The following is a 135,359-nucleotide window of genomic DNA, read 5'->3' on the forward strand; positions in this document are numbered from 1 at the left end:
CCTTCAGTCCCATTAGTCTACCTAATACTATTTCTCGCCTAATGAAAATTTCTTTCAGTTCCTCTACCCCCCTAGATCCTCTGTCCTCCAGTACATCTGGGAGATTGTTTGTGTCTTCCTTAGTGAAGACAGATCCGAAGTACCTGTTCAACTCTTCTGCCATTTCCTTGTTACCCATAATAAATTCACCCGTGTCTGCCTTCAAGGGACCCACATTTTACTTTGCTAATCTTTTTCTCTTCACATATCTAAAGAAGCTTTTTATTCACAAAATGCTGGAGTAACTCAGCAGGTCAGGCAGTATCTCGGGAGAGAAGGAATGGGTGACGTTTCGGGTCGAGACCCTTCTTCAGACTGATGTCAGGGGGGCGGGACAAAGGAAGGATATAGTAAAAGGAGCTTTTACTGTTCTTCTTTATATTCTTGGCCAGCTTCCCCTCGTACTTCATCTTTTCAGCCCGTGTTGCCCTATGAAAGTTTCCCAATCCTCTGGCTTCTGACTACTCTTTGCTGTGTTATACATCTTTTCTTTTAGTTTTATTCCATCCCTAACTTTCCTTGTCAGCCACGGTTGCTTCCTACTCCCCTTAGAATCTTTCTTCCTTTTTGGAATAGAAACATAGAAAATAGGTGCAGGAGTAGGCCATTCGAGCCTGATTCAATATGATCATGGCTGATCATCCAGCTCAGTAACCTGTACCTGCCTTCTCTCCATACCCCCTAATCCCTTTAGCCACAAGGGCCACATCTAACTCCCTCTTAAATATAGCCAATGAACTGGCCTCAACTACCTTCTGTGGCAGAGAATTCCACAGACTCACCACTCTCTGTGTGAAGAAATGTTTTCTCATCTCGGTCCTAAAAGACTTCCCCCTTATCCTTAAGCTGTGACCCCTGGTTCTGGACTTCCCCAACATCGGGAACAATCTTCCCGCATCTAGCCTCTCCAACCCCTTAAGAATTTTATATGTTTCAATAAGATCCCCCCTCAGTCTTCTAAATTCCAGCGAGTATAAGCCTAGTCTATCCAGTCTTTCTTCATATGAGGGTCCCGCCATCCCAGGGATCAATCTGGTGAACCTTCTCTGTACTCCCTCTAAGGCTAGAATGTCTTTCCTCAGATTAGGAGACCAAAACTGTACACAATACTCCAGGTGCGGTCTCACCAAGGCCCTGTACAACTGCAGCAGAACCTCACTGCTCCTATACTCAAATCCTCTGGCTATGAATGTTAACATACCATTCGTTTTCTTCACTGCCTGCTGCACCTGCACGCTTGCTTTCAATGACTGGTGCACCACGACACCCAGGTCACGTTACATCTCCCCTTTTCCTAATTGGCCACCATTCAGGTAATACTCTGCTTTCCTGTTCTTGCCGCCAAAGTGGATAACCTCACATTTATCTACATTATATTGCATCTGCCATGCATTTGTCCACTCTCCTAATCTATCCAAGTCACTCTGCAGCCTCCTAGCATCCTCCTCGCAGCTAACACTGCCACCCAGCTTCGTGTCATCCGCAAACTTAGAGATATTGCATTCAATTCCCTCGTCCAAATCATTAATATATATTGTAAATAACTGGGGTCCCAGCAGAGCCTTGCGGTACCCCATTAGTCACTGCCTGCCATTCCGAAAAGGACCCGTTTATTCCTACTCTTTGCTTCCTGTCCGCCAACCAATTCTCTATCCACCTCAATACTGAACCCCCAATACCGTGTGCTTTAAGTTTGTACCCCAATCTCCTATGTGGGATCTTGTCGAAGGCCTTCTGAAAGTTCAGATATAACACATCGACTGGTTCTCCCTTATCCACTCTACTAGTTACATCCTCGAAAAATTCTATAAGTTTCGTCAGGCATGATTCGCCTTTCATAAATCCATGCTGACTTTGTCCGATGATTTCACCACTTTCCAAATGTGATGCTATCACATCTTTAATAACTGACTCTAGCATTTTCCCCACTACCAATGTTAGGCTAACTGGTCTATAATTCCCCGTTTTCTCTCTCCCTCCCTTTTTAAAAAGTGGGGTTACATTAGCTACCCTCCAATCCTCAGGAACTACTCCAGAATCTAAAGAGTTTTGAAAAATTATCACTAATGCATCCACTATTTCTGAGGCTACTTCCTTAAGCACTCTGGGATGCAGCCTATCTGGCCCTGGGGATTTATCGGCCTTTAATCCATTTAATTTACCTAACACCACTTCCCGATAACCTGGATTACCCCCCGGTCCCCTGCTATTTCCGGCAGATTGTTTATGTCTTCCCTAGTGAAGACAGAACCAAAGTAGTTGTTCAATTGGTCTGCCATCTCCTTGTTCCCTATGATCAATTCACCTGTTTCCGACTGCAAGGGACCTACATTTGTCTTAACTAGTCTTTTTCTCTTCAAATGATCCCGCGTCTTCCGGATTATGCTCCGAAATTCCTGCCATTGCTATTCCACCGTCAATCCTGCTAGGATCCCTTTCCAGTCTACCTTGGCCAGCTCCTCTCTCATGCCTTCATTGTCTCCTTTGTTCAACTGCAACACTGACACTTCCAATTTAACCTTCTCCTTCTGGACAACACTAAATCCAGAATTGCCGTTTCTCTGATAGGCTCCATTACAAGCTGCTCTAAGAATCCATTTCGGAGGCACTCTACAAACGTTCTTTCTTGGGGTCCAGAACCAACCTGATTTTCCCAGTCTACCTGCATATTGAAATCGCCCATCACCACAGTGGCATTACCTTTCTTACATGCCTGTGTGTTGCCATGTCCCGAGTCCTTCTTGGAACGCCAAAGGTGTAAGGAAGGGAGAAGCTCTTTCGGTTGGCCACAAAGCTTTGCTGGTATGTTGAAACAACTTGACTTTCAGTGATTTAATCCATTTTTAAAATCTAGATTAATTCAGGGCAATTCTTCAATTTTTACCATTCTATTCACATTTGGTTTCCTTGTTGGTTCTTATTAAGGGTCCCAAGGAAGGCAAATGGGATTAATATGGATGGACAAAAAAGGTCGACAAGGGACACGGTGGACCAAAGAGGCCATTTCTGTGTGGTACAACTTTATGATTCAGAGATTGATCTATATTCTTTGCAGCTTAGAAGAATGAGGGGTGATCTTCTTGAGACAACTTATGCTAGAGGCATGACAGGGTAGATGGTGAGACGTTATCATCGGTTGGAAAGAATCAAACGAGAAAACATAGTGACAAGAGGCTGATTATTTTAAACAGAGATTATTTAAATGTCTTTTTGCAGAGGGTGATGAATCTCTGGAATTCACAGGGCTGCAGGGTTGTGGAGGCTGGATCATTGAAAGTGCTGGAGTAATTCAGTGGGTCAAGGCAGCATCTTTGGAGAACATGAATAGGCGAGGTATCGTGTTGGGAGCCTTCCTCAGACTGACTGTAATGGGGGGGGGAGAAAGTTGGAAGAGAGGTGGAGGCAGGACAAAGTCTGCCAAATGATAAGTGGATCCCAGTGAGGGGGTTAACTGGCAGAAAGTTGGACAAAGGCGAGAGAGGAAGACAAATAGTGTGATAAGGATAGAAGATACGTGAAATGTGAAGCCAGAGGAAATAAATATGAATGGAATGGGACAGAGAGCGAGGGGAAAGGGAGAAATCGGTGCACATCCAGGTGGGGCTTAGGGGAGAGAGGGGTGAAATAGAAGAGGGGTTGTTTACCTAAAATTGAACAATTCAATCTTCATACTATTGGGTTGTAAGCTACCCAATTACCCAAGCAAAATAGGAGGTGCTGTTCCTCCACTTTGCATGTGGCATTTTCTCATTGTCATGTGTGAGAAAGATAATTTTTTCTAAATTCTTTGAATAAATATCTGCAACGTTATTATTGGTAAGCAAATGGGGACAATCCTGGGTAACTCTCAACATCTCTCCATTGAACAAATGAATGGTTAATATTAAAGGCTGTAGGGATTAAGCGGCTTCTGAGCAAGGGATACTCAGGCAGTGGGTTAGCCACTGAGCACTGAGATGAGGCAATTCTTCACCTGGTGGATTGAACACTTTGGAAGGCTCTATCTCAGAGGGTTGAGACTGCTTTGTTTTTGAGCACATTCACGGCTGAGATCGATATTGTGTTTTTGAACACCAAGTGATAGAGGAAGACTAATATGCCAATATGGGAAAAATATGCCAAGATTGTACAGAGAGTTATGCCTTCCATCCGAACGCCCGTTTGGCTTATTCCTGTTTTTTAAAAATGTTTTGGGTGCAAAGGCTCTGACCTATCACACACAAATGCACCACTGACAGTGAAACATGCCCCAAACTCAGCTTTACTCAAAAACACTGACTCGTCCACATTGCTTTAAAATAAACTGTGCCAGAACAAAATAAATTCTAATCCATCCATCCATTTGGTGATTTTTCTGGAAATAATTGTCATATGAATCCCACTGAAATACTATCAAAATGATATAATCCTACCAGTGCTATATGTGTGGTCAAATGAAGGCAAGTCATTTCAGTGAGGGTCCTAGCAACATTAGAGGATCAACACTTTTTAATAAAAAGTAATCCCACATGAAATACACAAAATATATTTAAAGTATCTCCAAGGATAAACTGGACATGTTTATTAATTAAACTATCACTTAAATAAAAAAGTGCATAGAAAATGACGCTTAGAAACATTTTTTACAACTATGTACATATTTTTACATTCATTCTTTAGCATAGCTTTCAATTTTTCTTAATAATTAAAATTACCTTCATTACCATGATATTGTTTAACACTGATGCACTAATCCAACTGTAAAGACGTCTTGCAAGAGCCATGTAAAAAATAACAATTTACAGGAACGCATAAAATGAAAAAATAATTAAAAAGGGAACAATTAGCCTCATCATGAATAAAAAATAAAACAAATTTCTCGTAAGTTTTCTCTGAACCGGAACATTTTACATCTACCACTTCTTTGTGTATTCATCTCAAAGAGACGCAAAAATATATTCACATTAACGGAAAAACGTACGTATAAATATAATTCTGTTCCGGTGGGGGATATTGGGGGAAAAGGATTCTAGTCACAAGTCACAAGGAACATGAAAGTAGACACAACATGTACCCTTATTTTTAAAAAAAAAAATTGTTTTCCCTCTAATAGCTAGTCAGCTAACCATTTGTGAGACAATTGAAAGAAAAATCAGCAATAGTGTTTAAATATTTTTAAATTTGGGGAAAATATCACCAAAGCATTATTTTCTCTGAAAATAAATTGAATATTGTAGACTCTGTATGCCCCCCTCCCCCCCGAACCAAGATCCAGAACTCTGTACTGTTAAACTAAGACATGACGGTCTTACATGATCTCTGCAGACTTATCAATAAACATTGTATTGCTTTGAAATGGATGCTAAACAGATGAGAACCAGCCCTTCAAATTAACCCTCTTCTTTTTCAGATGGGATTATGTATATCATCAAGCAAACTTTATGGTGTGTCATTCATTTAAAAGTCTCATAATAATTTCAGTCATTAGAAAAAAGATACATTCATTTAAAAACTGCTGTGTCCTTCCTACTTTGTTGGGTTGCAAAATAAAGTGAAGTGGTATCACAATTTATAAAGTAATACCAGAGCCTTCCTTGTCAGATGCTAACGGGTGTGAACCTGATTTGTTCCGTGGAGACGAGATGGAAATGACTACACTGTGGCAACATGATTTTTATTAAGTGTAATCTTGCTGTGGCAGTTGTAGGGTGAAGTCCTGCATTAAGGAAAAGAAACAAGTGAGACGTTGAGAAGATACAAAGTGCCATCCTGTTGTGGATTGCTAATGAGTCATAGAACTGTTCCGGGTTTGCCCTGGAACCCATGGCGAGTAAGCTGGAGTCCATTTAAATTGTGGCAACACCCCCATCCCGAGGCAAAAAACGTACACTCAAGAATGAAGCTTTCTACAAGACACTAACTGTACAGAAATGAGCCTTACAGAATGGTATAACAGAACAACAGCAGTGTAAATATAGTTATTTTTCAAAACTTTGGTGCTTAAACTAAAGATCAAGCCTTGTGACTGCCGCAATGAATGCACTCGGTGTCACTGTAACTAGTTCTGCCAGGTACACTGGGGCACTGGTACATTAAGGAATCTCCCATTACAGGTACATTTCCCACTGGAGACTAACCCTGCTTCTGGCATTCATGGATACATAGCAAGCACTCCGTTATAATCATCACCAACAGGAGAAGAAAGAGGCCATGCAGACTGAGGTGGCCTTTCATTCATTTGGGATAAATTACCTACAAGAAGCTATATCACCTCCATTTCAAGTGTTCCTACATTCCAATTTGGAGTGCAGGGTATGCATATTCACCAACAGTGACCCCAAACTACTGATCATATGTGCAGATATCGTCCACAAAAAGACCCCAAATTAAATAAATAAACTGTACTAAAAAAATATATATATATATGCGCACTATGGCAGCATTTTCAATTGTTAATTGGCAAGTCATTAAACCTCTGATAGGTTGTCCATAAAACTCTTTAAAAATAATAACCTGGCACTTAATTATATACACTGCCTGGTGCAGGTTATAAAGATTTCAAAGTTTAACTGCCTCGGAAATCAACACAAAGGGATGGATACATGACAGTTTATGTCCAATCTCTGACCAGCCACATGGACAAACAAAAGCAGCAACATTTGTAAACAAAAGCAAACTAGCAACTAGTCATCTCTGCTGACTTGCCACATATGGCCACCACTGGCCACCTCCACCCCCATAAAATCTAAAAGGCAAGGAAACAGGCGTGATGCTGCCACATGACAAGGGCTTTGCTGTCAGAGACAGACTCTTCTCAGCAGAATGCGTTTTCCACATGGCAAACCTGTGGAATCCTACACCAGGTGCCCAGCTGCTGCCTGTTATGGCCATAGTCAGCATCTTGAAGAGGGGATTAGACAATAAAAACCCTCAAACCGTTCTTGTGGAGCCCACTCTTGATTCACACAGCCCAGCTGTTCTGTGCAACCATTGTGTGTCTGGACACTGACTTAAAAGGATGGTGGGCTAGTTACAAAGAAGGGGCCAAGACAAGAAGGAACTAAAATTCCAATGATTCATTTCTTCCTATGAATCAAGACTTTGGTACACACTCAGGTGTCACCACCTGGCTCTGCTGTGCTATTTTCAGTTATCTATGTTTTTAAATACTATTTTCTACTTTCCCATTCTCATTATTTTTTTAAAAATACAATTATATTCAAGTTTCCTATATATCCAAACGGGTTTCAAATAAATAACATTAAAAAAAAAATCTCTGCTTGGGTTAGAGATAGTGTCAGTTGGAGAGAACATTTAGATTTTATTCAGTGTTTTAACTCATTACATATAGTCTCCATAAAGGTTCCGCTCCGACCCAGCTGGACAAAAAGCACTATTTAAAATCTCTGATTTCCTGTCAAGTTGAAGAGATTTTTGCAATTTACTTCCTTTTTGATAGAGAATGAACTCCAGTCAGTTTAAAGGTTCATTGCTCGCTGCCTCTGAATGGAACAGTACAGCATTTATGAACAGGCACACAAAGAGGATTTATGTTTGAGTAGGGGAAGGCCGCAGAGCCGAGATCCTGGAATCCATCTCGCCAAAACTAAACATTGCATTTTACAAGACTACCCACCACTTCCTGTTGGACAGTCTATTGAGCCTCTTGTATTTTAAGCACATAGTGCTTATTGCAGGATTTTGGGGCAGTTTTACGATTGTTTTCCGAGAATATGCGAGTCATAATGTTAAGGCTCTAACTCATTCTCAATTTCATTTTAAATACCTTAACATACCTCATGAATTTAATAAAACAGTATCTCTGGCAACTGTACTTAATAACATCCTAACTGAATCTAAACTGATGTTTCATATATTCCTTCAGTTATCCAAATCAAGCATTTTTAGCAAGAAATAAGAGTAACATCAACAATAGCAACTGGTAATCAAATCTTCGTCCCCTTTTTGAAGTGCCCTACAATACAATACAAGGGTGCACTCAGAATTACATTAACCAATGTATCCACTGCTAGTTAAGGTTCCTTTCCTATTGTAGTTTGCCTGCAGCTGTTTGGCAACAGTGACATTTGATTAAAATAATTACAAACAAAATCTTTTCAGCTAGATATTATGTAGTCATCCAGCCACAGTCAATAGAACGGCATATATTGGACTTTGACTGTCAGTGCATGCAGAACTACCTCCCTCACCCATCAAGTTGAACCCCCATTACCTGAACATGTATGCCACACTCAGGTGTGCCTATCCTGTGCTCTAAGTATGCTGATTCAATCATGTACGAAATGAAGTACATTATCCATTTTAGGTCGCCGCCACTCATCCTTTCCTATGTTAGAGGTTAGTACCCATGTCTGTGCGAGGGTGCCCTCAAGTAAAAGCTGATATCATAGCAGCAAGAAACATGGTCTCTAAAGGCAGTTGGATGTCATTAAGTAATAGCAGCAACTGAGTGAAGACAAAACAAAATGAAAAAGAAAACTCCACGATTTTTGTCAGAATTATAACTGAACAAGAATACTGGACAAGCATGGACCATAATAAGGAAAAAACATTCTGCTAACCTTGCTTCCATCAGCTTGCTAAGCTGTTAATTATTGTTTGAAGGAACATGGTTTTTGTCTACGGGGAGAAGCTGAATGGAAGGGTGTGAAGATGTGTTGGTGGGATAATTCAAGTTTAAAAAAAGACTGTGCCCCAATAAGATACAATATCCTGATTAGCCAAACCCCTTTTTTTGGAAAGCAAACGAAAGCTTAGAAAGCAGAAGAGACAAATCTCAAATCAGGATAATGGAATACACAAGATACAGCAGAAAATTGGATATTGGGAGATATGGAATTCGGCTGTAACCTGGAAAACAGGATGCACGATTGTAGTCAGTACAAACACATTAGATTTAGCGTTTATCTAAATAGCACACAGTGCAAACATACAAGGGATCAAGGTCATTAAGTCACTGCCAGAAACCCACCTGAGATGCATTCATTTGGTCAAAAAAAAAATTGCCCATTTTCCAGGAGTCAACTATTGTGATATTTTTTCTTTTTTTTTTGTCATGAATCACAAAAACATTTTCTTCCAAAAAAAAGCATGCGTGCCTCCGGCAACCTCCCCATCTACAGTTCAATATAGGTTTAATGTCCTGATAATTTGTTTACTTCCTGGTGTTACAGCACAACTAGGAATGCAGAAAATATCATTTTAAGGAACCACCCCGCAGATGCTTATTGCTTCAATCATTTCACTGCTGTTACTGTTGACTTTAATCAAACTAAGTGGAATGAGCAACATCCAGTCGGCAAAATCACTCCAATCAGTATGATGCACAGTAGCTAAGCGCCCTTATCTTCAACTTTCTTCCTTTGATGAATACTCAATGACATCATGCCAATTAATTTTCCACAACAAATATGTTTTAGAGAATCATAAACAATTTGTTTGGTAACAAAATCCAGTTAAAATCCATCATATAAGGAACAAAAAGTTGTAAAAGTTGCTCGTTGATGGCAAGTCTGCCTTTTAAAAGTCAGTGGATTTTAATACGGGTAGAATGATACTTTTAGCTACTTCTGCAATTTCCACTTCTTCCACATAAACATTAACTGTTCTTCCCTCTGGTCAAGAAATATCAACTCCAAAGCCTTAAATGATTAATTTACATGTTTAAATTGGTGAACGTTTGGACAGTAATTGCACTCTCCCCCTGACAATACGTGAGTACCATTTAAAGCATAAGAGTTTTGAGAATGTAATAGTGCCTTTAGCACAACTTATTCACTTTAAACAGGTAGTATAACTATCAACACTAGTTACGTGTACAACCTGCATGGGGTTTACAAGATTGAGTTGTGAATAGCAAGTGTGGTAATCGTTACAATGAAGGAAAAAAATGTATGAAGGAAATCTAATGGGCAGAATATCAATCTTTAGTGTTAATTCTATTTTCTGCCAATCAAAGCGATTCTTTCAATTAAAAAAATATCCCACAACCTTAAAATAAATAAAATCTGAGATAGCTGCCTCCTGGAAAGGGGATTGAATTTGCCAGATCGATGTGATTGCATGGGACTACAGGTCTTCTCCAAAGCTGCACAGGTACAGCCACAATTCCGTGTATGGTCCTTGCTTATGGGTAAGTAGTTCTGCTGTTGCCCGGTGGCTCGCATCAGCAATGGAGCATGTTACTTCCCCACATTTAACATTGCAATTAAAAATCTACTCCTAGGTTGGAATCTTTATGTCAAAGATTTTCATTGAATTTCCTCTGCCTTTTCTAGTGCATTACTGTTGAAGAGGTTATTTTCTGTCATATTTGATCTTATCCTGTTTTTCAGAAATGAGATTCAACTCAAGTTACCTGCACATTGTTTCATGTTATTTTGTTGCCTTGGTGCCATAACTCACAAGAACATTGATTTTAGTCAGGATTTCTTTCACTCAATTAAGGAACTGTACATTTTTTTTGGAATGGAAAGTAGGTTGTAACTGTTCAACACACTGTTGTGCAGTTTTGGAAATGTTCAGCGGCCACAGTTTAGCAGTGTTTTTTAAACAGGGTCGACACAAAACACATTTGAACAGCATTTTGCCACTAGTGTTTAAAACTGTGCTCTATCAAGAATGTGCATTCTTGCACATTGCGGTACATTTATCAGATCATTTCCATCCCTGATTATTTATTTTTTTCCCCAGTAATTCCATTAAATCATGGCAGTCACCTCAAGAGGGTTTTTTCCTCCACTAGTCTTTATCAGTTCAGGAACTTCCTGCACTTCTTTGCTCCGCAGTTACATGGAAGTTTGTTGCTCGCGTCTTCAATTGGGAATTTGTAATCATATGTCAGTTCTTCACCCCGGTAGATCTTGCGCACAGCAAAAATGACTATGTGCTTTTGCCCGTCCACATGTATCACACGGGAATAACAGTTGGGTTCACAGGAGTGGTTGATGAAACGAGCTGCATTCCCATGCATTGTTGCATCCACTACCACAAAATCATCAATACGGAACATGTAGCAACCGATCCCCTGCGAGTACAAGACAACAGCAGAAAAATAGTTAACAAAATGTTTGTCAGTACAAGTCAATGGATTTCCCCCAGCCTTCTCCAAAATGTGCCAACTCTCGTAGCATTGCTGGAGATTAGCAACTCTAATACATTGACTGAGGCAGCAGGCTGCTTGACCAAGAGAGGTATCAAAGCCAAGCTTGATTTTGTTCTCATCTAATGTTTGGCTTGAAGCAGCTGTTACAAACTTTTCCATCAATGGACCAAAAATACCGCAGCTAAGTGTAGCAGCACAATTGCTAACTTATACAAAAACTGTGGATTTAAAATACCAAGCACGGCTTCGATCTTAATGGCCATTGGAGATCTAACATACTAGGAAAAAAATGCAGAATCACCCCCAAAAAATTGCAATAAAAAATTGCAAGAATAATACTCAAACTAGGATATTCTCAATAGGAAAAATTGGAGATGTTGAGATTCCAATGAAAAAAAAAATCCTTTCAATCCATTACCCGAGAGGTGGGTGTGTGAATGGCAAATGCACATCCTTTACTGGACAGGACACCAAAGTCTCGATCCAGAGAATCTGAGGGATAGGGGAATTCTCCCTTGTTCCAATTGTAATGCTGAAACAGTAGTATTTATCTTTCTCCGTCAAACTCATCCAAACATCCCTTTTATGCACAAGGTTTTCCAAGGCCTGGGAAACCCAGTCTGCCAAATCGAAGATACACATTAACTCATAGGTTGTCAGCCTCATCCACATTTTAAAATCATTACTTCCTCCTTCCCAATCTAATCACAGGCTCTGGTTTGGTGATGTATTTGAAAAATGTTAACACATGATGTCTGGTTGGACCTGTGCCCACACCATCCATCTTTGGAGGTTACATTTTACCTGGCTATCTCAAATGAGAAAGAAATGTTTCCACAAATGGGTGAAATATAATCAAGATCAAAATAATAATATTTGCAGCATGAACACATTGCACAGCCCCAACACTGATTATTTCATTTGTGTGCCAGTATATCATTTTATAGTATGTGATTAATATCATACATTCCCAATGCAAGTCACACCACCACCCACCTCCCCGTAGGTGACATTAACTTTCTTAAACACAAGACATCACACGGTGGACAGTTTCATTTTCATTCCATAGAGCAGGCAAGATCACAGAAGCAAGCAAAAGCGAATCAAGCACTTTTAAAGCAAAATGTTTATTCAATAACTACAGGAATAAGTGTTTAACAAAAATGCACAAATTGATGTTCTGTGATATCCATGGCTTGGTGTGTGATGGCGATGCTTAGTAACAAAGAATTATGTTGTTTAACTTTCCTCCAAGACGATGAACCGACTAATTCTTTGGAGAAGTTCTCCCATCATGCAGATGCCGAGGTCAATAGGGGCTAATTGTCGAGGAATATTTCTGAGATCGGCAGCTGCTTCTAAATTATCCAGCTTTGTAGCATAGGGAAAATGGAATGGGGTAACTCACCGAGGAGGGGACTACCTTCCTAAATCTTTATCAATATTTCAAAGCTTGATATTGTAACGATGGATAAGCTCCAGTCACAACATTTTTTAGTGTTACCGGTACTTGGCAATAATGAGGTTTATATCAACAGAGTAGTTAGCAGCTGGTGCAGAAGGAAGTGCCATCAGCAATTAAGATGACAGATGGGATAGACTTCTAGCACATTGAGAGATGTATTATTTTGAATTCCATCACTATCAGACCATGGATTAATAATAATTTAGCAAACCTGGAGAGATGTGAATACTGCAAGCTAAAATACAATCCAAAGCCAAATGAATGTTAGTGTTATTTTAGTTTCTGTACCTGAATGCAGTATGAATAACTCTTGCAAGGTATTTTAAAACCAAAGATAAATCTGGTGGATCTCTTCATGGATGAATTTGGAAAAGTAAAAGCAGTAAGGAGAATGTCAAAGCTGTGGCCAACAATGAACTCAGCGGCAAGAACATACTCAATTGTGTAATAGTAGGAAACGTATGGCATTTGAAGAAGAGCCTCTTCACAGCAGCTCAGTTTCAAAATGCACTAACAGTTCCAACACCAGATTGGTGAAGATTCCACATTCCACCTATTCAACAGTATGAATAATGAATGCACAATGGGCAAAAACACAGGCACACAAACCGGTTTAAAAAATAAACTGCAAAGTTGTGCAAGTTAATAATGCAAGCGGGTCAGCTGTATATGTCACAAGGAAGCTGGTATGTTGCTCGCTGATGCCACAAAGATAGCACTATTTCAGAAAGGATTCATTAAATGGCGGAGACACAACATCAGTGATTCCCACGATGGCTATCCCCGCACCTGGGGTTAAAATCTACCATAAACCTGCACCAGAAACTCACCTTGCTGTCATAATATTTCTCTCGTTTGTCTGTGAGGACAGATCGAATGACATTACCCGAATATTCGATGACCATCTCACCTGCATCAATGTTTCGCTTACAGAAAAGGCCCCGCCCATGGATTGGTGACCTACAGCATTTACAAACATGGAAAGAGTAGAAGGAAAAAAGGGAAATCATTTATTATGAACATCAAATTCATGAGATCATAAGTTTTTATTATCAAAATGATGCTGTCTTGTAACACATTAATTTTTCTGCTGTTTTATTAATACCATTAACGTGCTTGGTTGGACAATCAATTTTACTCAAACACTACATCAGTTACTAATACATACAACATAACTGAATGATTTCATTTCCCTACCTACTTTCCTTACCCCCAATTACGCTTCCCAAATCACTAACTTGATTATCCCAAGATCCAAGAGAAAGTGTATGAAAATTGAGTTGTTTCATTTCAACTATTGTCTTAAGCAGTAGATCTCGTTCACATCAAGACTACTGACCTAGAAATAAGTGCTTCAACAAACAAAATTAATTCCTTTACAAAAAAAGCAAGCATGGAATTCACTCATTTTGTGTTTAGAATGAAAGATAAAGAAAAAATTGAAAGGCTCAAAAGAATAGCACCCAACCAACTGAATAATCCTATATAACATCTCCTTTATTTTGGTAATTGTTACTCTGAATTGCTGAGCACCCAGTCAAACAATATCCTGATTTCTTTCAACTTAAAATAATTTTAACACTATTCATAAAGTTTGCACATTTTCTATCTTCCCTTTCCAGAAACGATATTTTATATTTATCAGCATTAAATGACACCCCGGTACAAATTATTTTATATTTCCTAAGTCAGTTCTTCAGAATCATGCATACTTTAGGTTTGAGAACGTGTTAATGCTGCCAAGTTGTATTGAATCTTTGAATCCAGACCATTAGTACTCCAAGGTAGACACAAAATGCTGGAGTAACTCAGCGGGTCAGGCAGCATCTCAGGAGAGAAGGAATGGGTGATGTTTCGGGACAAGACCCTTCTTCAAACTGAAAAAGGGTCTCGACCCGAAACGTCAACCATTCCTTCTCTCCTGAGATGCTGCCTGACCCGCTGAGTTACTCCAGCATTTTGTGTCTACCTTCGATTTAAACTAGCATCTGCAGGTTTTTTTCCTTCCCATTAGTACTCCATTTCACTGACACCACATGAAAGATTTTGTTATCGCCTACCTTTATCCAACATTACCAAAGTTCTGACCTTAAGTAAATTCCTCAATAGTAGAACTATATTGTTTGGAAGTCCAAGTCAATCAAGTCCCGATCCCCCTTAGAATACTCTGTCAAATAATGTCCACCACGCTGACAGGATAGAAATGAAACCCAACACTGTTTGCTCTTTACTCTGGCAACTACCATCTTGTTTGTTCTTAATTTTGAGGAGATGAGAAAGGATTTAAAAGGAGTGAAATGGAAATTGTTGTTTTATGAAAAGGATATAATAGAGAAATGGAGGATATTTAAAGGTGAAATTTTGAGAGTACAGAGTCTTTATGTCCCTGTTCGGTGGAAAGGAAAGAATAATAATTTGAAAGAGCCGTGGTTTTCCAGGGAAATTGGACACTTGGTTCGGAAAAAGAGGGAGATATACAATAAATATAAGCGGCAGGGAGTAAATGAGGTTCTTGAGGAATATAAAGAATGTAAAAGGAATCTTAAAAAGGAAATTAGAAAAGCGAAAAAAAGATATGAGGCTGCTTTGGCAAGTAATGTAAAAGTAAACCCCAAGGGGTTCTACAGATATGTCAATAGCAAAAGGATAGTGAGGGATAAAATTGGTCCATTAGAGAGTCAGAGTGGACAGCTATGTGCTGAGCCGGAAGAAATGGGGGAGATATTAAACAATTTCTTTTCTTCGGTATTTACCGAGGAGAAGGATATTGAATTATGTGAGGTAAGCGAAACAAGTAGAGTAGTGATGGAAATTAGGATGATTAAAGAAGAGGAGGTACGGACACTTTTGAAGAATATAAAAGTGGATAAGTCTCCAGGTCCTGATAGGATATTCCCTAGGACATTGAGGGAAGTTAGTGCAGAAATAGCAGGGGCTATGACGGAAATATTTCAAACGTCATTAGAAACAGGGATGGTGCCGGAAGATTGGCGCATTGCGCATGTTGTGCCTTTGTTTAAAAAAGGTTCTAAAAGTAAACCTAGCAATTATAGACCTATTAGTTTGACGTCTGTGGTGGGAAAATTAATGGAAAAGATACTTAGCGACAATATATATAATTATTTGGATAATCAAGGCCTGATTAGAAACAGTCAACATGGATTTGTGCCTGGAAGGTCATGTTTGACTAATCTTCTTGAATTTTTTGAAGAGGTTACCAGGGAAATTGATAAGGGCAAGGCTGTGGATGTTGTCTATATGGACTTCAGTAAGGCATTTGACAAGGTTCCACATGGAAGGTTGATTAAGAAGGTTAAATCGTTGGGTATTAATAGTGAGGTTGCAAGATGGATTCAACAATGGCTGAATGGGAGATACCAGAGGGTAACGGTTGACAATTGTATGTCAGGTTGGAGGCCAGTGTCTAGTGGAGTGCCCCAAGGATCTGTGTTGGGTCCACTGTTGTTTGTCATTTACATTAATGATCTGGATGATGGTGTGGCAAATTGGATTAGTAAATATGCAGATGATACTAAGATAGGTGGAGTAGTTGATAGTGAGGTAGATTTTCAAAGTCTACAGAGAGACTTGGGCCTTTTGGAAGGGTGGGCTGAAAGATGGCAGATGGAGTTTAATGCTGATAAGTGTGAGGTGCTGCATTTTGGTAGGACAAATCAAAATAGGACGTACAGGGTAAATGGTAGGGAATTGAGGAATGCAGTGGAACAGAGGGATCTGGGAATAACTGCATTGTTCCCTGAAGGTGGAATCTCATGTGGATAGGGTGGTGAAGAAGGCGTTTGGTATGCTTGCCTTTATAAATCAGAGCATCGAGTATAGAAGTTGGGATGTAATGTTGAAATTGTACAGGGCATTGGTGAGGCCGAATCTGGAGTATGGTGTGCAGTTCTGGTCGCCAAATTATAGGAAGGATGTCGACAAAATGGAGAGGGTACAGAGGAGATTTACTAGAATGTTGCCTGGGTTTCAGCACTTAGGCTACAGAGAGAGGTTGAACAGGTTGGGTCTTTATTCTTTGGAGCGTAGAAGGTTGAGGGGGGACTTGATAGAGGTTTTTAAAATTATGAGAGGGACGGATAGAGTTGACGTGGGTAGGCTTTTCCCTTTGAGAGTGGGGAAGATTCCAACAAGGGGACATAGCTTCAGAATTGAGGGACAAAGGTTTAGGGGTAACATGAGGGGGAACTTCTTTACTCAGAGGGTTGTGGCTGTATGGAATGGGCTTCCGGTGGAAGTGGTGGAGGCTGGCTCGATTTTATTATTTAAGAGTAAATTGGATAGGTATATGGATAGGAGGGGATTGGAGGGTTATGGTCTGAGTGCAGGTAGATGAGACTAGGTCAGGGAGAATGGTCGGCGTGGACTGGTAGGGCCGGACAGGCCTTTTCCATGCTGTAGTTGTTATATGTTATATGTTATATCAATTTCATTATTTTAAAGGGCATTAAAGATAGATCAAGAGGTCAATCAGGAGTTTTCTAATCAAAGGTCATTGTTCTGAGATATTAACTCCCACTCGATTGATGCAATAGACAATAGGTGCAGGAGTAGGCCATTCGGCCCTTCGAGCCAGCACCGCCATTCAATGTGATCATGACTGATCATTCTCAATCAGTACCCCGTTCCTGCTTTCTCCCCATACCCCCTGACTCCGCTATCCTTAACATAACATAACATAACAAAACTTTATTGTCACTCGGCACAACACCGAACGAAATTTCAGCAGTCACAGCAAATAAAGAAAAGAACACAGGACACACGACCCCAACACAAACATCCATCACAGTGACTCCAAACACCCCCTCACTGTGATGGAGGCAACAAAACTTCCCCTCTCCTCCCCCCGCACCCACGGACAGACAGCTCGACCCCTACCGAGGCAACCGACACGCACAGCCCCCGCAAGGGGATGGAAGGCCACCCGGCCGAGCCGCCCCGGGCACCGAAACATCCCGCGGCCGCACCGGGCGATGTTAAGTCCAGCGGCCGAGCCGCACCGGGCACCAAAACGTCCCGCGGCCGAGCCGCACCGGGCACTGAAACCCCCCCCCCCCCACACATACACAGCCAAAAACAGAAACAAAAACCATCCCAACACCGACACAAACAAAAAAGACAAACAGACTGCCAGAGAGCCGCAGCCGTTAGGCGCAGCCAGCTCTATCTAGCTCTCGAATGTATTCAGAGATTTGGCCTCCACTGCCCTCTGAGGCAGAGAATTCCACAGATTCACAACTCTCTGACTAAAAAAGTTTTTCCTCATCTCTGTTCTAAATGGCCTACCCCTTATTCTTAAACTGTGGCCCCTGGTTCTGGACTCCCCCAACATTGGGAACATGTTTCCTGCCTCTAACATGTCCAACCCCTTAATAATCTTATACGTTTCGATAAGATCCCCTCTCATCCTTCTAAATTCCAGTGTATACAAACCTAGTCGCTCCAGTCTTTCAACATAGGACAGTCCCGCCATTCCGGGAATTAACCTAGTAAATCTACGCTGCACGCCCTCAATAGCAAGAATATCCTTCCTCAAATTTGGAGACCAAAACTGCACACAGTACTCCAGGTGCGGTCTCACTAGGGCCCTGTACAACTGCAGAAGGACCTCTTTGCTCCTATACTCAACTCCTCTTGTTATAAATGCCAACATTCCATTGGCTTTCTTCACTGCCTGCTGTACCTGCATGCTTCCCTTCAGTGACTGATGCACTAAGACACCCAGATCACGTTGTACGTCCCCTTTTCCTAACTTGACACCATTCAAATAATAATCTGCCTTCCTATTCTTACCACCAAAGAGGATAACCTCACACTTATCCACATTAAACTGCATCTGCCATGCATCCGTCCACTCACACAACCTGTCCAAGTCACCCTGCAACCTCATAGCATCTTCCTCACAGTTCACACTGCCACCTAGCTTTGTATCATCGGCAAATTTGCTAATGGTACTTTTAATCCCTTCATCCAAGTCATTGATGTATATTGTAAATAGCTGCGGTCCCAACACCGAGCCTTGCGGTACCCCACTAGTCACTGCCTGCCATTCTGAAAGGGACCCATTTATCCCCACTCTTTGCGGCCTGTCTTACTGAATGTTTCTGCCATGCTCTGCTTATGTTTCAGATGTACTGCATCCACAATTTCTACATGCTCAAGTCCTGTTAGGGCACATCTCTTGATTTGCAGGCGAGTTACATTAGCAAGTGATTCAAGTGCATTCTGTTCATTACTTCCTTAGTATACGTGCAAGGAGGAATCATATGAGATATTGACGCACACAGGGCTGCAACTACTAGAGTATTTTTAACTTCTCTGAATCTCCCGTACTGTTAAGATTTTTGTTGTTTTCTTTTATAAATGCAATGTTGTTTCCTCCCACTCGCTAGCCCCACGGACCACCTTTTTAATATGATTGCATGTTCCTATATTCATCAGAATAAAACCTTTCACATTTTTCTATGTAGGATCGTTTTAAAATTAATTAATTAAGGTAGCATTCATCACTTAGCCCTCAATTTACAGGGAATCTTTTCCCTTGCATTTCAGTGCCATTTCATCTGATAATACATTTTATTATTTTTGGTAAAATTTGTCATGACAGGGCAGATGGGGGCAGGTAACTGAAACTGTCTTCTTCTCAATTACATTCCTGGCTTTAGAAGTTAGCAGAAACAAGGATTTACCTAAATTGGAGAATTCAATGTTCATATCATTGGGTTGTGGAGTATTAGGTGCTGTGAAGTTACTGTTCCCTAAATTAGAGATTTCCAGGTGGTTGGGGAGGGAAACTTGTTATACAATAACCCCAGGTAACCTCTGAATGGGATACAAAATTATAGACGTTGGCACATTTTAAGCAGGTTTCTTTCTTTATCCCTGTATCTTCTTTTTTCTGGCGGGGACTTTTAAAGTTTATGATCTTGTCATTTTTATCTCTTTCAGTCAGTTTAAGAGCAGACAGAAGATAAGTTATAAATCTTTGTCAATTGTCATGAAATGTATTACCAACTTCAATAGACTCCTGTCATATACTAACAAATGTCCAAAGATCAAAATAACCAACCAAAATAAGATCCTCCAAAGGGAAATCATAACAACTTTCATCTAGAAAGATGACATCAGGATATAATGTGAACTGGCAATTAGTTTAAAAATATAGCATCCTTATATCAATTGATTCTACAGATAGCATCAAAATACACTTAGCTAATGCCAATCATTGTACAAATGCAGCATATCATTTGACCAACTGAATCCATTCTGATGTTGTTGGTTATTGCAGCTTTTAAGTTTTCATAGAATTTGTAATTAAGAGTCTGTAGCCTCAAAGTTGTAGTTGTGCAGGGAATGCGATTCTTTTAGGGCTACTATATGTCCAGAGTTTGAAATTTTCATTGAAAGTTTAATTAAGACCAAAATGCACAAAATTGATTTTTCTCTTTGTTGTGCACTTTAGGGTGATCTCCACTGTGATCACGGGTAATTTTATTCAGCAGGATAGTAATCCGGAAACACAACAACTTAAAATACTGAGAAGTACCATTAACATAACAAAAATCACTGTCTTCTTCATAGCTTATAACTCTACTGTAACCTGGGGAATTGTGCAGAAATATACTTTTCCCTTACCGGTAGACACCAACTGCTTCTTTTGATGTCTTTTTCAAGTGCCGGAATCGCATGGCCATAGGGAGGTCCATACTAGTTGCCCGTCTACAAGATCAAAGAGAGTCATGTCAGCCCACAATAACACCCGATCCATACAGCGTGCAACACGCAGAAATATTTATTGGAAAACCATGGACAGAAGGAAAGGCAAGCACCTTAACTTCCCACCCATTTCAAACTGATAACCCTACCTACAATTCACTTTCTGAAATACTATACATTTTGTTTTAAATAAGTACCCAATTTGTGAATTAAGCATATAATGAGCAATGTTTTTGACCAGCATATTTTAGGTACATGTTAAAGATAAACTATTTCTGCTGCTGTAAGATTAATGCCAACACATTCAGCATTCCTACTTATACTTCAAAAATATAACTTTAATGCCATTATTCTTTCTATGAAGAAAGTAGCTGTTTATTTATGCAAAGGTCCCTGTGTAGCTCATCATTACACCAATTACCACATTCTTCACTTATACTTGTTGCTAGGGTACCAGCATGTTGAATAAACAGTCTCTGAGGCAGTGCAAATGAGAAGCAAGCTGTGGCAACTCACCTGTCAAACAAATAACTTGCTGTGGTAATTAGGTGCACCCACATGAATAAATCACATCGCCATTGTTCTTTAATAAATGTCCAAATTATGTTGAAATCTTTAAAAAATACTCAAGGAATATTTAATACCAAACTGAATTTATCAACTAGATGCCGATGGGCCTGACGCTCGTCTGCATTCACATGTTATCTTGCACAAAGGACAAACTTAAAATGCCAATTATTTCTTGCTCCAAAGAATCCACCCAACTTGCTAAGTATTTCCCTATTTATTTTGTACCTTTCTTATCTGTGAAGAAAACACAAAAGTTCTACATTTTTGTGTGTAGTAAGGCAGTATGTGAAAGTTTGACCATCCATCACTTGCACCCACCGTGCTGATTTAAGCTGCACCTCCTCCTCCTCCTCATCGTTGGGACAATAATCCGGCGGCTGACGATGTTTTGAAGCCAAGAAATTGAACATGTCAAATGCTGACTTCCTGTACAAACAAAACAAAGCAAATTGTGAATCTCTCTGATGCAATGTCCACACAACTAGTCTCTACTTTGACCAAACATAGGTGATGCTTCTGTTGTTTAAATGCTAAAGAGCTGCCTTGCTGGCCAAAATAGGGCTCTGAGACAACATGGCAGAGCACATTTAGTGTAAGATTCCATGAGTGTGTTAAAGTTTGCACTTTAACCTGGAGGATCACAAAGTGATTGATTGCTGCTTAGATTGGACACTGTGCTTGTGGAGAACTGTGGTATAAAGGCCACTGCCATTTGAACACCATCTCATAGAAGCTGATTGAGGGAATGCACATTGTTACTGAATGTCACCAACATACTATGTTTAATGCCTTTAAGCTGTAGTCACATTGCTATCTGTAATAAGTCTACTGCAACAATGAGCAAGTAGCTGAAATATAACCTTGGGCCATAGTTTACCTTTGGTGTATCTCGGCTCGTGCTGAACCATGTGGATTGATAGGGAGCTCATCTGCTTCTTGGTGTTTGTGGAACTTGAAGCTGTAATTCTTGCAACGTTTTGCTCCATAAAGCTGTTCAATTAGGCACACCACTGCATCGTGAGAAATGCCCAGCATTTTCAGGCCATTTATGCCTGCAAATGGAAAAGCAAAAGCATAAGCTAGTACATGCCTAAAACTAGCCTTCTGTTTAGAGATAGAGTGTGTAAACGGGTCCTTCGGCCCACCGTCCACAATGACCATCCATCACCTGCACACTAGTTCTATGTTATCCCACTTTCTGCATCCTACACACTAGGGGCTTTTTACAGAAGCCAATTAACAGACAACCTTGCAAATCTTTGGAATGTGGGAGAAAACCAGAGCACCCTGAGAAAACCCACACGGTCACAGGGGAAATGTATAAACTCCATACAGACAGCACCCGTAGTCAGGATCGAACCTGGGTGTCTGGTGCTGTGAGGCATCAACGTTACCGCTGCGCCACCATGCCGCCCACTGAGCCTGGCATCACAAAATGTTTTTGATTTGCATTCGGATAGCACTGCTTAGAGCTGTTGGTCTAAAAAGCAATTCAATCTGTGTAATCCTACTGCACCAATTCCATTGTAATGAGGGAATATCACAAAGATCATGGATGTATTATGACTGAAAAGCATTAGACAATAGGCAATAGGTGCAGGAGTAGGCCATTCGAGCCAGCACCGCCATTCAGTGAAATCATGGCTGTGATCATATGATCGATAACAGAAGGTTAAGTGGTGATTTTATCAAGTTCTCCTAGATAATCAATGGAAATGATAATGTAGGTGGAGAGTTTTTTTTGTGTGGGAGACCAGAATATAGGGACATAACCTTAGTCATAGCTAGGCCTTCACATTGATATCAGGAAACATTTCTGTACATAACTGCAAAATTAAGAAAATCTGTCTCTGAAAAAAGTATTAGGACTGGATTTGCAATGGGGGGCGTGGGAAAAGGATGGTGAGTGGTCAGTTGAAAATCTTAAAACTGAGATTAATGTAACAGAACCACAGTGACAAGGTGGAACTCAGATACAGGATCAAGCAGACCACTAGAACAAGCTCCAGGAGTTAACTTGCATGTTGCTTTGTCCAGGATGAACAAATAACATCAGAAGGAACAGGTAGTGACAAGTCAACCACATAGCTAAATGCCAAACAGGTATAGTGACAACACTTTACAAAGTCACCCGAGATTTAAATAGTGAAGAGTAAATATCACTAATGTAAAAAAAATCACACCAGTAGCACCATGAATGGCGTTAAAGCCTAAGAACTGTCTTTAACAACGTTGGCTATTGTACAGTGCACTTTAAAACCTTAATGTTCACCGATATTGAAATTGAGCTTCTCCCATGGCAAGAATATTCTCCAGCCAAGGAATGGACGAGCATCATGGGTCTTGGAGCCTGTAACACCAGGGAACTCCATGATACAAAGTGTCTTGCCTCTTGTCCCAATGTTCTGCCTCCTGGTGCGGTACATTCTTGGTGCGCTTGGAGATCGTACCACATCAGGAAGTGAAATTCATGGTAGATGGGCTAACATTTTTTTAAATAAGAATGGGCCTGCATTTGTTAATGTTTCCACTCTGCGGGGGCAGATTTACTTGTATTTAAGTATAATATATTTTTAATAAAAGGGAATCCCCGTTACAGTAAATGCTGCTTACCAGAAAATGATATGTGCTTCAGGCGGGCATTGGTTCGAGCTTCCTGTACTTTCTCTGTCAATACCTTCCATCCTTCTACAAAGAAAATGTACAACAATGAGAAGCAAAACAAGGTAGTCCAATCGTTCTTTTCAATCACTGCAACAAAATTCAGTTTCCTACTAGTTAGACAAATCTATAATTCCACAATAGACTACACCAAATGTCATCAATATCGTAGTCTTGTAAAGTTTGGATCATGCTTTCCCCCAAAGTGGAAACCCAAAAGAAGGTCACTACACTGTCATTGTTTAACATAAAAGATGACTTGCATTTATATTGTGAGGTTAATGATCTTGGGCTGTTCTAATGCGCCCTACATCATACATGCTATATTGAAGGATATCAAAAATAAATCAGCAGTCAAGAAGCAACAACACCACCTCAACAATATTTATCACTGGATAATTGATTACAGAATACAGGTTGACTCTCTTTAATGGGTTGTATTAATTAAGCTATTATTATCAAGCTTCAAACTAACGATCAAAATGGACAACCATTCAATAATTGTGATTAGGATTATCTGATATATAGTCCCAGAAAATGTCTAACTTCAGTTTAGACTAATTAGCAGGAGTACTTGGAAATGCAATTTCTCTGCAACCCTTATTGCATAATTGTGATTGTAAATCCAAAAGAAGCGAAGAATTACAAATGCAACTCTACACTCATTTTGTTAATCATTTTATTTTGCAGGAAATTAAAATATTCTATTTACCAACCCCCTGGCATCAAGGCCCTCATTCCACACATGCAAAGTCAGTAAGCTGATTCTACCTTCAATGTTATCACACTGGATCTGAAAGCCATCATCGCTTGTGATTTGGAACAGCAAGCCTTTTTTCGATTTCTTCTCACTCCTGATCGCTCTTCTCTTTTCCTCCTGCTCAAGCAGAGCGAGAAGAGGAGAAGTGAAGGTGTCATCGTCATCCGAACTTTTAGATTCTGGGGGAATAGAACAAAGATTATCAAGAGCTATCACTCACCCAAGTCTATAATATTTTAACAGTTTGTGCTTCTATTTCTTTATGTCTTGTGCATTTATTTAGCTATCCCTTGAAAGGAACCCTTTAAAAAGAAGAAAAAAAAGACATTCAGGAATGTACTACCTGACCAATTCTCAACCTTACTGAGCTGGGTCAACGGGGGAATCTTGTTTGTTAAGTTTTTCTGATATCAAAGATATAAGTAACTAGTAAAAATATTTCTCACTGTTCCTTGGTACCAAGCACCTCTGGATCACACAACCCACTTTGTTGGCTTATTTTGAGAGGATGATTACATTTAGTTTCTGCCTGTTTCTATTAAGTTGGCGACTCCATGGCGATGCAAGTTGCCTCGTGCTTTCTCTTGATGGCCTGCTTCGGCATTGCAGCCGGCTAATATAGGAAGCACCTGGCTATTGCAACATCTCCCGTCTGAATGAATTAAGCTGAAATCTGAAGACTCCAGAACTCAGACCTTGTCAGTCCAGGTGCTCACATTACAGTGTGTACGAGGGAACTGCAGATGCTGGTTTAAACCAAAGATAGACACAAAAAGCTGGAGTAACTCAGCAGGACAGGCAGCATCTCAGGAGAAACGGAGTGGGTGACATTTCGGGTCGAGACCCTTCTTCAGACCATCACATTTCAGTGTTCCCATGTCTCTGAACAATTCTTCAGACGTACCAGTGACAAAGTCATCTTGTCCTTCTGTATTTGAGGTTGCTGTGTTCATCGGTTCGAGGGACTGCAGCATTGGCACATGCTCCATTTGACTGGGGAGGCAAAAATCATGGCTTTAATTAACAACATCTCAACACCAGTTTGCTGACAATTCCTTAGATAAACACAAATTCAAGCAACAAACACTTAAAAAGGGGAGTCACTTTTAACTGATTTGATTTGTATTTAACATGATTTTTAAATTAGGTATCAATTACAACTCAACTTGAAGTCTACTCTGACTCAGAAAATGCAGGTTCAAGCTTCACTTCAGAGAGCGCTAAAATCTGTGTCTGCATCCGGCGGTAACGAAGGAGTATTAGACGGCCAGAGATGCCATCTTTCAAACAAGACTTTATCTTGAGGTCTATCTGTCCTCGAAGGGACAATACAGCCGTACCACTATTTGAAAGCTAATATGGGCTGATGTCCAGGCTATTTGTTCTCCCTTAACCAAGATCATCAACAAGACACAAAGTGCTGGAGTAACTCAGCAGGCAGCATCTCTGGAGAACATGGAAAGGTGACGTTTCGGGTTGGGACTCTTATTCAGACTGAAAAAGGGTCCGATATGAAGCATCACCTATCCTTGTTCTCCAGAGATGATGCCTGTCCCACTGAGTTACTCCAGCACTTTGTTACTTTCTGTAAACTAGGAGCTGCAGTTCCTTGTTTCATCATTAACAAATAGATCTGCTAATTATTGCACGGTTGCCTGTGGGACCGTGGTGTGTACTGATTATCAAATGTCCTACAACACTATAGTAACCACATTATAAAAATTCTTAACTGGCTCCTTTGGGATTAACTTTAACATTATAGGTGGAAATATACTGAAAGGTAGACCTCAGTAGTGAACCTTTACCAAACCTAATAACTATTTATCCCAAGCTTTTCTTCAGAAAGCCCTGCATTTCCACTTTAAACTCTCTAAAGTGTAAAGGAAAGTTAAAGGTATATTAGTAATCAAGGTGGCTTCAAATTCAAAGATAGACATAAAATGTTGGAGAAACAAAGTGGGTCAGGCTGCATCTCTGGAGAAAATGGATAGATGACGTTTGAAATAGGACCCTTTTTCAGACTTTATATTCTGGCTTCAAATTCACTTGGGTGTCCTAGGCTCAACTATTACCTGTTTCATTAGCTGTCGTCTTTGCATTATATGGTCATAAGTGGAGATTTTTCAGATAACTGCACAATATTCTATTCCACTTGCAGCTCCACAAATGAAGTAGTCCTTCCGTTGTCCTTAAAGCCATATCTTTTCACTTTATTTGCAGTAGTTTAGCCGCAAACATAAGATTCTGCCTTTGATTATGGGAATAGTTATGGCAATATTGTTGCCAGTAGTAACTACATAATCAATCTCTTTTCCACTTCCAATATTCCCAAGTCAATCTTTACCGACTTCAAGTTGCAGATGCATGTCTTATTCTGCCCCAAAGTGCAGAGACTCTGGGCAACACAAACATGTTCCCACCAATACTATTCCATCAACGTCCTTCCTGTCCAACGTCAGCTCAGCTGCCTGCTACCCATGTTACACACAATTTTCTCCACTGAAGCATTTCCCTAGTTGTGCACAAGGCTTCATGCTAAAGCATGCCGCAAGAACAACTCCTTGAGCGCACGCTGTCTGCTTTTCTCTAACAAGAGATTTAAATAATTATTGTAAATCATTTCTGCAGAGATGATGGCTCTGAATAGTTCTTTGCATTGGTATATAGTCAATGCTATTTCTCTATTCCCTATTGGCCTACAAAAGTATTGCCTTCAAATACTTACCCAAATCCCCTTTGAAAGTCAGAACTGAACTTGCGTTCATCACTGTTTGATGGAGCAGGCTAGATCGTAACCACCTCACCAGGTGGTCACTCATGGATTCTGTCTTTGGTCTTTGAACATTATGCTAATGAGAACAATTTCTTTCATACACATGTAATTTTAATGACAAAATCTCCAAACTCTTCCCACCTGGGACAATCAGAATCTTGATGATAATCTTCGTGCTGTTGCTCATCGAGTTCCATAACATCGTGCACTGTTGCCTTTATTCTTACACGAACAGAACTGAAATAACGTTAAATGTTACAATCTCTGTGCAGTGTTGTCAACAGGTTTATTTTACAGGTTGTTAACAGTATTAAGTTACGGTTACCAAACTTCCACCACATTGTATTTGTGCGATTATGAATTTCAATGTTCAAACCTATTGTAAGCCAGTACTGAGCCCTGCAACAGTTATGTCTTGCTTGTCCAATATTTTCCCAAATTATTTGAAATAAATACCACTAAATGAGGTTGGAGATAATATTCTGCCAAAGCATAATGTAACACCTCTGAATTTTGGCACAGCAAATCTCTGATCTCCTATCACTTGCTGGCGGGTAGGTTCTACTCAGATATCTATCCAAACTTACTCTACGCAAGTACCATCAAATCCCACCATTGCAATAGAACTGTGGCATCTTCAGATCTGTTAAAAGGTGTCTTAAATAAAATATTTACCTGTTGTACACCTAAATTACTTACCCTGGACTGGAGGACAAGGGTACAATGGCTGAATCAGACTCCAGAACATCTTGATGACCTCCACACGATTCAGTCATGACATGTGCCACCTTGTGCTTTTTATTGCTCAGTTTGTCAGAAGAGGATGATGCCCGTTTTACCCTGGGCTTGGTTCTTGGGGAGCCTGGAGATACAGCAGGCACACCACTGACAGGAGATTGGTCCATGGTAGAGGACAACACAGAGGTTACTGGAGCTGGCGTGGCCATGCCGGCGTTTGAAAAGACAACCGTGTTGCTCATGACACTGGACGACACGCTCAGTGTGGTAGTAGATATCTGTCCACCTGAAATGCAAACAGCATCTAACTGGGCAGTTGTTGTCAACAATGGAGTTCTCTGATGGTGTAGCTGACAGGTCCCTTCCTGCTCAGATGGACTGGGTGTAACAATGACTGCTGCAGTGGAAGGCAGTAGGCATATATTCTGTGCTGGAGACAGGGGTCCACTGTTGGGGCTTTGTGATGGTCCCAGCTGTTGAAACATTCCTGCTCCAGGCAACGGCACTGCCTGATCTGAAAGTCCTAAACTCTGTTGACTAGCTTTGACTAACAGATTACTGATTGAGCCAGTAATGTCTGTTGTCCCCAGCAACATTGGAGCGGCAAGGGTGACTGAACTTTGACCCAGAATATGCCCAGTTACTGCTGCTGCACTGGTTGCGGCTGTTGCTGCATGCATAGATACAACATTTAAAACAGACTGGCCTGATCCCAATCCCGATACATTTCCGGCTGCCAAATGGGTAGTTTCTGGCACAATGATGTTTGTGGAACCTACTGTCCCCAGTGTTTGTTGAAGCTGAGGCACAGCCAAAGATGCCTGTTCAAAATACATCACCGCAGGTTTGGGATGCTTGATTATGTTTGCAATTGTCCGCTGGGGTCCTGAGCTTGCAAGTGCTCCCAAATCCACTAATCCTGACTGGCTAGCAATTCCTCCAGACACCTGCGATGATGGGAAGTTAATAGAAGTTAAGTTAGGTACAATTTCTGAAGAAGAGCTTGATGTTTGCTGGTACGAAGGCGCTAGTTTTTTGCCCTTTTTAGAAGGCAGTCTATTTATTGGTCTTTTCTTAGCTTGGCTGGATCCTGGACTGGAAGTCATGGCAGTGACAAGCTCTGGTCTCTGACTGGGCTCAGAACTTAAGAGTTGAGGATCCGGAGGTGACTGGACCCCGATGAGTAGGCTGGAGGCTGAGTTGGTGCTGCTGGGCTGAAATGCTGATGCAGTGGGTCCCGGAAAGGAATGTAACTGAGGGTGTTGTGATAACGTCATCAAGCCACCGCTGTTGGTCATGGTAGCAGAAGTGTATATTGACTGTGAAGCTGGCAAGCTAACATTTAAACCAGTTGCCAAAGCTAGGCTACATCCCATAGAAACATTTTGCCCAAGAACTGTATTGTTTGCCTCTAGAACTGCTTGTGTACTTCCTACTGAAGGTGCAAGATTTATCTTTTGTGTCACTCCATTGGGAAGTGTTTGGAGAACATACAGTGGCTGTCCATGTTGATTAACAATAATGAGGTTTTCTGTGCCTGGTTTAGGGAGTGGTGTTGCACTCTCTGCCGGAGAACCTGCCATGGAGGCAGGCCCAGGACTATCTGGACTTGTGACGTATTTTTGACCTTGAGGTAGCACGGAAGGTGAAACAGATACTGGAAGGACAATTGGCGAGCTAGCGCCAACCCCGGTCAGATCCTGGTTAAGTCCCTGTTCCACCTGAGTGCAGGTTGGCGACGTCAGTTGGTCAGTGTCCATGTGACTTTGCATGAACTGATCTGATGCCATGTGGCTTTCTCCAGACGGCTCCACCACTTGATGGCCCATCAGGGAAACCTCAGGTTCGTTCACTGTCACCGATTTCTCTCCAGTCACAGTCACCCCCTTCTCCACCGTCTCAGCAGCAGGTAAATTCAGTACCGATTGATCTTCTGGTGGGGCGAGCTGGGATGTCGAAATAACAGTAAGGCTGCTGTGACTTTGGTTAGAAACAGTCGGGCTGCACGTTGTTAAAACAGAGAGGTCAGACGGCAACTCCAGGGGCAGCTCAAATGGCTCCTCCGCAGGAATGGAGGCCGAGACAACATTCTCCACAGGTTCTGTGCTGGGCAATGGCTGGGAAAACACTTCAAACAGACTGCCCATGTCCTTTCCTCTGTTACTCACCAGGCCTAAACCCTCACCCAGTGTTATAAGTTCAGAAGATGATGACTCTGGGCTTTCCCCTAGAGCCTGCATGCTCTGTGTATTCTTAAGTACAAAGTCCATGATGTCAGACGGGAGAATGTTGCCACAGTCATCACTGTTATTATTGTCCGAATCATTGGCAGCCTTCAACAAGTCGGTGTTGAAACTATCCAGCAAATTTTTCTCAGAAGGCGTGTTGGAATGGCTCCGTCTTGGAGTGTCTAATGATGTGAGAGACACCTCCCCTAAGGAGTCTTGCCCCTGAGACTTAACTCTACTCACTGGAACACAGTTATCTAATTTTGAATCATTACCTTTCAGGTCAGAAACTGTTTTCATGCCATGGTTTTCCTTTTCTCCATCAACAGCTCCGCTGTTAATGGCGCCATCAAGGTCTAAGCTTTCAGTTCCATTTTCTTTGGATTTTACTTTGTTCACCTGTGTTGTTTTACCTGCTGTTGTGGTTACACTAACATCACTTTCTGTGCCATCATCGACACCATCGAGTTGACTTATCCTGGGTACGCGGCAATCTTCCTCACCATCAAAGAAACTGCATGGCTCAAGTCTTCCTTCTCTATCAGATGTGATAACTGTTCTTGTGAAATTGTAGTAGTATTCCATATCTTCATCAGATGATGTACTAGGATCATCAGCTCCATCCACCTGGCCTTGAGTTGATTGCTCTCCTCGTTTTTTCCCCGAGGGGTCTCTGTAGAATGGAAAATCTTCTTCACCGTACGATTTTACACCATAAAAGGGAGTCAACCCAAAGAAGGTAGTTGAGCGTGCACGAGCACTGCGCCGAGGATACCTCCTTTTGTTTGAATCGTTATCCTGCGTTTTGTTCCCATCACCATCGTCCTGTGCAGTCTGACTTCCACACTGCAGCACGTGCTTCTGGAAAAGGTTTTTCACCCTTTGTTTGTAGATCTTGTTGCACTTTGGACACCTCAGGTTTTCCTGCTCATTTTCTGGACTTCCTGTCATTGAAGGTTGTGCAACCGTGGAGGACAACGTCTCATCACCTTCCTGAGAACTGGCTGACATGGATGTAGCCACACTCTCGTCATGATCGTCATCAACCAGGTCATCCGGTTCTAAATATTCATGAACTTCTTGCTTTTGTGAAGCATGCATTTCCTTTTTGCGAATATCAGCCCTAATTTTGTCAGATGGAGGTTGGATACCATCACCAATATTAGCAGGGAGATAATGTTCAGTGCCGACAGGTTTGTCACCAAATACCTGTTTAGGTTCTTCCACAGTTTGAGTGTTCTCAGCAGCTTCAAGTAGTGAATTGATGGATGTTTTTGAAATAACCTTTATATCTGAGGCAGAATTGGAAAATGGGCTTCCTTCAAAATGCTTCCCTGTCTGTATTCTACTGTTTTTGGGAAAATCAGTCGATGACATTTTAGTGACTGGTCTCTTCTCTGTACAGTTTGGCCGAGAGTATTCAATCCCTGCAGCCACGGTGTGGCTAACTCCAGCAGACTGTAGCCTCATCCTCTCACTACCTTGATTGTGTATGTGATCTTTGCTTGATTTTCCTGGATGCACAGTGTCCTTATGTTGCTCATTTGGTCTTCTAGAATCCTTTTGTTGAAAAGGTAACATACAGGTTTTAGTTTCTTTGGAGAGTGGTGTCACAGAGTTAGAGTTGGTTAGCAACGCACTGCTGTTCCGTGCTTCCTTCTGTGATGTACGCAAAGCTGCTACTGTGGGAACTGAGGTAGACGTCAGTGGCAACACTGACGTTGTTACCGTACCATCCGACGTACTTGCAGGTGCATTGGTATCACTATGAGAATGGTTACCAGATAAAGTTAGAGGACGCTCTTTTGAAATGTGATGCCCAACACATGTTGGTTCTGTCCTGTTAGGCTGTAAACCCAATGCGTGAGAAACCCCTGTGTGATGTACAGGGACAGAATCAGCACTACAGATTCGTTGTCGACCAGAAGGGCTTGTATATGACTGGACTGAAATGCCAAGTTTGTCTGACTGAAGTGCTTTACGAAGTGTTTCACCAGGTTGGTTTCCTGTGTCTGTATCTGGAGATACACTGAGGGAGGTCAGTGGAGATGTATTGATGTTACCACTTGACCTGATGTATGTTATGCCCATTTGGGAAGGGGAAGCCATCCTGTGCCTGGAATGTTGGGGTGATACTGATGTTGTACTGTGCCTCCTAGAAATGGTGCTCCGTCTCCCTGACGACAACAGGGCATCAGCAAATGTAACTTTCTCATGAATCATTGGCGCGGGGCTCCCTTCAAAAAGAAACAAAGAGATGATAAATTATTCAGCATATATTTATCAAGATGCCTGGACTGGAAAAATAATCAACTATTATTTTCTATTTTAGTGCCAAGAATCTGTAACACAAACAGACCAGCCATTCTGCCAATTACATAAATCATAGCTCATCTGAATTGCCACTCCTATCCTTGCCAATCCTTCGAAACTCTTACCTAATAAAAACATCAATCTCTGGTTTTTAATTTTTTTAAATTAGATTCCGTGGCTGCTTAGGTGCAAACAACTTTAAATTTATTTTATCCTGCGTGTGAAAATAAACTTCCCCATTCACTCCTGAATAACCTAGTTGTAATTTTAACTCTGTTTTGGATTTGACTGGAAAATAATTTCCCTGTATTTATTTTTTTCCCATTCTGCTATCATTTTAAACACTTAAGTAATATGACTTCTCCAACTTCTAAACTCAAGTAAATGCTATTGTGGTCTTTATAAACAATCCGTAAAATTTACTTTGAATCAATCAGTTAGGAACATTAGATTTGAATCAGAGGCAATGAAAAATCCCTTCCATGTATGACCATTAATATGCCTTAAATTCTAATCTCAAAAGAGAAATGGCTATTAGATTATCCCTTCCACTACCAGTCAGAAGCAAGCCCTCCAAGTAAGAATGCCAATTTATTACCAAATGTCAAGCATTGTACCCTGTCAGCCGGATTGAGATTGCCCAACTAAATAATTTCCTGGATGTCCAACTCAGTTGATAAAGGGTTCATCCAAATGGAATGGGCTATATTCAGGTCATCAAATAATATGTTTTGGGCACATCCCCAAAACAAGTAAAAGTGAACGTACAAGCTGATTTATCATTTTAACAGCAACATTCCCGATACATAAAATGATTCATAAGAGAAACTTGATAGGTAAGGGCATCAAAAGGTTACGGGGAGAAGTCAGGAAAATTGGGCTGAAAGGGAAAAATAGATGAGCCATGATGGAATGGCGGATTAGACTGGATGGACTGAATAGCCTAATTTTGCTCCTGCGTCATGTCTAAAACCATAGTTTGGTTTCAAGTATCCTAAAGTGTATATTAAAAATCACATCAGAAACAGTAAAAATACAGTAATACTTCAACAATAGATTATAGACCCCTTGCAGCCAAGATTGCAATTCAAAAATCATGGGTGAACTGATTGTGGGCCTCATCTTTATTTTCTAGCTGAGCTCCATAAACTTGGAATTCCAATCGTCCAATAATAATAATCCACCTAAAACCTTAAATAGATGTAATGGATGCATGTTCAGAGCTCTCATGCCAAAGAATCAAAATGGAGAAAGACTGCAAAAGAGTGGAGAACAGAGGGATGATGGTGTTCTTGTTCATGAAAAACAAAAGGTCAGCAGACAGATGCAGCAAGCAATTAAGGTGGCAAATGGTACAATGGCCTTTATTGCAAGGGACTAAAGGTTAAGAAATAGAGAAGGGCTGTACAGAGTATTGGCGAGGTCAAACCTGGAGTACTGTGTGTATTCTTGGCCTATTTATTTAAGGACATACCAGCATTGAAGGAAATCCAGAAGCAATTTGTTCAGCTACTTCCTGCAATTAGCTGTCCTATTGTGAACTGCTCAAAATGGATTAGACAGGTGTTCTCTGGAGTTCAGGAGGACCAATCTCACTGAAACTGGTAATCCGAATGGGAGCATGTCACGGTAGCATGCTGAGATGTTTCCAAGCGTGGGGCAGTCTAACACTATTGGCATGGTTACAAGGACAGTCAATTAAAACTGAAATTCTCCATCCTAGATGGCTGTCATGGCTCGAACACAGGAGGTAGATTAATTTGTTTGAAAGGTCAGGAAGTTGAGGGTATTGTGAAACTGCCACAAAGATGAGGTTGGGTCAGCTCAACCATGATCATATTGAATAGTGAGGCAGGCTTGACGGCATCAATAGCCAACTCCCTCTTCCTTTTACCCCAATGTTCCTGTGTGTGCAATGCAGCATGGTTACCTGGTGATGGAAGTGGTCTTGATCCTGTGTGTGTGATTCGACGTGATGAGCATAAGCTAGACATCAAAGTTCTACTTGCAGGCTGCGATCTCGGAGGTATTGGCCCAGATGCATGAGAGGCTGGATGATGATCTGGTATTTCAGATAAACCTGCGTTTTGATTCTCTGGTGTGTCAATTTCTGTCAAGGAAAAACCAAGTTAATTGTTAGCATTTAACCAAGGGAAGTGGGATACCAAGTTAGCACCATAGCAATAAAGCCATCTCGATGCACAGCCCATGTACGACACACTGTTTGATAGAGGCAAAGATCCTCCCGCCAAGATAGATATCTCATTACATTACAATTCACCTGACTTCAAAGAGGTACAGATCCAAATTTTCCTATCCCAGCCACACTCGTGAACATAAACGATGGGAGTTTCAATGGACTGTCAGGAAGCATCATAGTCATACAATCCAGAAACAGACCATTCAGCCCATGACTATCATCAAGCACCCATTTACAATCCTAGTTGCATCCTATTCTGTTCTCCACACGCTCCCATCAACTCCCCAGTTTCTGCCACTCATCTAGCCATGGGGGGCAATTTTACAGTGGGCAATTAACCTACCAACTGGCATGTTTTTAGGATACGCAAGGGATCCGAAGCATTGGGAGTAAAAGCATACGGTCACAGGAAGACAAACAGTATCCGAGGTCAGGACTGAAACCAGTATTAGGTTATAGTGCAGATTTGGTAGGCCAAAGGGCCCATTTCCACACTGTATCTCTAAAGTCTAAAGATTTGCAGTGAGGCAGTGGCTCCACCAGCTGCTCCTGTGTACCACTTCCATCTACAAAAACAATCTCTCCATCACACTGTGTGCATTTTCCTGGAAAATTCTATATTCGGAGCTGGGTGCTCTGCATTCACTCCCTGAATCTCTACAAATTCAGCATTAGGCTGCACAGTAGTACTGCTGACACATGGCACAGCAATTTGCATTCAATCCCTATACTGGGTGCAGTCATTTTAGAGTTTACATATTCTTCCTGTGATTGAAAGAGATTCCCCAGTTGCTCCAGCTTCCTCCCACATCCCAAAGATGTGATGGTTGGCTTGTGTCCGGATGCAGGTGGGTGGTGGGAGAATCACAACGAATGGGCATGTGAGAAAGAATAGGCTACATGGAAATAAGTCAGGAGATTGGACAAATAGGATTACTCTGAGAACAATCACGGACTCAAGGAACTAAATGGTCTACCCATACATTCCAAGAAAATAGAATGTACAAATAAAGTCTGCCTGTACAGACTAGCTACAGAAGAATGAAAGAGCCTGAAGGAGGTTCACAAGGCAGACAGACACAAGGTACACGCTTTAAAAGTAGTCACTCTTTATAGTGCAAACCTTTTGACAATTGAATTACTTTGCAAATTCTTTAATCAACAATGTAAAGTAACTTGATGCTATTCAGATTGCAAGGGCACAATTAAAATAGACTCTACCTTGCCTAAAGCATCTATTTTTCTTTCCCCGTTCCTTTATAACAATGGGTATTCAAGCATTTAGCCTTCTCCTGAGAGCTTGAGGAAAGTTTCTCTTTCTGGGCAGAGCTACCTATAATGCTGGAGTTATCAGTAATCACAAGGGTCGGTCACATTTCCCCAGTGAGCAAAGACAAGAGAGCTTGGAGCAGCATGTTCAAGAGGAAAGATGGTCCAACTCAGCCAGGAATAAAAAAGAGATTGCAGAGCTGTGCACATTGCAACCATTACTTTGAGACAGGAATCTGAAGAGCCTCTTCAGTTGACTCAGCCCACCATAATTAAGACACAAAATGCTGCAGCAACTCAGCAGATCAGGCAGCATCTCTGGAGAAAAGGAATAGGTGATGTTTCGGGTCGGAACCCTGCTTCAGACTGGTCTACCGTAGTGATACATTCCAGGTCAGTTATCAAGGAATATTTTCCTTCTAGGCTGCTGAGTATCCTAACGTGTGGTTACAGCATACATCAAATGCTAACAATGTTCTTTCCTACACACAATGTTCCATACTTGCACCATTTGTGTACCTGCTGGACTGTTTGGATTGTGTACAACAGTTCTGTTTTCACTGTGCTCTAAAGTGCTGTTTTCTTCTGCTTCCACAGGAGGAGGTCTATGTTCCAGGATCTTGCACGTGTACACACATCGCTTCCTAGCATCAGTTGTGCTCCAGTAGACCCTTGAGCACCTGAAAATGTACATAACATGGCAACAGTTATCAGAAGCACATGTGAGAGAAAATCAAAACAGGCCAGAATCAGGCCAACAACAAAATAAAAGAGCTAACTTTAGACTCATATTTGAATTTTTTTATGGTACATCAATTAAGGTGAATTCTCAAAGTCCAACATAAACAACTGGACTAAGGCTGAAAACAGTGGAAGATGGTGAACCAATTCATAAGACAGATGCTAAATGATACCAAACTTAAAAGCCCCACACCTTTCAACTTTTATGCCAGATTTCTTTTCCATGATGACTAAAATCTTAAAAATAATTGACAGATGTGATGATAAAGAAGTGATAACAAACAGCAATTGAAGACAATTTTGCAACAACGTACTACTCCCACAGGTCTGATAGAGATCACAGGATTGGGAATCAGGGATATGGTGTTACATCTCCAAATTCAGCCCATTTCTTTCAAATGGGGCCTCTGCACATAACATGAACTAAAGTTCGTGTATTATAACTCATTTACAAATTTAAATTAATAATTTCATTGATAAATCAGCAACACAAAAATTTATTTACATTTCAAATTTAGAACAATAAATCTCACATTTAAATATTTGCATTTTGCAGTATTTCCTATCACAACAGCAATCTAAATTGGATCTGCTTGTGTAGATAAGAACAAGCCAAAGGAACTAAAGATAAAGTGAAATTTTTACATTAATTATTGACATCTTCATTGTCAAATGCCAGAGCAGCGATGGACATCTGGTGTATCATGCAGTAACAAATGCTGCTGAAATTAGGAACAGGTTTGTAAACCACATTGAGGAACTGTGTACAGAAAACATCCCGCGGCACTTCATGCCTTAAGAACATAAAGAAAACTTACTGATAGCCAATGGGAAAAAGCTTTGCTTCACAGTCAGAAAGATCATTGAGTATCCCCAAAGAATCTATTGTCATGGAACCTAGATTAAATGATGGAACAAAATTAATATGATGGGAAATAGTTCAAACAGTTGTTTACTCCACTGCAAGACGTCAGCCAGTCACAGATGCCTTTTTCCTCTTTTGCAGTGCAATCATTCAGTGATTTACCGTAAAATTAAGTTCTAGATGATGCATCTCGGACATCTAGGAACTGCAGAGAGGAACTACATAGAATATACCGTGGCCATTCTGCCCGTGGTCCACACTCTACATGAATCACCCCTAGCTGCCCACAATATACAAACTTCTGAAGTCATGCTCATACTTCCTACTCATGAGTTTCAAAAAAAAGGTGATCTGGATTCAGATAATACATGTATATGGCATTACATCTGGTAAGCAAATCTAAATACGGTTTAATTCACCAAAAGCATGATTTATAATACCAATAGTTTGGTTGAAACAGGTGCAGCAAGAACTACAATAAGCTAAACTAAACCTGACTGTCATGCTCACAAAAATGCACCATTATTCTGACTGACTGCCGTACTCGAGCTTTCACCACAACAAATCCACATAGTTCATCTCAGAAAGTTTGTAGATTCACCATTGCCTTACGCAATTCACCACAAATTTTTAATTTTCCGATGCAATTCTGTGTGAAAGTCCATTCATTTTAAAATGTTTTCAGAAGCTGGCTGTTGAAAAGAGTTTGACCTTCACTCAGCATACCTCTGGGGAAGAATTAACACGTGTTGAAATAATGCTGCAGATAAACACGGTCTTGGTTAGTTAGACCAAACAGTAGTTTTGGGAATCATATCTTGAAAGTGCAATGAAAATTTACCAAAATGATGTTTGGACTCCATAGGTGAAATAACAATGAGTGATTTTAAAATGTTATAATTAGGGTAGACACAAAATGCTGGAGTAACTCAGCGGGACATGCAGGATCTCTGGAGAGAAGGAATGGGTGACGTTTCGGGTTGAGACCCTGTATCTTATTTGTATAACGTGGGTCAAACACACTTTCTACTGGCAACTGGAGAACCACTAAAAAGCTACTTATACATTGACAAGCAGAACAATGTTGCCTTGTATTTAAACAGTATAAGGGACAAAGAAATATGTAACCTCCTAAAAGAAATCAGACACCAGTGTCTCTTAAGAACACTTCTGGGACTTCCACCACCCGAGACGATTGCAATCCTGTTTATTTGCATGTGTGCAACAATCCTCTATTAAACATGTAACATACAACCTTTAGAGCGTTTAGCTTGAAGTAACAAAAACATAAACATTGCCATTGAAAAAAAACTTATTAAAAAAAATCTTGCAGGAAAATACATTTGTTACCGCGATTTAGAAACTCTTAACACCTATTCCCCATTGGCAAAATTGTCTTTATAACACGATTTTCTGTTATACAAGGTTTCTTAGGAACACAGTTATGTTATAGCAGAACTAACTAATATCTTTGATTAACAAAGTTCTATTTCAGAGATATTTGACAACGGTGCATATTTTAGAGTCAGATCTGAGATCAGCTATGGTCCCAATGATGTCCAGCCTAACCCTGTCCCTATATTCTCACACAGGTGCCCTCCTCCATTTGTTCACCTGCCTAATATTCACATACTGTAATTGTTTAAATGCAATGTTTTGACATTATACTAACCTATCATCATGTGGATACTCTCTGGCTCCAGGCCTGTCAGAAACTTCCTTCTTAGAGAGATGTCTTCAAAATCAACAAAAATCCTCCTTAACACCTCAAATCCATCCTCAGCAACAGTCTGTTAACAAAGATGTATGTTACATTACAACATATAATCACATAGCATTTCACTTCACGTAGAAAATAGATTTAAACACCACATTCAGCTTGCAAAACAAAATAATAATAAGGTTTCACTAAAGGCTCTAAAATTACTATCCAGACTTCTGACAAAAAAAATTAATGCAAGCCGTGGTGTATTTCTCAAACAACACAATTAAGACAAGTTACGATGACCCTGTTATCAGTGGACAATATGAATGAAAACAAATCAGCTTCAACCACAGAAATACTTCCAGACATCTTGTACCAGCTGCTTCAGAGTGATATTGGTATGTGCACGTGCATCACTTTGTCTCCACACTGTCACAAATGGATACAATCAATTTCAGCAAGGGAAAACTAAGAGTACGACAGGAAAAGAAGTGAGACCAACTGAGTAGATCTTTCAAAAAAGGCGGCAGAAATTGAATTGGGAGATATAAATAATGAAAGGTATACAAGATGATAAGAACGGCAAAAAAATCTTGCTATGAATATCAAGCCCCCACTAAACAATTTACACATATATCAAGAGAAAAACAAAGTTCTGTGGATTTCCTAACAGTATTTGGAGTAAATATTCTAAAATTCAAAAGTAGGTAGGCTTGTTAAATAACTACATTTCTACCAGTCCTCATTTGAAGAATATGAGAATAAAAATCCCATTATGCAAGGAAACTAAAAATAAATCCAAGGGAGAATCTAATTAGATTCAGCACAAGTTTAGAAATAAATCATTAATGCCAAGAGAAACTATTGAGGTCAGAAGTGGAGGGATTAATGGAACATCAGTTTCGATATTAGAGTGCTGTCAGCAGCTGAGACAATTGTTCACATGCTAGTTATCAACATTCTAAAATCCATATTGATTAGAAATTATCTTAGATTGGAAAGTTGTAAATATCATAAATGATATCAAATAGTAGTTACAGCCCCGTGTAAGAAGGAACTGCGGATGCAGGTTTACTTCGAAGATAGACATAAAATGCTGGAGTAACTCAGCGGGTTATCTCCAGATATGCTGCCTGACCTAAGTACTTACATCCCTATTTTCCTAACTCTTATTTGGGACAGGTGGATAAGTATTTGGATAAAAGTCAGCTGATCAGAAAGTAATGGGCAAGTATTTGTAATGGGCAAGTCCTGTCCAACAAATCTAGCCAAATCTTTTAAAGTGACATTGAGCATGTTGGTAACGTAAGGTCTATGAAGGCTTGAATTGATTGAGGTTGACAGGGAGGATAATCCAAAATAAGGGGTAAATGCTTAAAAATCAGAAATGGTAGGCCAGGGGGGGATTCAGAAATGAGTGCTTTCTCTAATGAACACTGGAAATCTGGAACACTCCCTCCCAAAAGTTATTAAGATGGAAAATATTCCAAAATGATGCTCCAAACAGACTAGGATCCAATACAATCAAAGCTGAATGTCTAACATCAACAGCACTTTTCCATCCTATTCAAATCCTACACTCTGAGCACTATGAGAATCAAATAATCTCAGAAGTGGGTGAAGAACATATTTTTGTTTCTCATGAAAGATCCAGTAGCACCAGCTTGATGGCAAAATGGTCTTAAATGCTATGTTAATTTCTTGATTGAAACAAATTCAAGCATTCAGAAGGTTTTTCCGTTAACAAATTGAAGAAAAACACTGTTCTCCTGCTCCAATTCATTATCAGCCCTACTCCATTGAACTATTCTTTGGGACTTGCACTGCCAGTAGATGCGGCTCTAGCAAAATGGCGGCACTGCCCTAGCAGCTGCGGCTCACCTGCGGTCCATTTGTCTTTGTGTTTTTGTTGTTTTTTTTTGTCTTAATTGTAGTTGTGATGTGGTGTTTTTGTGTTTGTGTACTATGTGTGTATGTGGGGGGGAGGGGGAAACTGTAACATTGTAAATATGTGTCCCTTCCGAACGGAGACCCGACCTTTGTTTTCTGGGCCGTGTCTCCGTTCCAGCTGCGGCCTACCATCGGCCCAACTCCTGGAGCTGGCGGCCTCCAGGGCTCTGGTTCGCAGAGCCCGCGGATCGGACTGATCACCACCGGAGCCGGCCGTCTTCGGAGGCTGCGGGAGCGGCTGCGACTCGCCTTAGGCTCGGGCCGCGTGGATGCCGACATCGGGAGCTCCGGCAGCGGCAGCGGGTTCGCCCGCCCCGGATCGCGGGGCTTGGGTCGCGGACATTTCACCGTCCGGCGCGGCCTAAGATATGCCGCGGGATATTTCTCTGCTGGGCGGGGGCTTCAATCTCGGGAGCCCCGACGTGCAGCAACAGCGGCAGCAGCGTGTTCGCCCGCCCCGGATCGGACTTATCATCGGCGGAGACGGCCGTCTTCGGAGGCTGCGGGAGCGGCTGCGACGCGACGCGCCTTGGGCTTGGCCCGCTGTGGACCGTCCGGTGCGGCCTGCAACCACAACAACCTGACTGCGGGCGAGGACAGCGGGAGAAGGGAAAGACATTGTGGCCTTCCATCACAGTGAGGAGAGGACTGGAGGAGACTCACTGTGATGGATGTTTCTTTGATGGATGTTTCTTTTTTTGTGTGTTTTTGGGGTTGGGTGGTTTGAGTGCCTGTTTGATGCTTTTATTGTTGGACTGTGTTTTTGGGGGTTTTGGGGTTGTGTAATTTGAATGCCTGTTTAGCGCTTTTATTGTTGGACTGTGTTTTTGGGGGTTTTGGGGTTGTGTGATTTGAATGCCTATTTAATGCTTTTATTGTTGGACTGTGTTTTGGGGGTTTTTGGGGTTGGGTAATTTGGGTGCCTGTTTAGTGCTTTTATTGTTGGACTGTGTTTTTGGGGGTTTTTTTGGGGGGTGTAATTTTGATGCTTATTTAATGCTTTTGTTGTTGGACTGTGGGTGATTGAATTAACATTTTGTTCAAGATGGCCGCGCCGTTGTGTTTGGCTGCCTGCCACTGTATGTTTCTTTTTTTTCCTAGTCAGATGTGCAGCACTTTGGTCAACGTGGGTTGTTTTTAAATGTGCTATACAAATAAATTGACTTGACTTGACTTGACTTCTGTTGATGGACCGAATTATTGAGGTAAATTGCTCATATACCTTGAACCTACCTCTCCCTTGACCAGATCTTTATGCCGCTGACAGTAGACTTTTTTGTCATCCAGGAAGACACAGTTCTTTGCTCGAGCACACATGAAGTGATAGTTACTCTGGCAAGATGTAAGGCAGCAGCCAACAGTAGCCCCGGATTTCTGACAACGTTCACAGCGCTGAAAAAAAAAGGATGAATTGACATTGGCTATTAAATGTCAGATCTATGCTGCATAATTTGAAACTTCTTTGGACTGTCATTTGTGATGAAATAGCTTGCTAAAGTTTGACTCTGGGGCAATGGTATGAAATCACATCAGAGACAAATGTTGCTCCTTTCAACTTGTTCCCCATGAGTGCTCTGTGCTAAATACTAACATTTCTTTTGTTCCAGAGTGATTTATCTGTATAGCATATGTAGAGAATGATTAGTAATCGAGATTAATAAGATTCCAGATAGTAACTATTCCAGCATTTTCCCTTCTTAGATTTATACTTCATTGCTATTTACTGTTCATTTTCTTATCTTTATAATTATAATGCAATTACTAACTAATCTATTACATTGCTCCCTACACAATGGAAAGGATGACAAGGAAAATCACTATCGTAAATATTTAAAAACACCCTTAGTGGATATAAAGTATATGCAGTGAAATATAAAGAATTTCTTCAACAATCAAATTAACTTTATTTTCCGAGTCTGAAGAAGGGTCCCGACCCAAAACGTCACCTATCCATTTTCTCCAGTGATGCTATCTGACCCACTGAGTTACTCCAGCACCTTGTGCCTTTCTTTATCCTCTCAGAGTTGTACTGTTTATTTGTCTGAGCAGTCCTCTACAGATCAATGAAAGAACATCAAAATCCTTTACCCTTTATTTAATCTAGACTTGGGATATTTTTTGGGAATGGTGCTGAGGTGCTTCCCACAGGCCATCAGGACTGTCAACTTTTATAACTCCAGAGACTAAATTTTGTCTACACTATAGTAACTTTATTTATATGCTGTAACTGTAATTCTTTTTTGTGCACAATCCGCAGGCATTGCCACTTTCATTTCACTGCACATCGTGTATGTGTATGTGACAAATAAACTTGACTTGACTTGAGGTGGACCTTTAGGTCCCTTTCTCTTTTAGCGCTACCTGTTGTTTGTACTCATATATGGTAAGATTTGACTGGATAGCAGGCAAAGCAAAGTTTTTCACTGTATCTCGGTACAATAAACCAATAATAGCTCACCAGTTGTTTGCCTCTGATCACAGCTATGTGCACATTCTTCAACGAGCCATCATCATCCTCAAAGACTTCCGCTGACCACAAGGCACAGTTTATATGTGTCCATTCATTCTGACCGATGTACAGAAGACGCCCAGCATCCTGGAAAGTTCAGCTATATCAATACTTGAATTCTAGGATCACAACACCACTGGAATCTCTGTGTCCCAATAGTAAGTTAGTGTAATCTGAAGATATTCTTTGCGATAACTCAAATGATTTTCGATAACTCAAATGATACTGTTTTCCCCCAGCTAGCTACAGTGAATCTGCATATGGAAAAACTGGAAATGCGCAATTCTATTATATTACGATGTAAGACAGCACAGAGCCAAAAACTCCAGTTTGATTTTAACCTATTGATATCTTTAAGGAAAGAAACTGGTTCCTGATATGCCATTCATTTAGATAAACACAAAAAGCTGGAACAACTCAGCGGGACAGGCAGCAACTCTGGTGAGAAGGAATGGGTGAGGTTTCAGGTCGAGACTCTTCTTCAGACTGGTTAGGGATAAGGGGAAACGAGAGATATAGACGGATGTGGAGAGATAAAGATCAATGAAGGAAAGATATGGAAAAAAGTAACAATGATAAAGGAAATAGGCCATTATAAGCTGTTTGTTGGGTGAAAATGAGAAGCTAGTGTGACTTGGGTGGGGGAGGAATAGAAAGAGAAAGAGAGAGGGAATGCCGGGGCTACCTGAAGTGAGAAAAAATAAATATTCATACTACTGGACTGTAAGCTGCCCAAGCGAAATATGAGATGTTGTTCCTCCAATTTGTGTTTCGCCTCACTCTGACAATTAAGGAAATCGAGGACAGAAAGGTCTGTGTATAGGAATGGGAAGGCGAATTAAAGTGTCCAGCAACCTAAATTGTCAGAGTGAGGCTAAATTGGAGGAACAGCATCTCATATTTCTTTTGGGCAGTTTACAGCCCAGTGGTATGAATATTGATTTCTCTCACTTCAGATAGCCCCGGCATTCTCTCTCTCTCTCTCTCTCTATCCCTCCCCACCCAAGTCGCACCAACGTCTCATTTTCACCCTACCAATAGCTTACAATGGCCTGTTTCCTTTATCATCGTTACTTTTTTGCATATCTTTCATTCATTGTTCTTAATATCTCCACATCACCGTCTATATCTCTCGTTTCCCTAATCCCTATCCAGTCTGAAGAAGGGTCTCGACCTGAAACGTCACCCATTCCTTCTCACCAGAGATGCTGCCTGTCCCACTGAGTTACTCCAGCTTTTTGTATCTGTCTTTGGTTTAAACCAGCATCTGGAGTTCCTTCTTACACATGCCATTCATTTATTTGTTCTCAGGATGTGGGCAATTCAGGTCCCATTTATTTGCTCTTCCTAGCTAACCTAAGACAGTTGAAACTGCTTCATCCGGAGGCAGACCCCATTAAAGTTGAGACTTTTCTCTTTAAATAGGGAAATGCCGGTTCGAACCCTGTGACAAATGAGGGAATTGCAACATACGTCAAATTAGAATAGAGTAATTTCTCATGATGTGTGGATCAGAACCATACGATGCTGTTGCTGTAATCTATAATGTTACAGGTTTCTATAATGCAACCTGTCGTTCATGCAGTTCACTAATATTAAAGAACAAAGTCTACTGACTGGAATTCCAACTCAGCGAGGCATCTTTTCTAGGAAGGTGTTAACTTCCATGTGCAGATGCAGCTGCATTCATTCAGGAAAGATTTCTCCATTACACTCCTGACTCAAGCATCATATGATGGAGAGGTTTTAATGTATCAGTTCAACCATATTTTAAAGAGACCAGTCTCTACCTCTAAGGAATCTACTTGCAGATGTAAAATCCAACTTCTGCTCATGTACCCCTAAAATGTCAATGATGCGGAACATATAAATAGCGTTAATATTATATTAATATTATGGGGTGATCATTGGGCATTCTCTTGTTTATGATAGTCATTGCATAGTATCTAATGTAGCATTAAGTTAACTGTTACTCATCAGCCAAAGCCTTGTTTCCCCCCCCCCTCCCCTCCACCAAATTCAACTATAGGTAACAACAATGAAAGGAGGAAAACACTTTTAGATCTGTCAATTTTAGATTTGTCAACCAGTACAACTAAATATATGCACTGATGGAAATTATAGAAATAATTTTTGATTTTCAATTGCATGTCTTTAGAACGACTTTAAAGTCCATCCCGGTTATATGCAAACACGGCACGAGACAAATAAAAGGGAACACTTTATATCAAAAGAGTGAACTAAATTTCCAAGACAAATGTAAACAAATCACCAGGAAAACAACAGCAATGTTTAAGCTTTATTTGGTAGGACATTTTGATGTACAGTTCTGAATAGCAACAAATTGGAGCAACTTTAAATTGGTTGCAGATACTCACATTTTTGTTGTCATCTCCATACTTCAGGCAAAGTACACACTGCCTGTTGTCTTCAACATCTGGTGGAGGGTCGATATCAGGGCTCTCCTCTCGACTTCTGTCCGAGCCTTACCAAGAAAACAAGCATTTCATTTCTTCAGATTTCACTTAAATAACATTGCCAATGATTCATCGCAAACGGTCCTCTCTTTGACACTTTCAAAACTTCCACAAGATGCTACCCAGATTGAAATGACCTGAACAAAATATTCTGACAACTGTTGCCTGGGAACACCCAAAATACGCGAGACAAAAGAAAACATAAAATGTGGACTAACTCAGGCGGCACAGTGTTGGAGACGAAAGAAGGGATCATCGCTGGGTGGCAAGGACTCACCAGAGCTAAATGCCTGCTGCAGGCAACAACAGAAGTGCTCAATGTCATGGTGGTCTCGGAACTGGGCAAAGGGGTAAAAGATAAGTTAACATAATTAACTGCGGGGATCTTCGATTAATTCAGTTAAATGACAAGAACAAACAAATTCTGTCGGCAAGATGCTGGGAAGGAAGATAAGTATGGATTCCATCCACTTCTTTCAGATCTGGACTGATTGCAGCAATTGCTTCTCACTTGTTTGGTGGCCATTGATAAAGTACTGAAAATTAAAGGTCACTGATTGTTCTTCTGAGGAGATGGCGGACATTTAACAAAGATGCTGAAAGTGATTTTGCTTTTGAAAAATTAGTCTTTTTCTGTAATCTGAAAATTTCCATTCACAGCTTCTTTTGAAAACACTATACCGTTACATACCACTAGATGACCAACGTGCGCAGTAAATGCTACAGCATGTCATTTAGAATATGCAGCTCGTACTAGAAAACTAGAATTGCATCTTTTCAAAATAAGCTAGGCGAATGGTATGTTGGCATTCATAGCAAGAGGATTTGAGTTTAGGAGCAGGGAGGTTCTACTGCAGTTGTACAGGGCATTGGTGAGACCGCACCTGGAGTATTGTGTGCAGTTTTGGTCTCCTAATCTGAGGAAAGACGTGCTTGCCTTAGAGGGAGTGCAGAGAAGGTTCACCAGATTGATCCCTGGGATGGCGGGACTTTCATATGAAGAAAGACTGGATAGACTAGGCTTGTACTCGCTGGAATTTAGAAGACTGAGGGGAGATCTTATAGAAACATATAAAATTCTTAAGGGGTTGGAGAGGCTAGATGCGGGAAGATTGTTCCCGATGTTGGGGGAGTCCAGAATCAGGGGTCACAGCTTAAGGATGAGGGGGAAGTCTTTTAGGACCGAGATGAGAAAACATTTCTTCACACAGAGAGTGGTGAGTCTGTGGAATTCTCTGCCACAGAAGGTAGTTGAGGCCAGTTCATTGGCTATATTTAAGAGGGAGTTAGATGTGGCCCTTGTGGCTAAAGGGATCAGGGGGTATGGAGAGAAGGCAGGTACAGGTTACTGAGCTGGATGATCAGCCATGATCATATTGAATGGCGGTGCAGGCTCGAAGGGCCGAATGGCCTACTCCTGCACCTATTTTCTATGTTTCTATGTTTCTAAGCTACGAGACAACACAAACACCTCGAGCTAATCCCAAACCACCAACTAAACAGACTGTTAAACACCGCTTGAAACTTTCAGAAAGTGGTGGGCAGAGTCCAGCTCAGTTATCCAGGAAATGGCACGTCCTTGGCTTCGGGTCAGGTTCAGATTGGCTGTGGCTGGGTCAGATTTTAATTTTATACCAAGCAGATCTTGGAGTGAGGGAGACAAGAGAAATGCCATGTAACTCAAACTCCAGTACCAAGGGGACTAATCACCGGCCCCAAGCTCCTTTGCAGCAAAAAATTCATTTAAACAATAATAGCCCATTCAACCCCTTGAGTCTATTTTCTTCATCCAGTAAAATTGCACCCAAACCATATTAACTCCATTCACCATGCTCTGTTTCATATCCCTATGCAAAGAAAGAAATGTAGCGTGGTTTTAAGATTTTCGTTCTACCTGCTGTTATTGCAAGCGGGAGTGCGGGGAGAGGAACTGGCGAGTCTGGATCTCCAGGTCCTTTTGGCTGCGGTGCTGGGATAATCTTCTTAGTAAGCGCAGGCTGTTCAGTGCGTGTGCTGTCATCCCTCTCTTGCCACTGAGCATAGTTGTGATCAGATGAAGGTGGCAACACAGCATTGGGAAGCATTCCACTGCTGAAATACATTAGATTCAACAATTAATATTTTCTCTTTAAAATTTGCTCTATTGAACTCAGAAACACTTCAATCTATGTAAACATAGCACAAAAAGTAAGGAAATTTGTGTTTGGTAGATTATTTATTTGTTGTAACAATGCTTCTTGGCAATAAATCTTATACCGTTGGAAAGCCTGTTTATTTCCCTTTTAAATGGTGCCACATTTGTAAGGAACATGCATTTGTGGGATGAGCAGCAGAGCTGAGTATGTGGGTTGCGCCCATGAAAAATCTGCCAAATCTTCTCTGCCAATGCCAAACAGCTTATTCTGCCATTAACTCTTGTTCGGTGTTGTTTGGTGGATTGGATGATTGAAGTCTGAAGAAACAAGACATATTGGCAATTTAACAATTTATTCATTTAATAAACAGGAGCTTCAGTAGCGTGTGGAAGAACCATACACAGCCACAACAGCCTGGCACCTCCTCCTCATGCTGGTCACCAGCCTGGTCACACACTGTTGTGGGATGGCATCCCATTCTTCAACCAGCATTTGTCGCAAGTCAGCCAACGTGGTTGTGTTGGTCACTCTGGCACGAACAGCACGCCCAAGCTGATCCCACAAGTGTTCAATGGGGTTGAGGTCAGGACTGCTGGCAGGCCATTCCATCCTCTCCACTCCCAAATTCTGGAGGTAGTCTCTGAGAAACCCTGCTCTGTGGGGGCGAGCATTGTCATCTTGGAGGATAGAGTTCGGTCCCAGACTGTGGAGATATGGGATTGCCACTGGTTGCAGAATCTCATCTCGATATCTCTCTGCATTGAGATTGCCTCCAATGATGACAAGCCTCGTTTTTCCCGTGAGGGAGATGCCACCCCACACCTCTTTTATGCATGCCTGCAACCAGCTTGAAGTTGCCCTATCGCACGGGCCCTATCCAGATCAGTCAAACGTGGCATGCCGATTCTTGGAGCAGACACCTACTGACCACTGTAGCAGGGCCCATGCTCACAGATGCGGCCAATCAGGTGCCAATCAGGCACCTGATTGTCAGCACCTGGGGGTACCAGAAGCTCAAAACAAGAGTCAATAGCAACAGCAGAATAAGCTGTTTGGCATTGGCAGAGAAGATTTGGCAAATTTTTCATGGGTGCAACCCATATACTCAGCTCTGCTGCTCATCCCACAAATGCATGTTCCTTACAAATGTGGCACCATTTAAAAGGGAAATAAACAGGCTTTCCAACGGTATAAGATTTATTGCCAAGAAGCATTGTTACAACAAAGATATAATCTACCAAACACAAATTTCCTTACTTTTTGTACTATGTTTAGTATTTTAATGGTGTGCACAGCAGTCTGTTAAGAAGATCAGATGCCTATCTACAAACCACCAAATGCAGGTAATTACCTCAAAATTTTAAAGATAAGTGAAAGTCACAGGAAAAAATGAATTAAGTTAAGTTCATGATAATACAAACTGAATGAACCATATCCTATCTCTGTACTCTCCTTTACTGGCCAATTATCTCCACTTCAATTCACATGAGTTGGTTTACTTATCTCTGTGATATACTTCCACTAAATATAAATTCATACACCATTGCAATAGCCAGTATTAAGGCACAAGCATAAACGATGCCAAATGCCGTTTGGGCATTACAATTAAATTCATTCCAATCCTTATCAGACCTTTGCACAAATGCATTTCCAGCAAGAGCAGAAACCTGTAATTTCCGCTCCTAGCTCTGTGGCCAAAACAAAAGGAACTACCACAAGTAACCAATACAGTTTAGGACATGGAATAGAAATGACTTCACACTATCTTGAAGGAGGTACTTCAGTATTCAGCTACAGGTACTCCCCGGCTTACGATGCTTCGACTTGCGATATTTCGACTTTGTAACGGTGCAAACAGCAGCGACCCGTGGCGAGCCGCCGCTCGCTTCCGGCCACGTGATCAGGTGTATTAAATGCATTTCCACCTTCAATATTTTCGGTTTGCGATGGGTTTCTCGGAACAGAACTCTATCGTAAGCTGAGGAGCACCTGTACTATAAAATCAAATGTCATACTGCTGTTACTAAGCCAATTATGTTTCATTAAATTGTCTGATAATTACCCAAAATCCAGCCGAGTTCAGTTTAGTTTATTGTCATGTGTACCGAGGTACAGTGAAAATCATTTTGTCGCGTGCTAACCAGTCAGCAGAAAGTCAATAGAATCTCACATAATAGAAATATTAAGCTGAAACACGACAAGCAGAACTGGTTTTCAAACATATGGACAGGATGGGGGTTTTACGTAATACAATACACTGATACAAATTTAAATCCCGTGTCTGACTGTAATACACCTGACAATTTTCAATCATATTCTCTATATTGATTTTTAAAAACTTGTTTTGAGGCATTTTGTAATTCCGAACAGGAAGAAAGCACTAAAATGAACCAAGAACAAAAAAATCCTGGGAAATCAGTTTTCATACTGTCAATGCCAGAAACATTCAATCTGCATTCCTGACCCAGTTTCACATTTTAATGTACAATCCTGCCAGCGCCCGACTAAAAGCCATTCTTTATTTCTGTGCCAATGTAGGATATAAAAAAGCATTCCAATTATCATTCCAGTCCTTCTACCTCACTGAAGATCCAAATCAACAATCCTGTCCTCAATTCTCATACCACTTTCCATTATTGTTCCATGTTAAGAAATAAAATGTCATTTCTGTCAGTGATTGAAGTCCCATTTCCATTAAGGCTACCATCCTGTCCCTAATTGGTACCAATAGAAAATAAAACTGCACAGCATATGCCCCCCTTTGGCCCACCATGGCTGTGCCAACCATGACGCTAACCTCACAAATCCACATAAGCCCGTACATGGCCTGTGTCTCCCTAATCCCTGACTGCTCATGCATCTGTCTAAATGCCTCAAATTCTGCTATCACATGAACTTCCACCACCTCCCTGGCAGCGTGTTCCATCCTGGAGTCTTGATTGGCCCCAGAAATGTCTCTTAGTGTCACTGACTAGAGAGCCCCCTATCTCTCATTCTCACATACACTTCAATGTGAACAGCACAGCCTGCCATAGTGTCACTGACCCCATTGCTACAGTTTCTCTCTAAGAGGTCATCTCCCCCTTCCGCCCAACATCTTCCAAAACTGTCTAGTTGTTATCTTCAAACCACCTCACTCCTGACCCTCATTACAAAAAAGCACCTCAAAAACAGATGGTGCAATGAAAGTAATCTGCGTCGCCACGAGTCAATCTGCATCGCCACTTGTCAGAGTAATCTGCGTCGCCACGAGTCAATCTGCATCGCCACTTGTCTTCTCCCATCCCATCCTCCACATCTTGAACTTCTACCGTTTTGATTCAGACCCATATTGCTGTCAAATTAAGATGCTCGCGTTTACATTTCTAAATCCCAAACTCAAGTTTAGATTGTTCTTATCCATAATTGATTCATATTTTCATTCTTGTCTCAAATAAGAATGCAAATCTCAAACATATGTAATTGATGGGGTGGGGGAGGCAAAGGTTGACAGGATGGTAATGGAAGATCAAATGTGGTCATAATATAAATGTCTGGTGCACCCTTGCTTGGCCACATTGTAGTCAGTCACTAACTGCAGGAATAATGAAAACCTCAACATTTCACAGCTTCAGGCTTTAATATCACAACTCAAAATTAAAACAAGAAACACACTACCTTATTTTACACAACGGCCAATAATGCCAATAATACTCACTTTGGAGTGACCTTATTAGGCTCCCAGAACTTGGACTCCTTCACACTAAACCATGGGAAGAATCGTTCCATTTGCTATGTAAGATGCAAACACAGGTAATGTTAGATGGAAGGCTGTCCAAAAGGTTAAATGAAATCAAAATATCTGATTTGTAAAGTTATCCTTTCAATTATCATCCTACATCTTAAATTTGAGCCCAGCCAATTATGCAACAAACCAAGCAAATAGCCTATTCACTAGAACAGAGCAAAAACAAACTAAAAATGCTGCAAAAAAACTCAGCAGATTAGGATAATGCCTGTGGAAAAATACAACCATTAGTTTGTTAGACACATAATTCCATTTCAAGAAGTTTGTAGTCCAAACCATGCAGAAACAGTCAGTCGCCCGGATAGTTTGTGAAGAAGACGGCTCACGTTGTTATACTATTAATACTGCTTGACCATCCAGGCTTAATATTTCTTGAGAGAGGTAACAGCATTTCATCATAGCTTCCAGAAGCAAACAGAAGTTGGATTTAAATGACATTGCGTATTGACCTTAACTCTTAGGTTAATTACTGTTTATGTGGGGGATTTTCCTGCAGAATAATGCTTCTGATTTCCAGATAGGAGACACCAAAATTAATATTTATTTTATAAAATAAAGGCTGTGAATGCACTCCTTTGTAGTTTAATCTTTTATAAGTTAATAACAAAACTGGTAAAATGTATATGTATGTTCCAAGTTGTGTATATAAACAAATTCAAAAGCTGTGATTAATCATAATTAGCAGATTTATCTTCCTCCTTATGCGTAATGTTTCAAACCTCCTCGATTTCAGCATAATTCTACCCAAGTAAACTGTCCCCATTTACATTTTAAATATGGGTCTGAAACCTACAAAGGCATTCAAAAGCTTAAAGAAGCCATTAGAGTTGACAAGCTCCACATATAAAGACTTTCACTGCCATCTATATGTTTTCAGTCATTTCTTCACTTGTTTGTTGAAACTACTAATATTAATTTATCCACAATGCTAACACATTCAGCTTCCTTATAACTGCATGACTATGTTCATTAAAAAAATAAGACAAAGTATTTCTGTGGAATATCAATGTTTGCAGTGATATCCTCAGAGCAAAGTTCGTGAAGCATAAGCAATAGCTGGAGATTGTCGGGAACTTGCAAGCTTAAAAATAATTCATGTAAACTGTTTTATGTGCGCATCAATGCTATTTATTTCTAAGTAATCCATGAAGAACAATGATATTCGGAGATACTTCTTCAACCATTCAACTATCACCAAATTGTGGAATCACTGTTAATAACTTTTAATTTTAATGTATCTGATAAAGTGATATGAGAGAAGCCTGTAATTCAAGAAAGTAAACCTTGCATTAATTCTCCCAATTAAGTGTTGCATAGACTGACTGAAAATTATTAATTGGAGGAGGGACAGGGGAGAAAGACTAAATAATCGAATTCTTACAAAAATAGTAGAAAAGTCTGCAAATAATTAAGTCAATATTTTTATGCACTCTTTGGTAACACTTTTGCTTTATCAAATGGTTTACTTTCAAACAATTATTTTTTTTCTCAAAGCATAAACTTAATTGCGGTAACATGAAGAAATAAGGAACTGCAGATGCTGATTTCCAAAAAAAAGGGACAAAGTGTTGGAGTAACTCAGCGGGTCAGGCAACATCTTTGGAGAACATGGATCGACAACCCATTGAGTTACTCTAGGACTTTGAGTCTTTTTTTTGTGGGAATATGGAATTCATCTATTTTTCTCGATCTGGGCATGAGCCACCAATTTGAACCACTGGATCTTTTAGATGAAGTCACGGCCACAATGCTGGTTGGTGGAGAGTTCCAATGATAAGAGCAATAATAAAGGAACAGCAATGTATTTTCAAGATGATGTGCAATGGGAGAGGAACATACAGATAATGCACAGTGCCTTTTTCAATTAGTACAAACTGTTGCCATTGTCCACCTAGGATGGAGGGAATGATTGTTTAAGGTCGTGGAATGGGCACCAATCAAGTGCAATCATTCTACTTTGTTAATGGATGGTGGCAAGTATTGTTGGAGCTCTACTCATTTAGACTTCTAAACACATCTTTACAAGCTATTGCTAATAATCAGCATCGAGGCAAGAAAGAGGAAAGGTAAAGGATAGTTCTTGGGAATCTGAATGACAAAAGTATACGAGAAAATTGTAACTCGGTAGCTAAATATAAATTAAGTTATTGACTGCAGAAGTTGAGAAGTCAGCTTCAGAGGATACATGGGAAGAAAATACAGAAATTAATTATAATGTTAAAAACCTATGGCAGGCCTGGACATCTGAAAAGCTCAAACTATGAGAAAAAAACAAAAATAAATTGAGAAACATCACTTCTCTTTCCTCCACCCTCCAAAAATTAACTGTCAAAGATTGGGGGGCGAGAGGGAGGGGAAGGGGAAAAGCAGGGTGGTGGTGAGGAGTAGAGGAACTTATTTCTGAGAGGCCGATGACAATACATTTCAAAGTGAGGAAACAGTACCTGAAGAGAGGAATCCATGAGGCCAGGGAGGGAAGCTAGTTGGTCAGCATGTTAGTGGAAATGCAGTCTAGGGATTCAGGAGTTGGGTCACATTGAAAGGATGAGCATGAGAGGAGATACAAAGATAAAAAGACCTGATCACAACATTAACACTACAATTTTAAAATTTAAAAGAAAACTTAAGTGGATCTCTGGAACAGAATTATTTCAAAACACTGCTGAAATAGTCTGACCAAGAAAATTAGATCTAAGATGAACATTTGATCATTCAGCAAGAAAAACAACACATAGGTTGCTATGATTAACCTTCGATGACTGTTGGTACTTGAAGACAGAATTTTTGCAGCACGATTGCATCTTAACACTTTAATATTGCAACATTATTTTGTATTGATATAAAATAGGAGGCACTGCAAATCCCAGAGAAATTGCTCTTTTTTCCCCTCTTACCCGTATAAAGAAAGCCTTGACCATGCTATTGGCTTTTTTGTTTTCAGGCTGCCCACCATCGCAGTTCATTGCTGTTTGGATGATCTTCACAATGTCATCGCTGAACTCGAGCTGAACACACAATAAGGAGATAATCAGCCACTAAAGCATTTGGCAACAGATACCATACTTTAGTGAGAGGACCTTGACTCATACGATGGAGAACAAAAGATGCAGAACATGGAATAGTCTTAGATTTTTCTTAGGGATAGGAACGGTCTCGAAAGATATGGGTGGAAAGGAAAGGTTTAGAGGGGATATGCCCAACGCGGGCAAATAGGACCAGCTTATATGGGTCATCTTGGTTGGCGTGGCCAAGATGTGCCCATGGGCCTGTTTCCATCCTGTATGACTATGACTACACATTAATTAAAGTGTATTTCTATTCATTCTAGGCAGGTAAATTAATGGCAACCTTACCACCGAATTATATCTCTCCTGTTCCATCTTCCTCTTTACACCTTCCAGATCAAGAGGTTGCTCATCCTGCTGATTTACTTCCGTAAGAACGGGAGGATCAGGACCTTCAGGTGAGCTTCTGGCAGAGACAGCTTCTTCTGTCTCTGGATTTAAATCAGGTGGTTTAGCAGCCTGGTAAAAAGACAGCAAATGGAATTCAGCTGGAAAACCTTTCACATCACTTACAAACCATCTCAACTTCTACGTTATGAAAACTTCAAATTGCATCAACAACTTTGGAGGAAGGAACTTCAGATGCTGGTTTACATCAAAGATAGACATAAAATGCTGGAGTATCTCAGAGAGTCAGGCAGCATCTCTCGAGAAAAGCAGTAGGTGACATTTTGGGTTGAGACCTTTCTTCAGACAGAGTCAGGGGAGAGGGAAACTAGAGGCATGTAAAGGTGCAAAGAACAAATGAATGAAAGGTATGAACAGAACAAATCAGAGCCTGAACCGTAGTCTGGTTGACAAAGAAAAAACGTTTCTCACTATTTTATAATCCAAATCAAATGGGGATACTCGAATAACATAAAATGTAAACAAAGAGAGGACAATTATAAATATGTGGTTAGTTTTGTTCACCCATTTTATAATGCTCCTCCTGAGATTTTCATTCACATATATTGTTATGGAGAGCATATCTTTTGTGCAATTTTTGCAAATTATATATCGCAACCACCAGCTTAGCTTTTTAAAAAAGAACAGCCATGCCCCATTGAATTTCAAGATACAAATTTAAATGAAATTAGTCTCTTACAACAAACAACAAGGCCTTAAAGTTCAATCAGGCAGGGCTGTTTTCTTTTCTGAGACGGATGTGTAAAAATCGATATTTCCCAAGAGGAATGCAATTGTGAATGTTTCAGGTTGATTTATGCTACTCAGGAAATATGACTTTGCAGTTATGTCATGAATCATTATAAATTAATTCCTTTTGGTAAACACACAATAATGTCATACCCCCATGCCCTGATAACCAAACCTCACCCACACCTCTCCTCCAACTACAGCCTCTTGATTTGTCAGCATAATCAGAGACACCTTGCTCAAGGTTCACCAGCATTCAACTCGCCCTCAGACCCGTCCAATCAATAATCTTACCAAACCATTGACCTTTAACCTTCATGAACCCCACCAATTGGCCCCTTCCCCCAATTTACTCATCTCACTTGGTGCACCAATGATTTTTTAGTGATGAGTCCACAACCAAACATGGGTCTCCCTTGCTTCCTAATGCTGCACCATTGTGGGCAATTCATTTTTTTGCCTTCAACTTTACAGTTCCTATCAGGCAGTTAAAACTATTAGATATTCTCTTCGGCATGCAACATTTCATAAATATGAAAGCGTTCAGTGATGAAGTGCTTTGACACTGTATCCATAATCCAATATTGAAAATTCCTGATCTCCATCAGGAATCCATTGGAATGAAAGACATTTCTCAAAGGAATACACAAACGAGCAATAAAACTATTAACTTCCTTGCCCTCAGGGAATCGATGGGTATCCATATTTGACAAATTTGTTCTTTGAAGTGCATGACTGTTGTAGTGGAGTTCAATATAGCACCCAAGTTATAACTAAGACTCACAAATATCTCTGAACACGCTGAGCAATTAATTACAGAATGCTGGCCAAGACAGTACACAGCTGCTGCATCAGGACCACTGCTCCTCTCTCCACAAATGCAAACCAACTCTTCTAATTATGCCAAATCATTATTTTTATCCATTTAATCAGACAAACTCAAGGATTTAATTTCATCAAAATGGTAATGCCTGGACCAGCACAACCTCGATCATGTGGTCCCATCCTAAGCATATCCTCAGGCAATCTCGCGCTTTAAAAGATGGGCAACAAAACAGACCAAGAAAGATCAATGCTTTGCTCACATTCTCTCCCGACCAAGGGCAAGGAAGAATGGAAAATTGAAACAGCATTCATCAAATCAAGCCAAAACTCAAAGGGTCCAATATACTTCAAGGCTAAAATCCTGGGTATTTATTCACAAAATGCTGGAGTAACTCAGCAGGTCAGGCAGCATCTCAGGAGAGAAGGCTAAAATCCTTCTTCCAGAGTTAACGGTTTGATTCATTCCCGATTATGCTAATCTCAAAGAACCAAGTTTAATAACATGAATCAATAACAGCAATCAATGTACAAAAACCACAGGTGAAATTATTAATATGCTTTTGCTAATGATTTCTTTGACATTGTGATGAATGGGCAGCTTAGACTTACCTGCCTATATCGCAACAAGTGACTGGTTGTTCTAGAGTTTAGCAATGCAGTCACGACTTGCTTTAAAGAGATCTGCAGCTCCTTGCCTAATGCCAGCCTCCACTCTGCAGGGTGCCGCTCCGTGCAATTTATGCATGTGTATGCCACACTTTCTGGAAGATTTGACAAGATTTCATACATCTCATCTGGATGAAGATAAAATCAATGATAAAAATTGTCATGCATAGCAAGACACTTTTCTGATTTTAATAGAACAGATTCTGTAAAATGTTATAATCAATATATGAGGAATGGAGAAACCTGTGACAGTGAAGGGTGCAAAGCACTACTGATGATACATGCTGCACTAAAACAAAAGGGACGTGGCAACTTCCAGTCATCTGAATTGAGCAGATCCCAGCCAATCATAAATGTGGAATCAACTAGACAATCAAACTCAGTGTTGGTGGACAGGAGAGGAAGTGGAAAGTAGAGGCCTCCTACAGAATAGAGAGCATGCTGGATAAAATAGATTACATTTGACACAAGTTCAAAGCAGATCCAGCATGTATTTAAAACTGATCACTACCATCTCTCCAAATTTGTAACTGAGCATAGTGCCACCTGCCAATTATACAGTATGCATCTTCTTACAATAGGCAATTTCTTACATGAATGGGCAGCTTAACAATGACTAAATGAACTTTAACTTAATGACTTAATGATGGATGATTTTCTCTGCTACTATACGAAGATACGAATGATTTTAATTAACTATCCAAATTATTGGGACAGAAACAAGAAACTACAGGTGTTGGTTTGCACAAAAGGACACAAAGTGCTGAAATACTCAGTGGGTTTGGCAGCATCTCTGGAGAACATGAATAGGTGACCTTTCAGGTCAGGATCGTTCTTCAGAAGAGTGTGAAGGAGGACCCCGACCCGAAACATCACCTGTTCATGCTGTCTCGAGATGCTGTCTGACCTGCTGAATTACTCCAGTGCTTTGCGTCATATTATTGGGGCAAAATTGCTTGTTCGGTTGTGGAAGAAAATCGGGGAGGGTTGGGTGTGGGAATGGGAGGAAAGTACAAGCAAAAAGCAAACATGCTACATTTCTTTCTTGATAGAAAGCAGGAGGCCATTCAGAATCATTATCTTGTATTACCATTTGAAACATGCAGATCTGAACTATCTTCTCATCCTGGCATCAAGATCCTTACTGCCCTTACCCAACTGCAGTCTATTGTCAAGTCAAGTCAAGTCAATTTTATTTGTATAGCACATTTAAAAACAACCCACGTTGACCAAAGTGCTGCACATCTGATTAGGTGTATAAAGCAAGCATAGAACAGCAAAGAACACAGGCAAAGGAAGTCGAAATCAATGCAAACGTTCATGGAGGAAAATGTCTATTGTAAGCAATGGGATCTGCCGCCTTCTTGTTCAAACATTAATTTAAAGGAATTTTGATTTAAAATGTACCAAAAAGATGTTGGAACTCTCCCTAAAATCTGGTTAAATGGGGAACAAAAATCTGCTGTTTGGAGAAAATTAAAACTGGCATTTTCATTCAGATGATTGTTATTGGTAGAATTTGAGATTCTAACAAGGCAAGAAAAAGTTTGTGATAATGTAACAAACAAACTAAACAGAAATTCAAGAATCTAGTGTCCCATTTAATAGGCTAGGAAAAAATTATTAGGGATTCCAACTACATTTGGCTAGAAATGGTCACATGAAAAACTAAACGTGAACTCGAGAAGCTACTGTTATAGAAAATATTCTGCATTTATATTTCGCACCGAGAGCTCGAAACAAATGAAATCTAAACAAAGTAAATACACATCAACCAGCAATTGTATCTTTTTAAATGGGCTGTCAGTTTTCATCCAGAATACAGTCTGCACTTCCAAATACCTGACAAGCTTTCACACTTTGCATGAACCCAACGATCACACTTTCCACACTGCATCATCTTGCTTTCATAGTCATCATCATCGTAGCACTTGTCACACAGTGGACAAAAGTTTCCTAAAAATAAACAGGAAATTACTATCAATGTACCATGTATCCCTCTAGTACTCTTGATAACGCACAACACTGTTGACACACGCCTGCTCATAATTTTATGAAAACGTGTTTGCATTCTATTGCTCAATGCATTTTGATTCACATAATAACATAAAGCATACATAATGGAGGCTAATCAGGCAGCTACTGGGTTACACCACCAACCAACAATGCACTGAGGAAAACAAAAATAGCTTTTTAAATGGCTTCATGAACAAATAGAAGAGAATCACAGAACAAAATTCACCCAAATGGATTTAATTAAATCAGAAATGTACTTATTCTGTCACCAGAAAACAAAGGGACTCATGAATATGGTTACACCGGTTTTATCTTTTCCTGGGTTTCAGCTGATTCAAGCTAGTTGTGTTTATGCGCTCCTTGGCAGAGCATGCCAACTGAAGAATGTCATGTCTCTCAACAGTGACGTGGTAGTCACTCAATTTAATCAGTGAATACAACAGTAATGACAAACTGATTTCAATTTTTAAAGGGTCAACAAGTGCACCCCCAATTTGCTGCAGTGATGTAGGCAATGAGCAGCTGTCTCAACCAATCAAACGAGAGATCTGTCTCCCAAGCTAGCTCTCATCTCATTGTATTTCCCATCACCTATTCGTTCACACGCATGGTCCAGAGCAGAGTCGGGATTATCCTGCTATGAAATGGCCTGTCCTCTCTCTCGCTCCTTGTGAGGAGTGCAAGGGTCAGAAGGACAATCGGAGCCCCTAAACCTAACCCGAAAAATGATTCAAAATCAAGAAAGGAAGAGTTCAAGCCTATTTGGAATACCAGTGTCGAAGCTGTGCAAGTTACTGATGCTATTTGTGGAAGTTCCTCCAGACAAGCTGGTCTTTTTTCTAGGTAGAAACTTGAAAGTTGAACCAAAGCCATGTGAAGAGATTTCCAATTATAGATCATGCCAGGATTGCTGTTTAGCTTGCACTACAACTTTAGCATTCATCTTTCTCTATTTGGCTTTTAATAATATTTTTTACATCTATAACATGCATGTTTGTATAACACACAAACATATATTGAAAGCTAAAGTAATTTTGTGATGTACAAGACCCCTCCCACAACCCCAGCAAATATTTACAAATAGTTTTTCTTTAAAAAATAAACCACAGCTGTAAAAGACACAAAATGCTGGAGTAACTCAGCGGGTCAGGCAGCATCTCTGGAGAATCAGGATAGGTGACGTTTCAGGTTGGTAATGTCCCGACCTGAAATGTCACCTACCCATCTTCTCCAGAGTTACTCCAGCACTTTGTGTCTCTTTTTGTCCCCTGTTTCGACAAACTCGTGTCTTCTGCCAAACATCATGTTTTCCATAACCTTAAAGTCCCTTTCACTTAGGAATCAAATTTTCTATTTTCTTCAACAGTACAAATGACAGCTATGATTCTCATAATCTAACTTGTTGTGGGCAAAGCTTTATTAGAAATCTGTATTTCTTTGCTTGAAAATGACATTAATTCAATTGCTGCATTACAACTGGTGTCGAGGAATGACAGCCTGATGGTCAAAATACACACACTCACCTTTATCAAAAAGTTTTGCACATTCGTGACATAAAGAAAAATCATGTGACCACTGTGCGTCCCAGCCTTTCCCCGGTGTTGTAGCTCCACAACTTTTACAACGTACACATTTGGTGCATATCTACAGCGGAGGAGATCTTTATTAGAAAACATTAAGGTGATGTCAAATTAAAACAGAAAATAAGAAGAGAAAAAGATCACCAACTGAAAGAGATAGAAGCGGACTGAAAAATAGTGACATCTAAAGGATAAACAATTTGTTCTGATAAACAATCCAAACTAAAATGTTGGCTTTCATCTTTCACATTCTGAAGAGATTGCATTTACAAAATTTGTTGCTTTCTGTCCAAATCTCTGGACTTAAAAAAAAATCTATTTAATAAATCCTGAACACATAAATATACCAATTTAAAGCCAAGCTGGAGAGGTTATTAATCTTCCTGTGTTTAGTTGGAAGATCAAGGGAACCCAGAGGGAGTCGGGGAAGGTGATGAGCAGAAGGTGGTGGAGGGTGGAACGGTACCTGCAGATGTTTGAGAAGGAAGTCAATTCAATCCTGAATTGAAGTATTAAACACATCAATTACATTTTCCTCTCCGAGAGCTTGGGCTGATCCTGTATTATGTGTTCCATAATGAATAACTACATTAATAAATTCACTGCATTAAGTTAGTTTGATCAGCGCATCTTAAAGACGTTTCAAACATCCAATTTATTTAATCTGTGTGAATTCTACATTAAAATAGAGGCAGGTCACAGATATGCCCACATAATGAAGAAATTAAATGGTTAAACAGTCACAACTTTGCGCAAATTAACAAAATTTACCCAGACTTTCTTTTTCTTAGTTGGTTTTGTTGGGTAGTTGGGTCCCAGGCACTCTGGATGATAGCTGTTTCTGCACTTGCCACACTCAAGAAGCTGCTGTGTTAAAAGAAATGTTTTAAGAATCGATGTTTTACTTTTCTCATGATTCAGCACAAGAAACAAATTATTCGGAACCTCTCTCTTCCTTGGGGAAATTCAGCATTATTCAGTTCCACTTGCAACCTACTTCCATCCTCATTAACAGTCAGAAAAAATGGGGGAAAAACGTTGGTTACACAGTTCATCAGCTTGTCAAAACAAAGACAAGCTGAGGTTTTAAATGTAAATTCCAAACTGAAAATTGTACGGGGAAGCACCAGAGCTCTTGCAAAAACGAGCCAAGCAAAAAAGGAGAACAAAATAATCAAAGGAAATGTAAATGGACTATCTTGATTTGAATAACATATTGATACTAGATAGATAGTGCATTCATGCAATGGTCAATCAAGATAAGACACATTCTCTCCATACAGATGTTACGGTTAGCAGTTCAAGTAATGGGTGAGTCATCTGTCCTGTTACATTCAATATCTCCCGATGTCAGCTGAGCCTCACTGGGAAATCTGAGCAGTGAAGCACTTCCTCAGGTGCACAAAATGTCCCAGTCTTTGGCATCTCTTGGCCTTGCCCCTCAGTAGCAACAGCGTGGAATGAAGACAGGTCATTTACCAGAGCTAATGTTCACAAACAGGAACACGTGGAAGGGTGAAGATAAAATGGGAAAATATAAGTATCTTTTTATAATATGTTCTTTGACAGAAATAACTGATACTGAAAGAAACTGTTGATTTTTCTTGTGGGAGGAGTTGTTCACATGTTTGAGAAGGCAGGATATCCTAATAAGCTTGAGTTAGAGTTAATTTATTCTTACTCTGTTTTTTAAATAAAACTTTAACATCCGCCTCAAGATGCACTTATTCAATTTCTGTAGTCTTATAATGTAGATAGACATAAAATGCTGGAGTAACTCAGCGGGACAGGCAGCATCTCTAGAAAGAAGGAATGGGTGACATTTCAGGTCTCGACCCTTCTTCAGACTGAAAGTCACGTGAAAATTACTCTCGTTTCCCTTTACCGTCACTTTCAGTCTGAAGAAGGGTCTCGACCCGAAATGTCACCCATTCCCTTTGTCCAGCGATACTGCCTATTCTGCTGAGTTACTCCAGCATTTTATGTCTATCTTCAGTGTAAACCAGCATCCACAGTTTCTTCCTACAGGTCTCTATAATGTACATGGTGGAGGGAATAGGAAAGGAATAAAACTCTGGTACCACTAGAGCAGACAATTAAAATATTTCTAGGGATACACGACTCAAAATTAATCTTGTAGGCAATCCTAAATTTCGGATTACGCCCCAAGTACAAATGTTGCACTAGTGTTACCACAATGACTCATCGGAAGTATTCAAAGGTAGCTCATTATCTGATACCGTTACCTTTGAAGATTTATTCTGTCGGCAACAGACATGGCAGAACTTGCAGCGCCGGCAACACCAGTTCTCCCACTGCTCCTCCAGGGGGCGCTCGCTCTCCTCCAGGCAGAAGAGGTGGAAGGGCTCACAGCAAACCTGACAGTAAATAAACTGCAAAACAATAGAAACGGAGAACAAATAAACAAACAGCACACTTGAAACAAAATCAGTACCCGCACATACACAGCACTTTGACAATGTCCTAACCTGCTATGGTGGTTATTGGTGCATTGTGAGGAACAAGGGCGTCAATTCACACACAAAAGTTTTCTCAATTAATAAGGAGATAACAAACATATCTCCTATAGATAAACGTATAATCTATTTTAGTGATGATGACAGGGAGATAAATATTGACTAGGGAATTGCACTGCAGATCTTGCTCAAAACAGTGCTCTGGCATCCTTTAAATGCACCTATGTATAAACAGGACACCCTTTCCACATCTCGTGCACAAAGCAGTGACTCCTGACAGTATAGTACCCCCAAAGGATTGCAGGTGGTGAGTCTGCTGAGGTTCTGAATCCAAATCCATGCAGGAGAATTTGCAGAGCATATCCTGGATCTGAAGTAAACACATTACCACTGTGCAATAGCCTGAATTAAGCAGAAAGTCTTATTCAACATTATTACAAGATCCACATCTTAGTTAGATATTCTGGTGTGCAAACTATTATAAAGTCCACTCAGATTAACAGATAAAATTAAGTCAGACCTTTCCTCTCCAATGTGAATAGCAGTTCAAATGTTATATTGTCGCAGTAAACAGGCTCAGAGAATATACGTCCCGTTAAGAGAAACTGACAACTTTGTTGCTTTCACGCTATCACTTCTAAGATTTTCAATGCTCCCAATAAGTTTAAACATTCTATTCTGCATTCCAATTTGCCTTCAAATTGTTTAAACTTGCTGTTTAAACCAAAAAATTAAATAACGTGCAGTGAGATTCCTCTCACACCCAGTTTTGAGACACAGTGCCCTCCATAATGTTTGGGACAAAGACCCATCATTTATTTATTTGCCTCTGTATGCCACAATTTGAGATTTGTAATAGAAAAAAAATCACATGTGGTTAAAGTGCACATTGTCAGATTTTTTTTAAAGGATATTTTTATACATTTTGGTTTCATCATGCAGAAATTACAGCTGTGTTTACACATAGTCCCCATTTGAAGGCACCATAATGTTTGGGATACATGGCTTCACGGGTGTTTATAATTGCTCAGGTGTGTTTAAATGCCTCCTTAATGCAGGTATAAGAGAGCTCTCAGCACCCAGTCTTTCTATCACCTTTGGAAACTTTTATTGCTGTTTATCAACACGAGTACCAAAGTTGTGCCAATGAAAGTCAAAGAAGCCATTATGAGACTGAGAAACAAGAATAAAGCTTTTAGAGACATCAGCCAAACCTTAGGCTTACCAAAATCAACCGTTTGGAACATCATTAAGAAGAAAGAAAGCACTGGAGCTTACTAATCGCGTAGGGACTGGCAGGCCAAGGGAGACTCCACTGCTGATGACAGAAGAATTCGCTATAATAAAGAAAAATCCCTAAACACCTGTCCGACAGATCAGAAACACTCTTCAGGAGTTGATTTGTCAATGACCACTGTCCACAGAAGACTTCATGAACAGAAATACAGAGGCTACACTGCAAGATGCAAACCACTGGTTAGCCGCAAAAATAGGATGGCCAGGTTAGTTTGCCAAGAAGTACTTAAAAGAGCAACCACAGTTCTGGAAAGGGGTCTTGTGGACAGATGAGACAAAGATTAACATATATCAGAGTGATGGCAAGAGCAAAGTATGGAGGAGAGAAGGAACTGCTATTGAGTGTGTGCAGCGGAGGTTCACTAGGTTAATTCCCGGAATGGCGGGACTGTCGTATGTTGAAAGACTGGAGCGACTAGGCTTGTACATACTGGAATTTAGGATGAGAGGGGATCTTATTGAAACATAAGATTATTAAGGGGTTGGACACGTTGGAGGCAGGAAACATGTTCCCAATGTTGGGGGAGTCCAGAACCAGGGGCCACAGTTTAAGAATAAGGGGTAGGCCATTTAGAACGGAGATGAGGAAAAACCATTTCAGTCAGAGAGTTGTAAATCTGTGGAATTCTCTGCCTCAGAAGGCAGTGGAGGCCAATTGTCTGAATGCTTTCAAGAGAGAGCTAGATAGAGCTCTTTAGGATAGCGGAGTCAGGGGGCATGGGGAGAAGGCAGGAACGGGGTACTGATTGAGAATGATCAGCCATGAATGGTGGTGCTGGCTCGAAGGGCCGAATGGCCTACTCCTGCACCTATTGTCTATTGTCTAACTGCCCAAGATCCAAAGCATACCACCTCATCTGTGAAACACGGTCGTGGGGATGTTATGGCCTGGGCATGTATAGCTGCTGAAGGTACTGGCTCACTTACCTTAATTGATGATACAACTGCTGATGGTAGTAGCATAATGAATTCTGAAGTGTATAGACACATCCTATCTGCTCGTTCAAACAAATACCTCAAAACCCATTGGCTGGCGGTTTATTCTACAGTAAGGCAATGATCCCAAACATACTGCTAAAGCAACAAAGGAGTTTTTCAAAGCTAAACAATGGTCAATTCTTGAGTGGCCAAGTCAATCACCTAATCTGAACCCAATTGAGCGTGTCTTTTATATGCTGAAGAGAAAACTGAGGGGGACGAGCCCCCAAAACAAGCATAAGCTAAAGATGGCTACAGTACAGGCCTGGCAGAGCACCACCAGAGAAGACACCCAGCAACTGGTGATGTCCATGAATCACAGACTTCAAGCAGTCATTGCATGCAAAGGATATGCAACAAATTACTAAACATAACTACTTTCATTTACATGACATTTGAGACACAGTGCCCTCCATAACCTGTGTCCCAAACCTTATGGTGCCCTGAAATGGGGGGACTATGTATAAACACTGCTGTAATTTCTACATGGCAAGACCAAAATGTATAAAAATGGCCTTTATTAAAATCTGACAATGTGCACTTTAACCATGTGATTTGTTCTATTACAAATCTCAAATTGTGGAGTACAGAGGCAAAAAAATAAATGATGGGTCTTTGTCCCAACAGTATGGAGGGCACTGTAAATTGCCCAAAACACAAATTAGCTCCCGTCAATGCAGTGATATTTGATATTAAATCCAAACAGACATCTAATTAAATGGACATAAGCAGGAAACCATACCTCCACATGTCCGCTGCTGGCACAGAGGAAACACACCACCCTGGGAGTGATGGGTACAGAGGTCAGGATGCTAAGTCCACCCATTTCCCACACATTTTCCACATCACAGTCTTCCTAAAAAGTCAATAGAATTATATCAGAAAATAAACAGCAAGCTACAGTTACTCCTTTTGGATCAAATTCAGTTAGAGTTTTGCAGATAATTGCATCAAGTACATGAACATCTAACTCAAGTCAACATTCATGCAACAGATTTCTGAATACATTGCTTCATACAGTTGAGTTTAATTGGGAATAACTTTACTCAGTTCTTCAGAAGGAGAACATTATAAGCAATTTACAATAAATAATACCTAACAATCTGGATATAACATGATGAAAGTGAAGCAATCAATAAGCCAAGACGAACATACATCCACATAGAGAACATTGATATAGGGCAAATAGTATCATAACCATCACAGAACATAGTAGTTCATTACAGGCGGTGTTTTATTAAATTCTGGCACTAACTGGAGTAAATAGGATTTACCTCAATCTTTAATTCAGATTACAGTGGTTTCTATGATAATCCCAGAAACACTATCAGCAATATTCCTTGTATTATTGTGAAAATTTAAGACACACATCCATCGTGTGCCTACAATTCCCTTCAAAATTAGAAATAAGCTCAATGTAGATCAAAACAGTCCTGAAGGTTGATGGGGTTGCTGGCATGGCCTGGTTAAATGTAAGCTTGCTACACAATCAATTCTAGAAGTTAGCCAAGCAATATACTACTAAGTAGTAACTTGGAGGTATAGTGGGAAAATAACAAAATAAAGAGTCATCATTACACCTCCTTACACCCATAGAATAAATATGTAGATGCGTCCCTTATGAAATAGTGCTATCCAAGATGTTAGTGTTTTAGACCATTGTCCTTGGGTTCACAGTCACAAAAACATGTTTAAACGTTTAGAACTTTGCATGCATGCTTGAGGAAATTATGGTTAATGGGGGGAAGGTAATGCAAATGAGTACTGCAGCCGCCATTTCCCAGAGCCAATGTGGTCAATTGTGCAAATGTGAAGCCTCAGAGTTCTTGTTTCTACCTTGAAATCCACTCTGATCCTGTGGACTCCATCCAATAATGGCTTCTGTTTTCCACAACTGACGTTTGTGAACGTGGTGAGTAGATTCAGAGTACTGGGTACAAACTTACTGACAGGTATCACTTTGTCCTAAAAATAAGAAGCATGAAATCAATAAAACTGTTTTGTGTAAAGCTGTATCTGTTGCCAAATATAAAAGCAGTGCCTGTGTAGGTAACAGGACTTTAAAAAAATCAAAATATTTCTAAATGAAAGCCTTTACTTGGGGCCAACATTTTCAAAGCATAAAATTTCTGTAAGCAAGCTCAAATACAACAGATCTCTATGCAAACTACTTTCTGTACAACAAATAAAAGGAATCTCACTGGAATGTGGTTTATTTCAACCCCCTCCCCCGACCAATTATTTTTTCCTAGCCTAGTCCAGAGGAGTTGAGACCATCTGCAGAGGTTCAGTTGCTGTCCCAGCTGAGATCAGCTCAATCAGCATGCACGAGGAATTGAAACAGAAAGCTTATCATCTGCATGACTCAGTGTTAGAAAATACCGCTTCATCCAGGGGAGCATTGGTGGAATGGAATTGATGCGATTGGTGTAGGGAATTCGTTTTCTAAACTGAGCAAACAAAATGGAAACCTCCAATTTCAAAAACATACAGACTGCATGTAGAACCCTTTTAGTAAAAATTTCAACAGCTAGAATATTTTTGAATCATTTCAGAATAAATACTGGGGAGAGAGGCTATGTCAAACTGGTAGTCCATTGAGAGCTACCTCAAGCACAACACACTTCTCCTGCTGATCACTATAGTGCCTTCGGGTTGAACAAGGTGCCAAAGATTCTTTATACGATGCACTGTTCCAAACTTGTTAACTATATACCTTTACCATCATGTTTTGCATTTTATCCATTTAAATGTCAACCATCATGGAGGAAACCTACCTAAACATAATTTGCCCCAAAAACTCCCCAATCAGCAAACTGGCGGAGGAACTCAGAAGATGGTGCAGCATCTGTGGAGGCAAAGGTATAGCCAACATTTCAACCCTGAGGAAGGGTCAAGCCCTGAAACATTGGCTTTCCCTTTACCTTCACATATGCTGCTTTACCACCATTAAAACAGTGGTCTATTTTTGTTCAGCAACTACAGTCTCTCATATTTCCAACTCTCCAATCTATAAGATTTCTCTCCAATACCTTCCGTTCCCTCCCAAACATCCTCAAAACCACCTATGAGACTTGTCTCTCGAAATCTTGCTTTAACCCCTCAAATATAGGTAACCCTGACATTAGGAATCTACTATTGCAGTTTCGCCCACTTATAAGGAGATTATTTGCATGGGTGCAAAGGTGTGGATACCTCAATCTGAGAATCATTAGGTTAGGAATCAGAATCGAGGAGCTACGAGAATACATTATGTGAATCAGTTAAGGTGTTCAGTACATTTTATCCAGTAATATGAATGGAAGGCTTGGAATTACTATAATGCCTCAAGAATAACGGTACATGTCTTTCACCGTAGCCAAGGTAACCTTTTCCATATGCTTTTGCTCTCAACTTACATCTCACCCTGTGGTGCACGTTAACCTAAGATGGACTCAATATAGTTATGTATGTATCATCCGAAGCAAGTGTTTGTCAAAATTTGTGAAAACAGATTTACTTGCCATTGGATTTTGTATTTCCTTTCAATGGAGATGTTCCAGTGAACAAATATCCAGAGGCCAAATTCAAATTAGGACCGACCCATATGGGGAAACCCAGCACAAGTCCACAACCAATCACTCTTACATTCAGCACATTATAGCGTTCCACAGAAAAATGTTCAATAATCCTGAATGGAATACTGTGCTCTCAAGCAAAAATTAGTGAATAACTCAACCGTAGGAAAAGCATGATAATCTAACAGTCAACTCCCAAATTAAGTACACTGGCACTCACCGATCCAGTGTTAACAGTAATAAACTAGGCCAATTCTCATTAATAACCTATACATTTTCTTTCCAAGGCCAAGCATCTAGGTTGTCATGAATCTGTATCTAATGTCATTCAATCCATTTCAATTCAATGGACACTGCACAAGCCAATGGAAAATTCTTTATGAGAATAAAGGGAGGGGAAATCATTTAATTAAGAATCAGGTGATTTAACCCCTAATATAGCTTTGCATTAATGCTGACTCAAGTTTATCCTGATGAACGGGGTCACAGCCAAAAGTCAATTACAGTGCTATAGTAGTTGGCAGAACCTTTCCCCCAGGATGGAAATATCAAGTGCTCGAGGGCACAGCTTTAAGGTGGGAGGTCAAAATTCAAAGGAGATGAGCGGGACAAGTTGTTTTTGTTTTAAAACACAGGGGGTGGAAAGTGCAAGGAATAAGCTGCCTGGGTGGTGGTTGTGGAGGCAGATACAATCATGGCATTTAAGACACTTTTGGATAAGCACATGGATATGCAGGGAATGGAAGAACATGGGTTGTGTGCAGGCAGATTAGGGTCAGTCTCGGCAGCATGTTGGGGATAGACATTGTGGGCCAAGGGCCTGGTCCTGTTCTATGTCAATATATCAACAGTAGCCTTTTGCATTACCTCGGAACAAAAAAATGTAAACTTCATTGTTCCAAACCAGTGAAGTATTAACATTTTTTATCACCAATACCCCCGACAATCTTGCCATTGGGAGCAACAATAAACCAACAGTGACATGGGATTGTGAGAGTAAGAGCTGGTCCCACTTAACAAAGGAAATAAACAAATGGTTGGAAAACATTACTGGGAAAAAGCTCAGAAAGTATAATGGTCTTTCAAGGAATTGTACATGCTATATAATTCTAATGCAGAACAGAAAAGGTAGTTTCACTTCATGAGCAGATGGAAATGAAAAGACCATCTTAGACTCCAGTAAATGGAACAATACACACAGATTCCAGTACTTACAGCAGTTTTACACCTTGCAAAATACATTTGGAGATTAATATTTCCTTATCACTCTCTTCTACTTTTTTCCTGTGCCTCACTTTTTATACATCCTTTTTCACACTTCCATGCATTTATATCTCAGTTGAAACTTTCTAATTCATCAATATCCTTCCTCATCCCCTTCTCAGCATTCCTTGCTCTCATTTTTCTTCTGCCTCAGTTTTCTCCTCTAAATTTTCATGCCTTGATTCACGCTCTATTTCAGTACTCCCTCTTCTGCTAAACAGAAACTTTTCATTAAGTAGCCAGGCAGTCTAATGAGATGTTGTATAGTCGCACTGCTTTATAAAACAGGTAGGACATGTGTTCAGGTTTACTTTATCAAATAAAACGTCCCAGAAACACCCAAACCAAGCTGCAGGTGTCATCAATCCGAAGAGAGCAGGAATGTTGAACAGCAAAATCAACCTGAGCTGCACATGTTCATCTGCTCGCAGAATGACAGGGCAACTCCAACAGATAGCTGAAACAGTTCTATCCTGACAGGAAGATGAAATGGAGAAGCATCACTCTTATAAATACATAAATTAATCGCATTGCCCTAATGTTTTCTTTCAAAATTCATGAAATGTGGATATTAGGTAAAGCAGCCCAGATGGAACAGTTCTTCTAGATAGTTCAAACCACTGCCATGTTAGTATAATATTTACAGGTTGCAATAAAGCCTGAATGTTTATAAAATGATAACCTTAGCATTAACTCAAATCTGAGGTTCTAAATCAGCAGAAGCATGGAAATGTCAGTGATCCTCGGTCTAAAACAGATGAATCCTACACAAAAGGATCTGGTCAGGAAACAGGAGGCACGAGTCAGGTATAAGCAGGTCAGATCAAGTGTTTCCCAGTGGGAGTATAGGGTATTGAGGAGCATAGAAGGAAATCAGGAAGCCAAAATATCTCTGGCAGGTAAAATTAAGGAGAACTAGAGATTTTATAAGTGTATTATAGGCAAAAAGGGTAACTAGGGAGAAAATGGGGCCACTCAAAAACCAAAGAGGTCAGCTATGTGTGGAGCTGCAGGAGATGGGGAAGTCCTCAATACATATTTCTCCTCTATTTTTACCACAGAAAAAGACGACGACTCAGGAACTTGTGACAGTTAATTGAGGGCAGTTTGTATTACAGTCAAGGGATGCTATACATTCCAAGGTGCATGAAGGTAGATAAAAGCTCCCGAGTCTGATTTAACACATCCAAGGACATAGTGGGAAACTAGAGAAGAAATTGCAGGAGAGCTGGCTGAGATATATGAATCATTATTAGACACGGGTTTCCCATGGTTGGCTGGTTGAAAGGTTAAAATGTACGTGGTCCAGGAAGAGCTAACTGACCGGACACAGAGCAAAATACAATGTGCTGGAAGAGCTCAACATGTCAGGCAGCATCTGTTGAGGGAATGAACCCTGCTCCCACTCTCTGATTCCTGCTGCTTGAATCTGCTTTCCCCCATAACAGGATACAGAATTGGCTTCATGGTAGGAAGCAGAGAGTGGTGGTGGAAGATTGTTCTTCAGACTGGAGGTCTGGGACTGATGGCACGCCTCAGGGATCGGTGCTGGGCCCATTGCTGTTTGTCATCTGTATTGACAATTTGGACAAGGTTGTGTGAGTGGGCGGATGCATGGCAGATGCAGTTTAATGTGGATAAGTGTGAGGTTATCCACTTTGGTGGTAAGAATAGGAAGGCAGATTATTATTTGAATGGTGTCAAGTTAGGAAAAGGGGACGTACAACATGATCTGGGTGTCTTAGTGCATCAGTCACTGAAAGGAAGCATGCAGGTACAGCAGGCAGTGAAGAAAGCCAATGGAATGTTGGCATTCATAACAAGAGGAGTTGAGTATAGGAGCAAAGAGGTCCTTCTGCAGTTGTACAGGGCCCTAGTGAGACCGCACCTGGAGTACTGTGTGCAGTTTTGGTCTCCAAATTTGAGGAAGGATATTCTTGCTATTGAGGGCGTGCAGCGTAGGTTTACTAGGTTAATTCCCGGAATGGCGGGACTGTCATATGTTGAAAGACTGGAGCGACTAGGTTTGTATACACTGGAATTTAGAAGGATGAGAGGGGATCTTATCGAAATGTATAAGATTATTAAGGGGTTGGACATGTTAGAGGCAGGAAACATGTTCCCAATGTTGGGGGAGTCCAGAACCAGGGGCCACAGTTTAAGAATAAGGGGTAGGCCATTTAGAACAGAGATGAGGAAAAACTTTTTTAGTCAGAGTTGTGAATCTGTGGAATTCTCTGCCTCAGAGGGCAGTGGAGGCCAATTCTCTGAATACATTCAAGAGAGAGCTAGATAGAGCTCTTAAGGATAGTGGAGTCAGGGGGTATGGGGAGAAAGCAGGAACGGGGTACTGATTGAGAATGATCAGCCATGATCACATTGAATGGCGGTGCTGGCTTGAAGGGCCGAATGGCCTACTCCTGCACCTATTGTCTATTGTCTAATATTCAAGGCTGAGCAGCAACGACACTGTCCAACAAGCAATAAAACCAGATTTGAAAAAAGATCCTGATTATCAATGTTTAAAGTAAACATCCTTTAATTTATATTTCTATTTTTGGCGGTTTTGATTTGTCCATTTTAACAAGATCAGGAAAGAAATCACCATTTGTCCGCTATGAAGTAAAGTCTTACTGAACAGGTGAGCGAGAATTGACAATGCTTCTATTAAAAGTAATAAAACCCAGGAGAATGTTGCAAGCAATAGCACTCCCTCTGGTGAGCTTGATCATGTGGAGAGCACAGACTGAGAAATTGGAGATTTAGTTTCCATCATCTTCCATTATGGGGAGTTTGCTTCCAATTTTTGGCTATGTGTTGCTCCCAGCCAGAAGTCTTGATTTCTGGTTAATTTGTAAAATGAACTCAAAAAAATTAGCCAACACTGGATTTTATTCCAAAGCTACCCACAGCTGTCCACACAGATAAACGGCACGACTTAATACTGGACTACGGCATGCGGGCCCAGAATGTGCTGTCAACTGCTCTCAGCCGGGGCAACAGTTGATGCTACAAATGGTCTCAGTATCCAGTACAAATGTAAAAAGAAAATTATCAAGTAAAATGTCTGTAATGCTCCATACAGTCAAGGAGTTTATGACACTCACTGTCTGGATTCGCATACATTAAAATGCACATTTGGCAATGCACCAGGAAACTGCCAGCCTTAGTGGAATAGTACCTGCACAAAGTAGGAGGTGGGGAGGAAATAAGGGAATTCATTTTAAAACAAGGTAATCTCCCTTTCAAACCATAAAGTTCTACGTGAACCAAAATCAACAACACCACAAGTTTCCCCAATCCCATCAAATGATTCTACACAGGTGGGAAAGACTAAGGAAGACATCAGGAAGAGACATGATGCTTTCCTTCCAATAGCAAATAAAGTCCCAAGGAGAATCAACAACAGGCTTCTTGTGTACATCTAGGACAACTCTGAGATCCAATAGTCCTCTTAAACCACATGTTGTACTTGTGCATGGCATGAAGAAAAAGAGATAGGTGTAGGGAAGGAGTAACTGCAAGGCAAGAGATGCACAGCTTTGTAAGATTTACAATTGGGCATTCCTCAACACAATTTAGCACAACACAAGCGTGGTCTATGAATGCAAGTACACACCTGATTTGTAGCGTACACAGTTATCTGTAATAACCTTCCTAGATGGAAAATCACAGTAAAAATATCTGGCACACTGACTATTGCATACCTGAATTCCCAGTTTGCATTGGAAATTCTAAATGTGAAACCTATCCAGGGCAACACAGAAATAACTTTTTGGCCTCAACATGAAACAAAGTTTGATGACACTGTTCTGCCATTCAGCTGAAATGGAATAGCATTGTAATAATACCAACTGATTTCAGGGACCTACAGAAGAATCTTAGGCAAATGCAATCACCAAAAGACCTGATACAGTGGCATACTTTTTAATGTCACCAGAATAACCTAGCAGAACATGAGTACACCTGAATGTTTTGGAGTTGATCTTTAAGGCAGAATTAAAAACCTAGGATGAAAGTTTAAATCTCACCTTTTCTTTCGGCTTTTTAGTTTTTAACTGAATATTGAAACGAGCAGGGGGTTTCTTCTGCTTGCTCAGCTCTAGTGCTGGGGAAACAAAGATTTTGTTAAGTGACAGGCCAAGATGAACCTTTCACTGACAACAGGTTCACACTTTAGGAGGCATTTTCCCCACTAAATACGATAAATGCAATAAAATCCTGTTATCTGACAGAAGGCTTTTATGACTGAAAATATTGAGGACTTTGTGGAACCTTCGATGAATGGAAGCACTATGGAGCATCCCAACAATTAAAGTTATAAAAACAGAATATAACTGAGCTATATGGACCACATGGTCACAAAGTATGTGTTTAATTAAAATGTCACCCAGTGCAGCATTTGGGACTCTGGGAATGGTTTCAGCACTCCAGGAAAGAGAACAGAAATCAAGCAAGACTCCAGCTTCAGGGGCTCAACATCGGCACGGTGTAACATCACCTCCAAGTCACAACCCCTTCCGACTTGGAAAAGTATCAACTTTCCTTCAGTATCACTGGATCCAAATCCTCGAATACCTTTCCCAACAGCCTGATGGCTGCACCCTCATAAGGTGGACTGCAATTATTCCCCACGTTCACCCATCAACCCGCTCACGGTCAGTAAGGGATGAGCAATACGCATGCCCGTCACAGGAGATACGTGTAAATTTATTTTCCCTCATGCAGGGGCTCAATTTTGTTAGGAAGAGCTCCCATGGAATGGGAAATAAGCCACATTGTCACCCAAGACGCACACTGAACAGGAGAATTACAGTATTTAAGTAAATAGCCTGCTTGCCTTCATTTTTGTTAGGAGACAATATGTTGATCAAGAACCCCAAGTGAGGGAATGAAATCAAATAAATACGCTGGAAAATGCATTATATATATTTCACGTCAATCACAGAAGGCCACTTTGTATTCAGCACATTCCCCCCAAAGCAAATGCACCAACGAATGGCAGCAGACAGAATAAGTGTGTGGAAAATTTCTTGCTCTGAGATAAATAATTATGGCAGCAACACAGAGATGATTACTCTTTGGAAGTAGGAGAAATATCCAAATTAAATAAATCTGATTGTTATGCAAACATGTTACAGAATTTCCAAGTACCTGCCTGCAAGGATATCTATCTCCATCCCCACACTGTAACACAGGATATTTACCCTGCAAGACACGTAACCAGTGCCGATCAGTTTTATAATGTGAGATGACCAGGCAAACACTGGGCAGAGGGACACAAGCTAGCAAATTCCAATGCAGCTTGCAGAGGTGGTAGATCTGATTCCAGTTTCACTCCATTCGCACTCACTGCAACACCCCACTCCCTCCCCCCTCTTGCAAGTAATCAAACCCATATCCAACAGAACAAGGTTTATCAGCAGGTATGCAAGCCCACTATGCCACATAAGAGTGTGGGTGAAGTGCCAGCATATGATGACGTTTAAGCCGTGCAATATCGATAAATATGCTTTTTTTCCCAACTGAGCTGGCACCTACTTGGAAAAGATGGACGAGCTTCATAAGAAATTCTACTCAGCACGAACACCCAGCAAAGTATGTAAACTTGACCTCGTCGTGTTCAGATTACCTGATTCGGTTTGCGGTGGCTGTTTTTTCTTTGAGTCATTCAGCACAGGCTTGATGGATTCTTTCTTTAATTGCACATGACCTGGCTGCAGAGGCATACTGGGTTCAAGTGGCTGAGGAGGTTGTTTGCTCGGTTTCCGCAGAGGTGAAACTATTATAGCCTGTTGCCGAGCTTCAGAGGGTGGGGAGGAGCTGCCTTCCTCACATGGCTGGTCACTGTGTTGATGAGGAACCTGGTTTACTTTCTGCGAGTGCTCTTGTGAAACACTCTGTGGAGAGCTTTTATGGCTGATGTCAGTCTGTTGTTTTTCTGGTGGCACCTCCTTTCTCTCTTGTATTTTTGTTTTCTTTTCCTTTTTCTTCACTAAGAATCAAAGTTAAAATTCATAAGCCAAATTATGAACTGACACAATTCTCGTCAGGCTCACCCAAATTCCTTTATTCTCTCCTGAAGGCAGTGATCAAAGATGCAATATAGTTTAATGTGCATCAGATACCAAACTCAAACAACTATTCATTTTGCCGGCTTCATGCATTCATTTTCTGTTAACCCTTTCCCAATTCAACAGCTTAACCTACCAACTCAAGAGTCCAGCTCTGGACACATATGGACATACTCACCTTTAACAGATTTTGGTGGAGGTACTTTAGAAGGCATCCATTGAAGATTCTGACATTTCCGCATTCTGCATTTAAAAAGAGATGTTTTATAGATATGGCACAAAAGGGGAACAGGTTAATGAGCTGCGGCGTTCACTTAAATTTGCAGACACTACACCTTTTATTGCTTGGTCTCAACCCTGACTGTACAATCAACAAGAGCACTTACATGGAATTTGCCTAAAACCTCAGTAACACTACAAATCCCTCAGATTTGCTTTCTCACATTTAATTCCTTCTTTATTAATCTTAATCATTCGGTACAGTTGTTTAAATTTTGTCCACTCTTCACACCTGCCATCCATCTTTGCACAATGATTTGCTTTTTCTTTAGGTTCAGTATTTAACTTTTTAGTTAATTACAGATCGGAGGTCCATTGTTGAATATTTTCTTTCTCATTGGACTGCATCTGCTCTGCGACTTAACTATCTGTCACGGGTTCTCAACTGATCCATCCCGTAGTTCACTTTCACTGGTGCTAATTTCATGGCCTCATAATTGCCCCTACTTGAACACATTCTTCTCTCGCTCAAAGTGACATTCCATCATGGAACCATGGGCACCAACAACTTTTAAAGCCTATTCAAGCATCCATTCAACTGGCAAAGATAAAGCTGGGATGCTATTCAGCCAGAAAAGGGCATAATAAAATCCAAGGTATTTATTTCACAAAATGCTGGAGTAACAGCAGGTCAGGCAGCATCTCAGGAGAGAAGGAATGGGTGACGTTTCGGGTCGAGACCCTTCTTCAGACTGATGTCAGGGGGGTGGGACAAAGGAAGGATATAGGTGGAGACAGGAAGATAGAGGGAGAACTGGGAAGGGGGAGGGGAAGAGAGGGACAGAGGAGCTATCTAAAGTTGGAGGTCAATGTTCATACCGCTGGGCTGCAAGCTGCCCAAGCGAAATATGAGGTGTTGTTCCTCCAATTTCCGGTGGGCCTCACTATGGCACTGGAGAAGGCCCATGACAGAAAGGTCAGAGCACTTCAACTCCCCCTCCCACTCCCAGTCTGACCTTTCTGTCATGGGCCTCCGAAACGTCACCCATTCCATCCCATGCAGCACGGCTCCACACTTTAAAAGTTATTTATAAACCATGTGAAATATTTCTCAGGTAAATGTGTGTATAGCCCTACCATAACCCCAAGAATGAGTGGGTTAACATATGATGAGCGTTTGTCGGCACTGGGCCTTTACTCGCTGGAGTTTAGAAGAATGAGGGGGGGACGGGGGGACATCATTAAAACATACAGAATAGTGAAAGGCCTCCAGAATGGATGTGGAGAGGATTTTTCCACTAGTGGGAGAGTCTAGGACCAGAGGTCATAGCCTCAGAATTGAGGGACCTTCTTTTAGGAAGGCGATAAGGAGAAATTTCTTTAGTCAGAGGGCGGTGAATATGTGGAATTCTTTGCCACAGAAGGCTGTGGAGGCCAAGTCAGTGGATATTTTTAAGGCAGAGATAGATTCTTGATTAGTACAGGTATCAGAGAATATGGGGAGAAGACAGGAGAATGGGGTTAGGAGGGAGAGATAGATCCGCCATGATAGACTTGATGGTCCGAATGGCCTAATTCTACTCCTATCACTTATGACCATTTTAGAAAATAAATACATTTAACAAATTTTTGCTTTCAAATAGGTGCATACGAAATCTTACTCACTTGCAACATTGCTTTTTTACATTTCGACCACCAAACTTGGGCTTATCCAAGCAATTTGTACATTGGCCACAGTCATCTGGAACTTGGCAGCCCGGACACTGCCCGCACCTACGTGACCTCCGCCCTTTACGAACAATAGGCTCCTGTGGGACTTTGTGCTTGGCCACTGGTTTAATTACTGGTGTGGGTGGTTCAGCATCCTCTGACCCAGCGACTGATGATTTATCTGCAAGACAGAAATGGTTACATATTAATCCTTCCCTTATGCACAAGTGGTTAAAATCTGATCTAATAAATTTCTGCAGTATCCTCCATGCAGTGGAGAATCACTGGAGAACATGTTTTCATTGATTCATTGCTCGACAGTGTTTACATTTCCAGTCACCAAAATAATTCACCACTAAAGTACTATCAGGCAAACAACTATGTATATTTGACCCCTCTGTATGAAAATGTAGACCTTCAGATCCCTTTTAAATCTTTCCTCTCTTACCATAAATCTATGCCCTCCTGTTTCAGACCCTGGGGAAAAGACTGTAACCATCTATTTTATCGAGACCCCTCCAGATACTACAGAATGTTCTCAACCAAATCATTGATATAGATGCCAAACAGTAAGTTCCAGCACCGAACCCTGAGGTACACCACTAGTCACAGGCCTCCAGTCCGAGAAGCAACTTTCAACCAGCACCCTCTGCTTCCTTCCCGAAGCCAATTTTCTATCCATTCAGCTATATCTCAGTGGAATTCTCTGCCTCAGAAGGCAGTGGAGGCCAATTCTCTGAAAGCATTCAAGAGAGAGCTAGATACAGCTATTAAGGATAGCGGAGTCAGGGGGTATGGGAAGAAGGCAGGAACGGGATACTGATTGAGAATGATCAGCCATGATCACATTGAATGGTGGTGCTAACTCGAAGGTCCGAATGGCCTACTCCTGCACCTATTGTCTATTGTCTATTATCTCTCCTTGGATCCCATGCGATCTAACCTTCCAGAGCAGCCTACCATGAGGAACCTTATGGAATGCTTTACTGAGGACCATATATACATCCACAGCTTTGCCCCGATCGACCTTTTTGGTCACATCTTCCTAAAACTCAGATTTGAGACACAACCTCCCACGCAGTCCATAGTAAATTAGCTTGCCTTCAAACAGTTCATGGTTGCTCAGTTACAACACCAGGTTGCAGTCTAAATGTGCATTTACAACCCAAACCAATTCCAAAGCAACAACTCTGTAGAAGTGCAGCCTCACACCATTCCCCAACTTCATCACATGGAGGGAAATCTCAAACCTGCCTTACAAACCATTCCAAGAACGTTGTAAACACATCAAACCATAGTTTAAATATTTAGAGTGCAGTATCTCAAATATTTAAATCTTCAGCTGTTGGGAACAGCTGTGTTCACACATGCACATAACATTTCCAGGAATGGCTGTTAAATTTCAGTCAGACACTGGGAACACTTTTTTCTAAGCATGTAATACTGTGTCCTTTTAAAACTGTTCATTAAGTGATTAAAACAAACTTTGAGACTTTCTAACAAATGTTAATAGAATGTCAGCATTTTTATACAATTAATTTGAGTCTTTTACCCATGGTAGGGTAATCAAAAAACCAAATGACGTAGGTTTATGGTGAGAGGGGCAAGATTTAATATGAACCTACAGGCAACTTTTTCCCTTCAGAGGGTGGTGGGGAAAGGAACGAGCTGCCAGAGGAGGTAGTTCAGGAAGGTGCTGGAACAACATTTAAGACATTTGGACAGGTGCACGGATAGGAAAGGTTCAGAGGGATATGGTCCAAACGTGGGCAAATGGGACTAGCTTAGATGGAGCAGCTTGGTAGGCATGGATGAGTTTGGCCGAAGGGACTGTTTCCATGATGCATGACTGTAAGTCTAGGACTTAATGTCTATTTTAACAGCCCTATATTCTCTGGGTGCATGTCTCCATGCCCAGAAAGTAATTATTTAGTTAGAAATCAGTCGAACCACATCAGTCAATTAATTTATAGCTCAAGTTCAGTTAATATTTCATAGAACAAATGTGTAAACAGCATTTTCTAGATAATATCACTTGTTAAGGTGACCTAGATGATTACCTTATGGTGGCTGCATTAATGCTTCTTGTTCGGTGTGCATAATTTAGTTCAAATACTATACTTTCATCCAATTCTGACTGAAAAATTAACATAATAGTTTGAAATGATCCCTTATGTTACTCAGAGCGAAATTCCAAGTCAAATAACCACATCAGTCATCAGACGTCATATTTTTAAGAATCCATGTTTTAGAAACTGCATTTATGCAAAACCAGAAGTTTTTTCCGCAATTGTACCTGAAAACAGCCGCACAGAGGTCTAATTCTACCTCCAAATAGTAACGTCCGACTCAACACTATCAAGTAAACAATGAGTATTTGTTTGCTTACCATCATTTCCCATTGAGGAGAGTATCTTCTCTCTCTCCTCCCATGGCAAGGCACTCAGGGTAGGCATGTCGTCAGGGAACACCGCCCTTTTCCGACCAAGTGCAACAGCAGCTCGTCTGCAAACATGTTTAATGCGAGGGCCTGGTATTGATGTTTCTGAAGAATCGCTCTCTTGACCCTAAATTAATCAACAAAATATTATAACAGATAATTCAGCAGAGATACATAGAAAAAAAGAGAACTCTGGTTCAATTTCATTGCCTACATAAACTTTGCATGGTAATAATCATCCATAATAATAAACAGTATTAACCTTGTTCTAATCGTCAAAAATGGTTTCTGAACATATGATACAGAAATATTAATACATCAGAATGACAACATCTACTTATCTTGTCTGTTCTAAACTCAGTGCTAGAGAAACTCAGCAGATCCTAAGGCACTTTGTGTTTTGCTCAAGATTCCAACAGTTGCATGTGTTATAATTTGTTCTAAATTTCTGGCAATATCAGTAATTTATTTTTTGTAATATTCATTCTCAGGATATGGGTGCCACTGCAAAGGTTGGCATTTATTCCTTATCCTGAAAATGGCCCGGAGAAAATGTTTGCAATGTGCTTTCTTTAATAACTAGAGCTTTTGTATTGAAGAAACACTAGTGTTGTTAGGTTGAGAAATTCTGGACTTTAACTCGGAGTCAATGACGGATTGGCAATGCATATTGATGGCCTGTGACATGGAGAGAATTTGTACAACTGTTGTCTTCCTACTAGCCCCAGCAAGACAAAATTAACAAGATTCTATCATCATAATTACTTAAGCTGCATCTATATAAAGCTCAACACATTGGAATGAGCAACATTTAATATTCAATATGAATTTGAATAAATCCATTGACATGCAAGTAGAGCAGTGTATGTTGTAGAGTGAAGGAACGGCCTTGGCGAGAAACATCCATGGGCTGCACCTGTAAGCAAAATCTGTATGTGGGAGAAGCAGGCGAGGTGTACGCTGAGAGTCTGGGACATGTGTGTCTCAGGAAAGAGCACGTGTTAGAGATACTGAAGGACAATAAAGTGAGCAAACCCGCAGGGCAAGATAAACCGCGGGTGATATGGAAACCTTCTCTTAATGGGTTTGCTGGGCTCTAATGGGGACTTTTGCCAAAGACCAGAGGAAGGCTAATGCTGTTCCCAATTCAAGAAGAGTGTTTGGGATAAGCCGAGGCCGGTGAGGCGGACGTCTGCAATGGGGATATTATGATGCAGATGACGCATGATACAAGACAATGGTTAGGTCACCCTTGGAATAATGTGTTTGGTTCTGGTTATCACTCTATAGGAAAAAATGTGCTGATGCAAGAAAGAGTGTAAAAGAGATACACAGGGATGTTGCTTGGAATGGAGGCTTTAGGCACAAGGATAGATGGAATAGGCTGGAATTGTTCCCATTGTTGTGCAAGAGGCTGTCGGGCAACCATATATATAGGTTTATAAAATTATGAGGGTACATAATAGAGTAGATAGTCGCAGTATTTTTCTACGGGTAGGCGTGTCTAAATTTAGAGGACATCGTTTTAAGGAGAGAGATAAAACATTTAAAGGAGATCTGAGGGGCACGTTTTTAACCTAGAGATTGGTGGGCATAGGGAACAAGATGCCAACAGTGATGGTACAAGCAGGTTGAATCACGGTGTTCAAAAAGCATTTGGACAGGTACACGAATAGGAAAAGAGCAAAGAGGTATGGGCCAGATGCAGGAAAATAGGATGAGTATAGATAGGCATCTTAGTCAGCATGGCTGAGTTGGACCGAAGGGCCTATTTACATACTGCAGGATCATGACTCAGGAAAGGAGGAGGAACAAGGAAAAAAACAAAACAAGATTTCACAAATCCAAGCTGCCAAAGGAGTACACAGGAACAGCCAAGCCCAGCAGATCCTGTGCTCGTTGACCTTCATCTGACCAGAATCTCCACAATTATACAATCCAAAAATGGACCAGGCTGTGTGCGACCAAATACAAAGCCTACTTATAGCTGCAAAATATAAAGCAATACCTCACTAACCCCACAAGGCACTTTGTGTTGCTGCACATTCAAGCAACATTTAACCAGATTTGGTTGAAAACAGGATGCTGCAAAATTTACTTCTAAAACATTGCTTGAATACCAGCATTCTTAAACACTTTAAAAACAACAAATGGAATCGAATGGATTACACTTCAAACAATCGCTTTTCCCTATAATCGCCTTCATCAATTTGATTGAAATATAATTCCAATTGGGCTAAGTCCTTCAATGCAAGGCAGAATCTTGGCTGCAGGGCAGAGGGAAATAAGGAAGGGAGAATGGAATTTCTCCCGAGAACCAGCATGGACCTAACTTCCTCTTCCTGAATTGTTAGAAGATAAAATGGTGCTATCTAGCATGAACTGCCTTCATGCGTCTGAGTAAATAACCACTTACTAGCCATGGGAAACCTTTATTCAAGCAAAGTGCACTCTTTCTCTTTGGAGAGTTTTGGAAGGCCTTGGGGTAGAGGCAATACTACACAACATGAAGAGCTAGTTAATATAATAAAAAGGACCTGCAGATGCTAGTTTATACCAAAGATTGATACAAAATGCTGGAATAACTCATCAGATCAGGCAGCATCTCTGGAGAAAATGGATAGGTGACGTTTTGGGTCGGGACCCATCTTCAGATTGAATGTGGATGAGGTCCAAGGTTTTGTTCTGTCTCTCCTTTCTTCCATGTTTCTTTCCACCTTCCCAACCACAATCAGATTGAAAGTCCCGACGCAAAACATTGCCTATGTTCTCCAGAGATGCTGCCTGACCGGCTGAGTTACTCCAGCACTTTGTTTTTTTTGTAAACCAGCATCTGCAGTTCCTTATTATACATACCTGAGATTTTGTTGGGTTAGCAATTTTTAGTGATTTGTTTTTTTCAATCTTGCAAAGCTGTGCTTTAGCCTTTCTCAACAGGTTTGCCACTCGCTTATCAGTTGTTGGCATTTTGTCTGCTTGTGCTAACATACTACTAATAGCGGGAGCAGAATGCTTAAGAGTGCCAGATGAGAGCATAGAAGTGATAGAAGGATGTCGAGGAGGCTTGTCTTTGTTGCCCATGGATGTAGCTGTACTGCTTTCTGTCCCACCAGTTACAGGCACCACCTCTTCAGTTCCCACTCTGCCTTTCTTTGAGTTTTTATTCTTCCCATCAGAAAGTGTTGAAGAAGAACCATCTCCCAAACTCCCTGCACTTTTATCAGTTGAATTCGACCTTTTGGCTCTTCCTGAAACCTTTTTCATTGATGATGAGGCAACCACATCCTCTCCAGCAGTTTGTTCTTCAGCCACTGCAACTGGGTAAAGGAACATTGGTTTAGGACTCTGAGGTTCTGTCCCCTTACTTTGCGATTTCTTTTCTTTCCTTGTTTCTCGTTTATTTTCCTTTTCTTTATCTCGTTCTCTGTCTTTCTCTGACCCTTTCTCAGAATCTTTCTCTTTGACCATGCCTTCACTTTGCCTATCCTTGCTTTTGCCTTTGTCCTTTTGAGCACTGGATGTGACTGATGGATACAATGGAGATGTTGGACTGGACGAGTCTGCAGAGAAGCTGTCCCCTGGAGTGCTAGTCTGTCGAGATGATAATTTTGTTCTACCATCCTTATCCTTTGCTGTTCCTTCAGATTGCACCAAACTACCAAGAGGGGGAGTTAAGGCACCAGTTATTATGGAGCTTACAGGAGATGAGGACGTTACGGGTGTCTGTGGAGTGATAGGTGACAGATCTGCAGATATTAGTCGTCCACTTCTGGTTCTCATGGAGTGTGATGGAGATTTTGGGTCAATACGGCTTGAAATATGCAACTCTTTGTTCTTCCTTTTAGAAGAATGCCCTTTACCCGAGGAAGAAGCCGAAGATCGAAGCAGATTTCGTGGTGATACAGTAACAGACTCAAAAATCCTGGAGTGGGCTTCACTGGGAGTGAATCGCGGAGCACGGAGCAGTGGACTTCTTTTATGAGTATCAAACCTGGAGGCAGGATGAAGCGAGGAGAAGAGTCGAGGTGGTGGTGGTGTGCTGGGAGATGAGTGAAACCTGGTTGACAAACCAACATCTTCAGGGGTTAGTGGTGACGTTATGAAGTTATCAAATATTGGCTTGCGGATAAGTCCTTCTTTGGCGTACTTTGCTGAGGAAAAGTACTGATGCGAATCTGGCCTCAGGTTTTTGAGAGATGTCCATTTGAATGTTGGTTCTCTTAAAATAGACTTCCGTTTTTCTGGCAAGCCTGTTGGTGGTGAAATGAATGGTATGGTTGGAGGCATCAGCCAGGGAGAATGATCGGATACGTTTGAGGTTTGCTGTAGGGGAGGAGGCGGAGAAAGCAATGGCGGTGGAGGAGATGAGGATGGTGGCTGTGGGGAAGAAGTTGGCAATTTCTTGCTTGTAGTATTGCTTCTTTCTGGCATTGAAAATCGGTGACCTTTTTTATCTGCCCCTCCTGGTTCACTGGGCTGTGAGGCATTTAAACAACTGTGCAAATCAGGAGACTGAGTTGGTACTTCAGGAAGAGTCTGCAATTCATCAGATACCTGTGAATCAGTGGAGGTAACACTGGGGCTGCTTGATCTCGAAGAATCAGAAGACATTTGTGAAGAATGCTGTGAAACAGCACTAGACTTCTCACTAGACCCACAAGATATTGAGCTGAACCGACTAGTTGGAGTTGACTCTAGGCGAGGAGCTTTGACAGGAGGTACATAGCTGTCATCTTCAATAAATCTTTTTGGTGTCTTAATTATCCTTGAAGAAATGGCACTGATGACTGGCATGATAAACTGACGAATATTTTTCAGTTGAGGTGAAGCCATGCGTTTCTGAGCTCCTTTTTTGGCTCTCTGTAAGAGCTGTTTTGCAATAGCTGCATCAGTCCTTTTAGTGACAGGAACAACTCTGACTGGTTTGGTTATCCTGCGGGGCCTCTGTCTGACAGAAGACTTCATCTCTTTTGTCACAGACGACTTTTGTGTTGGTGATCCTTCTTTCTCCTTGCATAGCCTCTTTTGTTTCTTAGTTTGTGTTGGAACAAGGAGTTTTGGAACAGTCTTCAATCGCTCCGAAGATGGTGGCCTTCCTCTCTTCCGTTCAATCTTTCCCCCATTGCTATTAATCTGTAGTTTAGCTTTCTTCAATTTGGACTGCAAAGGTGACAGTTTAACTACTTTCAGTTTCTTTATTTTTGTCACCTGCTGCAATAATGCAGGTTTCTTCTTCTCTTTCTTTTCTTTTTCAGTTTTTTGTTTCTCTGTTTTCCCATTTGTTGTTTCCTTCTTATCTTGTGCAACGTGAAGCTTTGGATTGCTTAACACTGGAGGCCGACCCCTCTTCCTCTCACTGGTGTTTAATTCTTGCTTCTTTTCTTTATCAACAGGCTTCAACTCAACTTTGTTTGGAGGTGACAGTGCAGAGGATGAATCTGATAATACATCCGAGCTTTGCGAAGAAAATGTCCGTTGTCTTCCCCGAAGCTTCCTTTGAGGAGATTCAACTATAAATTAAAGATAATTTAAAATTAGAAATAGTAAAAAAACCATTGCAATCTAATCAATGTGCAACGACAGTGATGTCATCATTTGAAACTTAGATGATGGACACAAAAGAAGAAGAATGTAAATAATTTTGTCCACAGCCAGAGCAGCAGTAATTACACACACCAGTGCACCAAATACAATGTAAACATAAGTTGTATATGTCCCCAAAGTCAGAAGTAAACAGCCAAGGTCATAAATGATAGGAGCAGAATTAAGTCATTCAGCCCATCAAGTCATTCAATCATGGCTGATCTATCTCTCCCTCCCAAACCCATTCTCCTAACATTTCCAAGGTGAGTAAATAATATGATTTGGACAGAAATATTTTACTTATCACATAAATTAAGGCAAGAACCTATCACATTTAGATAAATAAAGGCAACAAGAGTCAACATCAGAGCTGTCAAATGTCGGTGTAGAAGATGACAATTTATAATTGAAGTTGCAATACTGGAAAATTCTAATGATGTTAATAGTAGGGAGAGATCAATCTGCAGTTCGCAGTAGATGTTGGTAGAAGGACGGGGGCAGTAAAGAATAAAGTGGATGATGAAGTCCTTTGGTCGACACTACAGCGTATATAAACATAGCACAAAAAGTAAGGAAATTTGTGTTTGGTAGATTATTTCTTTGTTGTAACAATGCTTCTTGGCAATAAATCTTATACCATTGGAAAGCCTGTTTATTTCCCTTTTAAATGGTGCCACATTTGTAAGGAACATGCATTTGTGGGATGAGCAGCAGAGCTGAGTATATGGGTTGCGCCCATGAAAAATTTGCCAAAACTTCTCTGCCACTGCCAAAAAGCTTATTCTGCTGTTGCTATTGACTCTTGTTTTGAGCTTCTGGTACCCCCAGGTGCTGACAATTAGGTGCCTGATTGGCACCTGATTGGCAGCATCTGTGAGCATGGGCCCTGCTACAGTGGTCAGTAGGTGTCTGCTCCAAGAATCGGCATGCCACGTTTGACTGATCTGGATAGGGCCCGTGCGATAGGGCAACTTCAAGCTGGTGTTCCGCAAAACCAAGTTGCGGCATTATTTGGAGTGAGCCCTAGTACCATCTCCAAAGTGAAGGCCAAGTTCCATATAACGGGGGATGTCAGAGACAGGCCGCGAAGTGGGCGTCCCAAGAAGACGACACCCGAAGAAGACCGTTTCCTCACCCTGTCAGCACTTAGGAACCGTAGGCTGTCTTCTACAGATTTGCAGTCAAGGTTTGCAGGACGATATGGCCGACGGCTCTCAGCCCAGACAATTCGGAACAGACTGCACGCAGCCGATCTCTGGTCTCATAGGGCTGCCAGGAGGCCTGCCATGACTGCCCTTCACCGTCAGGCCCGTTTGCGCTGGTGTCGGCAACACGTGCACTGGAACCTGAACATGTGGAGGAACGTTATGTTCAGCGACGAGTCCAGATTCTGCCTACGGCAGTTGGATCATAGGGTCAAAGTGTGGAGATGATGCGGAGAATGCTATGCTGATTGCTGCACCGATAGAGTAACATCTTTTGGTGGAGGCAGTGTGATGGCATGCATAAAAGAGGTGTGGGGTGGCATCTCCCTCACTGGAAAAACGAGGCTTGTCATCATTGGAGGCAATCTCATTGCAGAGAGATATCGAGATGAGATTCTGCAACCAGTGGCAATCTCATATCTCCACAGTCTGGGACCGAACTCTATCCTCCAAGATGACAATGCTCGCCCCCACAGAGCAGGGTTTCTCAGAGACTACCTCCAGAATTTGGGAGTGGAGAGGATGGAATGGCCTGCCAGCAGTCCTGACCTCAACCCCATTGAACACTTGTGGGATCAGCTTGGGCGTGCTGTTCGTGCCAGAGTGACCAACACAACCACGTTGGCTGACTTGCGACAAATGCTGGTTGAAGAATGGGATGCCATCCCACAACAGTGTGACCAGGCTGGTGACCAGCATGAGGAGGAGGTGCCAGGCTGTTGTGGCTGTGTATGGTTCTTCCACACGCTACTGAGGCTCCTGTTTATTAAATGAATAAATTGTTAAATTGCCAATATGTCTTGTTTCTTCAGACTTCAATCATCCAATCCACCAAACAACACCGAACAAGAGTCAATGGCAGAATAAGCTGTTTGGCATTGGCAGAGATTTGGCAAATTTTTCATGGGCGCAACCCACATACTCAGCTCTGCTGCTCATCCCACAAATGCATGTTCCTTACAAATGTGGCACCATTTAAAAGGGAAATAAACAGGCTTTCCAACGGTATAAGATTTATTGCCAAGAAGCATTGTTACAACAAAGAAATAATCTACCAAACACAAATATCCTTACTTTTTGTGCTATGTTTATCTAACCATATTACATTTTGATGGCCCCTTTTAAAACTACCTGTACAAACTGACACCAATATAGTTTGGGGACACAAGGTTAAAATTCAAGTCATGGTTCCCAACACACTCAGACATCAAGCTACATTCCCAATTTTAAAGTCAGGCAGAAGAACGTATGCAGAAGGTGCCTAGATGCACCCCCTGAGCAAAGTCTAGAATCACCTTTCTCCTCCAACAATCCTGTCTGACGTTTTACTCTGGCATCAAGGGATCTGGTTTTGTCTCAAATCCTCAGACGACTGCTTGGTTAACTCAACCATCAGTAGTTTTGTTTAAAAATGTGAAAAAGCATGGCTTTTAGAGCCTTTTGATTAATACTCCCCATTCCATCAATAGTTTGATTCTCATTGATTCTACCAAGATGTGCTTTGCACAGCCATATTTAGAAATTTTCCTTATCAGTAGTTTGTTAGAACTGGAATTTCCTCACAAATCACTCTCTTCAGCTGTTTCAGCATTTCTGGCAGTCTCTCTGTATTAACCTCTTTTCTCAGCAATCTTTTTGTGGTTGCAAGGTTCTACCTTACTTACATATTCTCACACCAGGGACAATTGCCAAATGGCATTATTCTTTATCACATTATTCTGTGATTTTGTAAAAACAGGATCCTGTGGAATTACATATAATATAGATTAGCTTGGAAATCTGTTCCATTCTCACAGACATTTATGTCAGTGGAGACCAATCATCGACTGAGTCGCTTTGAAATTAGTGAACCTTTATGGTTCTTATCAATAATCAGAATGATAATTTAAGGGGAAAAAATGCTTTTAAATCAATGATTTTCAGAATTTTAAATGTATTAACTTACATCAGATGTTTGCAAATTCACAATAGTTGCCTCACTATAATATTAAATGCATGGACAGATTTTAGAAACATCCTTAGTTTTTTTCCTGATCAACTCTTGATGGGACTGTAATTTTTCAACATTATCCAAAGGCATGGTTTTAGAAGAAAATAACAATATTATCAGAAAGACTAGCTGGTTATTAAAATACACATGATAGATTGCGTGCCAAGTTTTCATCAGTGAAAAAGATGGTTGAAGTACATATGGTGCAGGGGATTGAATACAATTTAAAGCTGCTTGTACATGAATTAACTACGAAGCCCCAACGGTGCATTGAAATAATCCATTTCTGTAGCACAAGGATAGCAGGAAAATCAACACCATTGGATGAAATAAAAATTTCCCAGGTTAAAAGATCACAAATGTCACTGATCTTTTTGTTTTCATGATCCATTCTGTGTGCACATCAGAACCCTGGTAACAGCCTTTTGTTGTATGTTGCACAAGTTACCCAACTCTGAGGTAACGATATCAAGGGAACTTTGTCCATACTTGTTGCTGTTGAATTACAAACAAAACTGCTCCAGGTAAACCATACAGGCACAAATGGAATTCAAAACACTGATTAAAAGCTACTTCTACCCGTGCACACATAAATTAAATGAAATCCTGTAACACCAGGGCCATTGGTTTATGCTATTTGTCCAATAACTGCGTATAATCTATTGATGATTTAACAGCAGAAAATGATCCAATTACTTTTACTGATACAAGAACCAAGACAAAAATAAAATGGTGAACCATGGCAAGAAATTTCAGGGAAATGACTAAATAATTTTTGGGTCAAAAATTGATTCTGGTTTATATATAAATGACTTGGATATAAACGTAGAAGGGTTGGTGAGTAAATTTGCTTGCGACAGCAAAATTGGGGAAATTAGACAATGAGGAGGACAATCAGAAGTTAGAGTGGGATACAGATCAGCTGCAGACATGGGCAGGGAAATGGCAGATGGAGGTTAACCCAAGCAAGTGTGAGGTGCTGCACTTTGGGAGGGTGAATGCAAGGAGGAAGTACACAGGTAATGGCAAGACCCTTTACAGCATTGATGTATAGAGGGATCTTGGAGCCAAGATCATAACTCACTGAAGATGGCAGCACAAATAGACAGGGTGTAAAGAAGGTGTATGGTATGCTTGCCTTCATTGTATTGATTATAAGTCAGAAAGTTATGATGCAGCTCGATAAGACTTTGATTAGGCCACATTTGGAGCATTGCATGCAGCTCTTAGTGCCCTATTACAGAAAAGATGCAGTCTTTGGAGAGGGTGCAGAGATTTACCACAATGCTGCTCGGATTAGAGGGTTTCACCTTAAAGGAGAGGTTGGATAGACTTGGGATTATTTTCTGTGGAATGATGAAGGTTGAGGGGAGATGTTAGAAATATATAAAATTATGAGAGCAATAAATAGGGTAGACAGTCAGAACCTTTATCCAAGAGTGGAGATCTCCAACAATAGTGGGCATAGCTGTAAGGCGAGAGTGGGAAAGTTTAATGGAGATGTGCTGGACGTTATTTTAACAGATAGTGGTGGGGGCCTGGAAGGCATTGCCGGGGGTGACGGTGGAGACAGATATGATAGTGGCGTTTAAAAGGCCTTTAGGCACATGGACGCACAGGGAATGATGGAATATGGATCATGTAGACAGATAACATCAGTTTAACTTGGCATCATGTTTGGCACAAATATTGTGGGCCGAAGGGCCCGTTCCTCTGCTGTGCTGTGCTATGTTATATTGACACAGTGAGACTACAGAAATTTAGGAAGAGAACCAATGACAAAAGACAAGAGTTTAACCAGCTGGTTCTGTCCCTCTGCTTTCCTATTGAAAGATGCAACTAATTTATCGCAGTCTAGCCATTTGAAGTACTGGCACGATATTTAGGAGTGGTGAAAAGGTAATCCAGGATACAAATATACATGAAAACACATCACTGTGTCAACAAATTAAATCATTGTGGCAAAGGTCAGATTTGTGGGAAATTCCACAGGAATATAGATCATAAAAGACTATTTACTTTTGCTGCAAATACTAAAAATAAGTCAGATCCTCTAGAGATTAAGGAGATGGAGTTAGAGATAAAGCAAGAGCAGATTATGGATTTGACAGGATAACCATCACAATGGTAATGACAAAGTTGTCATTCAAAAAGCCACGTTAAATTCAATCAGGTTTAGTCTGAAAAAGGGTCTCGACCCAAAATGTCAACCATTCCTTCTCTCCCAAGATGTTGCCTGACCCGCTGAGTTACTCCAGCATTTTGTGTCTACCTGAGTAGTCAGAATCATGTCTTGTTACAATATTAAAACCTGCTCGATCAGCGTATTATTTTATGGAAGCTACAAATGTAATCCTACTCTTCATACTAACCACTGGCGGGTCAAAATCTATAGGTAGTTGACAGATAACACTACCATAGTAGGCTGCATCTCATAGAATAACAAGACAAAACACAGGAAGGAGATAGAGAACTTGGTGTCAAGATAACAACCTCTCCCTCAATGTTAACAAAACAAAGAAGCTAGGCGTCGACTCCCGGAAGCAGGGTGGAGTACACATCCCAGTCTGAATCAATGGCGCTGAAGAGGAGATGGTCCAAAGCTTCAGTTCCTGGGTGTAAATATCATTAACAATTCATCCTGGTCCAACCACATTGATGCTGTGGCCAGGAAAGCACATCAATGCTTCCCCTTCCTCAGAGAGCAAAGGAAACGCGGCATGTCGCCAATTCTTACCAATTCCTACAGGCGATTTCTAGTCTAGACGCATCACAACGTGGTATGGCAACTACTCTGCAAAGACCCCAAGAAATTGTAGAGTTGCAGCCCAGTCCGTCACACAAACCAGACTATCCACCATCGACTCCACCTGTATTTCACGCTGCTTCGACAAAGTAGCCAATAAAATGAAGCACCATTCGTTGGTCATTTCTCTCTTCCTTCCTGGAAAGCATATACCATCAGAATCCAGAACAGCTTCTTCCCCGCTGTTATCAAATTCTTGATAGAACTTCTCATATGAAAAGAATGAAGCCCTGATCGTCCAATCTACCTCACTGTGGCCCTTGCACTTCTTAAAAATATATTTGCATTTTCTATGCAGTTGTAACATGATATTCGGCACTCTTTTCACTTTTGCACAACCTGATGAACTCGTGTATGCTAATAATTAACCTGGATAGCAAATAACATTTTGCACCCTATCTTGGCGCACATGACACTAATAAGCCAACAGCAATTCCGTTATATTTAGTTCCAGAGACAAATGTGAAAGGTATATCCATGATGCAACCTCACAAAAGGTGCATGTGTAAAATTCCAAAGATTTATAACCACTGTGTTTAAGTTTAATGGGAGTCAAGTGCATCGAGTAATTACATTTATCCCCAATAACACGAGTGTAGCAACCATTGTGAATGATTCCAATGGCAACCTGAAAATTATGCTTTATCCCTTACCATTTATCAGCAACATGTTGGAGCTGGCCTTTATAAAAAGTCCTCAAGCACACAACTACTTCCAACATTGATAATCCTGAATAATGGCGTTTAAGCGACTGCACAAATCGCACAAACAATTCCTGTTTTACTTTTAGAAGGCATAGTTAGGAAATTGTGAAATCAAAAGGTGGAACGTCTATTTGTGTTTGATCACTGTTGGCATAAATTTGCAGAGGCTATGATAATTGTATTTAACCTGGATTCCTGAAGGTGCAATTCCTGATATCATCCAGCTGAAATATCAAAACTGTGCTTGAAATTTCAAGTACTTATGTGGCAACATTAGAAAACAGCCATGCAAAAACCAAATGCAGTTGCATTTTTGTAAAACTATCCAGTTTAAATCACTTCCTAATGTTCCTTGGGTCTCAGCTTGATGCAGATCCTGATTACTACTGAGTAAAATGTCATATCAGTGGGAGCTGCTGATACTTATGAGATTTTACTCAGTGGTAATCAGGATCTGCATCAAGCAGAAACCAAAGGAACATTAGGAAATGATTTTAAATTTCTAACTTGAGCATTAGAAATTAAATCCCAAGTTAAAAACAAACCTTACTGGTTATACTTTGAAGGTTGATGCATTATGTTAATATAATATATAGAAAATATGACAATTACCTCGCAGGGCTCTGAAATTACACCTTGCAGGGCTCCGTACACTGTTATCATCCGAGCAGAAACCCAAAAACTGTTCATCCTGAAAGAAAAATTGAAAAAATATTAGAATATCCACTTTTTATAAATGCCGATTTCACTTGCATTAATATTAATGGTAACGACTTTGTTCAACTGTTGAATTGTCTGGCAGAGTCCAAATGTAAAACATAGAACAGTACAGCAAAAGAACAGGCTCTTCGGCCCACAATGTTTGTGCTGAACATGATGCCAAGACCAACATTTATTTACCTACACAGAACCCATATCCCTTCATATCCATATACCTATCCAAAAGTAATTTAAATGCCACTAACAGATCTGCTTCAACGACCACCCCCAGCAGCACATTGCAGGCACTCACCACCCTCTAAAATAACACTCAACTCCTTTAAACTTTGCTCCTCTCACCTTAAATCTATGCCCTCTTGTATTTGATTTTTCCATCCTGGAAAAAAAGATACTGACCGTCTACCCTATTTATGCCTCTTATAATTTTAATATATCCACCTTTTCATTGGTTAGACAGGTTCCTCACCCTTATCGTGGCTTCCCATTCACTAGCATTGTGCATTTTGCTAATTTATATATACCAAGCCTGTGTAGTTTTGTCATGCTGAGCAATCCAGGTATGACTACACTTCAAATCAGATATTAATTATTTGTGACGAGATTTGAAATGGCCAAAGGTTTGCAAGAGTCATCTTTCTTTCCAAATTCAGTTTAGAAAATTGCTGTTCTTGTACACTATTCAGTAACAAGAAAACATACATGGCCTTCAACTGTAAAATTGAAAATAACCTTATGATTGCTGCTATTCTAGCTTCATAGATGCAGTCACCAGTTTGTGCGGAGTGCAAGAGATTTTCATTTCAAAAACTACACCTTGCCAGTGGGAAAATCCTATTATTTTGCAAGCCACCTATTTTCTATGTTTCTGTGATACAAAGAGAAATAGTCATATTTTCCTGTTCCAACTCAAATCTATTCTGTAGACATAAAGGTTTTTTATTTTCTATAACATACTAAATCCACAAGCATTTGAGAAAAAAAACTTCAAAAAGGACAGCTAAACCTGTGAACTGCAAGATTGGGTAGATTACCAAGCATATTTTACTGAATTACATGATTTCAATGTGGTCTATATGTGTCACAAATTTTCATTTGCCAAAGTTTATTTCTGATTTTACCTGATTGTATTCCCCTGTTTAAAATCTCAATGTTGCATTTGTTTATAACCGTTTCCCCATTGTACTTGATTCCAAGTTATGCCATCTAAAACGACATATTTATTCTGAGAGCATGGCCAGATATATATTTATGCAACTAAATGGCTACAAAAAACAGCAATGAACTTACTACAACAGCTTAAGAAATTCACAAAACTTAATGTGTAAATGAATTGCTTGGTGTCACATTATCTTGAATAACTGGGGACCAATCAACGGCTGAGTAAGCTTAATATTGATCAAGCAGACAAATAACTGACAAAAAGTGACAAAAAATTATTGTTGGATTGCTGAGAGGAGAAAATTCACAGAATGGTTACAGCATGAAAGGAAGCCGGCAGAAGATCAAGCATGCCCCACTCTTCCATAATTCCTTTCTTTCAGTTCCTTATCTAGCTATGTAATTAATAAAATAATTGAACTTGCATTATCCCTGGCATACTCATCCTAAATGAGGAAAATACATTATAGTGTTCTATCTTGAGGTCATCCAATGAGCTGCAGCACATGACAATTGGGTTAGACCACACAGAATCAAACATCTACTTGGGTAACTCTTTCCAAGAACTGTTAACATCCACATAAACAACAGAGTGAAAAATATATTTGCTGAAATCAATGAGACGTACAGGTATGTAGGTTAATTGGCTGGGTAAATGTAAAAATTGTCCCTAGTGGGTGTAGGATAGTGTTAATGTACGAGGATCGCTGGGCGGCACGGACTTGGAGGGCCGAAAAGGCCTGTTTCCGGCTGTATATATATGATATGATTTGTACAGTAGTAGCAGCAAATCAGAGACCTGGACTAAAGATCTGGAGTCACAATTTCAAATCCCACCATAACAAGTGCAGAAGTTTGATACAGCTAAATAGCTAGATATTCTTTGTTTGGAAAAGAGATAGCGAATAATTGAGTCAAACCCATTGGGACCATCATTTACGCAATTTATCCGACGTGAAAACTCACGAGTCCAAGAAAATTCACTTTGTCTTTCTCACTGCCAATTGTTCCATCCTAGTATCACATATCTGCTTCCATTCAAAAACGAACTTCAACACTCTCTGGACCTGTTTATTTCTAACTGCTGGCACCACATCAACCATCTTCATTTCCCCACTCCCCTTACCCACTCCAATCTCACCCCCAGATCCATTCACTCAAACAGCCCAATATTGTTGCAACCCACTGGCAAGATTTGCTGTAGTCTGGCAGACTGATCTGTACCAGGCTGAGGCCAGGCGCCTCTCTCATACCTGCTCCTTGACCATGACACCACAGACAAACAGCAGGCCACCATCTCCAAGACCATTACCGATCTCATCGCCTCCGTCGATGTCCCTTCCACAGCCTCCAACCTTATAGTTCCCCTCTCCAGTACTGACGGTTTCTACCACCATCCCAAAATCCAGACAGAACTGCCTCCGCAGATGCATTGTTTCTGCCTGCTCCTTCCCCACCGACCTAATCTCAAAACTAATTTATATTTTGGCCTAACCTGTCCAGTCCCTTCCAGCCTACATCTGAACCATCTCTCGGGCTCTTCAGCACTTTAATAGAGTCGACCCGGAACATCACCTATCCATGTCCTCATGGGATGCTGCCTGACCTGCTAAACTACTCTAGAATTTTGTGGGTTATTTTCCAAAAAGGAAAAGGTCCACCCACAATTGTATATTTATATCTTCACCTTAATAAGAGTGAATATTTACAGTTATCTCATGTTCATAGGTGATAGAAGCAGAATTAGGCTATTCAGCCCATCAAGTCTACTCCACCCTTAACTTAAGATAATGGCTCCCCCGCATGGTTTACACCTAAAGTCCCTCCTTTAGTTGCAAAGTTACTGATCCATTACATCGAGAGCGCGGGACTAACGGACTTGACATTGTTTCATAAGGATTCTGTGTTTGAAAAAAAATTAAGCAAAACTGAAAATGCTTGAAACGGTCAAACATGAAAAACAGGCTCAGTTGCCCAAGCAGAAATCAATCATAATCATACTTTATTAGCCAAGTATGTTTTGCAACATATGAGGAATTTCATTTGCCATACAGTCATACCTATAAAAAGCAACAGAGCACACAAAATACACACAATGCTCCTAATGTGGAAGATGTACTTTTTTTGCCTAGTTGAAATAGAACCACTTTTAAAAATAAATTCTGCTTTTTCAATTTTCGGTTATTATTACATGCATTGTAAACAAAATTATATCAATATTGCAAACAAGATATATATATATATACATTTGGATAAGCAGGTGCTAATTAAGGATAGTCAGCATGATTTTGTACGTAGGAGAAGGTGTCTTGATTGTGTTTTTTGAAGTAATGGTGAAAGTTGACTAGGGAAAGGCCATAGACCTTTTCTATATGGACTTCAGCAAGGCCTTTGATCAGGCTCCACGTGATAGGCTGCTCTGGACGGCATGATTGCATGGGATCCAGGGACAGCTAGTTGACCCGACACAAAATTGGCTTAATGGAAGGAAGCAGAGGGTGGTGATGGAAGGTTGTTTTTCGGACTGGAGGTTTGTGACAGGACACGGAATTAGCTCAATGTAAGGAAGCAGAGGGTGGTGATGCAGAGGGTGGTGAGGGTGGTTTGTTCAGACTGGTGGCCTGTGACTCATGAATGCCTCAGGAATTGGTGCTAGGCCCATTTCTGTTTGTGATTTATATCAACAATTTGGATGAGAATGTATAAGGCACGATTAGTAAGTTTGCAGCTGACATTAAGATTCGGCGAGCGGCTGACTGGCCGGTTTGTCTCTGTATCGATCTCACTGATTTACGAACAGTAGGACTTAAATGTTTGTTATGATTGGTCTGAAATGCAACACCTCTTTTATTTCTTCCCATCACAACATCCAGGGAGACAAATGGTCCTTCCAGGCAAAGCATCAACTTACTTGCCCTTCTTCCAATTTAGTGTACAGTATTTAGAAAACAGTGCAATTTAATATATAATGTACACAATAAAACAGGAATTCAACCTGCATTCAGAATGCAGGCGTGTAAGCTTCCTTTTGAATGCCACTTTAATTCGTCTTCATACTCTGAACTCTTTGTGGCCGCCGATATAGTTATAATATGGTCCAACATAATCTTAAGAAACAGCTCTTCATCATGTTACAACTTTACATTTATATTTCTTTGGAGTTTAGCAAAATGAGGGCTAATCTTACTGAAGCACACAAGGCCCTTGGTTGATGTGACAGGGTGGATATTGAAATGTTTCCACTAGTGTGAGAATTTCTAACCAGGGCCATTGTTTTAAATGGCTGCTAATCTTGTAACTAAATTGCATAGGAATTTCTCACCGAGGGTGCTCAACACTTGGAGTTCTCTGCCCTGGAGGGTTGCAGAGGATAGATCACTGAGGTATTTAAAAAAAAGAAAAACAAACATTTTTTGAGAGATTAGTGAATTGGAGGCTATGGAGCACGGGAAGACAATAGGCTTGGGACAGAGCACCTATGATCCTATTAAATACCAGGGCGCTCTTGAGTAGTCTTCTTCTGCTCCAACCACATGTGCTTATGGCTCAATTTCATATTGTATAATTTCTATCATTTCAGATAACTGTCTGCATCAGAACAGGCTAGGTCATCCATCTGCAGTAATGGCTCAGTTTAGCGAAAAGCACTTTAAGCACATGTATTTGACAATTCTTGTATTCCTTTGTCCAAGACTAATTAAAACAGGTGGCTTGGCTGGCGATGTTTTGTAGTTGCAATACGCGAGAACTTGAAACTTTACGTGGCAAACAGTGTTGGCCACTCAAGGGATTTCAGTTCGTGTCCAAGAGCTGGAGTCTGACCTCCAAACACTTCAACATAGCAATGGGGAGAATTACCTTATTCCACAAGGCAGTCATCCCTTAGATTAACTTTTCTAAATTGGTGAATGATTGGGGACAGGCTGCGATCGCAGAAAAGGTAGAAGGATCCAGAGGAGCCCATCTCTTATCCTTGTCCAACAGGGTAGGAGTAGAAAATGGAAGACTGCATGGAAGATGTACAAGCAGTCCATAGCACCAGGACAGAGAACCATTCAAGGACCATTTTCACCACAGTCATTCCCTCTTCTCCCATCGAGCAGAAGATCTAAAAGCTTGACAACACACACTATCAAATTCAGGAACATCTTCTTCCCTGCTGTTACCAGACTATTGAACAGACCTGTAACATCCTTCAGTAATGAAATGAGAAATGCACATGAATGGCTTAGAATGATATTTTCTTAGCTCACAATACTTTCAAGGTTTCAAGGTCAGTTTATTGTCACATTTTCCACATGTACAAATTCAGTGAAATTTGAATCACCCATCAGATCAAGGACATCAAGTTATTCAAATTAATTTCATCAGTACAATAAAAAATGTATCTTTATGTCAAAAATGTCATATTCATACACGTGGAAGATCTGGTTTGTCACTTTTGCTGAAGTAAAATTATATGAAAATTCTCACGAGTTTCAACTTCTTGCAAACATCAGTGATGATCCAAGCTCACGTGTTCAGAAGCTGATGTCACATTCAATTGACATGACCATGTGTGAAGTACTAAATGCAGTAGCCCAATTTCCAGTGACAGTTTTGATGCTTTCATTAAAAAATAAATAAAACTTAAATCTAACTTAACGATTCAGACATTCATACAATACAATACAATATATCTTTATTGTCATTGTACCCAGCGGTACAACGAGATTGGGAATGCGCCTCCCATACGATGCAATAATTTAAGTAATTAACAGCAACCCAACGAAACGAAACAATTGTAACAGTTTGCATAGTTGTAACATGTTGCATAGTTGAAACTGCCAGACATCTCAAGCTTTGTTTACACTGCAACAGATTTCTATCCAGAGAAAACTAGTAAATTGAAGGTGAATGTCTTCAAATCAAGTAAAATAATAAAATTTGCTTTCACTGGCTTAGGTTTACTATTATCATGTGGACCAAGGTACAGTGAAAAGCTTTGCTTTGCATGCTATCCTACCAAATCAGATAATTCTGTACATAAATACAATTAAGCCAAACTGAAGTATGATGTGAAGAGCAATGGGAAAGATACAGAGGCACCATGAGGGGAAATATAGAGGCACCGTGAGGGGAATCTGGAGGCACCGTGAGGGGAAATATAGAGGCACCGTGAAGGGAAATATAGAGTCACCGTGAAGGGAAATATAGAGGCACCGTAAAGGGAAATATAGAGGCACCGTGAGGGGAATATGGAGGTAACGTGAGGGGAAATATAGAGGCAACGTGAGGGGAAAGATACAGAAGTAACATGAAGGGAAAGATACAGAGTGCAGAGTTCCCAGCATTATAACGCAGCAGTTCCAGAGACAAAGTCCAATGTCCGTGATGGGGTAGGGGTGAATTAGACAGTACCCTAACTTATGAACGGACCATTTAGAAGCCTGATAACAGCGTGAAGAAGCTGTTCCTGAGTCTGTTGATGCATGCTTTCAAGCTTGTTTCTTCTGCCCAACAGGGGGGAAGAGCATGAATGACGGGTGGGGCAAGTCTCTGATTATGTTGGCTACTTTCCAGAGGCAGCATGAAGGAGTAGATGGAGTCAATGGTGGGAAGTGTGGTCTGTGTGATTGCCTGGGCTATATCCGCAACTCTGCAATTTTCTGCGGTCTTGGCCAGAGCTGTTCCTAAACCAAGCGGTAATGCAACCCAACAGTATGATTTCTATGGTTCATCTGTAGAGGTTTGTAAGAGTCATTGGAGATGTGCCTAATTTCCTCAGTCTCCTGAGTAAGTTAAGGCAATGGTATGCCTTCTTGGCTGTCACTTCAATGTGGTTGGTCCATGACATACAGTTGGTAATATTTACCAACTTGGAGCTCTCAGTCATTTCTATTTCACACCATTTGCTCCTTCGTCTTGCTGACATTGAGGGAGAGGTTGCTGTCCTGACACCATGTTACTAAGTTCTCTACTCCTGCCAGTACTCCATCATCATTGTTCGTGACCTGGCTCACCAGTGTCATCTACAATCTTGCAGATGAAGTTAGAGTCAAATTTGAGTGCATAGGGAATATAGTAGGGGGCCAAGAACACATCCTTGCAGGGCACTGGTGTTGATATGAAAAGGATGATAAAACCCAAACACTCAAGTTGCCAATAACCATTAACAAAGACAACTCTGATTAGCCTCCATAACCTTTAGGACATTTTCTTCACAGCTACAGTTTTACAGAATGATACTGCAGGATTTTGTTTTGTGTGAACAGCATTGCCAGAGTCACTGTCCTTTCACAAAAAAGAAAAGAATAATTGCTGCAATGGAATTTACTGACACCACCTAATTTCATTAAGTAATTACCACCTTGTGCTTTGTTTATCCACCTGGTGTATTTTAAAGCTTTCTCTCTCCGAAAGTATCGAAATTATATTTTCAAATTTAGATACATTACGGAAACAGGCCTTTCAGCCCACCGAATCCACGCCAACCCCTTCACACAAGTTCTATATTATCTATATTACTAGTTATCTCTCGTTTCCCTTATCCCTAACCAATCTGAAGAAGGGTTTCGACCCGAAACCTCACCCATTCCTTCTCTCCAGAGATGCTGCCTGTCCCAGAGTTACTCCAGCTTTTTGTGTCTATCTTTAGTTCTATATTATCCCACTTTCGCATCCAGTCCCTGCACGCTAAAGGCAATTTTAGAGGCAAATTAACCTTAAAATCCGCACATCTTTGGGATATGGGAGGAAATCGGAGCATCATGAGGAGACCCACGCGTTCAAAGGTAGAATGTGCAAACTCCACACGGACAGCATCTGAGGTTAATATCCTACCGGGTCTCCGGCACTGTGAGGCAACAGCGCTACCAGCTGCGCCACTGTGTCAACCTTACTGTGCTTTGTGACAGACAGTACATACGATTTGGAGGGCACAATTACTCATTGCAATTAATCATCCACTGGTGACGTATCAGACTTGCACTTTGTGGACTTCTGCAAAGGAGAGAAATAGTGTACGAAATGTAGAGCAGAACTAAATTGAGCAGTACTAATAAGATGGACCATTCTTTACGAGTATTTGCACAAACATTAAAAACAAAATGCAAAGTGATTATTCAATTTGATATGCAAAATGTAATCAGGTGACTTCCTTGATAGCCATGTTGCCTGCTCTTATCCCTATGTGGAGGAAAGAGTGTTATTTTATAAAATGATGAGGCAGATTCACAACATTGGCGCCTCCTCTAAGACCAAGAGCATTAGGAGTTCTTGGAACGTCATCGAGGTGCATTGAAATTATGTTTCCTGTCCGGTTCATTACAACAATTGGTTGACAATCATCTATTGGGAGATATGGTCCACTCTGCATCTGCTGCTGATATATAACTGAAGAGTAATGAGTTGTGACTATGTACACTTTCCCCATGTGAAATCCCATAATACCTTTTAAAATGCAGAACTCCTTTACTGGCTCTTCATGTATGCTACTAAACAGCCTTTCTCCTCCCAATAGGTTAGGTCTGAACTCCTATTGTTAGTTCTGTATTGGGATATATGTAAATTAGTTAATTCCCGAGCCGTGTAGGAAGAAACTGTAGTTGCTGGTTGACACAAGAGAAAAAGCTGGAGTAACTCAGCGGGTCAAGCAGCATCGCCGGAGAGAAGGAATAGGTGACGTTTCGGGTCAAGACCCATCTTCAGACCCAAGCTTGTTGGTGATGAATTATTTTTTTGCCCAAATAGTAGATTCGTCAGAGCCAGCTACATCATTTGGGGGAAACAGATAAAAAGGGATCAAGAGATTAAGTACCAAGGATATGTTTGCTATTCACTCAAAAAAAAAGCCTACTCCTCCAACCTTCCTTTCCTAAACATAACTTCAGATAATTTTGACAAGGTAGGAGAGGGCCACTGTTCCTCATGAAATTCTGCCAGCAGGTAGAGAGAAATATAAGCTTCTACATAAATTCAGCCTGACAGATGACTAGGATATTCACTTTTAGCAGCATCTTCGGTTTCCAGCCTCATTTGCCATTCAAATAACGACATTCTTTCAATATATCAAATACAGCATGGGAATATTTCAGTCTATATCTCAGTTCAATTCATAGATCTATACAGTACAGAAACAGGCACTTCAGCGTACTTTGCCCATTTCAACTAAGTTAGCATTCTGGGCTAGTCCCATTTGCCCCATATCTCTAAACCCTCAATATCGAAAAATCTGCCCCGATATCTTAAAAGTTGCAATTACATCTCCTTCTACAGCTTCCTTTAGCAACACATTCCAGATACGGACCACCCTCCAAGTGAAAAGGTCTCCCCTAAGGTGTCTCTTAAATCTCACCCCTCTCACCTAAGCTTCTGGCCTCTAGTTTTAGAATCCTCTACTCTGGAAAATAGGCTAAGCGTTCACTTTACCACGCCGCTTATAATCTTGACACCTCAGTAAGGTCACCCCTCAGCCTCCTAATTTCTAACCAGATGGTAATTTAACAGGACTATTCTTCATCAAGTACATTTTAAATGATCAGTACTCTGAACTTATTTCTAACATTCATTTTAAAATCTATTTATTCACTTCCCTATGTTCTCTAAATCCCTGTAAAACGTCTTTGAGTATATGAAAAGCGCTATATAAATGTAATGCATTATTATTATTATTATTATTATTATTATTCATGCTTAATACAGAAAATGGATCCCATGATACAAATTAAGCATGTATTTTATAAGTAAGAAGTCCAGAGTACGGTTCATTTTAAATCGACTATGGATGAGAATTTTTATTTCAAATGCCAGTCACTTCAATATACGTAAACACAACAGCCCAAATATACACAATGTAGATCTACAAATCCACAATGAGATGGCACATTGTCATTTTTAACAATGACATGGTTAAAATGTCATTTTAACCATGGTTAAATGAATAAGCATGAATATGTGCTTATTCATAACCACATGATGGTTATGCAGTTGCTGGTTGACACAAGAGAAAAAGCTGGAGTAACTCAGCGGGTCAAGCAGCATCGCTCCATGGTTAAGTGAATAAGCATGAATATAAAATCTTACAGACCAGTAAGATGTTTAACATGTAGCAGACTCAAGGTACCTAGTCAAAGACAAGTCAAAATAGTTAGTGTATAGAAAGGAACTGCAGATGCTGGTTTAAACCGAAGATAGACACAAAAAGCTGGAGTAACTCAGCGGGACAGGAAGCATCTCTGGAGAGAAGGAATGGCCAACGTTCGGGTCGAGACCCTTCTTCAAAAAGTTAGCTTCACTGTGAGATAAACACACATACACGTTGCTCCCTCCTCTGCTGGAAGATTTGTCACAGGACATTGGATAAAAATAGATCCACTTTCCACAATCAAATAACCCATCAATAACCAAAAGAGGCATTGAATGCCATTTAGATCTACAGTCCAGCATCAATCATCACTTCCAGGCAGAAAGAATAACAGGGATGCAATGCAAAATGACCAAGACATTGTATAATGATGGTAAAAAGGTTTAAAAAAGTTAAAGCAATATATATCTCATATTATACTGAAGGTAGTTATAATTTTCAACTGTGGCTTAGATAATTGTTCCGACCTGAATATCTCAGACCAAGAGTAACACTTCAGTGTTTCCCATTAAAAGACAATTTCTGTCACAGCAAAAACAACCCTAGGCTGAACATCCAGTGGCTGACTACCTCCTCCCTCAAAATCTCAATGGAAAACAGTGCTGCTGAGAACAGTGCTACTGTGAAGCATCCTGCTCCCAAACATTACCAACATTCCTTACCCAGCATCTTATGAAAATTAGGCACTTGAACAAGTAAGAGGGAATTCATCTAATAGAATGCACATACACTCTAACGAAAAACACCCTTTTTAGGAAAACAGGGAACTTGAAAGAGCAATCTGAAAATGGACAATTCTGAAATGTTGGCCTCGTCTGTCTCAAATTTGGTCACTATTACTTGCCTTATGCAGGGCCCACTAGGCCTCAAGTGTCAAGTGGTGAACATTAAAAAAAACTAGAGGTCACAAATCTGAAATAAAAATAGAATGCTGGAAACATGCAGTAGGCCAAGCAACAGCTCTGGAAAGAAGGTATACGTTATTTGCTTTCCATCAGTGGGGAATGTTAGGTTGGCAAAAACAAGATGGACGTGCTGCCTGCACTGGTGGGGATTCGGAGGGAGTGCCATGAGTGCATTTATTTATTGAACTTTCTGGCCAATTTTTGTATCATTGGGAAAGTTATTTGCTTTCTCCCATATACTTAAATCTGTCAACAATACATATAAAATGAAAGGCATTGAATGCTAAGCTTTGGTGAATGCCAATGCATAGAGCCTTCGAATCATTTTAAAAATCTGTCAATCCTTACTCTCTGCTTCATGCCACTGATCCAAATTTGGATTAAGACATTACTCTTCAAATCCAATGGAAATTTACATTATGTGAACAAAACAGAAAATGCTGGAAGCATTCAACAGATCTTTGACTTGTACACTAACTATTTCATTCCCCACAGATGCTGCTGGACCTGCATGTGCTTCTGACATGCTAATTTCAGAATTCCAGCATGTACAAGTTCTGCTCCACTGACATTTCAAACCAGTCTGCTCTGAGGGTCTTCGTTAAATTTGCCAAATTAGTTGCTTAGTTCATTTAAGATATGGTCCAGAGTCAAACAAGTTCCCACAAAACAATCCTATCAGTGTCATTCATCCACTCTTATTTCCCAGCGGTCCGATAACTGACACTCATCCCTCAATTCTATACCACTTACCCACTTTGAGCAATTTATATTTACATTAGCCAATTCACCTACCAGCATCTTTAGGATATGGGACACTGTAGAGCAGCCAAAACATATACAGGGCAAACTCCATACAGACAAAACCAGAGTCCAGGATAAAACCCAACTCTCAAAACTGTGAGTCCGCAGCAACAAATGCTGCACTGTCATGTTAATTAAAATCACATACATCATATCTAACGCATTGCCCTCACAGAACTCCTTAAAATTAAAGTAGACACAATCTTAAATCCCCGCTGACTTTCCTTAATTTATCTATGACCATCTAAATGAAGGTTTATATCATCCCTCACAACTAATCCAAGAATATGCCCATAACCAAAGCAAAAACAACAGCCTTGTACTTTGGGGGTTATCCATTCCTCCCTCTTATACCAACAGTACAATATTAGCAGCCTGACAATTCCCTGGCACCACTCCTGCAGGCAGAAATGACTGCAAAATGATCAGAGCCTCAGCAATTTGCTCTCTTGCTTCTTTTAACATGCTTCACATATAATTCTCGGCCTGGCAATTTATCCATTTTCAAAGAAACTCCTCTTAATAGGTCCTCTTTTACTCACCCCATCCAATACTCCACATATTTCCTAATACAATCGTCCTTTATCGTGCAGTTATATTAATAGAGAACTCACCAGCATTCTTTTGGTTCTAACAGACATTACTTTTTCCAGACCAATCATCCTATTCTTAACATACTCAGAAATTCTATTTGATTTTATCTGACAGCAATGTTGCCACTTCTTTGTTTATCTTAATTTCCTTTCACCCCCACACAGCTTATTCTAGTTTTTGTACTATAAGGCTTCCTTTATGCCTTATTCTACCTCCACAGCCCTCATTATCCAGAGATCTCTGGATCTGGCAATCCCATTTGTAAATACGACAAGATGCTGTACAGGAGTCACTCAACTCCCCTTCTGCTTAAAACTACACTAATTCCAACTGGAACTTGACTCAAGGTGGTCATTTCTGTAATCACAAAGTAAGATTTTAAACAATTGAGGTTGATATTGGCAAAAAATGCAGGCATCCCTTCGGCCTGGATGGATGCATTTTATAACAGAACTTGGTGCCTCTAACTCTGGATCGCAAAAGCTTAGAAACAACATTCCAATACAGTTGTAACCCTTTCATTTTCAGATTGAAAATATTTGCTGAGGACAAATGAGAAAAAAAAAATTAGCTGATCTCAAGCAGTTTTTTTTTCTGGTGAGGGGAATATAAAACCTCAACCACAGAGTTAATCATACAAACCACACCACACCCATAGACCAGTTGGCCCATCAAGTTGACACTGACCAGAAATTAACTAAATTAATCCCACTTGACAGGCAAAACAGTTCATGGCTCATTGAGGTACTTTTATATTTGCTTACCATTTCTAAGGATAAGAGGGGATCTTATAGAAACATGTAAAATTCTTAAGGTATAAGAAAATAACTGCAGAAGGGTCTCGACCCGAAACGTCACCCATTCCTTCTCTCCCGAGATGCTGCCTGACCTGCTGAGTTACTCCAGCATTTTGTGAATAAATAAAATTCTTAAGGGCTTGGACAGGCTAGATGAAGGAAAAATGTTCCCGATGTTGGGGGAGTCCAGAAACAGGGGTCACAGTGTTAGAATAAGAGGTAGGCCATTTAGGACTGAGATGAGGAAAAACATTTTCACCCAGAGAGTTGTGAATCTGTGCAATTCTCTGCCACAGAAGGCAGTGGAGGCCAATTCACTGGATGTTTTCAAGAGAGAGTTAGATATAGCTCTTAGGGCTAATGGAATCAAGGGATATGGGGAGAAAGCTGGACAGAGTACTGATTTTCGATTATCAGCCATGATCATATTGAATGGCGGTGCTGGCTCGAAGGGCCGAATGGCCTATTCCTGCACCCATTTTCTGTGTTTCTACCTCCACTAGCCTTTCAGATAACAAGTTTCAGATCCCCGTTAACCATGTGAAAAAAAAAGTCAATACTCATTCAATCCTTCTATTGATTAACTTGAATTCGTATTGCATTGTTATTAATTTTTCGAAAGGAAATATATCCATCTGCTCACTGCACCTGAGCCTCAATTCTATGCTTTTTATTAAATTTCCACTCAGTCTGCTTTGCTCAAAGGAAATAACTCGACCTAGGCAGTCGCTTCTCTTAACTCTAATGTCTTTTAAGTCTCAACCAACAAAGTATCCAGTTTGAGAAAAAACTGCAGTCATTGAAAATCTGAAATAAAAACACTTAGCACACACGGAAAGAGAAACGGTTAACATTTTGGATGTCCATGGATGCTGACTGACCTGTTGAGTGTTTCCAGCATTTTCTTCTTTGTTAAAGTATCCAGTACCTTCTTATGCTGATACAATATCTATAAATTATCTTCTACGTTACCCTCTCCACAGCATTGCTGTTTTATTAGGATATATTGAGAAGAAAAAATCAATAAATTCACTTCCAGGGACGAACCCTGAATGATTACCGAAGAGGATTTAGATTTCAAACCAAGTGGAAAGTACATCAATAAAGGACAGAAGATAATCAGTGTTCTTTAAAAAATGCACTGTCAAACTGCACAAAGGATCTAAAAATGAACAAGAGTATCAGAGACATAAGAAACTACAAGAATCTTGAGTGATAAAAAAAGTCTGGAGGAACTGTGGGTCAGGCAACATCTGAGGGAAGTACAGGTGACATGTCAGGTCAGGTTTGAAGAAGAGTCCCGATCTACAATGTAACCTGTCCATTTCCCTCCACGCGCTGCCTGACCTGTTGAATTTCTCCACCCTTTTGCACTTTGTTCAAGATTCCAGTTTCAGCAGTTGTGTGTTTCACCCTTGTTCTTTACAAAAATTGATATCTTATTTTTAAAAACATTAACCATGGAAGCATACAATTCAGCATACCATCCAATGAGTTGCACCATTGTAATTCAAAGACCTCTGTCCGATCACCAGTACCCTTGCTTAGCCACTAATCATAGCCAGATGACAACAATTTGCTCTGAAAAAATTCAGCGATGATGGGGAAGAAAGAAATTTAAATCAGGCGAGATTAAGGAATCTGGGCACCAGGAGTATGTGATTGGCATATACTGATACTGGCCATTTATACTACAAATGGAACATTTAATCTCCAAGATCAGTGGGGAAGCAGGTTGAAAGGAGGACAATAAATGGTTATTCACAATCAGGCAGTATCAAAATAAACTACTAGAAACATTGCATACAAGAATGTATAAGAAGAAACTGCAGATGCTGGTTTACACCAAAGATATACACAAAATGCTGGAGCAACTCAGCGGGCAGGCAGCATCTCTGGAAAAAAGGAATAGGTGAAGTTTCGGGTCGAGAATCTTCATCAAACATATTTTTATACAAGGATGTTATAAATACAAATAAAAATAACTAAGACTTTTTATCGCCTCAGTCAAGCTGATGACTTTGCCTGTTTTTTCCAACATTTTATATTTCAAGTGTTGAGCAATTGTGAAAAGTGAAAAGGGTTGCCACGCATGGATTCCCCCCAAAAATATTGAAATGCATAGATCATGTATGGAATGGTTTAAACCAACGATGGCCTTTGACAATTGGCAATCATCTGCCACATTCGTACAAACAAGTTAAATAAGTAATAATATTAGAATCATAGAGTGATAGTGTGGAAACAGGCCCTTCGGACCAACTTGCACACACCGGCTAACATGTCCCACCTCCACTATTCTCACCTGCCTTAAAAAGAAAATCCGACAAACAATTGAACACTTTCATGATGGTCAGCATCTGAAGTAGGCCTCATCTTCAAATCAAAACTGGAATACCCGGCACCAGTACAGTTTATCCAAATTCGGAAATTGTCAGTTTCTGCATTTTAAGGTAATTATTATAGAAACATAGAAAAATATGTGCCGGAGTAGGCCATTCGGCCCTTCGAGCCAGCATCGCCATTCAATATGATCATGACTGATCATCTAAAATCAGTACCTCGTTCCTGATTTTTCCCCATATCTCTCAATTCCTTTAGCCCGAAGAGCTAAATCTAACTCTCTCTTGAAAACATGCAGTGAATTGGCCTCCACTGTCTTCTGTGGCAGAGAATTCCACAGATTCACAACTCTCGGGATGAAGAAGTCTTTCCTCATTTCAGTCCTAAATGGCCTACCCCTTATTCTTAAAGTGTGACCCCTGGTTATGGTCTCCCCTAACATCGGGAACATTTTTCGTGCATCTCGCATGTCCAATCCTTTAAGAATTTTATGTTTCTACAAGATCCCCTCTCATCCTTCCAAATTCCAGTGAATACAATCCCAGTCGACCCATTCTTACATCATATGTCAGTCCCACCATCCCGGGAATTAACCTGGTGAACTTACGCTGCACTCCCTCAATGGCAATATTGTCCTTCCTCAAAATAGGAGACCAGAATTGCACACAATACTCCAGGTGCGGTCTCACCAGGACCCTATACAACTACAGTAAGATCTCTTTGCTCCTAAACTCAAATCCTCTCACAGTGACGGCTAACATGCGATTAGCTTTCTTCACTGCCTGCTGTACCTGCATGCTTACTTTTAGTGACTGATGTACAACCACACCCAGGTCTTGTTGCATCTCCCCTTTTCCTAATCTGACACCATTCAGATAATAATCTGCCTTTCTGTTCTTGCCACCAAAGTGTATAACCTCACATTTATCCACATTATGCTGCATCTGCCATGCATCTACCCACTCACCCAACCTATCCAAGTCACCCTGCAGCTTCATAACACCCTCATCGCAGCTCACACTGCCACCCAGCTTTGTGTCATCCGCAAACTTGGAGATGTCACATTTAATTCCCTCGTCTAAATCGTTAATATATATTGTAGATAACTGGGGTACCCCACTAGTCACTGCCTGCCATTCTGAAAAGGACCCATTAACTCCTACTCTTTGCTTCCTGTCTGCCAACCAGTTCTCTATCCATATCAATACCCTACCCCCAATACCATGTGCTCTAATTTTGCCCACTAATCTCTTGTGTGGGACCTTGTCAAAGGCTTTTCGAAACTCCAGATACACCACATCCACTGGCTCGCCCTTATCCATTCTACTTGTTACATTCTCAAAAAATTCCAGAAGATTAGTCAAGCATGATTTCCCCTTCATAAATCCATGCTGACTTTGACCGATCCTATCACTGCTTTCCAAATGCACTGCTATAACATATTTAACAATCGACTCAAGCATCTTCCCCACTACCGATGTAAGGCTAACTGGTCTATAATTCCCCATTTTCTCTATCCCTCCTTTCTTTAAAAGTGGGGTTACATTGGCTACCCTCCAGTCCACAGGAACTGGTCCAGTTATGCGACACATCCATCATGCAGCGTGGATTGCAGGAAATGATATCCCTGCAATATAATTTATATAACACTCATAAATTAGATTAATGCAACTTTGATGTCTTGGTAAGTTTCCTACACTTATCTGTTGCATGTTATTTCAAGGTGTTTTTCCTGCCACACTAAATTTGAATTCTAATTATAAACAATAAATACCAATGCATTTTACAATGGTCCACCCCTACACCCATCTGAAAACATCACAAAATTTTATTTTCATAGTGGTAAGCATTAAAATGGATTTGACATCTCAAAAATATTAAATCCAAAGTCCCTTGAAGTGCTACCTCTGCTGGAAATTCAAGTCTGAGAACTATCTTTTTCAATGCTATTACCCCACAAAATTAATAAATATTGTCCCCAAAAGAAAAAAACTACCCTTCTTAAGATCCCAAGTACAACCAAGTGCATTATCCCAACCAAAATTGGGGCGATACACTTTCTGCAAAAAATGATTACCTGCTGCATTATACAAACTGCTCAATATAATTGCTTGCAAATAATAATTATTTTTATTTTAAACACTGACAAAAGGGGCTTTTTCATTTTAAACTGTAACAATCTGAATTACTCAGGTTTCAATCTGAATCGACTTATAGCAGTATACTAAAATGAATCATACAGGCACTGAAATACTGGACAGAGGGGGTGTGGTGAGGAAAAGGTTTGCAAAGAATTCACCAAATTATAATGCAAACTTTACTCCCTGTCAACTCAAAAGCATGAGTCAAGGTTAACGGGACTGTACCAACAACTGCAACCCTCTACCCTCACCAAAAAAGCTGCCTCCACTGGACGTAGAGAAAAAAAATAATTTCAGCGTGAAGTTGATGACAAGATATTTGCAAATGCTGCAAAAAAAAATACGGTGAATGGAAAATTAATCATGCATTTTAAAATGCAGATTTGCATACATACATGGGCACTGAAAATAAGTGGCATGAAGTGAGTGCAAGGGCGATATATAAAAAATGCTGAGCTGAATTTGCATCATGAACATGATGGCGGTCGCTGGAGGAAAGCCCGCCAAACAGGTGATTAGAAATGCAGAAGGAGGCAGGCTGCAAGTCCAGCTCTGGGCAGCGTAACGTTAATGTATATCGCAATGCAATATATATATATATATATATATATATTTTATACATATATACTTTTTTTCACAAAGTGGAACTTTAACAGAGAACACATTCTCAATAATCCTGGCCCTGTTTTTGCTGCCCCCCTAAAGAATGCGACCACCTCCCCCCCCCCCTCCCTCTCTCCCTCCCTCCCTCCTCTCGGTGGCTGGATGTCAGATCTGACTGTCACCCGGGCGGGCAGCTCCTGCTCCACACCAGCTTCGCACTCACTCAGCTCTCCTCCCCACTTCACTGAACACTGCCAGTTTATTGCCCCGTCCATTCCCCCCCAAAAAAAGGACTATTTAAAAAAAAAAAATCCTTCCCCCTCGTCTCAAAAAAAATTCACCTCACTGCTGCTGCTTTCTCCGAAGAGGTCGTGGAACTTGTGAAGGTTTTTGCCGATAGCGGCAGAGACTGGCAGTGCGGCGTCGAATCCATGTTTAAAATCCTTCTTCAAGCCCAGGATCCGCGAACGTCCTGATTTTTTCCAGGGCCGAGCTGGGAAGCGAGTCCGAGCTGTGTGCGCCATTTTAGGGAGTCTGTTTGTGTGTGGGGGAGGACCGCCGCCCCGCAATCTGAATTCAGCAGCAGCCGCCGCGCAGCTGCCGTCGCCGGAAGGCAACTGCCACATTCACCCTCCGGGGCCTGAGGGAGGACCCGTTCGGAATGCACTGGAGAGAGCTGCTCACCCCGTAATCTGAATAGCGCGGCACACAAGTAACGGGACTGTTGAAATTGCATTATTCAGGATCCCGGGACAAAGTGGGAGGGATTTACTAACCTACCCCAAACCCTGAATTGGAGAGCCATGGATACACGTGTTGCTACAAGAGGCGACGTTAAAATTCAGCCTACTGTGCCCCCAAGGAAAACCACGGGATGCTGAATAAATAATCGATACGTCGAAGCTGCCCCTCGCAAAAATATACAATAATCAGCAGCCAGGGCGGACACCATTAACCCTGTATCAGCATAGTTCAGCACTTAGCGGTGGTAAATAGGTACGATTTTAATATGCACGAGTCGGGCACTTCGCCACATTACGACATCGTTCTCTCTAGTCTAGAGAATAACGTAGAGATGATACGGCGTCAACTAATAATAATTCAGCGTTATGCACGGTCCGGAGTCCACGGGAAATTCTGGAATTATTAATTACTCTGAAATATTAAATGTATAACAAATATAAAATAACTGCATTGGTTCTAAACGGAGTGGGGGTTTTTAGAAACATTGCGTAGTAGAAACGCAGCCATTCCAAACATGTCATTTTAACATTGCGTTCGCTTGTGTTCTGGATATAAATCGCAGTTATGACTATTCTGGAGTGGGCACAGACGGAATAAATAAAAACGTGCCTTATGGAAGTTCTTTGAGTTAGGATATCAGCAGTGCCCAAATGTAACACTTCTGGTACTCGCACTCCAGCTGCCTGAATGCTGTGGCGCAACTTGGAAAGCATCAACGCAGAGGGAAATAGGGCTGGGCTAAGATGCAAATTGAGAGGCAGACGCTTTCAAAGTTAAACACAGGAACAGATGGAAGCCCCCCGCCCCACACACGCACACCATCAGCTATTGATAAGAGGAGTCTGGACGCAGTGTCCCCTTCGCGGCCTGGGAGAACGAGTTTTAATTTTCCATTGAGAGCAAAGTGACTGCCTTCTGTTCACCCGGAAATCTAAAAAAAAAAGCTGCATTATAGTCAATTCAAACTGTACCATGCAATTCTTGTTGGGTGGAAAGCACATCTTAATAGCCACCTGCCGAGATGACGTTAAGAAAACACAATTTTTGCAGAACGTGCCCAGAGATCTCAGTAAGGACTTAAACCCTTCAATGCAATTCAGTTCTGCCTCTTAGTTTCAAACCGGGGGGGGGGGGGGGCAAGAATCGTTAAGTAGCACCCACCTGGCTCAGGCCAATCTAGACCTGTTGGTTTGGATTCATTCCAATAAGCTCGTTTTCCAACAGATAGTTCATGCCCTAAAGGCTAGGAAGGGTTGTATAAGCAGTGGGAAGTATCAGTTTTTTTGCCAATTGGATACATTGCTACAGTTTGTTTACTCCAATAATATCCTTTGGTATTATAAGAAAATAACTGCAGATGCTGGTACAAATTGATTTATTCACAAAATGCTGGAGTAACTCAGCAGGTCAGGCAGCATCTCGGGAGAGAAGGAATGGGTGACGTTTCGGGTCGAGACCCTTATCCTTTGGTATTATCAGGTCTCGACTATATATTCACATTCCAGGTATATTATCTGCTCTCAGAAGCAAGTTGAAGGATACAAATAAAGAAAGGGAATTTCTGGCAACATTTCTATGAAACACCGTATTCCCTCCTCACCATTCAAGTTCCAGAAAAGAAAATGGCCAATATATATTGCAGTTGTCCATGAGCATCAGTAATATTCACAGACCTCAGCTATTCAAGAGCAAGAATATTTTGTAAATAATATACAACCTAAACAGCATGGCAGATGGGGGAAACACCAAAGTATCAAGTACACACACCTTCCTTCACTATTACAGGAATTTATCATATGATCCTTTCTCTCACAAAAGACAATGGGAAGGAAGCCAAGACCAATTAGAGCAGTATTGACTCCCGGGGGAGTACAATTGATGGCACAGGCCAGGACTTAAATTGCTACCTTGCTAATCACCAAAACAAAAAATTCAAACAGTTTGAGGGCACCACAAATGTACATATAAGTTTGTAGATGATATAAAACTTGGCCATATGGTTGGCAGGGAGTCGGAAAGCAGTCAGCTTCAGCAGAAGTTACATCATCTGGTTAAATGAATACAGAATATAATCCAAAGAAAAGCAAGTAATACACTTAGAGAGTAGCAACAAAACAAGGGAATGAATGAGGATAATGAGATGCATAGAGTGTATGGTTACTGATGCTGAAAATATATCAGGATCTATTGATAACTGCAATTAAAGAGGCATATAGAACATTTTCCTTTATTCAGTGAAACTAAAACCTAGAAGCATAGGGTTACATTGGAATTGTGTTCAATGCTTGTAACACCTTAACTTAAATATATGTATAGTTCTAAACCCCACATTATGAGAAAGGTTTGATTCCATCAAAGGGAGGAGGCAGAGATCCGAGGACTGCAAACTTATAACCATAAGAAAATATAGGATATGCTATGGGTGTTTTCTTTGGAGTTTCTTCAAAAAAATAAACAGGGGCACATTTCCTTTAGCTGAGATATCAAAAATTCAAATTAATTGGTAGAGGGAAGTTTATTTAAAACCAAGAAGCTAGTAGGGGTCAGAACCTCACTGATGTTAAGGCTGGCAGAAACTTGCTCATCATTTTAAAATGTCCGGATGCTTTTGAAGAACCATGATCCAAAGGGAATTGGATCAAGAACTGGGATTAGGTGATTAGGTTTATAAATCAGAAGACAAGATGCCCTTGTTCTGTCTTGTAAATTTTCCTTGAAAATTATTTGTTTAGTACTTACATGAATTTCAATGGTTTCATTCTCATAATAATATCATTGCCTGAAGGCCAGTTATACCGTGCTCCAATTTCAGATATCTAGTAAAATGTTCTTAAGTGGCTATGTATAAAAGCTGGAATACAACACCAGCAGGTTAAATTGGTCACTCCATAAAACAAGTGGGCCTGAACTTAAAATAAACTCAAGGTGTAAATAATTCAAGATAGTAAATGTAACTATACATGATCAACACACGGCTAGGAGCCACAACAACCTCTAGCTCAACATCAACAGGACCTAGGAACTAGTCATTGATTTCAGAAAGAGGAAGTTGGGAGACCACATGCCAGTTTCCATTGTTGGATCGGCAGTGGAGTTCGCAGCTTCCGGGGCATTAACATCTTAGATTACCTGTTCTGGGCCCAGCACATGGATGTAATCACAAAAACAGCATGCCAGTCTTCCCACTTTTTTATAAGTTTAAAAAGATTTGGCATATCACCAAATACACTGACAAATTTCGTGAGATGCACTGTAGGAAGTATCCTGACTGGTTGTATCATGGCCAATTGTAACGCACAGGGACACAAGATGCTACAGGGACTTGGCCTAATCCACCATGGGTACAGCCCTACATCAAAAGCATCTCCATGCAGTACTGCCCGAAGGTAATCATACTTAACTAATCTTCTGGAATTTTTTGAGGATGTAACTAGGAAAATTGACAGGGGAGAGCCGGTGGATGTGGCGTACCCTGACTTTCAGAAAGCCTTCGACAAGGTCCCACATGGGAGATTAGTGGGCAATATTAGAGCACATGGTATTGGGGGTAGGGTGCTGACATGGATAGAAAATTGGTTGGCAGACAGAAAGCAAAGAGTGGGGATAAATGGGTTCCTTTCAGAATGGCAGGCAGCAACTAGTGGGGTACCGCAAGGCTCGGTGCTGGGACCGCAGCTATTTACAATATACATTAATGACTTGGATGAAGGGATTAAAAGTACCATTAGCAAATTTGCAGATGATACAAAGCTGGGTGGTAGTGTGAGCTGTGAGGAAGATGCTATGAGGTTGCAGGGTGACTTGGACAGGTTGTATGAGTGGGCGGATGCATGGCAGATGCAGTTTAATGTGGATAAGTGTGAGGTTATCCACTTTGGTGGTAAGAATAAGAAGGCAGATTATTATCTGACTAGTGTCAAGTTAGGAAAAGGGGACGTGCATCAGTCACTGAAAGGAAGCATGCAGGTACAGCAGGCAGTGAAGAAAGCCAATGGAATGTCGGCCTTCATAACAAGAGGAGTTGCGTATAGGAGCAAAGAATAAGGGGTAGGCCATTTAGAACTGAGATGAGGAAAAACTTTTTCAGTCAGAGTTGTGAATCTGTGGAATTCTCTGCCTCAGAAGGCAGTGGAGGCCAATTCTCTGAATGCATTCAAGAGAGAGCTAGATAGAGCTCTTAATGATAGCGGAGTCAAGGGGTATGGGGAGAAGGCAGGAACGGGGTACTGATTGAGAATGATCAGCCATGATCACCTTGAATGGCGGTGCTGACTCGAAGGGCCTCCTCCTGCACCTATTGAGGTCCTTCTGCAGTTGTATAGGGCCCTAGTGAGACCGCACCTGGAGTAGTGTACAATTTTGGTCTCCAAATTTGAGGAAGAATATTCTTGCTATTGAGGGCGTGCAGCGTAGGTTTACTAGGTTAATTCCCGTAATGGCGGGACTGTCATATGTTGAAAGACTGGAGCGGCTAGGCTTGTATACACTTGAATTTAGAAGGATAAGAGGGGATCTTATCGAAACATATAAGATTATTAAGGGGTTGGACATGTTAGAGGCAGGGAACATGTTCCCAATGTTGGGGGAGTCCAGAACCAGGAGCCAGTTTAAGAATAAGGGGTAGACCATTTAGAACAGAGATGAGGAAAAACTTTTTCACTCAGAGTTGTAAATCTGTGGAATTCACTGCCTCAGAAGGCAGTGGAGGCCAATTCTCTGAATGCATTCAAGAGAGAGCTAGATAGTGCTCTTAAGGATAGCGGAGTCAAGGGGTATGGGGAGAAGGCAGGAACGGGGTACTGATTGAGAATGATCAGCCATGATCACATTGAATTGTGGTGCTGGCTCGAAGGGCCAATTGGCCTACTCCTGCACCTATTGTCTATTGTCTATAATGGCACCAAATGCTGGAGTAACCCAGAGGGACAGGCAGCATCTCTGGAGAAAAGGAATGGGCAGCATCTCTGGAAAGAAGGAATGGCAATCAGACTTCCTCAGTCGAAGAAGGGTTTCGACCCGAAACATCGCTCATTGCTTCTCTCCAGAGATGCTGCCAGTCCCGCTGAGTTACTCCAGCATTTTGTGACTACCTACGATTTAAACCAGCATCTGCAGTTCTTTCCTACACATTAAGGTAACGGCATCTATTATCAAGAATTTCCACCATCCTCCTCGTTGCTACCATCAACTATCAAAAGGTACAGAATGCTTACGTTATACACAACCTGCTTTGGAGGCATTCCTTTTCCTACCACTGTCAGATTTTTGAACCAGCCCACATATCCTACCTTGACAATCGATGACCTTTTCACAACCTGTCCTTTTCAATACCATGGACTTTTTTAATTCTAATTGTGTTTTGCACTGATGTCTTGGTCTATTGCCATTTGTAGATTGGTATTGTCTATTGTCTTGGTTTTTTGCAGTCGTATTGTTATTGTCTTGCAGAATTTCTTGTAATTTTATGTCATTATAAATTTATGGAAATTAATTGTTCGTGTTTGTCTAGGATGCTTCTGCATGCAAGGATACGTGGATATGCCAAACTCGATTTGACTTTATTTGATGTTTGGCCAGCAAGAACACCAAATCACATGTTAGCATGAGCAATGTAACATTTATTCCTACCAATGTTCAGTGGGTTAATTAGCAATTATATTAAGCCAATGTCCTGTTTTGAGTTTCATTTATGTAGTTAGTTGGTCTCACAGAGTGGCCAAGGGAACATGACAAGTGTTATACTTTTACAATACAGATAACGAGAAAGGCCAGTGTCTTGAACCAAATCCTGCAGGAAAGTACAATCAAATACTTACTAGGCTGCAAAAATGAAAAAAGAAAAACAGCCTTAGTAATGGTCCTCTCCCTTCGATTTAAACATTGTACACAAGCAAAAATAATTTAGGTGATAATAAAAAGGCTGGCAGCGCAAGAGCCATTCAATAGCAAGCACTCACCATCTACAAACAAATTGGGATGATAAAACCTATGCGAGTCCAATGCTAACAACAATGAGCTATGGAAGAAGCCAGGGCAAGGAGGAAATATTTGACTAAATTGTGAATTGTTTCCTTTTTAACTTGGACAAATATGTTCAAGCTATTTTTAAAGTGAACTGAGTGCCACAGCATTTTCGCCATCTCCACTTGGGTGACAATTTTTATGAACCTGGTTTCAACTATGCCTATAATATTGCCAAGAGGGAACGAAGATACCCACCCAGAAACATCTTTACAATTTGCTATGATTTGTTTGGAGACTTATGCTAACTCATGAGAATTCTATTCCAACTTACATGACCTCCCAACTTGCACAAGGCCTTAAAAATGCAGAACTCCCTGTTTTCTCCTGCAGATTTTTACATCCCAGGATGTCACCTAATCACTACTCACATCTACAAATGGCAATTAATCCTGGCTTGTTAAGGGTTCAAGTGGTGGGGAGTTAGGCAATTCAGGTAGTTTTTCATACCTGGCAGAAATTCACATGCTCGGTCATGTTTTGTACATAGCTCACCAGAAGGAAAAATTCTTCACCACCCACATATCATTTTACATTGCCCCTGTCCACCAACAACAACCAATCCAAAAACCTGTTAATAATTCTGGTACAGGATGTTAAAATGTATTGAAAAGCAGTGAATATATTCAAGTTTTGGCAAAGATAACAATTTTAAATTTGCATATTAGTTAATTATTAGTCAATTGTTTCAATTTACTTCCATGAACATCTTCCTGAAAACAGAGAGTTTTCCATAATGATGTACAGCTGAGAAATTAAGGCTCGCCTTTAGAAAAATCAGCATTCATTAATTATCACGAGGGAGACACCTGTTTTTTTGCACTAATTTACTCCCACCACCCCCTCCTCCCCATCTTTAAACCAGGCCAAAAATAGAATTATCAGCTTTTTTTGTTTACCAAACTCAAATATTTTACTTAGAGGGTATACCAAATAAATCAAGAACACAAATACCCTTCCTTTCCTAAATTACTGAAGTATCAACAATTAGAATTTACCAACACATTATACTTTGACCACTGGACATTAGGTATTTAAATAAAGGTTGAAATGTTTCAGACATCTACTTTTGAGATTCCAGATAGACATCAAATTACTACAGACAAAAATCAACAATGCTTCTTAAAAACTTCTAGTAAAATCTGTAGATAATGCCAATGCAACCCAGTAAAACTAGAACAGCTGTGTCCCTAATTCAAAGCCAAGTTTTCAGCAATCACCGTACAGTTGCATTAGCTACAGTTCTACTTGCATTTTGACATGGCAGGAATGAAGAGCTTGTGCCTTCCGTGAAATCTATTGGCAGTGTAAGTCTGCCAGTGAGTGCTAAAGTGCAAAATTATCCCAGCACACTCACCCTGACAAGCATAAAATGATTCATCAAAAGTGTAGTGCATGAAACAGAAGGCAGTACCAATGTTTCAAGTGTTAATAATAGATTTATTTTGAATATTGTTACGGTGATCCATATACAATGGAATACAAGAGAGTTCAGACATTGTATCCGATCAAACTTCCTCGGCCAATGACCTCACCAATGTAAAACCACATCAGGACTTCAGTGGCAACTAATGCGTTCCTCAAGGAATCCTGCAAAATAAATAGAAAAACAGGATGCAATCATTATATATTCAAATGCCTTAAGATTATGGAAAGGAGAAATCATTTCTTATATCCTTAGAAAGAACTAGTTAAGAGTGCAACATAATACCGTAAACCTTGAATTTAACATGGAAGACAAGTGTTTGGTGCTCAAGGACATCAAGTTTCCTGAATGCTGATTTGTTAATCTAATAGATTTACATGCAGTAAAAACTTCACCCCATTAAAATAACGATTTTCATCACTGATAATTTCCAACATGAAACTACCCTGGAGATTCAAATGCAATTCTCAAACTGTTATCTATTGTTGACATCTCCATTCATATGTAAATGAACCCCTTCAGCTGGTCTTTCTTTGCACAGCATAAATCCTAGAAATCACGGGAAACAGCTGTGTGTAAAAATCTTCCTATAAACTACAATTGTAAAGATCCAATCATTAGCAGGGAGGGGAAAACCAGACCCATTTTGCATCGTTCTCCCAGCACTCACACAAAATTGTGCAGCCATGACATTTCAAAATCCTAAAGTTGGATTTTCCGATACTTGGCTTTTATCAATGTTCCACACAGGATGAGATACAAACATCACATTTACAATTTATTTAGATCATTATTTAACCAGTCCCTATTTCACAACCTGCAATGTCAGCCGGCAAGAGCAGATGGCATCGACCATTTACATATGAATGAAAAAGACAACAATGACAGACTACAAAGTCTGAAAAATAATATCTTCTCACAGAAAAGGAATGTCGTGACAATTTTCTCATTAATCACAAATTAAGGAAAACTATTATAACCGATTAGCTAAGGGAGTCAGGAAATTGTGAATATTATACTTGCATCACTTTAGCTATGAGATTGCACTTTGTGAAGAATAAATACCAATTCTGCCAAGAAATTACTTATATATTGAAAATAAAAACAGATGTTCATACTTTACACATGTATAACAAAAATCGAAATGAGAACATGAAATACAACTTGAACAAGTAAGTTTGGAAAGAATTAGTAATAAAACCCCCAGTGCAACAACTGAGAAGCCAGGGTGCTGGCATTAAAGTTCACAAAGATTTCATTATCTTTTTTCCACTTTAGAAAAAAAATCTAGGGGGATCAGTGGGCTAATCCAGTCTTTTTCGGAACAGAGGACCTCACAATTTGAGTAATAAGAAGAGACAGGGCCATGAAAGAGATCTTACTACCTTTCCATACATATCTCAGTAGGAATTATTTGATAGCAATGAATAAAAACACTGGCAAGATCTCTTCACACAAAGGCACCACCTATTCTTATTACCTGCTCTGCAGTGGAACTAAGCTAGTTCACCAGCACACACATATCAAGATTAGAACCTTAGGGCTCCATCCAACACAGGTAGTACAATTATACATCAGGTTACTTGCAACATTGGTTTAAAGTAAAATAAAGAATTTTCTATAAGAAAGCGTTCATAAGATCATAAATGATGGGTGTAGAATTAGATCATTCGGCCCATCAATTCTACTCTACATTCAATCTGATCGATCTCTCCCTCCAAACCCCATTCTCCTGCCTTCTCCCCATAACCTCTGTCACCTGTACTGATCAAGAATTTATCTATCTCTGCCTTAAATATATCTACTAATGGCCTCCATAGCCTCCTGTGGCAAAGAATTCCACAGATTCACCGCCCTCTGACTAAAGAAATTCCTCCTCATCTCTTTCCTAAAAGTAAGTCCTTTAATTCTGAGGCTCTGACCTCTAGTCCTAAACTCTCCCACTAGTGGAAACATCCTCTCCACATCCACTCTATCCAAGCCTTTCACTATTCTGCATGTTTCAATGAGGTCTCCCCTCATTCTTCTAAACCCCAGTGAGTACAGGCCCAGTGCCGTCAAACGCTCATCCGATGTTAACCTACTCATTCCTAGGATCATTCTTGTCAACCTCCTCTGGACCCTCTCCTGAGCCAGCACATCCTTCCTCTGATGGTACCCAAAACTATTCATAATATTCCAAATGTGACCTGATCAACACCTTATCGAGCCTCAACATTACATCCCTGTTTTTGTATGTAAACCCTCTCAAAATTAAAGCTAGCATTGCGTTTGCTTTCTTTACTACCGATTTGACTTGCAGATTAACTTTTTGAGAATCCTGGGCCAGCACTCCCAAGTCCCTTTGCACCTCCGTTTTCTGGATTCTCTCCCCATTTAGAAAATAATCTAAATTCTCCTTTATTCCCACTCCCAAAATGCATAACTCCACACTTTGTTACTCTATGTTCCATCTGCCACTACTCTGCCCACTCTCCCAACCTGTCCAAATCCTTCTACAGAGTCCCTTCTTTCTCTACACTATCTGCCCCTCCACCTATTTTCGTATCATCCGCAAACTTGGCCGCAAAGCCTTCAATCCCCTCATCGAAATCATTAATATACGTGAAAAGCAGCGGCCCCAGCAGCAAGCCCTGCGGAACTCCACTTGTCACTGGCAGCCAACCAGAAAAAGCCCCCTTTATTGCCACTCTTTGCCTTCTGCCATCCAGCCATCCTGATATCCATGCTAGTATCTGCCCTTTGATACCATGGTCTCTCATCTTCTTTAGCAGCCTCCCGTGTGGCACCTTATCAAAGGATTTCTGAAAATCTGGGTAAACAACATCTACTGCCTCTCCTTTGTCTGTCCTTTTTCTAAATTAATTGCTGGGATGGCCAGAACACATTCATCAAGTAAAATCACTGAAATAGAGTCCTACAGCATGGATACAGGCCCTTCGGCCCAACTTGCCCCATCTACACTAGTCCCACCTGCTGCACTTGGCCCATATTGTTCTAAACTTACCCTATCCATGTACTTGTCCAAATTTTTTTTTTAACATTATGATAGTACCTGCCTCAACTACCTTCTCTGGTAGCTCACTCTAATTACTCCATCGTTTGTAAAAAAAGGTTTCCCCTCAGGTTCCTAATAAACCTCTCCCCTCCCCCTCCCTCACCTTAAACTGAGTCTTGATTCTCCCACTCTGGGTAAGAAACAGAGCATTTATCCTATCCATTCTTCTCATAATCTTATACATCTCTATATGATTACCACTTATCCTCCCGCAGTCCAAGGAACAGAGTTCTAGCTTGCTCAATCTCTCCTGATAGCTCAGGCCCTAGAGTCCTGTCAACATCCTCGTAAATCTTCCCTGCACCCTTTCCAGCGTAACAATGTCTTTCCTAAAACAGGGTGACTAAAACTGAACACAATACGGCAAATGTGGCCTCACTAATGCCTTGTACAACTGTAATAACACCTCCCAACTTCTGTACTCAATACTTTGACGAATTACGTCTAATGTGCAGAAAGCCATCGTGACCACCCTATCTACCTGTGATGCCACTTTCATGGAACTATGTACAAATACTCCTAGATCCCTCTGCTCCGCAACACTCCCCAGAGCCCTGCCACTCACTGTGTAGGTCCTGCCCTGGTTTGACTTCCCAAAATGCAACATCTCTCGTTCTGTATTAAACTCCATCCACCATTTCTCAGTCCGCTTCCCAACCAATCAAGATCCTGCTGCAATTTTTGACAACGTTCCTCACTATCTACAGTACCACCCACTTTAGTGTCCTCTGCAAACTTACTAATCATGTCTTGTACGTTCTCATCAAAATCATTGATATGGATGACAAACAGCAATGGGCCCAGCACCGATTATTTGAGGATGTAACTAGGAAAATTGACAGGGGAGAGCCGGTGGATGTGGTGTACCTTGACTTTCAAAAAGCCTTTGACAAGGTTCCACATAGGAGATTAGTGGGCAAAATTAGAGCACATGGTATTAGAGGTAGGGTACTGACATGGATAGAAAATTGGTTGACAGACAGAAAGCAAAGAGTGGGGATAAATGGGTTCCTTTCAGAATGGCAGGCAGTAACTAGTGGGGTACCGCAAGGCTCGGTGCTAGGACCGCAGCTATTTACAATATACATTAATGACTTGGATGAAGGGATTAAAAGTACCATTAGCAAATTTGCAGATGATACAAAGCTGGATTGTAGTGTGAACTGTGAGGAAGATGCTATGAGGTTGCAGGGTGACTTGGACAGGTTGTGCGAATGAGCGGATGCATGGCAGATGCAGTTTAATGAGGATAAGTGTGAGGTTATCCACTTTGGTGGTAAGAATAGGAAGGCAGAGTATTATCTGAATGGTGTTAAGTTAGGAAAAGGGGACGTACAACGAGATCTAGGTGTTCTAGTGCATCAGTCACTGAAAGGAAGCATGCAGGTACAGCAGGCAGTGAAGAAAGCCAATGGAATGTTGGCCTTCATAACAAGAGGAGTTGAGTATAGGAGCAAAGAGGTCCTTCTGCAGTTGTACAGGGCCCTAGTGAGACCGCACCTGGAGTACTGTGTGCAGTTTTGGTCTCCAAATTTGAGGAGACCAAGGGGTAGGCCATTTAGAACTGAGATGAGGAAAAACTTTTTCAGTCAGAGAGTTGTGAATCTGTGGAATTCTCTGCCTCAGAAGGCAGTGGAGGCCAATTCTCTGAATGCATTCAAGAGAGAGCTAGATAGAGCACTTAAGGATAGCGGAGTCAAGGGGTATGGGGAGAAGGCAGGAACGGGGTACTGATTGAGAATGATCAGCCATGATCACATTGAATGCCGGTGCTGGCTCGAAAGGCCGAATGGCCTCCTCCTGCACCTATTGTCTATTGAACCCTGAGGCACACCACTAGTCACAGGCCTCCAGTCCGGAAAAAAACCTTCCACCATCACCCTCTGCTTCCTTCCGCGAAGCCAAATTTATTTCTAGTCGCTAACTCTCCTTGGATTCCATGTGATCTAACCTTCTACAGCAGCCTACAATGCCGAAACTTGTTAAATTCTCTCTTCCAGCAGCAACGCATGCTGGCAGAACTGAACTACCATATATTTCAAACCCAACTATTCAATCAAGTCATCCTATGATATTCATATCAATATACAACATTAATATAGGTAGTCAGAATTTGCCCAAAGTTACATTGCACTTTAGGCAAAATGGAGATCAATCATATAAGCAGCATCACACAAGGCAATTTATCAATTTTCATGCCAGAAAGGAGTCGCAGTATCATCCAGGGCAAATTTGGGAGAGAGTAGTGGACATTAAGGATGCAAGAGAAAGGTGCAATGAAGAATTAGACAACTGGTACATCTCTGAAACACAATCAACAGATCTGTTATTTTGGTGCTCTTCAGGTGCATCTCTGGGTCTAAGAGATAAAGGGACCATATTGGCCATCAGTCTTGTCTGATAGCTTTGAGATTCCACCTTGTTAAAATAGCTCTGTATTACACAATAACACCTTCTTGGGACTGTCATCCGAGAAGCATTATGAAATTATACAATTTTTAAATGGTGTCCAAGATTTGTGCCATATATCATTAAGTGTGAGTAGACAAAATGTTTAAAAATGCACAGAGGATACTTGGGTTTACTAATAGACACAGGTAAAAGAACAACTATATAAAATCTTTACAAAATGCTGGCTGGGCACTAAATAAAATAATGTGGCTACTTCTAGCATCACTCTTTATTAATGGCAACCCCTTAAAATAGGAGAGAGTGTACAATGATACCAACAATAAAGCAATCGTATATGGAGTGATTAGGGAAAACGAAGCCCTTTTCTTTGTGAGAGTATTGATAGTATTTTAAATATTTTGATGGTTTAAAACAATTCCACAGCCAGAGAGTTACGTAAATAGATTTAGAGCAACCGTGCAATGGAATAAATATAACTTAATTGTAAGAACGAGTTGTTGTGATGCAAAGGCTGCAAATTATTATTTTTTAATTAACGACATAAGTTTTTGAATGCAAAGTTTATTGGGAACCATTCAGACAAGTGGCTGCACAGTACTGAACGGTTGAAGATTAGATACACTGTGGAACCCAATTTGATAAGTAAGGAATTACTGCAAGCAGCAAGCACTTTTATCTTTCAATGGACAAATTGGACCTGCTACGATTATAAAGTACTTCTCAACCCTTAGTTACCTTGACAGTAATTTGTTTGTAACTCCCAGCCTTGAATGATGCAAGAAGGCCCTTGAAGCTTTCAATAGCCACTGGGATTTCACCAGGCGTTGGAGGAGACAGCTCTACCCGAGCATATTTCCAAAAGGTCGCTAGACGAGGCCTTGAGTAGGCCACCGTAGCTGCAAAGCAAACATGCAACCAGTTTAGTACGAATATAATTACACCAGTGCAACACGGTAAAAAACAGATACGCTCAAACATGGAAAAATACAGCACAGCAATTATCTAAAAGGAAAAGATTAAGGATAACCAAAATAAAATATTAAGTAGAATTTTCCAGTGAAAAACTACAAACCAACCAAAGTGGGGAATTCAATCATTCCTCTTTCAGACATTTTCCAAAGATCCTGATGGCAGACTGCCCTGCCAGTGCACAGACAGACACAAAATGCTGGAGTAACTCAGCGGGACAGGCAGCATCTCTGGATATGGGGGGGGGGGGGAAGCAGGATCTTGACTAGCCATGATCATATTGAATGGCGGTGCTGGCTCGAATGGCCTAATCCTGCACCTATTTTCTATATTTCTATATGTTCTCCTGAGATGCTGAGTTTTAAATCTTAGCAACACAGTCATAGAGCGTGGAAAAAGGCTCTTTGGCCTAACTGGCCTACTCCAACCAATGTGTCTCATCTACACTAGTCCCATCTGCCTGCGTTTAGCTCATATCCTTCTAAACATATCCTGTTCATGTACCTGCCTAAACGTTTCTTAAACATTGCAATAGTTTCTGCCTCAACTACCTCCTCTGACAGCTCGTTCCATACACCCACCACCCATTGTGTGAAAAAGTTGCCCCTCAGATTCCTATCAAATCTTTCCCCCTTCACCCGGTTCTCGATTCCCCCACTCTAGGCAAGAGACTCTGTGTATCTACCCGATCCATTCCTCATATAAAATATGACTTTACACACTTCTAAGATCACCCCTCATGTTGCTGCCCTCCAAGGAATAGAGTCCCAGCCTGCTCAATGCTCAGACCCTAGAGTCCTGGCAACATCCTCAAATCTTCTCTGTACACTTTCCAACTTGATGACATCTTTCCTATAACATGGTGCCCAGAACTGAACACAATACTCTAAATGCAACTTCACCAACGTCTTATAACTGCAACATGACTTCCGAGCTTCTACACTCATGGTTTTAAAAATACATGAACAGCCAAAGATGAACTTACTGGAGTTATTAACCTCCCTCTGGTCAAGACATAATCAAACAATTACATGATATAGCATGTTTATGTCGCTGCTCGTCTAAATTGATAACATTCTTCTTCGAATCCTCCCAATTGCTCTATTTTTCAATAAAATTACAGCCGATTTAATCTTTACTCTCAACTACATTTTGCTGCCAGATTCTGATAACCCTCGAAATCCAAAAGTCTATGTATATATCAAATATATTCAATAATTAAGGAAACATAAAATCTAAATAATTCACCACCTTAAAAAGAAATTCCAGTCACACTGCAGTCTTGTGGCTCCTCATAGTGAAACCTTGCACTCTAAATCTGGATTCCTATATTTGGTAAACATTCTCGCAGTAATATGTTCTATCACTCCCTCTCCTCCATAGAAACCTGTACATTTCAATGAGAACGCCACTTGATTTTCTGAAGACCAAAGGACACCAGGTCATTCCACCCATTGTGGGATGATTTGAGGCTACCTAAACTTAGAGAATTTAATGTTCATACCATTGGTACGTAAACTATCCAAGCGGAATATAAGGTGATGTTCCTCCAGTTTGCATGTGGCCTCAATCTGGCAATGGAGGCGGCTGAAGACAGAAAGATCAGTATGGGAACAGGGAGTTAAAATGGTTATTGGCCTAGAGATCCAGTAGGCCTGGGCGGACGGACTGAGCGTAAGTGTTCAGCAAAACGGACAGCGAGTCCACATAGATTATAAGGAGCCAACACCTCAGCAACAATCCCACAGCTATCTTGCAAGATGTAGTTTATCCCCATCATTTTTTCCTGTCAAATCCACATTACATTCATCCCCATGGAGCAGCAAACTCTTCTCTTAATCATTGGTTTCAAGGGCATAGAAACATAGAAAATAGGTGGAGTAGGCCATTCGGCCCTTCGAGCCAGCACTGCCAGTCAATATGATCATGGCTGGTCATCCAAAATCAGTACTCCATTCCGGCTTTTTCCCCCATATCCCTTGATTCCCTTAGCCCTAAGAGCTAAATCTAACTCTCTCTCGCATGCCTCTGACGAGGAGTTAGAGGTCTAATTTTACAATTCCCTCAACAGGCAGTATGTTCAAACCCCACAGATAATAAAGACTTTACTCTAGCAGATAGACTGTAATGTAAAACATAGACCCTTGTTCTATTTCAACTAATGAACTTCAACGTGAAGAAGGGTCTCGACCCCAAACGTCACCCATTCCTTCTCTCCCGAGATGCTGCCTGACCTGCTGAGTTACCCCAGCATTTTGTGTCTACCTTCAACGTTCAGATTACTACCATACCAGTATACAAATATTTCACACAATTAAAAAGGCTCAATTGCTCTGATCCATTTTGCAGGCCAGTCTTTGGGAAGGAACATAAATTCTGACATCACTTGAAAATCTAAGTCCCGGAAATCATCAAAGAGCCGCGTCAATCGTTATTTGGCCAAGGTTCAGAGGGACATGGGCCAAACGAGGGCAAATCCAACGATCTTAGATGGGGCATCTTGGTCGCATGGACAGGTTGGCTGAACGGTCTGTTTCGGTGTTGTCTGACTATGACAAACAAGGGCCAAAGTGACAGAGATAATCGGTCAGCCATTTTTACCCGAAGAGCAGTAGCTCTGAAGGCTGTGGTAGAGGGCAGGGCAGGGCAAGGTGGCGCCGGGCTCTGTCACACGGGTGCCGGCTGACGGAAGCACCGAGGCCCGGGGTCAGCGAGAGTCGCGGCCCGACGGGGCACCGAGCCCCGCCTATGCGCCCTCCCGGAGAATGGGTGCCCCCTGTGCGCGCTCCCGGGGAGTGGGAGCACCCCCTGTGCGCGCTCCCGGGGAGTGGGTGCACCCCCTGTGCGCGCTCCCGGGGAGTGGGTGCACCCCCTGTGCGCGCTCCCGGGGAGTGGGTGCACCCCCTGTGCGCGCTCCCGGGGAGTGGGTGCACCCCCTGTGCGCGCTCCCGGGGAGTGGGTGCACCCCCTGTGCGCGCTCCCGGGGAGTGGGTGCACCCCCTGTGCGCGCTCCCGGGGAGTGGGGTGCACCCCTGTGCGCGCTCCCGGGGAGGGGGTGACCCCCTGTGCGCGCTCCCGGGGAGGGGGTGCACCCCTGTGCGCGCTCCCGGGGAGGGGGTGACCTCACCGTGCGCGCTCCCCCTGTGCGCGCCCCCCCTGTGCGCGCCCCCTTGTGCACGTTCCCGGAGGGGGTGCCCCCCCTGTGCGCGCCCCCGGGGAGTGGGTGCCCCCTGTGCGCGCCCCCGGCCTGGTTGCCATGGCTCCGGCCTGGGCCCGTGGAGCGCCCGCTGAAGCTGAGGCTGAGCCGCGGCGTTTCCTGCCCCATCGCCGCTCCCGGAGCCGGGCCGGGCTGGGCCCGCGGGCCGCACCGCCCGCACCCGCCGCCCCGCACTGCCGCTGCCCCCCCCCCCCACCACCACATTACCGCTGGCCAGCACCGGCGCCCCCGCCACCACGCTCCGCACCAGCCGTCGCGCCGCCTCCGCCATCGCCACAACGAAGGTCACTCCGCCCGCCCGCCCGCCCGCCCGCCGCCAGGACCCCGCGCAGCCGCCCGCCGCCCTGCCTGCGCGCACACCGCCCCGCCCCGGCACGCGGGGTCCTGCAGGCGCGCACCGGCCACCTGCGCCTCCATGCCTGCCCACAACCAGCATCTGCTGCAGATACCAGAGCTCCTCTAATACCTTTGATCCACAGCTCCATCCTGCACATCTCAATGCCTGCCTTCAACCACCATCTGCAGGTCCTTCCTGTCCCAGAGTGGAGCATCCTCCCCGACACCACCAGATGTGCACCAACCTTGCCTCTCTTCAAGTCACCGCTTGACAACTTGGACATGGATCATCTCACCAAACTTGCCCACATAAAAATCTAAATAACCTTTTTGCAACCAGTACCCACTCGAGCGAAACCTGTACGAGATAGTCCAGCTGTTGGCGGTTGTGCAGTAGAAAGCAGAAACGCCTGGCTTTAACCAGCATCTGCAGTTCCTTCCTACACACTTCAATGTCTGGCTGAACCTAGCCTCAGGTTCACAAGTTATAGGAGCAGAATTAGGCCATTCGGGCCGTCGAGCTTACTCTGCCATTCAATCATGGCTGATCTCTGCCTCCTAATCCAAATTTCCTGCCTTCTCCCCATAACACTTGACACCCGTTCTAATCAGGAATCTGTCTATTCTGCCTTAAAAATATCCACCGACTTGACCTCCACAGCCCTCTGCAGAAATGAGTTCCACAGATTAACTACCCTCTGATTAAAGGTAATGGTTAGAGAAGCAACCACAGGTGCTGGTTTATAGCAAAGATGCCCTAATTATACCCAGGTAATGGTTATAACATTACAATACAATACAATACAATACAATATATCTTTATTGTCATTGTACCCAGGGGTACAACGAGATTGGGAATGCGCCTCCCATACGATGCAATATTAACTATAGATGCTATTTTATACCAGACATGTCATGATTGTATCCAGGTAATTGTTCCTGGACACAACCTCAATGTCCGGTTCCACCTCATTCCAGGTAATGGTTAGAGAATGAACTACAGAAGATAGAACAAAAAGCTGGACTAACTCAGCAGGTCAGGCAGCATCTCTGGAGAAAAGGAATAGGTGACGTTTCGGGTCGAGACCTTTCTTTAATGAAGAATCGTAACCTATTCCTTCTCTCCAGGAATGCTACCTATCCCGCTAAGTTATTCTATCACTTTGTGTCTATTTTCGGTGAAAAAACAGCATCTGCAGCTGCTTCCTGAACAATGCTGGTTTATAGCAAAGATGCTATCTTTGGTATAGAGCAAAGATGCTCTAATTGTATCCAGATAATGGTTATAACATTAACTACAGATGCTAGTTTGTACCAAATATACCATGACAGTATCCAGGCAATTGTTCCTGGACACAACCTGAATGTCTGGCTGTACCTCATTCCAGGTAATGGTTATAATATTAACTACATGTGCTGCTTTATAGCAAAGATGCCCTAATTGAATGCAAGTAATTGTTCCTAGACACAACTTTCACACAGTATTAAATCATTGCACACTGGGGGCAAGTAAATGGTAACTAAACCATGTAACATATACTTCGAGCATTAATTGAATTGAATACATTTTATTAGCCAAGTATGTATACATACAAGGAATTTGCCTTTATGGTTTGCTCGCAAGTAACAACATGACATACAGTAAACAATTAAGAATAAAACATAAAACATTAAGAATGAAACATTATAGTCTAAACATGTGAAGAATGAAATAAAATACCAGAGCAAAAGGAGGCTGCAGACTTTTGGTTGTTGAGTAGAGCTACTGCTCGTGGAGAAAAAGCTTTGATGTGCCGTTTTTTTAAATATAATTAACCAATTTTCATTATATTTTAAACGGCATATCAAAGTAGAAGCAGTTTAACAATTATTTCAAAAGTAAAAATGAATTATTCCAGTTACCCGAGCCGCCCCGCACCGTGAGGGGAAGGGAAAGCTTCCACACATTTGATGAAGGTGTCTCCGTTCACTAAATTATACTTAAATCCCCCCAAACTGCTATTCTTTTACAGGACAACAACGGTCAACATAAAGTGTAAGTGAGTTTAGGGGCTTTCATTTAGGTGTCGAGCGCGGCTATTCCGATTTCTGACCATATTTATGCAGCCGATATTTTACAATAAATATGCTTAAAGTCCTTACCGAAATTGAGTTCAACACCACCTTTTTTCAGACACGCTAGGGCGCTCTCCACCCGTGTGTGTCCCTGCCGATCGCGGCATCTCAGTCAACACTCGCCATCCTCCAGCGCCACTCCGGCAGAGGCTCCCAGCCATCGCCATCGCCCTCTCCCGCTGCTCACATCCCGGCGCCCAATGTGCCTGGAAGCGCTTGGCTCATTGTTTATCCCGCTTCTGATTCACTGTTCAGCGAATGGTGGGAGAGTTAATGGATCTATGGCGCGGGGCAAAGAAATGAGCCGAGTGTACAATGGCTGTAGGTGGGTGCTTGGTGGTCAGCGTGGACTCGCTGCGCCTGGTTCTGAACCTCTCAATGATCCCACGAATCCGACTCCGGGAAGATTTTGCTTTGGGGACACGAGCCTTCAGATACTGGAATCTGGAGTAAAATAAAACATTGCTGGTGGCAGCAAGTGTGGAGGCAAGGCAAGGGGCATGTTTCCGTTGGAGACGGCATCAGCGGTCACTTCAACGTGTTGGGGTCCCCGGGACCAGCGACGTGTGGCTGCGATCTATCTCCCTCCTTAAATGTCCATCCACCAGTGACCTGTTGATGAGCAGGGATCTACAATGGACAGTACGGCCTGAAACACTCCTTACAAGTACAAGGAACTGCAGATGCTGGTTAACCAAGGAATGACACAAAGTGACCGTGGGTCAGGCAGCATGTGTGGAGAACATGGTTAGGTGACGATAAAGGGTCTCGAGCCGAACGACACCTATTATTTTCTTCCAGAGATGCTGCCTGACCCGCGGAGTTACTGCGGCACTCTGTGTCTGAGGCTCCACTCTGAGGCTGTGGCGCGGTCCCCGTAGATCAGAGATTCACCCAAACGCGATGGCAATGTGGCCTCACTGTGGGTACACTCATCTACCTGACAGGGTTCGCAGGGCAGGCGATGCACCAACCAACCAAGAGGACGTGCAAGAGACCATCTATCAGTGGATGGAGTGGGAGTGTTGGCGTCTCCACAAACAACAATGAACATTTTAGACAGCGGGCGGCAGGTAAACGTTGGCCCGAACAGCGGGCAGAATCTTCATATAGGGCCCATGGATTATTTCCATCCACCCAGAGTTGTGAATCTGTGAAATTCTCTGCCACAGAAGGCAGTGGATGTTTTAAAGAGTTAGATTTAGTTCTTAGTGCTATCGCAATCAAGGGATATGGGGGAAAAAGCAAGCACGTGGTACTGATTGTGGATGATCAGCCATGATCATATTGGATGGCGATGCTGACTCGAAGGGCCAAATTTTCTATGTTTCTATGAGATTAATCCCAGCGCAAAGCGCCCGAATAGCACGGCGTTTCTTCAACGTTAAAACATCGGCGTGGACAGTTCTGGTTCTGAATTAGTGTTTGACTGATACTACATTTAAACTATTACTGTGGTGAATTGTCACTCTTGTTCACAGCGATACTTGTACTGAACTGTATACACAAATGAATCTCACTGTACGTTGGCACGTGACAAACGTCATAAATTCTTGGAGCAGAATTAGGCCTTTCTGCAAATCAAGTCTACTCCACCATTCAATCATGGCTAATCTATCTTTCCCTCTTAACCCCATTCTTCTGCCTTCTCCCCATAACACCCATACTAATCATGAATCTATCATTCTCTGCCTTAAAAATATCCATTGACTTGGCCACCACAGCCACCTGCAGCAATGAATTCCAAAGATTCACCACCCTCTGACTAAAGTATCTATTGGATATTGCACATTAAGTCGAAGAGAACCACCCATCTTCCAGGGAGAAAATAAAAACTCCAGTGAATGTTGCTTTTGGTCACCCGTACCACATTTGCCTCCACTGTGAGACAATTGGACAACAGGTGCAGGAGTAGGCCATACGGCCCTTCGAGCCAGCACCGTGAGGATATGTAAGAGACTGGCATGAGAAAAGCACAGTGCGCTGGGTTCCATCACTAGAGGTAAAGCAGGATTTTTAAAATGTCCCTGAATGATTCCAGCAAGCTTCAGTTGGCTTGTTCATGGCCTTTGGGACTATATATGCTTGGATTTGACACAAAAAAAGCTTATAATTGTGCACGTTTACCATTCCTTCATATAAACAATTACTGAAAGATGGCAGTAACTGCAGCTCCCTTTCTGTCCACTTGGCCCTGCCTTTACGATGTTGGGACGCGAGGAGCTCAGCTTGCAGTCGGGTCACTCTCCCACCTGGTA

General features: G+C 41.1%; 2 protein-coding genes across 8 annotated transcripts; both read right to left on the minus strand.

The window, feature by feature from the left end:
• Positions 1-4,596: 4,596 nt before the first annotated feature.
• On the minus strand, positions 4,597-113,327 carry kmt2a (lysine (K)-specific methyltransferase 2A). Of its 7 annotated transcripts, XM_078426765.1 has the most exons (37): positions 113,145-113,327; positions 94,227-94,305; positions 84,183-86,836; positions 81,276-81,453; positions 78,842-79,067; positions 77,136-77,200; positions 76,516-76,878; positions 74,915-74,991; positions 67,900-68,028; positions 66,806-66,919; positions 63,559-63,705; positions 62,084-62,179; positions 61,256-61,376; positions 59,559-59,672; positions 57,660-57,844; positions 55,377-55,547; positions 54,918-55,028; positions 51,934-52,007; positions 47,996-48,192; positions 46,003-46,109; positions 43,574-43,711; positions 42,349-42,507; positions 39,133-39,250; positions 37,414-37,492; positions 36,374-36,534; positions 34,316-34,495; positions 27,806-32,309; positions 27,248-27,343; positions 25,238-25,326; positions 24,345-24,512; positions 23,526-23,600; positions 21,790-21,964; positions 21,231-21,338; positions 20,262-20,345; positions 13,439-13,568; positions 10,758-11,065; positions 5,599-5,734 (listed from the first exon to the last, which is right to left on the minus strand). In XM_078426765.1, exons 1-36 carry the CDS (start codon positions 113,325-113,327, stop codon positions 10,790-10,792), a joined length of 11,931 nt encoding a protein of 3,976 aa, XP_078282891.1. In that variant the 3' UTR covers positions 5,599-5,734; positions 10,758-10,789. The 7 variants fall into 7 exon arrangements, with proteins under 7 accessions (XP_078282892.1, XP_078282893.1, XP_078282894.1 ...); XM_078426766.1 differs by having other exon boundaries at positions 4,597-11,065; positions 62,084-62,176; XM_078426767.1 differs by having other exon boundaries at positions 4,597-11,065; positions 57,660-57,811.
• A 7,660-nt stretch (positions 113,328-120,987) lies between these two features.
• On the minus strand, positions 120,988-130,986 carry atp5l (ATP synthase, H+ transporting, mitochondrial F0 complex, subunit g). The gene is made up of 3 exons (XM_078426589.1): positions 130,858-130,986; positions 127,200-127,360; positions 120,988-121,158 (listed from the first exon to the last, which is right to left on the minus strand). The coding sequence occupies exons 1-3, from the start codon at positions 130,919-130,921 to the stop codon at positions 121,060-121,062; spliced, it is 324 nt and encodes a 107-aa protein (XP_078282715.1). The 5' UTR covers positions 130,922-130,986; the 3' UTR covers positions 120,988-121,059.
• Positions 130,987-135,359: the final 4,373 nt, after the last annotated feature.

Source organism: Rhinoraja longicauda, chromosome 32, assembly GCF_053455715.1.
Source record: "Rhinoraja longicauda isolate Sanriku21f chromosome 32, sRhiLon1.1, whole genome shotgun sequence".
Taxonomy (NCBI): domain Eukaryota; kingdom Metazoa; phylum Chordata; class Chondrichthyes; order Rajiformes; family Arhynchobatidae; genus Rhinoraja; species Rhinoraja longicauda.

What these genes read in the sequence shown, in the direction of transcription:
- atp5l (XM_078426589.1), bottom strand. Translation starts at nt 130,921, where the DNA reads ATGGCGGAGGCGGCGCGACGGCTGGTGCGGAGCGTGGTGGCGGGGGCG. An exon ending in GGCGCCGGTGCTGGCCAGCG is followed by an intron (nt 127,361 to 130,857) that starts GTAATGTGGTGG and finishes TTTGCTTTGCAG; the next exon opens with CTACGGTGGCCTACTCAAGG. An exon ending in ACAAACAAATTACTGTCAAG is followed by an intron (nt 121,159 to 127,199) that starts GTAACTAAGGGT and finishes TTTATTTTGCAG; the next exon opens with GATTCCTTGAGGAACGCATT.
- kmt2a (XM_078426764.1), bottom strand. Translation starts at nt 113,327, where the DNA reads ATGGCGCACACAGCTCGGACTCGCTTCCCAGCTCGGCCCTGGAAAAAA. An exon ending in CTCCTCAATGGGAAATGATG is followed by an intron (nt 79,068 to 81,275) that starts GTAAGCAAACAA and finishes TCTGTCTTGCAG; the next exon opens with ATAAATCATCAGTCGCTGGG. An exon ending in AAGACCACTTCCATCACCAG is followed by an intron (nt 32,310 to 34,315) that starts GTAACCATGCTG and finishes TTCTTTTTGAAG; the next exon opens with GGAGCCCCGCGCCAATGATT.